Source organism: Thunnus maccoyii, chromosome 22, assembly GCF_910596095.1.
Source record: "Thunnus maccoyii chromosome 22, fThuMac1.1, whole genome shotgun sequence".
NCBI classification, from domain to species: domain Eukaryota; kingdom Metazoa; phylum Chordata; class Actinopteri; order Scombriformes; family Scombridae; genus Thunnus; species Thunnus maccoyii.
The window spans coordinates 4,137,383-4,243,135 of record NC_056554.1 but is presented as its reverse complement, the minus strand read 5'-3'; the positions used below and the strand labels follow the sequence as shown (position 1 = coordinate 4,243,135).

At 38.7% G+C, this 105,753-nt stretch overlaps 5 protein-coding genes and 1 long non-coding RNA gene across 10 annotated transcripts; 5 read left to right on the top strand and 1 right to left on the bottom strand.

The window, feature by feature from the left end:
* The first annotated feature begins 18,431 nt into the window (after nucleotides 1-18,431).
* LOC121889424 lies at nucleotides 18,432-22,372 on the top strand. The gene is made up of 5 exons (XM_042401372.1): nucleotides 18,432-18,551; nucleotides 19,065-19,421; nucleotides 19,689-19,802; nucleotides 21,470-21,570; nucleotides 22,224-22,372. The coding sequence occupies exons 1-5, from the start codon at nucleotides 18,494-18,496 to the stop codon at nucleotides 22,287-22,289; spliced, it is 696 nt and encodes a 231-aa protein (XP_042257306.1). The 5' UTR covers nucleotides 18,432-18,493; the 3' UTR covers nucleotides 22,290-22,372.
* Nucleotides 22,373-24,168: 1,796 nt separating this feature from the next.
* On the top strand, nucleotides 24,169-26,192 carry LOC121889467 (protein S100-P-like). The gene is made up of 3 exons (XM_042401441.1): nucleotides 24,169-24,256; nucleotides 25,098-25,240; nucleotides 26,002-26,192. Exons 2-3 carry the CDS (start codon nucleotides 25,103-25,105, stop codon nucleotides 26,140-26,142), a joined length of 279 nt encoding a protein of 92 aa, XP_042257375.1. The 5' UTR covers nucleotides 24,169-24,256; nucleotides 25,098-25,102; the 3' UTR covers nucleotides 26,143-26,192.
* Nucleotides 26,193-39,616: 13,424 nt separating this feature from the next.
* Nucleotides 39,617-54,206, top strand: kiaa0232 (KIAA0232 ortholog). Its single transcript, XM_042401515.1, is given in 9 exon segments — nucleotides 39,617-39,904; nucleotides 42,021-42,600; nucleotides 43,056-43,196; nucleotides 45,150-45,219; nucleotides 45,330-45,414; nucleotides 45,561-48,942; nucleotides 49,140-49,215; nucleotides 49,218-49,248; nucleotides 51,308-54,206. Coding segments are annotated over 8 exon segments (4,155 nt in total). The 5' UTR covers nucleotides 39,617-39,904; nucleotides 42,021-42,363; the 3' UTR covers nucleotides 51,441-54,206.
* LOC121889515 lies at nucleotides 50,677-55,649 on the bottom strand. Its single transcript, XR_006093551.1, has 3 exons — nucleotides 55,566-55,649; nucleotides 54,544-54,622; nucleotides 50,677-50,916 (listed from the first exon to the last, which is right to left on the bottom strand). It is a non-coding gene; the product is annotated as an uncharacterized LOC121889515 (long non-coding RNA).
* Nucleotides 55,616-94,795, top strand: tbc1d14 (TBC1 domain family, member 14). Of its 5 annotated transcripts, none has more exons than XM_042401516.1 (15): nucleotides 55,616-55,727; nucleotides 56,022-56,181; nucleotides 59,236-60,019; nucleotides 69,768-69,891; nucleotides 82,856-82,980; nucleotides 84,530-84,612; nucleotides 84,988-85,105; nucleotides 86,886-86,992; nucleotides 88,280-88,360; nucleotides 88,504-88,592; nucleotides 88,957-89,028; nucleotides 91,009-91,137; nucleotides 91,788-91,897; nucleotides 93,246-93,504; nucleotides 93,619-94,795. In XM_042401516.1, the coding sequence occupies exons 2-15, from the start codon at nucleotides 56,133-56,135 to the stop codon at nucleotides 93,673-93,675; spliced, it is 2,187 nt and encodes a 728-aa protein (XP_042257450.1). In that variant the 5' UTR covers nucleotides 55,616-55,727; nucleotides 56,022-56,132; the 3' UTR covers nucleotides 93,676-94,795. The 5 variants fall into 5 exon arrangements, with proteins under 5 accessions (XP_042257450.1, XP_042257451.1, XP_042257452.1 ...); XM_042401517.1 differs by lacking the exon at nucleotides 55,616-55,727 and adding an exon at nucleotides 55,736-55,887; XM_042401518.1 differs by lacking the exons at nucleotides 55,616-55,727; nucleotides 56,022-56,181; nucleotides 59,236-60,019 and adding an exon at nucleotides 63,963-64,213.
* A 4,682-nt stretch (nucleotides 94,796-99,477) lies between these two features.
* Nucleotides 99,478-100,675, top strand: ccl36.1 (chemokine (C-C motif) ligand 36, duplicate 1). Its single transcript, XM_042401522.1, has 3 exons — nucleotides 99,478-99,654; nucleotides 99,813-99,924; nucleotides 100,309-100,675. Exons 1-3 carry the CDS (start codon nucleotides 99,585-99,587, stop codon nucleotides 100,400-100,402), a joined length of 276 nt encoding a protein of 91 aa, XP_042257456.1. The 5' UTR covers nucleotides 99,478-99,584; the 3' UTR covers nucleotides 100,403-100,675.
* Nucleotides 100,676-105,753: the final 5,078 nt, after the last annotated feature.

The window sequence follows — 105,753 nt, the reverse complement described above, 5'->3', positions numbered from 1 at the left end:
ACACTGAAGAAAAGATGATGCCCGGTATGTTTCGGTTGTGTGTGTGTGTGTTCATGTGTGAGCGTATGCTGGGAGGGACTTGCAGCAGATGTGAAGAGATGAGTGTCAGTCGTCAGAGGTGAATCATTGTGGAAAGATGAAGCTTCTACTGAGCTGTCTGCTTCTGGCTCCGCTCTGCTCATCTTGGAGTAAGTAGAAATACAGACATTCTGCTTCTGTTGTGCAAGAATATGCGTTCAAAAACATCTCTTAAAGGTCAACATAATGACAGGTTTTTGTAATTATTGTCTTCACTGACAATATCAGAATGCTGTAGTGTTCTGCTCATATATATATATATATATATATATATATATATATATATATATATACATATATATATATAATGAAAACCTGTGATGTGATGTTTCAGCACTTAATGGGATGTTGACAACTTTACCCACAATTCAGATTGAATCACATATCCTACGTTTAGCTTCTGTAGTGATGCAATTTGTACAGTCTTGTGATAAATTACCAAATCACTTAAATCTCTTTACTGTCTCTTTACAGGTGTTTCATCAACAGGCACACTTCATGTGACCCAGACTGCTGATGTCTCTGTCATGGAGGGGGAGACGGTAAACATCACCTGCTGCTGGACATGGACGTTTGGAAGAGTTGAAAGAGTGGGAGTTAACTGGCTGAAAAACCAAACAGAAATTAAGAATAAAACTAGAGTAATCTCAACAAATATATCTCAAGGATGCCAGCAGAAGAAGGCCTGTAACTGTTCAACCTTGACCTTTACAAATATCACAAGAGGGGATGAAGGGAAATACTACTGCAAGGTGATTGAGGAGATACCACTTTTAACTGAGCATAAAGGAAATGGTTCTGTCATCACAGTTCTGGACAGAGACATAAACATAAAGGACAAAACAGAAGAAGGTAGGTGACAAAACATTAGAAACTTGTGTGTTGCAATAAGAGTTTACTAGTATATTGATTTTACAGTGGACGGGGCTTTTATTGAAGTGTATTCAGAATGGGATGAGGTCTGTTCACAAAACAGCAATTTATATAACCTCAGTCAAACCTTATTTGCTTGTTATACAAATATAAACTATAAGATTCATGCACAAATTGGATTGTATGTAAAAAGCATTCACTCTCTTGATCTCATAATTGACACATTTGTGTTTTTTCTCACAAGGGAGTTTTTCATCTTTTACCGGCAATTCACTTCCCCTGATCATTACCCTGGCTGTAGTGGCTCCAATACTGCTCCTCACTCTCCTCTGTGTCTGCATACTGCGAAGGAAACAAGGTACAAAGAAAAATGCAGCATTATTATTCAAGTATCAGACACTTATCATTTCCCTACTTACCTCTCATGGGTATCTGGTCATGCAGCTATTTCTGCCTCAGCTTGCCTGAGTCTTCTGCCTCCACCCAAATACACTGGAGGTGAAAGTTAGCGCATTGAAAAATATTACTTCAGCAGGAAATGGTTTTATGAATGTTCAAAGTTCATCTGTGTGAGTAACTTGGAAATGTTTTTTGAAAGAGATAGCGCTAGTTTAGATTGTAATTAATGCAATTTAATGTAATTCATGTAATTATTTTTAGTGTAATTTTCAATGCTGTGAGTACAAAACAAATTCCATACACCTTCAATTTATTGAGGTTGCAGCAGAAAACTCAGAGACGGACATCTCAAAACATGTGCTAAACCCCCCAAAATATCTGCATGACTAGATACAGTATCACTGGTAATGTTAGTGAGAAAATATATTTTTTCATGTCTTTCTTTCATTTCTTGAGGACACATAGCAGAGGATAGTAATTTAGCTCATTATAGATCAGACTGTCAAAGACCAAAGAAGCTTCTACTACAGTTAGCATTGTGAAATCCACGTTGTGTGTAAAACTGAAACAAAACCTGACATTTTAAAAAAAGAAAAATAGCCTCCATTTCAAACAAGAACCTGCGTATTGCGGCTGATAAGAAGTCTTTGAAAGTGAAGGTGAGAAGCAGATTGACACAAGAAGCCTCCGAGTTACCCAAAAGTTCAGAGAGAGATTGGATGGTCGCCAGCTTTAACAGCTTCATAGCGTGAAACACTGAAAAGCCAATAGCAAAAACAATAATTAGTAGTAGGAAAAAAGAAGAAGTTGTAAAGACTTAAAAGAAGAGAAAATGTAGACAACACAGTTACAGGATGAAATCATGAGCAACAGTGTGTTTTAAGCAACTTTAAGATTCAGAGATACATTTTAGCAAACCTAACAGTTCTATAAACCTACAAGAGCAGTCAGTTGTCTTAAATGTGAACTGAGGAGTAAATAAAACCGATTGATAAATGCTAAACTGTGCTTTAAAGATGACCAACAGGCTCTCCAAATGAATTCTTAAACCCACATTAACTGATTTTTTTTTTTTTTTTTTAAGTTTTAAAAGTAAACCCAACACGAACATGTTAGTTTATATAGTTGATATTGCAAATGTGTTAGCAAATGTTTGCATATTTACACATCCATCAGATCATCCATCAGAGCAACATTTTCTTTCATTTAGAGTCGTGTTTCTGGCGACCTATTGAATATATGTCCAATATTCACTCTCCTTTTAGGTCTGTTTCAGTCTCTACTTTACAGTCTCTACTACTACTGAGGCAAATATCGGGCTACTTCTCCACTAAATGCACCATGTTTACCCGTTATGCGCTCTGATTGCTGCTTTTATGTATTTTTTTTATTGTGTTCAACAATTATGACTTAAGTATCTCACAATTTTGACTTAAGTATCCCTTAATTATGACTTAAGTATCTCATAATTATGGCTTACTATCTCATAATTACGCAATGCGCTTCTGCGTCATTTTTCCCAACAATTTCAATAATAATTTGTGTGTGTGTGTGTGTTTCATGGGTTCAGCGATAGCAGCCAGGGTGATCTATGAGGTTCCGCACTTTGACTCTGAGGTGACAGACATGGACAAACACAGCACCAGCTCCTCCAAAGGCTCCTCTCAGTGGGTGAGTCCAATATCAGACTGAAGAAAACATATTAATGTGGTGCTACCCAACAAACATGATCCTGATTCCCTTTTGTTCAGTGTGGTGAAAGAGAAGTCAAATAGTGTGAAAACTGATCATGCTGTCCAATATATTGCATAATGAGTGACCAGAAAAATACTTTTATAATGTAATACATTGTCTTATATACAATACAACAGCCATGCAAGTAATGATGTATAGTTTAAAAATGATGTTTCAAGACTGTACTTTGTGGTGTTTTTGTGTTAGACTAAATTACAGTATATTCTAACATGTTTTGTCTACATAACTCACACATATGAAAGTGCAAAAGCATATGAAACACCATACAATACACTACAATCCAGTACAACAACATTACAAGCTACAGCCTTGATACGCTGTCAGAAACAATGAAATAGTATGTTTCACAAACTGCAGTGATTTAAGCTGCAACTTCCAGTGCTGAGAAATTATTATGAAATATAACTGACATCCTGTTTCTGATGAATAGTGTCTGTTGCCTACTCAGTTTTTTACTGTGCTCATTAGTAAAGGTCAAATCATAATATTGACCTTTAAGCAGAACAAACCATCAGCACAATGTGTAATTGCATTTTTTTTAAAAAAAATCTCTCTGTCTCTCTCAGTGTCAGGTGGTGGTGTATGAATCCTTCGATTACTTTGAACACACAGAGAGGAAACAAAGTTCACAGACTGATCTCAGGCAGAGAGACTCCATGAGGTTGTAATACTTAAAGGAGTACACTGAAAGGCAGGAGAAGAGGTAGAGGGAGCTGGATGAAAAGGAGGAAGAAAGAAAAACGTCAGGAGCAGCTGGACACCCTTATTGGCATCTTTGGCAAGTTGGTGGAGAAGCACAACTAGCCTTTTCTTTTTGGTTTGAATGTTTTAGTTCATGGTTATCAACCCTATGGAGTTGTTTAAGTTCAGTTTTTTGAAAATATGTATGGCTATAAATAACATGTCTGTTTCCTTACATCAAATTATTTTTCAGTTCAAAGCTGACATTAAACATGAGTTGCTTTTCATTCATCTCAGTGCAGTATTCTTTGAATTGAGATCTTCAGCATGAACATTGAAAGTGTTTGCTTTAAGGGAGATTTGTGCATGCAAAACAGAAATGTGTTTAAATGTCATTCTTGAATATCAAAATCCATCACAAACAAGAATCAAAGAAGGCATTAATGTAGTTATTAATAGCTTTATGAGCACACCAAATTAAACGATTTCCACAAGTTGAACAGAAATGTTATAAGGGCAACACAGGGTTGTGGTAGCTGGTATAAATTTAAACTAAAGTATAAATGTAAACTAAAGGGGATTTGACTAAGTCCAACACTTAAACGTATAAAACTTCATCTGCTGGCCTAATCATGATCCCTTCATGGGGCCTGAAGATGCTGGGGTGCCGATATCTGGGCACATAACCTGTCCCTCATGTGGGCCCCAGTCCTCTCCTGGATGTCATGTAGGTCAAGTGGAGCAGGGGGACCTGGTTCTTCAGGCTGGAGCTCTGGCTCTTCCATGACATCTCCATGCGTGAGGCACACAATGTAGGAGAACGCACAGACCAAAGCAACATCAGAACAGAAAATGAGTGCCTTGAATTAGGTGGCTAGCCACCATGCCTCATTACCCTAAATGTCCTCTAAATGAAGGCCCAGCCATGCGTTTTATTGAAGCGCTCCTGCATCCTCCCCTGTAATGGTTGTCTGATAGGAGTTACAGTCATAATTGGAAGCTGAAGACAAGGGTAGCCTCCATCTTCCAAGCGGAAGAAAGCAGGTGGGGGGTACAGGTAACTGAAATAAACAGGGCCGTTTCTTAAAATCCGTGTGTCATGTACTGAACCTCTATAACCTACAAAAATGTCCAGAAATCACCCAGAGAAGTCACAGATGCCTTGAAGTTGAGCGGAGTGAATTTTGTTTGTAGTTAAATAATCTAACTGGATGTGTTTGGGTGGTTTAATTTGGACATGACAACCATCGGTGCCAAATTATAAATTATATATTTCCACAAATCCTGGAAATAAAGGCTGGTCATAGGGAATTTTCATGAAATCATCATAATGCTTCAACATGCAAATGTTGAGTTATGCTAAAGAAATAAAGACAACTTACCATAATTATTTCCTTTCTTGCCATTAATTTAAAAAAAGATCATGTCTAATTCTCGTTGTAGCAAAAATTAACTTTAGCTCTGTTAATCTAGTTTGTGGTGGTACAGAAGCACAATGGAAAAATAAAACACAATGACAGAACAGTTGAAACCTTAAACCAACACCATTCATTGTCAAATTATAATTACAATTTGAGTGAATGGGCTACCATACATTTTAATGTATAATGTAAGTCATAATAACTCATTAACCGTGTATGTCATCATAATGTGCTTATGTAGTTGAGCCTAACACTGAGTATTGAGGTCTTTAAGTGGAGTTTGTAATATACACACATCTGTATTATAAACACAGTGGAACAGAATGGGCCTCCATAGACTTTATTGCATTATTTAACTATTTAACATTATTTAACACAACATATAAACTGTACATCATGATAAAGTTATGTACAGTTTTACAAAGTCATAGCTATTGTCTTGGTAGCATTAAAACTGTAGAAGTAAATAAGTACCATTTCAGAAAAAGCAAATTATATATGGAAGCTTCATAAAAATATAGGAAACTACTGTACATAAAATTATGCACATATGATTATATGAACAGTATATGTAACAAAAATGGGTTTTATTTTAAAGTTAAAGATCTCCTTCATCCATGTTTCAGGACATATAAAATAATATAAAATATACAAATCCTTAAAAGGACATCTACGCCTTCTTCTCATTGGTAAATCCAGAATCTATGAATATATAAATATTGTTCATTTCAAAAGTTTAACTACTGGATACAAGATGTCTCCTACTTCCCTGTTAAGTCCATTTTCAGTGTATGTGCACTAGAGGCTTCAAGTTTCCACATCACACTTTTATTTACTGGCGCTCGTTTGATTTCAAAGCAGTTGTGATGTCACAAATCATGCATGTAGGCCCGCCCCTTAAAATCATGTTTTCAATGAGCCCAGAGAAACTTTCCACTTTCAGCAGATGAATGTGAAAACAAACTCTGTACATACATCATTCTGCACAGTGAAGCTCAAACATCCAACTGAATGAACAAGAAGAAAAACACATTTTTGAGTGGATGAAGACTTTACGTTTGCAAGACAGTGTGCTGTTGCACCGCAATCACACTAAATGTAGACTGTGCAGGATGATCTGATGCTATTTGGTGCCAGTACAACAAAAGCTCCATCAGTTTTAACTCTGACTCTAGAACAACCTAAATGGGCCCAAAGTGACAATATAGTGAAAGTCAAAGGGAGAACACAATTCTCAGAAATGTTTGTCTATGAATTAGCAGCTGTGTTTGTTGAGCTGCATGTCACAAACAACATCTCAGTGCTGCTGAAGAGCTTTGTCAGTTATGGCTTTGAAGACTGAAAATTTTGCAGTTTGTGGTTGATGGTCTTCCTGTTTTCACACATCATCATACTGGTAGTCCAGAGCACAGAACACCAGGCCACATCCGTTTAGTACAGGGGTTCTCAACCTTTTGTAACTTAAGGCCCACTTCTGATTGTTGAAACATTTCCGAGAAACACCTTCCAAAATAAATGAAAAAAGCAAAACAAAAAAACATAACAAATAAATATGTAAATACGTGTTATGTCACTATCAGCTGTAATGACCAAAATAAATATTCAGTTTACCCTCAGTGAGACACTTGCGTCTGGGAAATAATGAGATCAAGTCATGGTGGGATGGGTGAGAGGCTGACGTGCAGAGTAGCATTCCAAGTTGCGTTCAGTTTGTTCCTTGCCTTTGAGTTTGTGACAGTCACAATGGAAACCCCTGACTCACACAAATAGGTGGTGGTGAAAGGCAACAGAAATTTGATTGCTTGTTTTAACAGAGAGGGATATTGACTGGCAGCCAGTATCCAGAATGAAGCAAGGTCAACTTGTGTGAGCTGAAGCTTCAGGCTGCTGTCTGCTGATAGTTCCATCAGTTCATTTTCCAACACAGTGGATAGAGCCATGTCTTCTGAAGCAGGACCCACATGGAAGCTAGCTGGCTAACAATGGCAAAACACGTTTGTCTCTACCTAATGATGTGTTGTTATTGGCGCGGTGATATTAAAATGTAACTAGTCATTGAAATTATGCATTTTAATTTGATGTTTTTATTTATTTAGATATAAAAATAACTAGCTTTGTAAACTTTGTAAATTATCTGAAAAAATCATTTTAACCATTTGGAAACCACTAGATGGTGCTCTGAGGCCCACCTGTGGGCTGCAGCCCACTGGTTGAGAATGGCTGGTTCAGTAGACCTTATAAAAAAGTGCAACATGATGCAGGTCAACAGTACACCCGATAAAGTACAATGTCTACAGCAAACTCAAGTATTTCTTATCAGTATAAATCTGTACAGTACTGCTCAGATATGTCCTGTCCTTATTTTAATATTGTACAAGTAAGAAGCTGCAATTATACACATAGTGACTATAAGGAATATATTATTTCCATTATACTGTGCTAATAGCTACAAAATATGTTCAAAATGTTGAGAAAGAACAATACAAACTCCAGAGGGAAATTCCTGGTTCTGCTGTGTTCCCCAGCCAGCTGCTAACTAGCTAGTTGTTGGTCTGCTGTTTGGTGCAGGTACATAGAGTGAGTTTATCAGAGCTTTTCAACTGAAAACCAAAGTCTGCTGCTTTGTGACTGAACCAAAACAGTGATAAGTTGTGGGCGGTGGAACCAAAACAATGAGCTGAAAGATGCTAAAATGCTCAAAAGAACTGAGGGCATCTGTGGGGTCGGGTGATAATTCTCTGTGGGTTCATCATCACCAGCAAGATCCTTCACATTACACAAAATATAAAGAATAATGATTATTGCTGCTTTAAATGTTTTCTTTGATACTTCTGATATACTGTAGCTGTGGAAAATTTGGGATCATCAAATCTTGCAAAATATCTAAAAAAATATACTATACGAAAGAAAGGGAATCTGTCACTGCAGGGCAGAAGAGAAGAAAACATTTCTTTAATCTTCACAGTGAGGGCAGAGAGGGGAGGACATACTTCAATTGTGGCTATTTTTTATCTAGATTTTTTAATCTAATTTTTATTTCACTCCATTTTATTATTGTTATAGTTTTTAAATCTAGTTTATTTTATTGCGTTTTCAAAAGTCTTATTTCTCGTGTACATTGCTCTCAGATTGTTTCACTGTTTACCATCTACATTTCAGTCAGTTATTTAACCTGTATGAAAGGTTCTATACAATTGTATCAATAATGACTGATTGATGAAATAGAACCTATAGCTGCCTTTGACTCTTCTAGAGGGAAGGGAACACTAGTTGTGGTTTTATACATTACAAAAATTCTCAGAAAAACCTCAAATGAAGATGATGCCTTGCACCTATTGTCTTGTGAGTGTGTGTGGGTGCTTAAGAGATGAGTTTCAGTATTCAAAGGTGAATCGCTTTGAAAGGATGAAGCTTCTACTGAGCAGTTTGCTACTCACCTCTCTACTTGCCTTCTCATCTTGGAGTAAGTAAAAATGTAATTATGCAACTGTAACCTTCAAATCACCTCTGTATAAAGCTGCATACATTGATGGTTTTTCATATTAATCGTGAATCATTACATATGATCAAAACCACAGTTATAGTCACAGTGTCTAAAGATTTTTCAAATCAAATTTTCAGGGTGTGATAATGGACTGGAGGTTTTCTTTGAAACCTCACATAACTTATATAAGCACTTCAAATGTACTGTTCACTCATCTTATCATACTGAAGTTATTGTGTGGATAATATAACTCTACAGATAAGAATCAAATAAAGAATTATAATAATGTGGATATAAGTAAACATACCAAAAGACTTCTCATTGCAATAAAAATGAAAGATTGAAATGAATTAAAAATGACTTGTTTGCTAGCTTATGTATAGACATAGAAACAGATTACTGAGAATGTTCAAAATTCTAGATCGGGTGATGATTATAGAAGCAAACTTCATTTCAAAGGTCAGTATGAACGTATGACGCTAAAGCAGATTTGTATTTATTTACAGAGTAAAACTGTGTAATTATCTGGGTAGTGACTTAAAATGTTGTTCAGCTATTTTCACTTTAAGAATATATACAGTATATATACAACATACTGTATAAATGATATGAACTTAATTTAACTTAATTTTTGCGCTTGTCATATATTTCATACACTTCATTCCTTTGTCCATATTTGCTTTGTACAGTCAATATTTCATTTCAAGTTTTATATTTCAAGACTATATCCATTCCATTCTGTGCATAGATTTTAAATTTAAATGTAATTTTAAATTGATTACTTAATTACTTTTAATAACTAATAAATATTAGTTAGTTGAATAGTTTGTTTCATTATTACTTTTGTTCTATTTTTATTTTTCTATGTTGTGTTTGTGGGAACAAATGCCAAGACACATCCTTTGTATGCTTGCATACTAAAATCAAAATTATTTAATAAATAATTATTGGTTTAATTTTCAGAAACTTTCAGGGATTGTGTTTTTATTTTTTGTTTGTTTGTTTTTTTGCTTTCCACACGATTTCTAGCAAAATGTTATTGAAATGTAATATCAGGGGTTTTTTGTATGTTTTTTTGAGATGAGGGTGTTCACATAACACTTTTGGAACTGGAAGACATTGGTTTACTTTGTTACAATTTCCTGCTTATATTTCTGTGAAATGTTGCAGAGTGATTGGAAACATAAATAATGAATCAATCAAATGGCCATGTGTAATGTCTGTGGCCTTTATAATGATAAAGCCACAAAGAAATAATCAGCCAACCCTGCAGCTCTACGGGGCTTTTTAAGCCTATGTTGCTTTTATCAACCTTGTTTCTCAACTGTACACCAGCTCCCACCTTTACTGAAATGATGCAGTATAAACTAACCTGTATCACTCTGTCTCCCACAGGTGTTTCTTCAACAGGCACACTTGTTGTGACCCAGACTCCTGATGTCTCTGACATGGAGGGGGAGACGGTAAACATCACCTGCTGCTGGACGGGGACGTTTGAAAGAGTGAAAGTTAACTGGCTGAAAAATCAAACAAAAATTAGGAATAACAATGGAATCATCTCAACAAATACATCTCAAGGATCTCTGCGGAAGGAGGCCTGTAAATGTTCGACCTTGACCCTTTCAAGTATCACAAGAGAGGATTCAGGGATATACTTCTGCAACGTGTCTGTAGAGATACCATTTTTAACTGTGGCTAAAGGAAATGGTTCTGTCATCACAGTTAAGACCGGAGAGAGAACAGATGAGAACACACATGACGATGCAAAAGACAACACAGATGGTGGTAAGTGATTACACATCCAACATACAAAGTGTTGCAGTGACAATGACTAGTTGAAAATCAACATGTATCACCTTTGATGAGTGTGTGATGTTGAGGATAAAAAGCAGTAGGTAGCTGACACTGTATAAATCTGCACTGCACTGCTGACATGTGTCTCTGTGCTTTCATTCTGATGTTTTGGACAAGTAGTTGTCCACACAGCAGACATCAAAGCTATTATAATTCTTCAAATCATATTAATGGAGCAATCATTTCCAAATAACCACCAGCACACTTATAATAAGGCTTGAATTTAGTGATTGAGACCATGACTTAGTGTGTAAATTGATGCTTTTTGAATGGGAGTCAGTTGGAGCATCTAGTGGTCATCAGTGGTATTGCACTTTAAGGTACTTCCACGTTGGCTTCAGCCTTAAGTTGTTGTGGTTGCTGCTTGTTGTAAACACAAGCCCTAAGCACTGATCCCTCATGGACATTGATATCACCTTCCTAGTTAGCATAAATGTGAGTGTATGAGCCTACAAGGGCAAAATATGAGCTATGAGGAATGGATGAGTGATGTATGACGCTAAAGCATTGCTGTGTTTTTTGACATGAGGGTGTTAATATAATATTTCTGGAACTGGAAGAGATTGGTTTACACTGATTTCCTGCTTATATTTCTGTGAAATGTTGCAGAGTGATTGGAAACATAAATAATGAATCAATCAAATGGCCATGTGTAATGTCTGCGGCCTTTATAATAATAAAGCCACAAAGAAATGATCAGCCAACCCTGCAGCTCTACAGGGCTTTTTAAGCCTTTGGTTCAACCTCACTGCTTTTATCAACCTCGTTTCTCAACTGTACACCAGCTCGTACCTCTACTGAAATGATGCAGTATAAACTAAGCTGTATCACTCTGTCTTCTCACAGGTGTTTCTTCAACAGGCACACTTGTTGTGACCCAGAGTCCTGATGTCTCTGTCATGGAGGGGGAGACGGTAAACATTGCCTGCTACTGGACAGAGACGTTTGGAAGAGTTGAAAGAGTGGGAGTTAACTGGCTGAAAAATCAAACAGAAATTAAGAATAAAAATGGCATCATCTCAACAAAAACATTTCAAGTATCTCTGCAGAAGGAGGCCTGCAAATGTTCAACCTTGACCATTTCAAGTATCACAAGAAAGGATTCAGGGATATACGTAGCTGACACTGTATAAGTCTACAAGTGTCTCTGCTTTCATTCTGACGTTTTGGCGAATTAGTTGTCCACACAGCAGACATCAAAGCTACTATAATTCTTCAAATCCTATTAATGAAGCAATCATTTCCAAATAACCACCAGCACACTTATAATAAGGCTTGAATTTAGTGATTGAGACCATGACTTAATGTGTAAATTGAGGCTCTTTGAATGGGAGTCAGTTGGAGCATCTAGTGGTCATCAGTGGTATTACCTTTTAAGGTACTTCCACATTGGCTTCAGCCTTAAGTTGTTGTAGTTGCTGCTTGTTGTTGACACAAGCCCTAAACACTGATCCCTCATGGAAGTTGATATCGCCTTCCTAGTTAGCATAAGTGTGAGTATATGAGCCTGCAAGGGCAAAATATGAGCTATGAGGAATGAATGAGTGACACTGAAGTAGATTGGAACGTTTGAACTGAGTTCATTCCTCTAGTGTGGCTGTAGACTTTTAGTCTTGTTTTCATTTAAATGCAGAAATGGATGTCAGGTATTTGGTTAAAATATTACTGGTATTAATAGCAGCTTATGTGTAACTCAGCACTTGCCTTTGTTTTGTGACTTTCAGGTTCTCAGAGGGAGGAAGTGTTAGTTCATGTCCTGCGATGTCTGCCCATCCTCGCCCTTGTTGCAACCTTCTTCTACCTCAACAGTTCAGGGACCAAAGCACAGCAACACACACCAGGTACAATGTAACTTTCACTATAATGATCAGGACTATGCAGTAGCAGCATACATGTTACAGTGTGTTGAGATTGGTGAAGCTGATCCATAAATGTGTTCATGTTTCAGCCACTCTGGAAAATACACCTGTTTCAGCCCACAGAAGAGAGGAAGATGAAGAGGAAGGAAATGAGACAGAAATAGTTGCAGAGAGAAGATGAAAAGGATGGTGTCATCTAATGATTACATTGTCTTGATTAGGATACATTTCCAAAAATGTAGAAGCTGTTATTGATGCTTCTGTCACCTTGACTACTGTCACTCTTTGCTTTCTGGCAGGAGTAAAAATTCTGTTCTGTGCTTACAGCTTGTCAAAATGTGTCTGTCAATGTGTTAACTTGTGGTTTTGCACAGCTCTGCAATAACTTGTGAGAAACATAAAAATAAAGGTAATTCTTGGTATGTGTTGTTTTGCGTGTGTGAGTTCAGTCAGTGTAAGGGACTTAGCTGTAGAGAGATGAGTATCAGTAGTCAGTGGTGAACCAGTGTGAAAGGATGAAGTTTCCTCTGGGCAGCTTTCTTCTCGTCACTCTCTGTGAACTCCCATCTTGGAGTAAGTACCAATACAGATCATTTTAGCCTTTCCTTTCAAATCACTTCTGTATTTTTGTTGATTTTAAACATGTCATGGGATCCCTGCTATCCATATTGTATCACTTTGTCTCCTCACAGGTATTTCATCAACAGGCACACTTGTTGTGACCCAGAGTCCTGATGTCTCTGTCATGGAGGGGGAGACGGTAAACATCACCTGCTGCTGGACAGAGACGTTTGAAAGAGTTGAAACAGTGGTAGTAGATAGTAGTAGATTTTTGATTTTCTTTATTTTCTCATATTTTATTGTTTGTATTTCATTTTAATCAGTATCTTTGAAACATGTTAAATACAGAACAATTGTGCTCTGCCTGTATTTTCACCAATAAAAAAAATCATTACAAAAAAAGACATGTAAGTGGTATCAATCCTTTCATGTAACTCTCAGAAAGAAAGAGAATCAGCATATTTCCCAAAATGTCAATTATTCTTTTAATGGGGGAAATGTCCAGTTGGTGGAGCAGCAAACACTGGTTTGCTACGTAAAAGAGCTTTTACATTCTCTGAAGCTTGACAACAATTTGGAGACCAAATGAATTTGTCCTTCAGCAGATCAGCTGAAGCAACACAGATATACCTTCAAATGGAGAGGCTGATGTTTTACACTGATTTTGATCGAGGTGACCACAGCTTTCAACCACACTGACCCCGTGTGCCACACTGGGACTTTATCTATTAAATCAGGTTGTTACTGATGTGTTCCTCACCTGTTGTTCCATTACTCTTCTCATGTGACTCTGGGAAAGACAGAAAACAAGTGTAGTGTAAAAAAAACAGAAACATGTGAAGGTTGATGTGATGAAATACAATAATGCAGAACATACTTGAGTGTCTTTAATTCATCAGGAAGACCTCTCCAATGATTGGTTCAGAGCATCCAGACCAAAATCCTTTTAGTAAGATTTATAACAGTATATAAACCATGTCTTCATGTATTTTAGTAAAGGGTCAAAAGTTTTTCACCTCATAACAACCAATCAGGCCCGCAGATATAAATGTTGGTCTGTCATTAATGAAATTTTCCTCCAAAACAATAATCCATCCACTTAGGTCCAAACCTGCGGCCCATCTGTGAAAACTGCAGTCTACTGTAGTAATGGGAAACATCCAGGTGTGTATACAGTAGTACTCATCATGGATGAACACATTGCTTTTTCTCTGCTCAACTCTGATTCTCTCCCTGACTTGTTTTGTCCTGCTGCGCCCTCAGGAGGTGGAGCTACAACATCCAGACGGAGCTTTACCAAACATGCTCCACAAGATCAGGTAACAATGCAGGTTAGTGGTGAAAAATGTACAAAACAATACCACCTGACATCTCTCATTAGCATTGTAACACTGAAGTGCAAAGACTTCAGGTAAAGTTGTTTAGTGCAACTTATTTTGGTAACATTTTATTTTACAGGTCACTGCATTTATTCTAATTTCCTGGAAATATTAATAATAATTTGCAGATATGTAACTGTTACATTTTAAGAGATTTGCGAAACGTTTTGGTGCAATTATACAAATTATAAGAAAGATGGAAAAAAGTTGGTTCATATGTGGATTTATACAGTATATTGTGGTAGAGACACGCTTCAGGCTCCCCTAGTTTGTACTAACTGTGTCACTCCAAACAATCCTCATGTCACTCACACCTGCCCACATTCACCATCCTCAACACTCATCAACAGCCTTCTGTTAGATGATGACTTCAGTTGCTGACTATTTACTGCTTGGAGCACATGCAGCTTTTATGGAGGAGAGTTCAGCTTTGATGAGATAAATGACCATTATTATTATTATTATTATCATTATTATTATTATTATTATTATTATTATTATTATTATTATTATTATTATTATTATTATGACACATTATTTTCCTACACAATCATCCAGACACATCCAAATAAAGAGACACTCATGACACATTGAAACAGAACATATATTAATATGAACAACCCAGTAATACAAAGACTGAAAGCAACTTTTATAGCAGACAAGTGACATGAGAAGAAAATTTATGCTGAGGTTTCCATGGTTACTATGTTTGTCTTCAGGTGCATCATTTATTTATGATCATCATTCAAAAATACACAAAACCTAACGGTCAAGAATAAGTTTTCACAAGTCTCACTCAATGATTTGATGGACATGATCTCCTCTACTGAGGACTTCTCACTTCCTGACAAGGACTAAAGACTCATAGAGACTGATGAAAGCCACAAAACAAACTTCCATCATGGAAAATGTGAGATTCGAAAACTTTGAAAGTCTGGGATCAGACAAATTTCCAAAATGTCAAAAACAGCACATTATGTTAGTGAATGTTTTGGGACACATTTAGACCGACTGTACAGACTTATTGATCTCATTTACATCACAGGAACTTTGCTGTTAAGTTCCCATCAAATGTGACTGATTTACAGTTTCACTCTGACTTCAACTTCAAATTTAAAGTTCAAGTTTTATTGTCCTTGAATTAAAATTCTGGTAACACTTTATTTTATTTTATTATTCCTTTAATTGTCTAACAATTTACAGGAAATTTTGGATGTAGTTTGCAGGAATTTAATGGTTCATTTCTAGGACGTTTTTCCGAAAGGGTTTTGCAGTTTCTTACAAATAATTAGAAAAATTGGAGATAAGTGTTGAACTGGTTTAGCTGGTAAGTAGAAGACTGCTGCCACTATTGGTCTTTTTCTACAGACTTCAACCACATGCAGCTCCCACTCCCACCTACAACCTTTGGCACAAATCCTAGTGCAAGCTGCTTTCCCAGCAATGAAGACCAGCACCATGAAGACCAAGACCAGCACTATGAAGACCAGCACCATGAAGACCAAGACCAGCACTGTGAAGACCAAGACCAGCACCATGAAGACCAGCACCATGTAGCTTTATTCTTCACAGATTTCACCCCTGTTGTTTTCTATTTCAGGTCCTCTTGTTGATTTGGGCATCTTCCTGTCAACTTTTTCTCCTGCAGTAAAGTTTCTCACTCTGCTTTGTGATGTCACGTGTCTTCCTCAGGACAAACCTGTCCTGTAATTGGTTATCGTCAATGGATCTGCCAAAGCATCATCAAACAGACTGAAACTGTGTTAGAAGGCCATGAGGAAACAGAGGTAAGACACATTTGAAATATTTGTAAGATTAGCAGAAAGTCATAACATACATCTGCTGAATCTATTTCCTTGGTTTGTTGTTTTTCTTCCATGGAAGGTCGGAGCATGAAAAAGGAAACCTTTACAAATGTTTCTGCGGTTTTAAAGTGAAGAATTTGAATTTTGTTCCTTGTGAATTTTTATTTTTGGAACTTTGACTCTTCTTTGGTTTCATGTTGTCGGTCACATTGATACTTCTAATATCTCTTCCTCCTCCAGGAAACTATATTCACAGCTCTGTTGAGGCATCATGGAGTCTGACTTCATTAAACTTTTAAGCTTTGTAAACAAACAAATCATCAGTTGACAGAACCAGCAGAACTGATAAACCTGATCTAGATGTTTAATTAAATCAACATTAGAATCTCTTAAAATAAGTTGACACAGCAGAGTAAAGACTGTGTAACTGGCTGCCTTTGAGTTTTTTCAACTTCTACAATTTGACAGTAATGAGTTCAACATTGAAGATGTCAAGGTTTGCTTGGAAAAATGACAAGTTTTTACAGCTGGTTACTCCCATTTTGATTTCTCTATACTGAGTTAACTTTAACCTACATGCATGAAAAACTCTTGTTCCACAACATTTGTCTCAACAATAAATAAGAAAACTTTGTCACTCATAACACATTGACCTCAAAAACAGCAACACTACAGGAGAGCTGCAGGTTCAATCTACAGCAGTGCTACTCAACACTTCCTCTGCACTTGACCTCAAGTTCTCATCCATATCACACCTCATGTCCTCTCTTCTAATGCACCTGGGAAAGATTCTTTTTGCATCCCTGCAAATCTTCTGCAGATGCAGTATGTCCAGACACTTCCACCTTCTCGACTGAAATTCAATAAAGCTTTGCTGGTTTACACAATTCCTGGTTGTACAACAAGTATTTTCTGAATATAAACCCAATGAAGGGTCAGTGAGTCACAACACTTCTTTGTAGGACTTTAGTGCCTCCTAGTGGTGATACCAAAAACAACACTTAACCTGTGACCATGGATCTGACTGGTTGATGGATGCAGAACAATGCTGCAACTCATTAATCTAACAAGTGAACTGAACCAACTTCCACCAGGACTGTCTATGATTTCTACAAACAAACACTTGCGCCTTCAAAATGATTTGAAAGATGGTACAATCACATAAAAAATACATAAATAGTGGCTCTAACCAGTGATGGGAAAAGTATTCAGACCCTTTACTAAAGTAAAAGTAAAAATACAATGATGTAAAAATACTCAATTCCTGAATTCAAAATGTTACTGAAGTGAAAGTACAGCAGTATCATCAGCCACATGTACTTGAAGTATCAAAAGTAAAAGTACTCATTTAGCAGGACTTCTTTTAAAGTACAATATTATTACAATATATTATATTACTTGTTTTTATCACTATATCACTGCTACAAATACATGTTTGTTTTTTTACACATTTTAGTTTGTCAATGTGGAGCCAATTTTAGATACTTTATACACTACTGGGTAGATTAGTAGTAATGGTACTGCATCATATTGTATGAGTGTATCATTTGATTTTTAATAATAATTTACTTTATGTAAGTATAAGTGGAAAATACATGTGGTGGAGTAAATAGTTAAGGGGCGTAAGCAACATAAATCCCTCTGAAATGTATTGTAGTAGAACTTTACAGCAGCATGAAATGGAAAGTAGAAGTACCTAAAATTGTACTTAAGTGCAGCACTTGAGTAAATGTAGTTAGTTACATTCCACCACTGGCTCTAACCAAAGTAAATCAACAAAATACAGTGTATGACTACAGGTTACACTTATTGGATGTTCAAATTCTGACAATGAACTTACTATAAAAATACATCAGGTGAACTAAGGACTGAGTTTAGTGTTAGAAATGGAGTCCATGTTGAAAAAAACACAGTCAATGAGAATAAAACCTTGTCATCATTATAATCTCAATACATTTATTTCTTAAAAGAAATACTGACTGTTCCAATGCTTCTCTCCTCAGTATCTATTTAGTTAGTAACCTACTGTATGTCAGTATTTTGAGTATAATAAAAGAGGATCTTTGTCAAGCAGAAGAGCAGAATGTCTTTTTTTAAACTCTTTCGTGAGAATTATATTAAACAGACATAGAAAGTCATCGCCTTCTTTCTTAAAGAGGAAGAAACAGACATTGTGGTTTTTCACACTTCTCTGCAGGAAAGATGAGGACACTGAAGAAAAGATGATGCCCGGTATGTTTCGGTTGTGTGTGTGTGTGTTCATGTGTGAGCGTATGCTGGGAGGGACTTGCAGCAGATGTGAAGAGATGAGTGTCAGTCGTCAGAGGTGAATCATTGTGGAAAGATGAAGCTTCTACTGAGCTGTCTGCTTCTGGCTTCGCTCTGTGATCTCTCATCTTGGAGTAAGTAGAAATACAGACATTCTGCTTCTGTTGTGCAAGAATATGCGCTCAAAAACATCTCTTAAAGGTCAAAATGATGACAGGTTTTTGTAATTATTGTCTTCACTGACAATATCAGAATGCAGTAGTGCGTGTTATAGCCTGCAAACAAAAGTAGTTTAAAGTATGACTCCAATGAGTAAATGTGTGTTGGTTCTTCTCATATATATGTGTGTGTGTACGTTTCTATGGTTTGATACTCCCTTTTTACACTGAAAAATGTTTTTTGTACAGTCACCTTCAGAGCAGTATTAATATTCACCTGAAAGAGAAATGAAAACCTGTGATGTGATGTTTCAGCACTTTACGGGATGTTGACAACTTTACCCACAATACAGATTGAATCACATATCCTGTTGTTGAAAAGTGCCAAAAACATATTACTCACTACGTTTAGCTTCTGTAGTGATGCAATATGTACAGTCTTGTGATAAATTACCAAATCATTTAAATCTCTTTACTGTCTCTTTACAGGTGTTTCATCAACAGGCACACTTGATGTGACCCAGACTGCTGATGTCTCTGTCATGGAGGGGGAGACGGTAAACATCACCTGCTGCTGGACAGAGACAATTGGAAGAATGAGAGTTAACTGGCTGAAAAACCAAACAGAAATAAAGAATATAATTAGAACAAATACATCTCAAGGATGTCAGCAGAAGAAGGCCTGTAACTGTTCAACCTTGACCTTTGCAAATATCACAAGAGAGGATGAAGGGAAATACTACTGCAAGGTGAATGTGGAGATACCAAGTTTAACTGTGGTTAAAGGAAATGGTACTGTTATCACAGTTAAAGACAGAGACAACATAAAGGACAAGACAGAAGAAGGTAGGTGACAAAACATTAGAAACTTGTGTGTTGCAATAAGAGTTTACTAGTATATTGATTTTACAGTGGACAGGGCTTTTATTGAAGTGTATTCAGAATGGGATGAGGTCTGTTCACAAAACAGCAATTTATATGACCTCAGTCAAACCTTATTTGCTTGTTATACAAATATAAAGTATAAGATTCATTGTATGTAATTTGATTGTATGTAAAAAGCATTCACTCTCTTGATCTCATAATTGACACATTTGTGTTTTTTCTCACAAGGGAGTCCTTCATCTTCTACCGGCAATTCACTTCCCCTGATCATTACCCTGGCTGTAGTGGCTCCAATACTGCTCCTCACTCTCCTCTGTGTCTGCATACTGCGAAGGAAACAAGGTACAAAGAAAAATGCAGCATTATTATTCAAGTATCAGACACTTATCATTTCCCTACTTACCTCTCATGGGTATCTGGTCATGCAGCTATTTCTGCCTCAGCTTGCCTGAGTCTTCTGCCTCCACCCAAATACACTGGAGGTGAAAGTTAGCGCATTGAAAAATATTTCTTCAGCAGGAAATGGTTTCATGAATGTTCAAAGTTCATCTGTGTGAGTAACTTGGAAATGTTTTTTGAAAGAGATAGCGCTAGTTTAGATTGTAATTAATGCAATTTAATGTAATTCATGTAATTATTTTTAGTGTAATTTTCAATGCTGTGAGTGCAAAAAAAAATCTATTCACCTTCAATTTATTGAGGTTGCAGCAGAAAACTCAGAGACGGACATCTCAAAACATGTGCTAAACCCCCCAAAATGTCTGCATGAATAGATACAGTATCACTGGTAATGTTAGTGAGAAAATATATTTTTTCATGTCTTTCTTTCATTTCTTGAGTGTGTAAAACGTTCTGTAAAACTGAAACAAAACCTGACATTTAAAAAAAGAAAAGAAAAATAGCCTCCATTTCAAACAAGAACCTGCGTATTGCGGCTGATAAGAAGTCTTTGAAAGTGAAGGTGAGAAGCAGATTAACACAAGAAGCCTTCGTGTTACCCAAAAGTTCAGAGAGACATTGGATGGTCGCCAGCTTTAACAGCTTCATAGTGTGAAACACTGAAAAGCCAATAGCAAAAACAATAATTAGTAGTAGGAGAAAAGAAGAAGTTGTAAAGACTTAAAGGAAAAGAAAATGTAGACGACACAGTTACAGGATGAAATCATGAGCAACAGTGTGTTTTAAGCAACTTTAAGATTCAGAGATACATTTTAGCAAACCTAACAGTTCTATAAACCTACAAGAGCAGTCAGTTGTCTTAAATTTGAACTGAGGAGTAAATAAAACCGATTGATAAATGCTAAACCTTACTGTGCTTTAAAGATGACCAACAGGCTCTCCAAATGAATTCTTAAACCCACATTAACTGATTTTTTTTTTTTTTTTTTAAGTTTTAAAAGTAAACCCAACACGAACATGTTAGTTTATATAGTTGATATTGCAAATGTGTTAGCAAATGTTTGCATATTTACACATCCATCAGATCATCCATTAGAGCAACATTTTCTTTCAAGAGTCTTTAGAGTCGTGTTTCTGGCGACCTATTGAATATATGTCCAATATTCACTCTCATTTTAGCTCTGTTTCAGTGTCTACTTTACAGTCTCTACTACTACTGAGGCAAATATCGGGCTACTTAGCCACTAAATGCACCATGTTTACCCATTAAGTGCTCTGATTGCCGCTTTTATGTATTTTTTTATACAGCTTAGGCTTCATTTTACAGAAGCGCATTGCGTTCAACAAAAAAAAAAATTTTGGAGTCCTAATCTCATAATTATGACTGAATTTCTCATAATTATGACTTAATTATCTCATAATTATGACTTAAATATCTTATAATTATGACTTACTATCCCATAATTATATGACCTACTATCGCATAATTATGATTTAAGTATCCCATAATTATGACTTACTATCTCATAATTAGGCAATGCGCTTCTGCATCATTTTTCCCAACAATTCTAATAATTATTTGTGTGTGTGTGTGTGTTTCATGGGTTCAGCGATAGCAGCCAGGGTGATCTACGAGGTTCCGCACTTTGACTCTGAGGTGACAGACATGGACAAACACAGCACCAGCTCCTCCAAAGGCTCCTCTCAGTGGGTGAGTCCAATATCAGACTGAAGAAAAAATATTAATGTGATGCTACCCAACAAACATGATCCTGATTCCCTTTTGTTCAGTGTGGTGAAAGAGAAGTCAAATAGTGTGAAAACTGATCATGCTGTCCAATATACTGCATAATGAGTGACCAGAAAAATACTTTTACGATGTAATACATTGCCTTATATACAATACAACAGCCATGCAAGTAATGATATATTTTTAAAAAATGATGTTTCAAGACTGTACTTTGTGGTGTTTTTGTGTTAGACTAAATTACAGTATATTCTAACATGTTTTGTCTACATAACTCACACATATGAAAGTGCAAAAGCATATGAAACACCATACAATACACTACAATCCAGTACAACAACATTACAAGCTACAGCCTTGATACGCTGTCAGAAACAATGAAATAGTATGTTTCACAAACTGCAGTGATTTAAGCTGCAACTTCCAGTGCTGAGAAATTATTATGAAATATAACTGACATCCTGTTTCTGATGAATAGTGTCTGTTGCTCACGCCTACTCAGTTTTTTACTGTGCACATTAGTAAAGGTCAAATCATAATATTGACCTTTAAGCAGAACAAACCATCAGCACAATGTGTAATTGCATTTTTTTTAAAAATCTCTCTGTCTTTCTCAGTGTCAGGTGCCGGTGTATGAATCCTTTGATTACTTTGAACACACGGACAAGAAACAAAGTGAATAAGGATCTGCAGGGAATCTCATCTCCCAGTATTTTCTATTTTTACTTTTCTGCATGTATATAATGTACATTCACTTCATTTTCTTTTCCTGCATTTATATAAAAGATTTTATACACATGTAAATATTTTATTTCTCATCCATCTTTGTGTGATTGTTTCATTTTCAAGTTCATTCTAAGTATAACAAAGTTTGAATGCATTTATAGACATTGTTATTTGTGTCAGACTTTATTGAGCTGCTTTTGTTTTGACTTAACATTCTTCCAGCTAGTCAGTGGTCCACATGCAAACAAAGATGCAGGTTTCACAATGACTTCAGATCATGATAAAGATGCCGAGTGGAAACTGTGGTTTTACGGGGTCGCTGCATAATAGGCCAATGACAGGAAGTGGAAATAGTGCCTGTGAGAGCCAAGGTAGATTCTCCCTGACCTTTTTGTGTGCATTTTCAGCACACAAAACTGCCACAGACTATCTAAATGGCTCAATCTCTTACTGTAAATTCATTTTGCTGAGACCATATTTTACCAGCATTATCTTACATTATTCATCTCTCTACATGTGCTCTGCATCTCAGGTTATGAGTTCATTTTCTAAAATTTCCTGAGACCCCATTTGTGAAACATGCCAGTACTGTTGAGAGCAGAAAAAAGTTAAACTTCAAAGTTAGTGAGGATGCTAACACACACATTGGAGAGCTGATGTTTTTGTTCCTCACATTAATGGACTGCACCATGCTATGGGCATCTGTTTGCCATGTGTTCATCAAACAAAAAGGGTGTGTAGTTCAGATTAGGGTAAATGTTTTGGTCTAATACATTAGCATACAGTATGTTTAATAATTGTACTCAACTAGCATCCCAAAATACAGAAATAGTTAAACTGTAGCTTCTAAGGCTAGTAGATGAGTTAGCATATGTCAGCGTTGTGGGATGTGTTAACTAATTACAGAAATAGTCCCATTTGTGACCACTTTGACCATGTTTAACTTAGATGTCTGACATCATAACAATAAAAAAAATGACAGAAATACACAAAAAGCATAATATGTCCCCTTTAAAGGAAAATGTGAGAATATGTTCCTCTCATCTGTGTAAGGTAGTAGGGCAGGCTGGCCTGTACAATATGTGAAAATGTTTAAATGCAGTTTTCAACACTAACATTTTATCATTTTGGGTATACACTAGACATCTGTGAAATCCTGAAAATACCTTTGTAGATACAACTTGCTGCTGGCTAACAGCTAAAACAAAATTATATTTTAATTTTTCCCCAAAGATTTCCGTAGGGATCGTTATGTGTGAGCAATGTGTGGACCATATCATTCTTCTGCCAATGCTGAGTGTATCCTTTGTTTGCTTTCAATAATGCTAGCTGTATTGTATGCTAAATTGTTAGCTCATACACTGGACAGAAATGTAGCGCAACAGATGATTTTAGTGTCACGTTTCCATAGCATAATCCATCCAGGGTTTAGGTCATGATATGAAAATAAGGTATTTATTAACTGATAAGATAAGAAATACTGTACCAGCCTAATGGGCGCCTATTGATTACCAAGGAGTTAATACAGAAACACTTGACCCAATGAGTCAGCTAGTTTCAGAAAGACACTCCTTTGCTCATAAGAACAAACTAAACTTGTATACCACAGCACAGTATAGTACCCGCCAGTATACTGTATACTCACGGACATAACTTGCAAAAGGTGTTAACCACCACATGATGTGAATGTGGCGGTTCCTTTCTCACACTTTCACACTGTGAGAAGTGTCATCTGTATAGGAATTACAGGACAAAATTCTTTTAGATTTCTTGGCAAGTAGAGTCTTTCTTGACAATAAAGCTGGTATGTAGAGCTCAAGAAACTGAGTTTAAAGCTGTCAGTGCTGTCAACAAGTGTCTCATTGATGAAAATACTGCAGGAGTTGTTTTAAAGTTGACTTCAACATCATAAAAGATGACTCAGGTACTTAAACTCATTGTTTTAGGCTGCTGAATGGTGGTACAACATGTTAAGTCATTCTCCACATTACTTATATTATTGTGCACCTATACAATGTGTGTGATCTGAATGATTTATGAACTAATAAGTCATGGAATCCAACTGTTTAAATGCATCCCGCAGTAATATATTGTAGCTTAAAAAATGTAGGGCCTTTCATAATGTTTCTCATTGTTTTTCACATAAACTTTTGCAGCCCTATACTTTGACAAGGTGCTGTTTCCAGGAAACAAGGCCAGACCAAGGCAGGCTACCAGCAACAAAAGAAAAATGCAAGCAGACATGGACACAACAAGTTTTGTGGTTCAAGTTCACCTCTGCACAGCAGCATAGACGACCACCAACCACAGCTGATGCAGCATCACTGGGTTTAAATGTGTTTCAGTATCATCTAGTGATGATACACAGCGCAGAGTTTATAACTCGCACAAATAAAATCATGGATTGCTTTATCTCAGTGAAACGAATCTCAGAGTCACCTGCCTGTATGGTTTGGTTAATGAAAAGACCTCACCTTAAACCAATAAATGACTAGCTGCATATGGTCTATGAGGTAATATGTACACTGGGCGTAGTTGGACTGAGGTTGTGTTGACACAGTTGGAGCCAACACCTATATCAAACACTTAAATTGGTATTACCTGGCCTTTAGAGCCTTGTCTTATCACTGGTCCCGAACCCATTTTACAAAAAGGTATAAAAGGAGTCAGCTCTCTCCTCTTCCACTCCTGACACATCTTCGGCTCTGTTGACCGGTGTTGGCCTTCTGTTTTCCTCTTTACTGTATCAACCACCTCTCAAGCAGCAACCATGACCCAGCTAGAGACAGCCATGGCCCTCCTGATGAAGACCTTTGATACCTATGCTGCTGGCGAGGGCAGTAAGGACTCCCTAACCAACAATGAGGTCAAGACTTTGCTGGAGAAGGAGCTGCCTGGAATGCTCAAGGTACTGTACACCACTGGGGAGGGTAATAACTGTGCTGACCAGGTAGCAAACTGTACCGAGACCTAGCACATCATGCTCACACTAATATTCATTCACTGAATTTACTATATGCTGCATAGCACAAGCTACAGAGAGTGTTCAGATACTAAACAGGCAACAATACTGAAAATGTACAATTAAAGAAAATGTATTTTTCAGTTTTTTTTAGCTGATTCTATGCATCATAATGCCCGTTTACCAGATTTAACAGATGCTAAAAGAGCCATTTTCATTTTGTGTTTAACTATTACATTTATGCCCCAGAAATACTTTAGATTACATTGTGCTGCATATAAAAATTTACACAATAAATACATAATAGTTAATAATAATTTTTGAACAATCCCAGGCCCCACCTCTGTGCAGCTCATCATTCAAACCTACAACCAAACAACTTTAAACATGATAAACAGTGTGCAGCTGTGCATTTTTGGATACTTTGTCAAAGTAGATTTTGTGTTTTTGAACTTTTGACCAGTTTGAAGAGTTCCTCTCATCGTTATGTCCTGTTCCAACATCAAGTTTCGATACAATGGCCTTTCTTCACTGAAATAACTATCTTGCACTTGAATAAATACACTCTTGATACTAAAAGTTGACTAAACATGGCTGGAAAAAAAGTGTTTGGGCAAGGCACTTATTTAAAAAAAAACAACTTTTTATATAATGAAGCTTTGTAATAAACTACAACAGTTTTGATGGTATTTTGTTGGTCTGTGCAGGCAGCAAAGAACCCAGGTGAGGTGGACAAGCTGCTGAAAGGTCTGGACTTTAACGGAGACTCTACAGTTGACTTCAACGAGTTTGTGGTGCTGGTAGCTGCTCTCACCTGCGCCTGCCACAACCGCATGTGCAAGAAGTGAGCAGTACGGCTGCACCATTGGGTGTGGGCCAGACAGCGCCAACAATGAAATAAAACCCCTGTAGTGACTGTTTTCTGTAACAACTGAATAAAATGGTTTATTTACCTATACATGGTTGTCAAGTATTGTGTGACTAACATGAAATAAAAAGCAGTAAGATGTTTTTTAACCATTCATAATGGGCCACATAGAGCAGTATGGTAAGGAAGCTTAAATATAAATGCAAAGAAAAATGCTGATTGTGCTTTATGAAATAGCATAAGTTACTACATCGCATCCACGCATTTGGATTTCTACAGCAAATGTGAGAAAACACTAAAAATTCAAGCTTGAACCAAAACTGGTTTTAGTTCCTTAAAACGTGGTTCCTGAGAATGTTTGGAGAATTTCTCACAGGTTTTTCTCATGAGACACAAAAACATGAGGAAAAAAAGACTGAAATGAAAATGAACAGCAGCACGACAATATTGAGATGAAGGGAAGGAATGTAAATGTAACAACTAATAACTAAGAGCATCAATAACTGAAAAACATTAAAAGATATGAACATATAACTAATTAGACAGTAATTTTGTTTTTGCATGCTACTGTGGTAAAAAATATTGTGCAATGGTGTGATGGAAAAAGTGTGAAATCAATGGTCACATTTTACGTTTGAGGCTTTCAATGAGTTCCTATACATGGTCAGATAGCCTCACTCAAGTTACAACAGTCACAAGACTTCCTGCCTAACTAGGGCAACAGGGTGTGCGTGTGAAATAAAGAGTACTCAATGTACTATGCCTTCTCAGACCTCTCTGTTGGCAGGTAATAATCTTGTAACTAAAGGATTTCATGTTTTAACGTCACCAGGAGGATTTGACGAGATGCCTCTTTTTGTTGAGGAAATACTTCCACAGTTGCTCTGATGAAACCATTTCAAGCTTCAAACTAAATGATTTTGGACATTTTGTAGGTACAAGGGTTTCAACCAACAGCTGAATGGAACATTCTCATCGTCGGCACTTGCACAATAATAGGCAAGTGGTCAGAGCGGTGGTTTTGCGTCTCATGCAGCAATGTCAGCAACATACAGAGCATGTCAGCACGTCACAAACAGCGTCTTGTAAACATGTTCGTGGTCACATGCAGGGCTATTTCAAGAACAACAGGATCTTTTCCACCACAACAAATTGATGGGGACATTTTGAATTACACAACAGCCCTATGATGTAAACTGATAGTCCAGACTGAGCCTGAGTGGTGCTGATATTTGACCTGCATTGTGTTTACACCTGATTAGTCTGAGTTGGCATCACAAAAACAACAGTGGGGATTTGGAGACTCACAGACACTGGAGGGGAAACTTTTGGACCAGCTATTTTGTTAATCCTGTGATCAGAGGCATCAAGCTGCCTCTTAATCCACCTCTGTGTTACTTTCTGTCTTTAGGTCAGGTCAGCACTCTATCTGCCCACCAGGGTGCACTGGCCGAGTGACACACTTTCTCCAGCCGGGACAGTTGTGTAATCACAGCATGCCTATGCTGCCCTCTGGTGGCAGATACTCTCTCCATTTAACAAACTGGGATTAAACAGTATTTTCAATAAATGCATAGGTTTGACATTATATTATCATCAATCAATCACTGCTGCCATCCTGAACAACATGTCTGCATTCATGACCTCCCTCTCCTGTGTGACTGCAGTTGATTTGACTGCAGGCTGAGTCGGAGGCCTCACAGCGCTGTTTGTGAAATGTGGCTGGCCTGTAATCGGCTTGCAAGGTCATTAAGCCCAGACTCTCCTCTCTCAACTTCCTCTCTCACTCTCTCTCTCTGTGCGGGGCATTATAAAGGCTTATAGGGATTAGGTGTCCAGAACGGAGGAGGATGTGGCTCTGGAGTCAGGAGATACAGGTGGGGAGGGAAAGTGTGGTGGGGTGAGGATTTTGTTGTATTTGCTGGTGTATGTTTTTGATGCTCACTTGTGCATAAGCACAAACACATTGCATTTTTAATTTCATTTATTTTTCATTGCATTTCTGTCTTCATAAGAAAGTTCTATTGTCTGAAGCAGGCCATGGAATATGGTCAAAAGCTCTGAGAATAGCTATGTAAGTGGGCCTTGTGTTATACAAATAATAACCACAGATATGTGTTTCCAATTTTAAGAATGAATCACCATTCCCAAGCATTCATAAATCCTTTATAAGTCATAACTTTTAATAGATTATTTAACAATGATTCATTTTTGGTTGCCAGGCTCTCCCATGTAAACATTTGCAAACCTAATGGTTTATTAGAAAGTAAGAGCCTTTACCCTTACCATCATTTACCCAGATGGTGGATGTTTAACAACCTGGCAACCCAAATGTTGTTCCTATAAATGGCTTGTAAATACAGAGGTAAAGAAAGGCCAAAATAATTTGAATTTTATTAGAGGCTGAATAGTAAATAGTGAAATGTAACCACTACTAATTACCATCTATCCTCCATCAAAAGCCATCTATTTGAATTAATGTGGTTTGAATGGTCCCCTCCATTCAAATTTCAGAGGGTAATCTCAAGTTTTGAACATTTAGAAACTGGACATTACCTTATAGGACAGAGGTCTGATTCACTCCATTCAGGCTCGATTGCTTGTCTTGGTAGCCCAGATGTTCAAGATTGCAATTTTCATGCATATTTTAATGTTTGAATATAACCCAGCCAATTTGAGCTTCTTAATTTTTTTTTACTTGACTTGAATTTTAAGATCCGAAAATGACAAACTTGGATTTAAACATCTTGATAATAGTTTTTGTTAAAATAGTGGAATAGTGGAATCTAAACTGGTGAACCACAACAGAAGTCAGTTTCAAAGCACATAAATTCAGGTTTTTCAAAGTAATATGTTCAGTGCTATTAATTCAGTGGTATTCAAATGTCAACATCAAGACTTTGCAGTGGTGAAATTTCACAAAGAAGTACTGAGTAGCTTACAAGATTCAGATATTTATGGCCTTTCTTTGCCTCCATACACTATCTATAAAGCATTTTTAATGATTTATTAACCATTAATAAAGCCATTTTAAACCTTTTACAAAGAATACCCCATGTTTATTATTATTATCACTCAATTCTCTTCCAATGTTTTCCTGTATTGGTACGCAGTACGGACAAAATGAGAACTATTATTTCAATACAGTAAATGAGTAGTTCTCCATTTCAACAAGACAAAGAATTTTGATCCATAAAAGGAAGTCATCATAGAATCATCAATAAATTGAAGAGAGAGCAGGGTGTATTGATTATAATAATAATAAAAAAAACATGATGAAATTATTAATGTCTAATTTTGGTGCAAAAGTCTTCCCATAGACTTCAATCTCAAAGTGGGTGTCAATGTATACTTGCGGTTAGAGGTTTACACCACTCACAAACACACACACTACTCAGCTCAGTCCACGTGAAGAGGTATGGCAGTTATGAATACCTCATTCTGTTTTAAAGCCACACATCTCTGGTCATATGAGTTGCCAGGGTGTCCAGCTCATCTCGTGGCCTGACTCTCAGCAGGAGAAACAGGATAAACACACTGCTGCTCTTTGTCTTAAACTTTAACCCAGTGTGTTTCTCGTCCCCGGTAGGCGTCATGAGGCGTCCCTGAGTTCTACTGAGGGACCGCAATTCGTCTGGGACTTGTTAAAGGCTACTTGACACATGACTCATGGGTTGTTTAAATATTGATTATGTCAACTTTCCACTCGTGATGCTATGTCATGGACATGGAGGTAAACAAAAAAGATAGAAAAGAAAACATGGCTTCTAGTGTTTGATCATCAACAAGGAAATAGGAAAAAGTGAGGAGATTAAAGCTGCTCTACTCAATATTTTCATATCACCACATGGGTCAGATGACTCCGTGTAATGTGAAAGGTTTCACTCTTAGTGACAAACCCACTGTGAATTATCAGCAAACAGGCAGCTGTTATCAGCAAAAAAGCTTGATAACCCCAGTGTACACTACCTGCCCAGCATCAAACTATAGATAGACAAAGTTCACAACTAGCTTGTGAACATAGTGGAGCATTTAGCAGCTAAAGAGTCAGATATTTTTCTCAGGAGTTGGTGAAGACCAAAACAGAGCTAAAAGGAGAGTAAATATTGGACTTACATTTATCAGGTGGACAGAAACACAACTCTAAATGAATGCCAATGTTGCTTTGTGTCTGTTGGATGAATAAATGATAAACTGTTTGCTAACACATTTGCCATATCAATTATTACCATAAGGTGATAATATGTCAGTGTTCTGTTACAGCTTATTTCTGCTGCCCCCAAGTGGTCAAAAATCAATGAATGCATGTTTAACTTTACATGACCTACAAATATGTAAACCCAGCCATTATTCCTTATTGCTTTATTTTTAGTCTATACTAATTAAAATCAAATGAGTTAGAGAAACCTAGACAAAAAAGATATTTAGATTGACATTTTGTATAGTGTATTTTATGTGAAACATACATTTGTATGGATTTCTCTCCTTAAAATAATCTATAGTCATATAACACACATAAGTTACTTTTTTCTATGCTGTATGCTAAGAATTTAATATCATTTTGCATTATTTCACATCAAAAAGATGTTTGTCTTAAAGTGTGGAGAGACAGCTCTGACTCCATTAAATCCAAGAAATGTTAGACGACAAAGCTGTGGTTACTTTGAAGGAACATTATGCTACACCATGCAAGTTAAGAAATATGAAATATGTTGAGTAATACAGTAATTGTACATACTTTTGATATTAATTAAATATTCCATGCTCCCCCTCAAAAGTTTCATAGAACATGGGATGTTCATTTCCAAATCCTCTGCCTGATGATGCAAGCATGGACATAAAATTGAGGGAAGGTTCAGGATTTGCTGTTGTTCATATAGCCTGCTTAAAATATAACAAGTTAAGAGAGATAAGCTTGAAAATCGGTGAAATGACCCTTTAATCTACAGCAAACCATGTGACACGTCTCTTTATACCAGAAATAGTTGCTGAGTGAGTCTTCATATTAACACACAACTGGAATTACTTACAGTATGAGTTTATTTTGCATTGCAAAAGACAAGGAGACCATGCAAGGATCATTTGCAAAACAAAGGCAGTATTAATGGGTGTGCCTAAAACCTGTCTCCCAAGAGCAACCTGTTGACTGCGTGTGTGGACTGGAGGTTTGTGTACACACTGACAAACAGTTGCTAGGGTTTATACAACATACCACTGAGTTCCTCCCATACCACGCATTCCTTTCAACCGAATGTCACATAGGCCATTTCTGTCAAACAGGATACTGGTATCTGTCTGCTTTGAAGGCTACAAAGTCCTGTCTCTGCTGCTGAATATTGATTTATGAACCCAGCTGGAGTGACGCCGTCTGTCTCCACCATTAGGTGCCTTTTTCAACATGTTTATGTGTGATAAGATTTGTCGTGTGGTCTTTATCAACATGACTGAGAAGCTCTAAAAGGTCTGATAGTGGGGGGAAAGAAACACGAAACAGCCCTCATTCATACCAGACAGTCGTGTCAGTGCTGTCACCTTTGACCTACACACATGATAAGCAGGCTTGTTGTGTGATTAGCTCCTTGTGCAGGAGCTTTCGTTGGGTTGTAGCTAACATGCTCCACCGTTCAAATTTTGATGAGACTAATTATGCATCTTTTTAGTATTTGGCAAGATGTGACTGCAGTATTTATTTCTTTGAAATGTTGAGGAGCAAGTTAAAGCCCAATAAAAAGAAATGGGAGGAAGAAATCCACTGTAGTGTCATACTGGAACATGTGACACTGGAGTGCTCATTTGATCTGTGTAATGTCATTTGATTTTTACAGCTGAGTGTTAAGTTGAATCCACAAGGACTGACTAGAATAGATCCAGAGGTGTAAGTTTAGCTTTATTAGGTTCAGTTAGTGGTCATCAAGGCAAACAACTACCAACACCACCTCCAATATAAACATAAATCAGTTACTGTGTCCACCCTCATTTCATTTGTCTCACTTAATCAGTTTGTACTTGTTAGATACACACCATAAATGTACCTCATAAATACAGTGTATGTCTTCCAGCTTGATAAGATGGAAATAAGTAGTTATTTGTAGGGTAGTTTTTTTTGGTATCAGAAATCTTAAGGTCTGTTTCTAGCTTTAGGAAAAGTGTGTTGTGATGGAGGTATGGCTGGATTACCAACTAGACAAAGTGGGAAACTGCCCAGGGGCCCCAAAAGCTCAGGTCCACTCCATATCATCCAGGACTACATAATTTGATTGATTGAGAATTTGTACAGTCTGAACTCTGACAGATCCTCCATTCTCCATCTTGTGGTCCAAGAAGGACTCTAGTTTTAAGACATTAATTATTTTTTGTTTATATTGTACTCATTTGTTGTAAATGTGTGTTTTATCAAATTGCATACAGAAAAAGACCAGATAGTATTATTTTATCATAAGAATTCTGTAAGGCTGCAAGCAACAGCTATTTTTATTATCAACAGGTCTGAGAATTATTTTCTTAAACAATCAATTGATTGTTCAGTGTATAAAATGTCAGAAAATAGTGAAAAATGTCACTATTCCCTGAAGCCCAAGATAACAAACTACCAAATATTCACATTTTAGAAGTTGGTATGAGTGAATTTTTGGCATTTTTGCGTAAAAATTACTAATAAGTTATCAGAATTGTTGCCAGTTAATTTTCTGTCAGTTGATTAATTATCTAATCATTTCAGCTCTGAAGTAGTAGCATGTATATTGGGGGACAAGGACCCCACAGCAAATTTTTTACCCTGGGGTCCCATAGGAGGTTAATCCAGCCATGGAGATGCACAGTAAATATTCAATTTGTGCAATAATTCATCCCCTTTGTAAGATGTGTGATCAATAATTGTAAAAAACATAAGAAAGGTGTAGAATAATTGTGACAGACATAGTTTCAGTTTTTTTGCATAACAGTGAAATGCTACATAGCTGTAACAGAATCGGCCTGATTGTTCAACGTATGTTAACTATGGGTTCATCACCACAAGCGACACCTTTCAAATTACGCATAGCTATTTGATCCATTATTAATATACAAATAATGATTATTACAGCTTTTTTTCCAACCACCTGTTTCCAAGGTCAAGAATGAACTTTCATGCTAGATAAGACAGTTATGGAGTTGTTGGTGTATTTTTTTCTATTTTGGTGGAGGCTATCTGTTTCCCTCTGTTTTCAATGTTTGTGCTAAATGCTAAATGCGCTAATATTGAACTTCTCATCTAATTTAACTCTGTTTAAAACAGCATATTTCCCATAATGTTGGGGAATTCTTGTAACTCTTCTCTGCAAATAAAAGTGTTGTTAAATTTTCTTTGGTTTCAGTACCTTTAAAACCTCAGTTCTGCTTCTTTACAGTATTCAGTCAGATAGCTTAGCAGGTTCAGATCAAAGGCTGTAGAAAGAATCAGCTGTAAAAGAGAAAAAGAAACAAAACTGTCCGCTTTCTATTTGACTAGGAGCGCATTGTAAACCTGTTGAGCAAACTATCGGTAATCTTTCACCGTCTGCAGACGGCAGACAGGTTTAACAGAGGGCTGTGAGGCCGAGCTATTTGCATTGAGAGCACATTCATGCCTGTACTGTGCTGATAACAGGCTCTCTGTGGATAGACTGTGACCGCATGATGTAATCCACATTTCCCTGCTTTTGCAGCCACTTGCCTGTGACGTAATTAAAACTAGCGATGTTTGTGCACTGTCCTGATGCAAACAGTCCTGCTCTCTGTCTTATTCTCTTATTCACACACACATACACACACAGAAACACATGACAAGGAGACTTTGTCCTCCTTTATCGTCAGCAGCCCTCAAAAAGTCCTTCTGCGCAGACACAGACAGACACATTTACACATTGTCAGAATTATCTCGGCCTTACATCACCGTCAGCCAGCACATATCTGATTCATTCAAAACCATTAGCACCCATAGAAATCCTTTAAAGCTCCGGATGCCTTCAGGTTTTCTCTCACACTGCAAGAGCTCTGACGTCAGACTTGTAAAATCTGTAGTTTAAATCCCCGAATATCCTTCAGGGTGATGATCATTATCAAAAAACAATTATACACCATTTCTCTTGCAGTCAAATGTCACCTCATCAAATGATAATGTTTGTTTGAATGCCTGATTGCATTGTCTTACAATACAAAATGGGATAATGTTAGTTAAATGTTTAAATGCTGCTCTGAGAGCCTAAAGTTAAGATCACTAGTGGCTTTGTGTAATTATAAGCCATCAGACTGATTGATCTGTATTGATTGACCTACTGATTGATCTCTCTGCTGGAGTAATCGAGTCATAGAGAAACCAGTGTCTTTAGATGGCATGCACATAAATGCTCCTGAACTTAGATAAGGGAGATTATACACTGAAGATTACCTTTAACATCAGTATAGTTAGTGGCCAAAGTTTATGTCAGGTTGCAAGCAGCCAGAGGCTACTACAGAAAGAACTCAGTGACTCAGCAGTATGTGCTGCTGGCAGTGGAATAAACTTTATTGCTTGTAAACCATTTCACATACAGATGGAAACTAAGTGAAACTAGCTAGGTGAAAAGTTGTGGCAAAGGCAGGTGTCTTCTGAAAAGAGTAACTATGAAAGATGTGGAAATTGAATCATGTAGCACTCTCAAAGTGACAAATGATTTTGGAGCAATGCTAAAATTACAAGTAAGAACTAAAATAAAAGCAAATGTAAAATAAAAAATGGAACTGAAAATATCTTGTGTACTTGTAAATAAAGAATGTTTATAATGGTATTTTGAAAAGCACGTGAAATTCATGTTTTCATCCGCACAATATTGAACAGTGTATCATTCATTTTTACATGCTTCACATGATTTGTGAATGTGCTTTGTTCCTGTATCATGTGAGTTTCATGTGCATTATCCAAAAGCAACATGTGTGTATGTGTGAATTTATCACACTGTGAGATAAAAGCATTTTAGTGTTCATTAGCCTGCATGTATGTGGCGGTATGCAGTATGAAATGTAAAGCTGACAGGAAATTAGAAGAGAGATGAGGAATGACAAAAGTCTTGATGCCTGGACAGTCCTACAGTTGATGCTTTCACATGTGATGTCCTGCATTTCACATGTGAAATATCTGAAAATCACATGTGATTTATGTTAAGTCTCAGTTTGATCTCTACAAATATTCAAATTAAGACAAAACATTTATTAAAAAAAAAAATCAATACAATTAGCACTGCAGCATCCAAATGAAGACCACGTAGAGGTGAAAGAGATCCTGTTGATCAGAATTAGACAAGGATCAGGTGAAACAGAGAGACAGAAAACATACTATGTAACCCTCCACCACTGACACTGGTGGCACCTGAGTGAAAAATTGCATGTGAACACGTCATAATCAACAACTGAGTCAACTCTTATACTTAACATCACATATTCAACCCAACAAATAACTGCACCCCTTCCGTATCTGTCTTAATGTTTTGACTCTTGATAAAAGTTTGCAGCCTGGTCACCTCCGCAAGACGCAGCATGACAATAATAGACGACACAACGAGAGTATTAGCACTGCCCGTAAAATAACTGCACTTATTATTTATGGCAGAAGAGTGGTTTTACAGTTTCATTATCTTTCCGAGTGGTCTGAGGTGATGTGTGGTATACAGGCAGAGTGCCAGTGCAAGCATTGTGCAACTGTATGCACAGGAAACAAAACATCACTCAAACAGACAAGTCACTGTTACAACAGTCTGTATGCATGCGCGTGAACACATACAAATGCATGTATGCAGTGCACACAGCAGACAGTGGTAAACAGCTTTGGACACAAGAATGAGGAACTGAAATCATATGGCTTTATTTGGGGCGGGGTTTGTTTCTTCCCCAAAGTTGCTGATTGGTCTTTTTTATTAATACTTTAAGCTGTGATTGGTGTCTTCATTGAAAAGTGTTTAAATTCTGCAGAAGGATTAGTGCTCTGAGAAGTGTGTCAACTTAAGAGGAGGTGAGAATTGCTCACTGTTTGCCGCCCATATGGCATCAGTCTCTCCTATGATGACTTCTGGCATGTGACTGTCTGGATACTGGTGACGGTGAATAATAAGTTTAATCGCTTCCGTCAGAAGATTGTCTGGATACAATGTGATTAACATGTGTTTGTCAGAAATAAACACCAGAAAAAGTCCACTTCTGATATGATGCAGTTTTCACTACATTGACTGTCCATGGCAAATCCTGAAACTGAACTGACTGGTACAGAATAATTCCCAGCAATGTGTGTCAAGTCTTTCTTCTAGTAATCCAGTTGTTAGTGGCAAAAAATATATTAATATAGAATGATCATCAATCATTTTTACCAAATCTCACAAAAAGTATCACCATTGAAACCTACTGTAACAGGAGTCTTAAGTTAGCAAAAATGTTATACAATTCAGTTTGTTTGCTTTGTCAAAAATATCATTGTAGAGAATGAACTACTAATGCATATAATTATGCATTAGTATGTTTTCTTAGTATTACCCTAATTGTAAGTGCAGGTTTGTCCCAAGATGATCAAAATACAATTTGAATTCTGAATTGTTCCAATTTTTTAGGTTTTTCAGCACAAATTTGGTCAAATTTAAAGAATTAAAGGAAAACAAAAGAACAACAAAACCCATACCAGTTACTTTTTTGAATCATTTCATTCATTCAGACTGAGACTGAGGTTGTGTTAGGACAGAGAGAAAATGTAAACAAGTTGGTGTATGTACTGTATAGCACGTTATTTTGCTCGTGACCTGTGGCTAATATATGATTTACCTCATTGACCCACCCTGCGGATGATAAACCAGCTTCACCTCAGACAGCACTGTGAATGCACAGTGAAGGTGGAAGCCAGTACTAAAGCTTTGTGGGAAACATTTTGCTTTCACAACCGTGGAGTGAAATCACCCGCCTCTTACCCCCACCCTACCCCCACCTCCCTAACCCCCTTAGGAGAGGATTACGGGGCATCTTTTAACTGTGCCATCTGCTCCAAATTGACTTTCAATTAACACGGGCGAATGAGAAAGCTGTCAGAGCAAAGAGCAGTGCAGATTGAGATGTTGCACTGCGAATGTTAAGTCGTTTGCATGTGCTTTGGAGGTTCAAGTGAGATTTTATCGGTGACAGGAAAGACAGAAACAGTCGGTGAGACAGAGCTATGTAGAGGAAGGAAAAAAAAAGAATATGTTGTAACAACTCTACTATTGAGTCAGTTCACCATATAATTTCAAAGCTCAGGGTTAGGTTACATGACTTCATGAAAAGGATAGTTTGCAGTGTGTGTACAGTATATTGATGGTGAAAACCCACACAACTTCCTCATCGATTAGGCCTGTGTGTTGCACAGGGTCAATATAGTGTTTGGCCTTTGGCTGCAGTGCTCTGGCTTCAGATAAAAGATCAAAAGCCGAACTCAATATTAGTCTGGTAACTAGCCTTAAGGGACCTGCAACTGTGGTAAAATTACAGATATAACCATTAAAATGTGTCAGCTGTTAGATACAAAGACTGTTTCACTCAGAGGAGCGTACACATCCTTCACACACACCTCTTCACTCTGTTTCTTTTGTTTTCTCTCACCCCCACATGCACAGACTCTCGCGTACACTCTGGTCCTGACCTCTTTTTACTTTCTACACACACTCTGAAACACACCCCACATCCACTTTAAGATAATTACAACCAGTGACACAGCAGGCAGGCAGTGGAGAACGGGACTGTGTGTGTGTGTGTGTGTGTGTGTAGTGGTGGCAGCAGTGCAAACAGCTGGTCAATAGGCCTTGACTCATCCCATCCCAGAGGTCGTAACCCCTGAGGTCAGAGGACAGATGAAGTGTGCCGCATTATAGACCCTTGATAGGGGGCAGGTGGTTAGTCCAAAGGATAAGCGCCACCCCCAACATACATGCAAACTCTTCTAAATAGTAATAATAGTAACAGTACAGGTTAGTGGAAAGCTTTAGACAAGCAGGAAAAGGTTGCTGGTTCAAATTACAAGACCTCACTGTACAGCAACTGCTCTTGATGAGTAGTGTTACTATAAATAGTACTAGTAATGGTAACACCATAGCTGTAGTAATAGAGGTACAGTAAGAGGAGCAGTAGTGATAGTAGTCATCGATAAAAAACCAAGGCAATATGAGGTAAAGCTGCAGGAATACTTGACAGTGGTTCATAATAAAGCAGCAGGTCCCAATGATACGAAATTAGTATCGGTATCAGTTTGAAATTACATTTTCTGATAGAGGGCAGGTCCTCTATTTCGATGGCCAAAGAGCAAAACCTCCTATCTGAAAAATGCACTTTTTTGAGAAAACTAAAAAAAAAACTTGTTGTTTTCTTGCAGAATGCTATTTGTTAAGGATAGCCAATACATAATACACTGTTTTTGGACTATATTACTATATTATGTGTCAACAATACCGTAATAACCATACAAACATACCGTAAACAATACCACATAATACAGTAATATAGTCCAAAAACAGTGTATTATGTATTGGTTATCCTTAACAAGGATATCCAAATATCAGTTGTTTTTTTAAAACAAGTTTTCTCAAAAAAGTGCATTTTTCAGATAGGAGGTTTTACTCTTCGGCCATCGATTTGTGCCTTTTCCTGAAAAGATTAATTGTATCCAACAACTACCATCCTCTGTTAATGACTTCCAGAAATGGCATTGGTACAAAATAATATCTGGCAATGTGTCTCTTCTCTCTACAAGTAGTCAAATAATTGATAATAAAATAATTGACTGCATCACAAAAAGAAAAATTACAATATTTCCACATAATCTATTAGAACATCAATCTGTAAACTCAGAGGAAATGTAAATCAAATTCAATTTGCTTTTTTTGTCAAAAAATAATTTAAAAACATGGTATTTTATAAGGATAATAATTACTGTTTCTGTTTGTGGAAGAGGTCTGAAACTCAAAGCAACAGTCATAAAAATGGCAAAATTGCACAGAGACGTTATTGCTGTTATGGTTTCACTAATAAATTTGTTGACAATGTTGATTTGGTGTGTTATGTAATCATAACTAACATTATATGAAAGTACTTCCACAAACACATTGTAGTGTAAGATGATAAATAAACAATTGTGAAAAATTGTGCAACCTATTTGTTTTGTATTTTGAGTATACATAAATTAAGAATGATGGTTTTCTTTCAAAGGCAAGAGTTATTTGTGTTTAGGTGTGTTTATATTTTTATAACTTAAACACAAGAGAGAATATATAATCATTCGTTTAATTTTCTGATGAGTTTAATCCGCTCAATCTGTCATTCATCAATTTACTTTAGTTTCAGTACAAATGATAAGAGTACTAGTTGGGCTTCTGATGCAATACCCAAGCGGAGGAATCAAACCTACACGAACAGGACGGCGGAGGTTTGCCTTGTTGCCTGGATACGAACGCGGAGGGTGGCGCATTAGGGAGTCCTTCCCCGACTGAAACTGGCTTCTCATAGCGGACATTGTGGCTCTACGTGTAACCGTGTCATCGAGGAATGACCTTCCTCTTTGCTTGAGCCGGAATGTCGCCTGTTTCCTTGACGCTGTTGAAGAAGCACTGGATGTGAAAAACAGCGCAATTTCTGTCGGCGTCCATGATACGCGATGCTACCGCAGCGGATTCCAGAGCTTGAGCTCGAGCTCGGAACGGCAGCGGGAGAGAAATAACCGCTCCCCTCTTTACTTCAGCCAACGGCAGGTACGTAAACCAGCGAACCGGCCTTGAATTTTCTTTTTTGTCCCCGCTTAGTGTTTAACATTTAGTGAGGTTACTGTTTCACTGTATAACGATATGGCGCACATTTTTGAAGGGAAAACGTCTGACAGTCCTCCGGTCGCCTCCCGGGGCAGCTGCTACTCCTCCCCCTCGGTCACAACAACAAGCGTACATGAAAGCTAACGTTAGCTCATTTCAATTTGAATTGGACACTTCTGCTGTATTGTATTGTACTGACTTTTGACCATTTTTGGGTGCCGACCGAAAGTTTAGACTCGGCCTAACGTTAGCATGTTGCTGTTTGCTTGCTAACTATTTCATGGAGAACCGTCGGGGCTCTGTAATGTCACCGTAAAGAAGCAGCCTCCGTTCACCTGGCACCGACATATTCCAAACTAACGATAGACTTTGTGGGGGACAGGGAAACACTGTGATTTAAATGAAATTAAGTGGAATGTATCCTGTCTAAATAAATAATTATAAACTGCCCACTTACAGGGAACGAGCAGCTTTCGACAGCCAGCTAACTTGGCTAACTTAGCTCATGAGCTAAAGGTCGGTGGTCCGGCTAACCTTGCCGTTTGACTGCAAAGTGACGCTCGTTAATCGACGTTAATGCAACGTTGTAGTTGACACTTGACCTGTTACCAAATCATCGATTCTATGATATAAGTTAGTCTTGTAGCTGTGACATTAGTAATTCATCTTAAATATCGTTCCTGGCTGTTCTGGAGATGCACTCGACAGCCCTGCAATATAACGTTAATATCGGTAAACCTTAAATATTTGCGCAAAGTTACACTACACCCATAGTAGGTTACTCGATGGTTAACAATGCACAAACTGCAGTATTTTACTCCTTTCCATGTCAGAGAAACTGCATAAAATAATGGGTCGCAGGGTAAAGTTGGTATATGGACAGTGCTGTCAGGAGCTAGTGTGCACATAAGAAACAGCTGGGCTGTAGACGCTGCTCAGCCATATTTAGCCATTATCGTTGAAGCCTGCTAACTTTTCAACAGTTGTCCGTCTGTATGCATTTAATTTATACAATGCAATTTGTGCAAGGGTGTTGACTGCTGAAACGGTATGGTTGTATACTGCAAAGCTTCTTATCTTGCCCTTTTGACGGCCCTAACGAGTAACCCATAATATGCCACTTGAGTGACGACCGGGCCAGCCAATCAAATCGGTGCAGCCTCCATTTGCTCTTCACGTCGGTTCCCTAATCCGCTGCTGCCATATGAAACACATGCACTTGACAGCAAGCGCTCCCCTGCCTGTTGCCCACACAGTTATACTCAACTGCTGGAGTTTGCTTGTTGTTGTGTCATGAACAGTAATCCAGGTCATGTTTGGTTTTATTACTCACAGTTCAAACTATGATGATTTTTATGATCGTAATGGATGGAATAGTAATTAAAGTGGTGCTTTCTGTTTTAGGAGTATTACAAAGCCTTGCTGTCATTCAGGTGTTTAAAAAAGATGTGGTCGTGACTAGTTCTCCTATCATTTATTTTTGTTAAATTACATTTACTTAACAGGCGTGCAATTACACACAGTGACTGTTTGAGATACTTTCACATTAATGGGACAGGTAACTTTCTAGTGGCTGTGCTGTATTGCGAGGTATTGTGGTACTGTAGAAGGTCACTTATTCATATTAACCTGTTTATCACTTTAAAGAGGATATATCCGCAATAATGTGTCATGATTGTGCCTGCTGTCTGCATTATCATGCTCTCTCAGGAACCCATTAGCTTGCCGGTAAGCAGGTCTAGGAACAATCATTAAAAACATCCTTTGGGATAAGGAAGAAAGCATATCTGCTGTCATAAAATTTGTTGTCATAACACTTATCCTCCTGTTTCTTTTCCTTTTCAAAACCAAATAAAATATAATTTCCATCCCAAAAAGCAGTGACTTAATGCAGTCATGCATTTTTCAAAATATAAAGAGTTCTTGTTTCTTGCTATTTGGCTCTGTGGGGGGTTGTGAATGAGGTCTTTGACTATATCTTTGTTTTTTCAAATGCTTGCATTCAACGTTGAAAATATTTAAGAGAAACTGATGTTCATGTTTGTTTGCTCTGTTTCAGGTTGTGCCGGTGAAGTAAGACGTAGCCCCAAAATGGACGCCTCCGACTGAGACGCAAACACATCTTGTGTTTTGCTCAGCAGCTGAGATCTATCAGCAGCATAAGCCATGCCTGACGAATAAAATCCCCCTTTTTGCTCAAAGCAATAAAAAAAACGAAAAAAAAAACATCCTACATGCCTCCCCATGTAGAGCCCCTTCAGTGCGTCCTGCTGGAGTGATTGCCCCCTCTTCCAGATAGGTTCTGCCTCATCCTCCCTCCGTAACTCTCTCCACCGACCACCCTACAGTAACTACCCATCACAATGCTGCTCCACCTGAGAATGGCCAACACCTGAGGTCCCATGCGTCCAGTGAGCACCGATTCAGACGGTCCTGCTCCTCCTGAAAACCTCTCTTGCCCCTACCCCCTCGTGGGCCCCCTGCCTGCCTCAGAGATGTCCCTGCTCCAGTCGCTGGGTCCAGTACAAAGCTGGCTTGGCCAGGAGCTTGAGAAGTGCGGGATTGATGCCATGATTTACACCCGCTACGTCCTCAGCCTTCTCCTGCACGACAGTTACGACTACGACCTGCAGGACCAGGTGCCCTCCACAACCTTAAAGAAATCTTTCTAGTCGCGTCAAATAAAAAAAAACATAGAAATGATTGTTTATCATCGTTTGTGTTTTGCATGTCAAATGAGTGGGCAGTGGGCTATATTCAGGAAGGGAAGTTGGTGTGGGAATATAATGGGCCTCGTTAGAGGAAGATATCAATTTGTCAGGAGAGGTTAACAATGGGGCTTTTCTTTCATGTCATGGCACTTGTGCACTGACTAATTCCCCCCTTTGATTTCTCTCATTTGTCAATACATTCATTGATAGATATGATGTTTACTGTTTTGTGTGCAAATTGTAAGGCACACAAGCCCGTATAGAAATGTTCATATACATTCAGTATATTCTCAGTGTAACCTTTTTATATGATTTCTCCATGTTCTATTGTTTAACACTAGTTTGTCCTTTGTGACTGACTTATCTTGGTTTGTGTTTAAAAGGAAAATGACATCTTCTTGGGCTGGGAGAAGGGAACTGGGAAGAAATGGGGCAAGAGTAAGAAAAAAGGAGGGACCGATCTGAGTCTTGAGGAAATGAAGAAGCAAGCCGCTGTGCAATGCCTCCGCTCTGCATCTGATGAAGTAAGCCTTGTTGAGTCTGATTGTTGTAATCCTGTGATTTTCATAATATTTATGAAGAGCAGTGTTAGTCAAATTATGTTTTATTTTTCTGTGTAAAACAATCTTTCATTTGAATCACTTTTGCTTTGGAGGCGTGCAGGCCAGTTATTACTCATGAAATGAAGCAGGAAGCTCTTGAATGAAAATCATTCTGAATACAGAAGGCATGAGAGTGTAATTTGTCTAATTATGTCAGGAATTTGTTACTGTAGTATCCCTTGTTGTTTGTTAAGGTGCAGTCATGCAGATATTAATTGCATAATTCACAGTGAATAGACATTGAATAAAGCTATGTCAATGTGGGAGGCTAAAGCATTGAACGGGAGAAGATCTTCATTGTAAATGCATCATCACCTCATTTGGCTGGGTGGCCACACCTTCAGTTAGTCGTCTTTGGAAAGGTTATATTAAGGTCAGCAGTTAAAAGTTCCTTCCTGTTCTGAACAGAAATTAATGCTGTCCTCATTTATAATGCATGACCTTCAAAGGAATATTATTTACATGTAAGCATATATCCCTGAAGTATATACATTTTATTCTGTACTTTTGTGTGAGTGAAAAAGCTACATAGAGATTTGCTGACATTTTTGTCAGTGGCCAGCAGTAGTAAGGGAGGTGTGCTGTAGTTGAGAATGACACAACGTAAAGCTGGAGGGTGGGAAGGGGGAAGTCTGCGAGGCAAGAGGAGGAGTGTTGAGCTCCTCTCCGGGACTGGACTCTGCGGTCTATTTTTTAACCAGCACACGCTGCACGGGATTGCAGCAGTGAGCACCAGTGTCGGTTGGCTGTCAGCTGACCGGCATTAGCACAATGATGCAAGAGGAAACACAGGGCTTGAGAAAACTTTGCTTTGCTTTTCATGAGGTGGCATGGTAAGGAATATTATTTTCTGGAAGAGTGATCAGGAAATGAGTGAGCTTAAGAGTCTGGCAGGACTGGTCGTGAGGAGCAGCTATGTTGTGGTTGGTTATTTGTTTGAGGGTATTTGCTTCGACAGTGCCTACTCGGTCTGAGCTAGTGTTTGAATATGGTTGTCTTGTTTATTTTAAAGCCTTGTTGTTTATGTTTTTCACATATCACATTGCTCAGTTTTATAAGGCAGTAGGTTATACAGGATATGTAGAAAGTATTCAGTGTTTCAGAACATAGTAAGGCAATTACTTGTGCTATTGCTTAGCCCTTTTATTTTTTATTTTTTTGAAAGCATTTCTGCACCATAGCTAAATATAGCACAGTCATGGCTGAGCGTGCCTAAGCTCTCACAAGTCAGCTGGCTTGACTTGTGTCAACCTCGTGCCTTTCATTCTTGATATTCTTTATTTTGGGGCACATTAGGGGTCAAAGCAGCTGTTGGAATTCCTACGTTCTTGCCTAAGGCTGCTGGATCTTGCAACATAAGTTATGGTTGTTTTTGGAGTTGAAAAATAAATGATTCTTTTGTTTTTATGTCAGGGCCTATTTTTTAAAAGACACTTTTAAATTACAAATAGCTGTGCGCTTATTCAAAGGCTGCTACTCAGTGTCCCCCTTAATGTATCGTGGCACAGTTTTATGAAGGCAACTTTACAATCTCTTCAATATATTGCTAGGGAAATACTGTATCATGATGCTGATATCATCAGTCAGTTCTCTTTTATATAATAAGATGTTCTATTTGATGAGATTGTTTACAAAGTTTTAAGATGTATAACATTTTTCATTCCCATTTCTGGGCATACCACTTACACCAAATATTGTTGCATGACCAATTCTCATTTATTTTCAAACTCATTTGGATTTGTCCCATTCACAATATAAACATTGCGTAATTAAATTGATATCGGCCGTTCAGTGTTTAGTTTGACTTTGGTAGAGTTTGTGATGAATTACAAATGGATGTTTCAAATCTGTTTCTTGTCTTTTTCCTCTTTGCAGAACTCTGGAATTGAGAGCCTGGTTGAGGAGCTTTGCTCTAAACTTAAGGACATTCAAAACAAACAGAAAGGTTTGGTTGTTTCCTTTCATCATCATATTTGGAACTTTTCGATAGAGACTATAAAAAGGTAACTAAAGATGGTCATAATACAGTGTCTTATTGTTCAATGTGTTTTACAGAGGAAAAACAGATTCAAAAGAAATCTGATGGCTCTCAGTCTCCGGAGCGAGCTGAGTCCCCCTCTTCAAAGGACCAGGTGGAAATGTAAGCTACACCATGGACATTGTGTATTTATAAATTTCTTTGTTTACAGTAGCTGCAGAACACACCCGTAACACATTTGTTCATTTGAACAATACTGCTATGAATGTATTTAAATTAAGTTCTCTCTTTGTCTGTTGCGACTTCAGGTATTATGAAGCCTTTCCTCCTTTGTCAGAGAAACCTGTTTGTCTCCAAGAGATCATGACGGTGTGGAACAAGGCTAAGGCCTGCGCATACTCAAGCTCATCATCCTCTGCAGCCCCACAGACCAGCACAGACACCTCCTCCCCAAAAGATTGCAACAGCGAATGTGAGGCTGCAAAGGAGCGAAACCTCGAGGCATGTGGTACCATCACTACTGTGACCAACGAGAGAGGCCAGCAACGACGAAGCAAGAAGGAGAAAGAAAACCGATACCATGGTGGTGTAGCAGCGGAGGAGAAATCTACCGTCCACTCTAAGAGACAGACGAGACACAGGTCTGAGGGCAAATACCGGCCCAGATCCTGGTCTTCTGGCTCTAGTGAGGCAGGCTCAAGCTCAAGTGGGAACCAGGGTGACGCCAAGTCGTCCAGAAGCAAGGCAGTTAGAATAAGGCACAAATCCAGGGAGGCTGGGAAGAATAAGAGAACACGCAACAGTGGGCAGGTGAAGCTGCAGGTGAAGGTTATTGACAAAGAGGAGCGAAGAAATGCAGGAGGGAGCAGTAGCAGTGCCACTGGAGGCACTGTCAGACAACCACAGCTTTACAAAAAGGGGAAAAGGCCGCTGAAGGAGATTCGTAAAGATCCAGGCTGGGTGGAAGCAAAAGAGTCCGGAGTTGAGGCCAGAAACAAAAAGGAATACATGGAGGAGCCACTTTGGTACACTGAGCCCATCACAGAATATTTTGTACCTTTCAGCAGCAGACAAAGCAAGCTGGAAACAAAATATCGAAGCAAGGTGGACTCTCCTGATGGCTTTGCCTTGTCAACGGACATGGAGAGGCTGCCGGAGAGATTCCAGGGAATCTGCATTGCCAATGAGAGCTACCAGAGAGCATACCTAGCAGCAGGCTCATTCGTGGATGGGCACTTTGTAGAAGGGCCTGGCGACGCAGAGGATGAAACTGCTGAACTCACTGGGACCTCAAGCTGCCCTCAGCCAGAGGATAGTAGAGATTTAGATGACAAGCATCTGTCTGAATTTACTCACTTCTATGAAGTTGATATTTATCAATCCATATTGGATACTAGTGCCTCAGACTCGATACAAGAGAGTCGGATCTTAAGCATGATTCGACAAAAAAGCAAAGAGCAAAGAGACGTTGAGGCAGAATGTTGTTTAGTGTTAGATGGCCTTGAGCAGCAAGGGAAAAGTGCAATAAGGGCAGACTCACAGGAAGCTTCGGGATCTGTTGGATTCTTGATGGAGGATCTTGAAAACATGGCTCAAGTCTGGGGATGTTATTCACCGTCTACTTCAGAAGATATAGATGGAGAAAGCTTCATAGGAGACTCTCCCATTCGGCTCTCCCCCCTTCTTGATAGTGTTTCATTCACCCTGAGCAAACTATCTGGAAATCTGGAGGAGCCGCCTGTTCCTGAAGCCACCAGTGAACCATCTGGTTTGAACTCATCCTGCTTCTCTCTTTTTGAGCTGCAGTATGACAGCCCCACTTTTCCTTTTCCCCGCGACTCACTCACCGTTGCTCACGAAAACAACACAGATTCAAGTAGCTGTCTCGACCCACATTCTAATAAACAGTCTCGTTTGCTAATATGGACCAAAAATAGTGCCTTTGACGAAACTGAACACTGTTCTAACCTTTCAACGCGAACTTGCAGTCCGTGGTCACATTCAGAGGAGACTCGTTCAGACAACGAGCAAGGACATGTTCAGACAGAGGATGCTGCTCAAATTGGCAATGAAGAGATTGATTGTATAATCCCTCCTCTCTCTGGTACATATCTAGAGGATGAAATCTTGGATTTTTTGCAAGAAGACCCTGGCCGTAAGTGTGAGGAGGTCAGTGTTAGCACAGCATCCAATCAGACCTTCACCAAAAAATCTAAATTGGAGTCCATTTGTGGTATAGCATTGGAAGAGGATGAGAGTAAACAGTACAGCACTGGCATGTTTTCGGACAACACAAACCAACAGAGTGATGATTACAGCTCAGGGATAATAAAGGACATTTGGACTGCAATCGGAGATGGCAAATCTGTAATGTCAAGGCAAGGAGCAGAAAAACCAAGCGAGGTTTTATTCTCAGATGACTCAGGCGGTTACTGTTGCAGCTGTCTGGAGGTGCAGGCAAAAGGAGTTCCGATTCAGGGACCTCAGAAAAAAGCTGTGCAGCGGTCAGAGTATCACCTTTGGGAAGGCAAGAAGGAAGAACAGGACTTAGCCAAAAACAAACTCTCCAAGCTAGATGGTGCTGGGGATTACATGACTCCGTCCAAACCCTGGGACTTGAACTCTGACAAGGAGAGTACATCATTCATCCTAGGAGGGGTGTATGGAGAGTTGAAGACACTAAGTGGTGATAAGAATTGGGCTGTTGTACCACCAAGTGAAACCCAAGATAGCCTGCTACAGTGTGCCGCCGCAGCTGCATCTGCTTCTAGCTCAGACATGCTTACCATCACTGGCACAGATGTGTTCATGAACACTGGCAGCTGCTTTGCCCCTGGGCACAGGCCCCTGTGGAGGCCTCTTGTGTCCTTTGGGCAGAGTGACCAGGCCATTAGAGGAGGCGGAGATGGATTGAATAAGGGATTTTCTTTCATCTTCCATGAAGATTTGCTTGGATCTTACGGAGGCTTGCGTGGTGAGGAGCAAGGTTTAGAATACCCGTTCGCATCCTTCAACCTGAACAATCCCTTCTCTCAAGTCCTCCATGTTGAGTGTTCTTTTGAGCCTGAGGACATGGCTTCGTTCAGTCCAGGGTTCAAGCCTAAATCTATTCTTTGCTCGGACTCTGAGAATGAAGCCTTCCACCCACGAATATATGGCATCAACCGGACGCAGTATAGGGCCATTCGCATATCCCCCAGGACTCATTTCCGACCAATATCGGCCTCAGAGTTGTCTCCTGGTGGAGTGAGTGATTCAGAGGCTGAGACTGATAAAGAGGAGATGAGTTTTCCCGTCCTGGCGCCGGTGGACGTCTTTGATGATCCTCAGGCAGACCTCAAACCTCTGGAGGAGGATGCAGAATGTGAGGGCCCTTATTATGGGAAGTCAGAACTGGAATCTGGTAAATTCTTACCCAGATTAAAGAAGTCTGGCATGGAGAAGAGTGCCCAGACCTCTCTGGATTCACAGGAGGGCTCCAGTACCCTCCTGCCAATCGCTGAGCAAGAGATTTGCTTAGACTGCAAAACGGCAGCAGCTGCATCAACTGCAGGTGGACAGGTGGACGTCTCAGTTAGCAAGATTCAAAAAGAGGAATCTTCAGGAGAAAAACAGTCCTGCTTAAGTGCACCAGCAGGTCAGATCCCAAAGTATGGGATTGCTTATGACTTTGTTGGAGATGTCCCAGAGGTGAGGGTTTCTTGAATGTATTTCCTTAGATTATCAATATGATGTGCTGAATATGCTAGAGAATATAACAAAAATATTGTATATACAATATAGTATTTCATAATTTGTCATAAGCTGTAAAAAAAGGGTTCCACCTGTGATGTCGCAGGTGGCTGTTTGCTGAAACACGCTAACCTCTTCCCGTTTGTCTTGTTTAGTTCCCTCTGTTAAATATAAGTGGACAGGGAGGAACTGGCAACCAGCAAGATGAGTGCTGGTGGCAGAACACACTCTGTTCCCCCCTTTTCCCTGGATCTCAGTGTACAGGTAAACCTGTTTCAAAAACATATTTTTACTTTCTAAACACAAATTTACTATTTTATTCACAAGACTTTTTCGTCATTTAGCATTTGTCATTATTTTATTTCACATTGGGAGATGATCAGTATCCACAAATTTGTGAGGGTTGAAACCATGAATTAACATGCAACTTTGGGGCAAGAAAAATCTTAATTTGTTGAAACTTGTCAGCTCTGAGTTGCTACATCAATAATCTACTATTTGGATGTCTGAAGTATATTTGCATTAGTGGTAGCGGGGTTGATAAAGGTATTGTTTCAATTTTATTTGGCCAGCAAAAAGAGTGGAACCACTGCCTTGAAAACTGCGTTTGAAATTCAGTATTATGATCATGGGAGGCTGTCCAATTGTTGCCCAAACCTTCCTGCCATAGAAGATCCACACTGACAGTCTACTCTCCATAGATATTAATTGATACTATAGTGCTATATAAATGGAATATATGTTGTTCACAGGATGAAGTCTATGTGTGTGTGTGTAATAATAAATGAAATTGCTTTATCCCAACTACAAAGCAATACTGTAAATTCTACACTGTTACCAACATGTAACACAGCAATAACAGCAAGAGCCTAAATGTGAAACCCATAAATTGTAAGCACACTACAGAGAAAAGCTGGTTCAGACCACAGAAAGGAAGGAAGCAAGGAAGGAAATTGAAAAAAACACCACATTCCTCTGTTGAACCCAGAGCATGGTCAGCCTGCTGCAATATTTACATTTTACTTTCTCATCTTGCCTGAGATGTGCTTGTATTATCTGGTCACTTAAATACAGGAGCACTTCTGGGATCTGGATGTAGCCATTCTCAAATGGTTTAACACATGTAATAGTTGGGCAGTGTAAATCTATGGCATTATCTCCAAAAGAGGAGACCCATGTTAACTGACCCAAAATAATGCGCAGTTTATTGATTGTAATCACTGATTGGTGTCAACTTGAACTAAGAACGATCAGTCATTGACTGCGTGAACTACTAAATTATATCACAGACTAGTAATAGCATGAAATGACCGGCTCTACAGTGTCAGGGTTTCAGACTTTTTTTTCCAGCAGGAGCACTAGTGCTCCTTTTTAAAAGGATGTTTTAGAGGCGCCATTTCAAAGTCAAGAGCAACACTTAAATCAACATCAGCACTCATACAGCATTGTGCTAAAGTTTTAGCCACTAAAAGTTAAGTGAGGATGCTTTCAAAAATAATTCTATGAATAGTTTTTATTTATAAATTAACTTCATAAAAAGTTCAGTAAACAGCAGGAACTTAAATGAAATCAATATATTGTGTGAGCAGCTTTGCCTTTAAAACAGCAGCAGTTCTCCTCGGTACACCTGCACACAGTTTTTCAGGTACTCAGCAGGTTGGTTGTTCCTGCATCTTGGAGAAGTTGCCACAGTTCTGTGGATTTAGGCGTCTCAGCTGCTTCTGTCTCTTCATGTGATCCCAGACTGACTCCATGATGTTGAGATAAGGGCTCTGTTGGGGGCACACCATCTGTTGCAGGACTCCTTGTTCTTCTTGTTGCTGACGATCATTTGTGACTCTAGCTTTATGTTTGGGCTCGTTGTCATGCTGTAGAATGAATTTGGGATCGATCAGACGCCTCCTTGATGGTATTGCACCGTAGGATAAGACTCTAAACATCAAAATACATGTACAGTATGTGAGTTATCCTTGGTAACAGCTACCAAAATCCACTGACTGAGTTTGATTAAGAACATTTGCAGTGGCAATCAGGCCGAAATTCCAAATTATGATCTGAAGGGTCACATAAAGACAAGCTAACAAATATCTTGGTGAAAACACTGCAAAGTCTGAAAAAGTGACTTTAATTAATTATTGCAAAATTACATTAGTTAGTCTGGAGCCCTGTCAGCTGCATACAAGTTGGAATAAAAGTTTATTTTGTCATGAACTCTATAGACCCTATTTAGGAGGTAAAGAAGTAACAGTGCTGTGAACAGTCAGATGCAGGATGCGTATTTCTCTGTGCAACACTCTAACTTTTGCCTGATCTCTTTCTCCAGGGAGCAGCAACATTTGAATACTCCAGTTTTGCAGAGGACTCCTGTCGTCGAGAGGAAAAGTTCCTCTCCTTTTGTGACTGGCCTCTTCCAGCAAATATTCAGGGTCATCTCAGAGCTGGAAAACCTAATGTAGGCTAATTTTCTGAGACACCCCTTCAAAACCCCCACACATAACCCTGCTGGTTTTCATTTACTAACTCAAACCTTGTGTAATCAACAATCAGATCAACAAAAAGTGAGTGAAAATAGGAAAACTCAAAAAATATGTTCTGTCTTTGAGTGATGCCATGTGCGGACATGCATTTTAGGCATTTTAGAATTTGTTTCAGTTGATTCTTCTGTACACTGGTCCTCATTCAAGTCGCACAGTTAGGTATTAGGGACAATCTTTTGTTCTATCCTTGTCAGTTTTGTTCCCACCATATTGCTTTCGAACTAGGATACTGATAGTTGGTGGTGTTTGAATGGTTGTGCATGTATGTTTGTCCAGCCAGTCTCACTCCTCTTTTTCTAGTTAAACCTAATGTTGTGTGAAACAACTGCTATCACATCCTCTACTTTCCATCTTGTGTTCAGAAAGACAATATAAGAATGTTGAGATTTTTGAGTTGTGCAAGAATTTGAGAGTTTAATTTCAATAGTTTGTTTGGACGACTTTCTGAATGTGAAGTAGAGAATGTGTGCAGTTTTCTTCAAGATATCCGTAAATTCCCCATGTGTGAAAAGTTATCATAAATGAGTCTGATTTTTGAATGGTGATAGTCTTTCAAAAGCTAGTAGTAGACATAGTATGGTTTGTGAGGCTAAAAAAAAAATTGTTTTAAAATAAAAAATAAAAAAACAGGAAATCAAAAGGAGTTTTGTTGACAAAAAATACTAATAATCTACTTGAAATGCAATGCTGTAAACAAATTGGGGAGGAAAAAAAAAGAAAAAAAAAGTTTGTGTTTTGGGGTAAAGACCCATCATAAAAAGACTACAGCCATTTCTGCAGACACCTGTGTTGCAACTGAATGAAACCTTGTTTTATTTTTTTTTTTGTAATTTCTATGGTACAGACTATTGGTGCTATAAATATGTTCAAAAATATTTTAAAGTTGCAGTTCCATAATATGGCTGTGATGAGTAGATGGCATAGCGGAGTTTTGTTTGTAGTCCAGACAGTCAGAATCCATTAATATCTTTTTGCGGAAAATTGTGAAAAGAAGAAAAAAGTTTTGCCTGATCGCGGTTCTTGCTTAATGTGGCTTGGTTTTTATTTTAAGATAACCTCTTAGTTTTCAGGCCTGTAACAGCTGAAGCAGAAATACTTGCAGGTATTTAAATCTCATGTTTCAACACATCCTTTCAGTTCATTGTCCCCAAGCAGAAACAACAAAATCAGTATGTACTGGTAAATTTGTCTGTGCTGCAACTAAACAAATATATAAGAAAACAAGTGGCGGGGCGATGGTCAAACCAAAAACATGGCAGAATTACACTAAGGTACAAATGCTTTTTTTTTTTCTCCATATGAGGTGTGTTTTTATTTTTTGGTTTACAATATATCGTTGAAATATTGAGTAATGTCTCACTCTGTGTGCGTGTGTGTGTGTGGACATCGAACTTGTGAAGGCACTGGTTCAGAATGAGTGTACTAGAACTTTAACTCAGAGAAATGTGAATGTGTGCAGAGACGCGCATTCACTAAAAATGCAAATGCATTTGTGCCCCTTATATTTGAAACACACCCTGAACGAATTGGTCATAAAAACGCTTGAGGTGTAGTTTACTGACCCTTCTTGTAACCTGTGCATTGATGATTAAATTGAGTTACATCTGCAGATAAATGCATTACGCATTTCTTCTTGCACGTCTTATAATCCCTGCTGTTTTTTCTGTTTTTTTTTCTTCTCTTTCAATTTAACTTTTCAAACAGGTTAGGAGGGCAGGAGCAGGGTAACTTATTTGTCACATCATACCATGAAACTGAAGCACAGATAACTAAAATCATCCCTCCATTAATGGGCAATTAAAAACATGTCAGCAATGTGAGCATACTTGCTGTAATGCACTGTCGCAGGTGAAGGGCATGGCTTTTGAAATGGCTTCCTCATTTAAAAAAAAAAAAATGCAAAGATTGTAAAGGCCCAGGGTCTGTTCAGTCCAATGCCATTTTAACTGAAAAAGGACCCCTAAATAGCTGAAACATGAATGGAAGGTACTCCAACTTCAGGGTCTTGTCACCTTTCTTTGACAGTCATCAGACACTCAGGAATTTTTTAATATAAAGCATATTGCATAATCTACACTCAGACCTGTGGCAGTGCATTGATGCATTAATGTAAAACCTTTCTTTGATTGTAGAGCAGAAATTGACAGGAGTTCTTTCCAAGCAAACCACAGATGGACTGTCTATTAATTTAGAGCTATAGTTTTAGAGCGAAAAAAAAAAGAAGAAGAAGAAATAAGCCATTGTAGATTGCATAAGCAATGTGGAGGGGAATTCGAGAGCCCTGAGTCCTATGCAATACCTTGGCGCATGTAAACATTCAAGAGTATGTGGAGAAGTCATTCATCTAGTTTTGCATGTTGATTACTTTTGAGTGAGGGACACCTGAGAAAGAAAAAAAAATAAACCATGGAATGTCTCTAAAAATGCAGCATGCAAACATCACACTCCATCTTTTTACGTTGGATTAAACAAAACATTTTGGTTTAAAAAAAAAAACAACAAAAAAAAAAGTGAGGTTTAATCAGTGATTGACATGACTGTGTGTGTGAATCTGTGAGTGAATGTGTGCAAGCAGCTAAGTCACAAAGCACTTAGATGGGAGCTGAAAGGATGCATCACACCTTTATCCATTTAATTCTTCCATTTTGATAGGCCGTGTCTAAAAAAAAAAAAAAAAAAATTATATAAAAAAAAAAAAAGTATGACGAGAAAATGCATTCAGTGAGGGTATATGCATTTGGAACGACACTGACAGGGTGGTTGAGTTTCGATTGCACTGTGGTCTGAAGAACATATCCAGCACTGAAAACTTGAGTTTTCCTCGTCTCTTCATTCCCACCTAGATGATGCTCCTTCCCCTTCCTCTTTGTTCCTAAATCCCATCTGTCCCAAAGTAGCTGTGTTGTTCTGATTTCATGTACACCCTGAGTAAATTATTTTGTTTCATTGTGGATTTTCTTAACATCTAATAAAGGAATAAACCAAACCTCAGCCCGTGAACTTCCTTGTCTTCTCTTACTACCTTTTATGTACTGCTGATCACACATTCCCAGACAGGCCGTTAGGGTAGGTTTACATTTGGACTCCACAACCTCACGACACTAGAGGGCAGAATGGAGATACTGTAGAACAACCAGCCAGCTATAACATAGCTTATTATTATCGCATTAGTTTGATAGCATCTTCTGTTGAAGACAGAAGATTTTCATGCCATGTGAGATATATCTATTGACCCTAGATATTTTTTGTTGCTTTGGGTTGTCATTCAAAAAGGAAAAGGGCAATTCTCTGCAGCATCCATCTTGTAGCTTTTCAGGAACTTACAGTACCATCACTTCTGCATTTTTTTTTGGGCTATATATGTTTTGTTTTGGGTTTTTTTTGGCCAAATTTGTTAGAAACCAGAATAGGGATAGGGTTATATATGACATTTGATATACTGTGCTGAAATATTGGAAATGGAATTCAATATATGCTATATATTGTCTAGTGACAGTAGACAGTTATTTCCTTTGTACATGTTTTTTTTTTGGGGGGGGGGTTACTGAAAAACAGGGATATAGGCACTATCCCAGAGTTGACTGCATTATAATCCTCTGTGAGCATGAAAGTTCATTCCTGATATTGGAATCAGTGTTTTGGCAAGAACAGATAAAGAAAGTCAATATGTTTATTTTTTGTGCAAAGTTGCCCACTGTTTAACTGTTTACTTTCCTACTGTCTTACTACTACTTTTAGTCAGTCACCTATTAAGCTCTTTGAACTGTACAAAGGTTGCTATACAAATAAAATGTGACTGAATTTGAACAGGTGGGTCAGGACCTGGAATATGGGTCTCAGTCAAAATCTCTATTTTACTGTTAGTCTAAAATACTTTTAGGAAGGGCCAAAAATATATGCAGAAAACACTATTTTGAGGCCTGAAAAGGGAAACACAGCATATATAAATAATATTACAGTATTTTTGACATTAACGACAATTATAACACATTGAAAAACTGGTATCTATAGCAACTGTACTTCTGGGAAATGTACTTGTCTTACCAAAACATCTTCGCAGCAGGAGTGTGAAGGTACTCGGGTCGATTAGTAATGCCTTCAGGTCCAGACAGGTGAATCCATCGACAGTCAACCTTCTTGACTCGATTACACCGCACTCTCGATACAAGTTTGTTTTAAAATGGCGGCGGAAGCGTCGAGAGACAGGTATGAAATATTAAAGATACCGGATAAACTTGTGTAATGTGTTTGTTCATATAATTTGCTAAACACGAGAGGAGTGATTTCTCTCTGCTGTAGTGATGCTATGAAGTCTCCTGCATTTTAACTTCATTCGGTTACACTTGAGGAAGCGCTGGTACAAGCAGTGAGTTGGCGTCAGCAGCAAGTGCACTTGACGTGGTGTTTATATTCTCCAGCCGCCTTTCTTCATCTTTCAGGTGAATTTATATGTTTGTCCTGACGCATGACCTCACACTGGCACTGTTTGTGTACTCTAAGCTGCGTTGAGGTGGCCGGGAGGTGATGGTGCAGCAGCAGTAGTCACAGCATCACCATGGACCGCTCCGGCCGGTGGTTACCTGCCGCCCACCTGTAGCATCCGTCGGCAGCATGGCGAACACGACCCGCGGCAGCCAGGACCGGAGAGACAGCCGCTGTGGTAGGTCACCGTGATGTGTTGCATTAGGTCTCGTGCGTTTATTACTGTTAACACGTGCACTTTACCCCAATAATGAATGTACTGTTTTCCCTGGTAACATTGCAGGTCACACCAAACTTCATTTAAAAATGTCAAAGTTAAAAATGACCTTGAATGTTGTAAAGTTACACATTTAATAAACCATGACACGTATCATTTTATGAATAATGTAAATCCAGGCTTCAATTCGGCATACATTAACTTTACCAAAGGACACTTGCTGTAATGAAATTGAAACTTTAAACCCCTAAACATTCAATATACTCCTAACATCATGTGAATTGTTGAAAGCCAGCCTTGAATTCAGCATGTATTTAAAATACTAAGCGGCACTTGTTCAAATAAAATTTAAACTTTTATCTGCTTGGACTGGTTCATTGCTCAGCATCCTCCTGCAAAATGTATTTGTAAGACAGTATCTAGGGAGTGATTCTGAACATTGAAACTACAATGAAATGAAATGTTTGATGCATTAAAAACAAACACAGCTGACTTGATAAGGAAATAGGTTGAAGAAACTTGGGAGAAACCTGGAAAAAATATCACTTAAAAATTAGTATTTTGCTGTAACAAACAACACAAACAGAGAACTACCTTCTTAGAAAACTAGCATTTGCCCACATTTGAGAATTTGTAATGTTATCCACCCTAAGATGAAAGTGATGTTGCATTTCCTTGAGGTGTCAATCGAAAACGATTATAATGAGTCATAGAATGGGACGGGTGTGTGTACTTGAATGGGTGGTTCAGTTAAGTAGATGATAACGCCTAGCCCTGTGTTTTCAATGACTTATAAAAAAAACAAGAACAGGCATGTCTTGTGGTGTTGGTGTGGCCTTCAAGCAGTAATGTTTTTTTTAATGCCTGGGGGTTGTTAGTGACATTTCTCCATTTAAATATATTACCTATAATGGATATCAAACAAGTATGACAGTATAGAGTAGTAATAATAATGAATTTCTACTAATTGTGTGGGTTGTAGATTATTTCCACATTGGCACAGGAACAACCTGTTGTTTTGGGACAAAGTCTACCAGGCTCACATGACAACCTGCAAGTCAGGGTTTAGAGCTTAGGTAAGAATCTGGCTTTGTGTTTCGAACATTCAGAAAACATTAGGCCCTATGTTAGGGTTTGACTTTAACACGTAATGTTTCTAACTTTTTTTTTTACTCTTTTACCTTAACATGCTTACAGTCACAGCACCTTCTGAAAAGCAATTTTCCAGGGAAATTTAACAGAAGCTTTGTGTTACGTTTGCTAGAATGAGTCAGTGACACAATGCTTTTAGAAATCTTCTCACCTTGTAGAAAGACTAAGAATTTAAAATGTCTAGTTCTCATTCTTCTCTAGCTTTTTTATATATTCAGCTTCTTGCTGCAGATGTTGCTCTTCATAAAAAGAAAAGTGTTTGTGTTCAAAGCATAGACAATATTTCCTGTTTGAAAGACAAATTTGCTATAATGTTTATGTGCTGTCAAGTGGATCCGAAGCAACAAGGATTCATAAAATTGGAAGTGTGTAACAGGAGGGGTGCGAATGTCTCTGTCTATGAGCGTCAGGAGCTCAGCTAATGCAGCCGTAGAGCTTAGACACACTAGCTTTAGCTTAGCTTCCCAGCTGGTGTTGAAGCATGATGTAACCCTGCTGGGGCCCTGTTCTCATTACAGCACAGACTCCAGTTACAGCCTGGTTACTGTGAGATCAGTTTTCACCTCTTAAGACTTCCACACCCATGTATCCAATGTCCTGTTCAATTAGAAGAAACCTTTAATAATATCAGGCAATTATAATACAAGGCTGCAACTAACAATTATTTTCATTGTCAATTTAATTTGTAGATGGTTTTGATTGATCATGTCATCTATAAAATGTCAGAAAACTGTGAAAAATGGCCTTCAATATTATGTAAAAATGCAGGTGTCACCTTACATTCAAACAAACAAATTCTCAATTACTCAGACTAATTTCCAGAAGGTGAACACTCTGGTCTCACTCTGTATGGTTGGTAATTAGCAATGGTCACAAATCCCCAGAGCCCAAGGTGATGTCCTCAGATGTCTTGTTTTGTGCAGTCAACAGACGGAAACCCAGTGATATTTAGTTTATACGTATATGAAACTGAGAAAAGCAGCACATCTTCACATTTGGGAAGATGGAACCATCAAATGATTAGTTTTTTTTTTTTGATAAAGACTTCATAAACAAAAAGTGACCTGAATTGTTGTAGATACATTTTCTGTTGATTGATGAATTGATTGATGATTTTCAAGTGTTTCATTGTGCTTCACAGTGAATAAGGGATGAGATAAAACAATGGAATGATCAAGAATTAAAGGTCAAAAGTACCGTGTGGACTTTCTTGTAAAAAGTTATATTTATGTTCAGTTTTTCTCCCCAAAATGCATAAAGTTCTAAAAAAAATGTATTTAATTTCCTTCCCGACAAAACATCTGATAATTTAAAGAATTATTACAATTTTTAAAAATAGTTAAAGCTGCATTGTTTACATCCATGTTTACAAGCTAGCAGGTTGCTTCTTCCTTGAATTTACTTGCGCATTGCTACATTTCTTTGTGTGTTATCCCAGTGGAACTGTTGACAGGATGTTGACAGGATGTTTATCACGTTGCCCCTGTCCACCAGGTCACATATACTTTACCTCACAGCGCCCCTAGTGGTTAAAAACTCCACTTGGAGTTGATAGCAAAAAGAATGTAGATTTAGAGAAAAACAACTTCAATGCATAAAAGATACCATCAATAACATATGTATACTTGTTTTTTTGTTAAAGTGAGGGAGGTTGGTTGATCTCCCTTGGCAGGTCAGTCCACAGTTTAGGGGCCTTGATGGATAAAAAGGTTGAACAGGTTACACAGAACATGTTAATTTATTAACCAAGATAAATTTCCTCAATGAGGAACTTTTACTTTGTTTTAGTAAGTTAAATGTTGGTCAATAAAAACCAATTGTAAAAAAGTATTAAAATCAAATAGAGTCTGATATTGTTTCCAGGTGTGTCTGGAGGAGCCATAGTGGAGAATGGCTCTGTAGTGAGAGACCCGACTGCCTCTGACCTCCATGATCACACCAACCACCACTGCCATGAACCCAGCACAACCCAGCAGAGTAAACCCGTCCTGCCCAGTTACAAGCCATCCTGCTCGTCCACCCCCATCTACTACAGCAGCCCCCAGAAATTGTACTCAGACCTGGACCAGGATAGCCACAGCTTGACTTCACAGGACTCAGGTATCCCAACTCTGGAGATCAACCCTCCAGAGCCCATCCTCCACGGCAACCAGCGCCCGGGCGACGCAGGCCTCGTCCTGGCCTCTAGTCATGACTCACCCGCCACGTTACCTCTGGATGATGATCCCTCTGATGGCAACGCCATCCGCAAGTCCTCCACCTTCCCCCGCAGCGGCTATGACTCCATCCGCCTCTTCAGCCCCGCCCTCAGATTATCCGCCACCATGGGCATAGGTGTCGGGGGCGGAGCCTTAAACCGCAGTGATGACATCTCTGTGTGCAGCGTGTCTAGCATGAGCACTGAGCTGTCGGTGTCCAATGAAGACATCTTGGACTTCACCGTCACATCTGACTCGAGTGCCATCGTCACCTTGGAGACGGACGACAGCGGCACCGCTCACTTCTCAGACGTCACACTGTCGTCGTCACCTGGAAACCCCAGAGACTTCTGGAGTCCTGTACACATGCATCCGGGGGCAGGTGGCATGCAACAGGGGGAAGATGGCAGGCAAAAGAAACTGGGACCTCTAGCCAGCTTGTTCACCAGGTAAGTTCAGCTTCAGTAGGGATTAGAATATGTTTTACCTGAGCACTCTTCAGATAAGTCATATTTTACAAGGGTTGTTTTAGTTTAAGTGCAACTAGAAATGTAAGTGCGTCCAACTTGAAACAAATGTTCCCATCATCTTAGTAATTGTAACTAAAAGTAGTGTTTTTAGCCATGCTAGCAGCGTGGCTCTGAGTACGGCAAAGCTGTTTGTTTGGTCAGTCGGTCTGTTGTTTCTGCCAGGCTGAATATCTCAACGACTACTAGATGTATTGGCATGAAATTTTTTATAGACATTCATGATTCCAAGAGGATGAATCTTAATGACTTTGATGATCCCTTGACTTTTTATGTATCTCCACCAGCAGGTCAAGTTTGCACCCTTTCTCTGAAGTATCTCATAATTAGTTTTCTCTGCACATTCCATTATCTAGATATAACAATACAAATCTCAGTAGTTAGTTCATCAGTCATTTTTTTTGTATAAAAACATTGATTCTGTTACATATGTTGTTCTGGCTGTGAGTGTCCAGACTTCATGCTGCTTTAGAGGCTCTCTCAGAACTATAATTTTGCAGTTTGCACTCTTCGTTGAAGGCCCTATCACAGTCTTACAGAAGTGGCATTGCTCAAGGTCGCTTTACAAACCTCGCTTAGCCAAGACATCCCTCTTGACCTCTCCACCAGCGCTAACGTAATACAGCTCAACCAGAACATGACCCGCTGCTCCGCTCAACTTGGAACATTAGGTTAGTGAAGTTTTAAAGCTATATATGTTGTTGCTGCAGTATCACATCAGTAAACTGGCTAAGACCCAAAGCAATAACAGGAAGATTAATGACTACGAGACCAACGCACAAGCACACTTGATTAAATCTGGTTGATAAAACCAAGGTGATTTATGCTTTCAAAGAACAACTGTTTGGCCATTACACATCAGAGGTTACACATCATGTTCCAGTACCCCACATCCCACCATCAGCATCTCAGCAGAGGAAAGAAAACTATGCAGCACTACAGATTTTCAGATGCTGTAATGTGTTATTTCCTAATTCTATGTGTGTAAGACTGAGGGTGGGGTGTTCCTTCCCCTTAAATGGGTACATGTAGCTATGTTACAGACAGAGCAGCTGGAGGAAACATGCACAATCATTAAGTGCATTTCTTAATTCATTTCTCTCTAGGGATGTCAATGGTTAACTGTTAATTGGTTAACCGCTGAGAATATTTTTGACTGGTTACGCTTGTTGGTCTTTAGGTTAATTTGCATACACAAAGCACAAATGGCTTGACAATTACATGTTCACAACATCAGATCTTCTTTTTGAACGGCTGAAGTACCGACTTCTACACAGAGTGTTGCATTATGGGTTTTTTGTAGCATTAATGTTGCTAGGCTAGCAAGAGTCTTAAAGTCTATTCATAGTGAGTGTGTTGGAGTCAGTCAGCCCTGAAAGTGTTTTGTTAGTCCAGTTTAACCTGCAGGAGTTGCTGAAGGCTCGTGTAACGTGTTTTTCTGCCACAGAGGAAATAAATCCCTACATCCCTATTTCTCTCTTTTTGTTTTTAATTTGTTCTTTTGTTCTCTAAACCAGGCTAGTCTCATTTAAAGAAATCCATTCTTAGATACTCTTGTTAGGCGACACTAGTCTCTGATGTTCAGCAGTTTCTTTTAGGCCTGCAACAAAGATTCATCTGTCATTTATTTTCTCAATTAACTGATTAGTGAAAACATAAGATGCAACCTAAATGTCTTGTTTTGTCCCGACAAACAGTTCACAATCCAACATACAATTTACTGTCATAGAGGACTAAAGAAACCAGAAAATATTCACATTTAAGAAGCTGGAACCAGCATTTTCTGTTAGCAAAATGACTTTGAAAAAACTATTACTACCAAAATAGTTGCAGATTCATTTTCAGTCAATCGACTTATTGATGAATAAAGTGGAGGGTACGTTAGGAAAACCTTGTTTAATTTTGAGTGTCTCTTACACAACCTTTTTATTTTGAAGAAACTTTAAAAAAGTCATAGTCAGGAGAGCGTTGTCGAGATAAACGAGGCATTGCAGAAACGAAAAAAGAAACCAAGCCACATCAACATTTTACAAAGCTAATTACTGTCACACAGAACTTTTTAAAGAAACTTTACGCACACTAAAAAGCAAACTGTTTGAGTAGCAAGCTACTAGGTCAAAGGTCAACCAATTGATCTTGATCAAATAAAGCCAGCATGTCTGTTGAGTTGCCATAAGATCCTTCATCAGCAGTTTCCACTTGCTGCAAGACTTCTCTCAGCATTCATTTACATACAAGAGTCGTGCTGTTTGCTGTGTTGATGAGAGATGCTGACTGATGAGTTTTTAGTAAAAGCATACATTGAAAATTCAGTGAAGTTAGTTTGAAATTCCTGGAAGTTTCACACTCTAAGCCTGGATCACATATAATCATTAAAAAAAATCACCAAGCAGGCCTTTCATTTCCTCTCACTGCTCACTGCCACATTCCTCTTTCTGCTGAAGCCCTGTGTCGCCTTTGAACGCACAGGGAAGTGGATTTTATAGCACCTAGTCTTTTTTTTCGTTGTTGTTGTACCAGGCAGCTCATTCCTTCCTCAGCTGTAACCTGACACCTGCTTTGTTGTTTAATGACACGTGTGTGTGTGTGTGTGTGTGTATATATGCGTGAGTGAGTGTGTGAGGTTCAAGGTTTGAAGACCTACAGAGTGTTTTTAAACCTTGAAGCCTGTAGTTATAATATCACAAAGCTGAATGATGCATTAATTGTCTCTAATTCTCTGTCATTATCAATATTTGGAACTTTAATGGCCGGTAACAGAAAGCTTGCTAGTGCTGATAAGATAACTGATAACATTAATGCTGCAAGAGCAAAAAACGTGATCAAGGTAATAAAGCAGATTAACCAGTTTATTTTTCCATCATCAATACAGTTTTTATGTGTGTTTACACAAGAAATGTTACTTTTACCGGCATTCTTCTTTCTTTCTAACTACTAATAATCATATTCTTCTAAATATTTATGATGCTAACTTTCCTTCATGGAAACAATAATTACATTTTCTCATTTATTAGAATATAATATTTCAGCCACTTATATATTTAGCACTCTTATATTCCAGCGATGAAAAGTTGGGCTGTAACTACTGCATTTATTTTAATCATCAATTAATTGATCAATTGTTTGTTTTATGAAATATCAGAACATAGTGACAAATGCTAATTATCAGTATCCCAGAGCTGAAGGTGACATCTCCAAATGTGTGTCCAAAACCACCAAATTAAAATGTATTGTCATAAAAGACCAAATATTCACATTTGAAAAGTTATTACTAGTGAATTTGGGGCATTTTTGCTTAAAAAAACACAATGAATCAAAATTGTTGTATTTATTTATTGACCAGGTGTCTCAGTTGTAATCAAAACAACATTTATCTTTCAGTTTCAGTAATGATATTACTGTCAATAATAGTAATTGAGTCAGTTTCTGTCAATTTATTCCAGTGGATTTAGATGTATTGGTGGTCAGAGTGGATTTGTTTGGTCCCTCAATGGTGGTCAGTGGGGTGGTGGGGTCATGTGATATAGTGACACTGATGCATTCCTTCTATCATGATTGATTTTCTTCACCATTTGTCACCCTCGTCAACTGAAGTTTAGTTAAAAAATGAACAAGGTTTGGTGTTTTTTTAGATCAAATATAACAACTAGATTTATGATGCATCATACCAGTGCCTCCCTTGACCTCCCACCCCGCCCCTCCCTTTTCTTTCAAGTTATCTCTCTCACATGGAGAAGTTTCTCATTGCCTCTGTGCCCTTCAGACTCCTGACAGGCTTCCTCACACTCAGTCCTCCCCTCCCATTTGTGAAGTCAACACTCTCCCTGAGGAGGCGGGGACGCTGAGGAGCAGCCCGTTCCTTCACAATCTCACTCTGCCTGAACTTAGTGGCTGTGTGAGACTCTCCGTAACTCAAAATATGGGATCTACAGGCCTGGATATCCACTGAAGGAGAGCTTTGACTTCACTTTTTTGCTCTCCTTTGTTTACTCTTAACTTCTTTGAAAGCTCAGCCTCCAGCAGCCTGCTTCTCTGTGGTTTTTGTGGAGGATTTTGATTCAGTGTTTTGTGGTGACAGAGCAGGATGGCAACCCCATCACTTCTGTACATTGACAGGTAGGACAACACAAATTAGCAGATGTTTGACATTTCTGCCACTTTGGCCTATTGCTGTTCATTTCTGTCTGTGTTTTGTATGCATGTATGTTTTGTAAGCAGCAGAGATTTGATCAGCTGTTGAATAATGTGGCCTTTGTGCCCTGCTGCCCGTTTTCTGGTGGACTCAACACACTCCTTGGATTCAGTATGTTCTGAAAGACTGTTGTAAAAGACAGCCTGAAGCTGCCAACTGATGTCTTTATGATGGCAAAGACTCGATGTACTCTACTCTCTCTTCTTGCACCAGCTTGTTTGGTATTTCCGTGCCAGGTGTCCTCATTGTTAGTTTAAGCATATGAGCCACAGGGACACCTTATCACCCTATTCGCACACATCAAGACTGAACACTGAAGACTGTGTTGTGAAATCCTAAAATTCTTGTGAGACCTGACTACAACCAGTGCAGTGCAAAGCCTCAGTTCCAATGCAACACAAACAAACACCCCTGCCAGTCCTGTTGGACCCTCTGTGTTCCACTTGAGCAGCCTACCGTAGCCGCAGCCATTCAGCTGTCACGTTGAGGCACATTTGGCCCGGACTGAATGCAAATCAAGTTCCTACTTTGTGGACATTTGTTGGGTGGTGTACAGGAGAGCTGAAAGCATGATGCTCTGTTGAACTGTACAGAAAAATCTGATGTATGAAGTGATGAGGCTTTGCTTTGTAAACGTGTCCTCTGCGGGTCACTCTGTGCAGCATTGTTTTATGGTGGCTCAGAGGGTTACTCAAGTTCAACATTCCCTCCGCAGTTCAAAGCCTGGTTACACTTCACAATTTCCGTCTGTGCTTAGCTCTGCTTTGCTGATATTTTGGGATGATGTGAGTTTAAAAAAAAAAAAAAAAAATCAAAAATGAATCCATCTCTGACTCTTATGTTACAAATTTGTACATTAGTATTGTAGAGTTCATGAATAATGCAGGGGTCGAGTGTGAAAGTTGATGTTTGAAGTTGTTGTTTGAAAATAGAATTCTAAACTCAAAGTCCACATGCAGCTTTCTACAGTGTCTCACAGTCTCATCAGCAGATGAGGTCTGCTCAGTCGTCGTCACGTGACCTAAGTATGGAACTTCAGGTCATATTCAGATGAGAAATGATCATGTCTACATGCTGATGGAGACAGTGAAAAAGAGCCCAGAAAAAAACAAATAGTAAGGTGACAAGTTTTTTTTTATCAATTCATTTGTATTGCTAAAACTTTTGTTTCTATTATCACTTCTCTTTAGATCAGATTTCAATATTTTTCACTCTTCCTCGTGAAGTAAAAGCTGATGTTTTCTCCCTCTTGCTTTGTCCGGGTGGAGTTGGGTTACTTTGGCCCTGTTCACACACCTGGCATTAACACGCGTCTTTGGTGATCCAATCAAAAGTGGACAGCTCTAAGTACTTCTGTTCACACCTGGCATTAGAATGCGTCTTCACATGCGTCTCGAGTGACCACTTGTGATTGGATCTCACTTCCCCGGTCTATATGCAAATAAACATGTACATCATTTCCGTTTGCAGTGCGGTAGAGACTCTCACACTGAGCTGAAATGAAACCAGTGCACATAAATTATGTAAACAACGTAAATAAACTGTCTCTATTGCCTTTTGCTGTCATTTATGGTTGCACTAGGTTTCTCTGGAGGTGGGGGGGGGGGGGGGGGGGGACTTGTTAACTCTGAGTGAGTGAGTGAAAGTACAGGCTATAGCAGATACTAGGGATGTGCAGAGATCCCAGTATTTGTATCTGTATTTGTTGAGGCAGCAAAATTATTTGTATCTGTATTTGTATTCGAATAAAAGCGGAAAGAGGCTTAAAAATCCTGTTTTTGTTTTTATGACACTTTTAATTTTAGAAAATTAAAGTCACATCAGGTCTTGAACTGGAGTCTCCCAGATCATTGACGACTGCGCTGATTACTGAGCTAAAACTTTACTCATCGCCTCATTACAGACAGACCTCTACCTAGTTATACACCCATAACACAGAGACAGCACACTGAGTAATGTGTAGGGAGGAACTTCAAAGGCAATTATTGCTTTGCATTTTTCATTTATTGCCTATTTTTTACAACCTAATTTTGTGGAAAGGAGAAGGGGAACAACAGGTTATGGAGAGTCCCTTGGGAGCACTTTGCTTGTGTCAATAGCTCAGCTTTATCTCTGGGGAACTAACCTTCAACAAATATTCGTATAAAACCTACTATCTGTGCTTTGCCGAATAATGTATTTGTATTCGGGCACACCCCTAGCAGATACCTAATGAAACCATACAAGTACAAATCTTAATTGCATGCAGAGGATGTCAGTTGAGTAGGCAGTCCTTCAGTGTGGACCAGGACACATTCCGGTACAGACTGCCAAAAGAATATAGCCATATGCGGCCCAGACCACCTCCGAATGTAGTCTGAGCGATCGGATCTCAATGCGTCTTGGGAGCACTCACACCTGTACTTACAGCTGTCCACTTGTGATTGGATCACCCAAGACACGTTTTAACAGCAGGTGTGAACAGGGCCTTTGATTACAATAGATACTGTGTAGATACTATGTTGCTCTACAGGTGTCTGACGCCTCATGTCAAGAACTTGTTACAAAACGGATGGTTGCTTGTCTCCTTTTCAGTGTTATTGCTGCGCTGTTCGGGAAAATAGTTGAAGATAAGCACAGATGTCGCTGCCAGAGCACTGTCACTGCAGTGTTGCATGTGTGCTCGCAGTCTGTGAGAATACAACATAAATGTGCTGGCATTTAATGTCAGTCAACTTCCTTTTTAAAAACTCGAGTCACCCTCAGAATGAGGAAATGCCTTCCACTTCATACATTATCTTTGTGTACAACAGTATCAGTAAGCAGTGTGGAAAATATGCAGAAATGACGTGAGACGTGTTTCTTTCATAGAGGAACAAACGTGAGATGTTACCTGGGTAAAAAAAAGGTAATAATGTAAAACTGGTGTGCTGACTCATCCAGTGTCAGAATGACTATGAACATGCCTTTCGTGAAATTCAGTAAAGCTTACATTAGATTTGGTCCAGGTTAAGTTGACTTGTCATGGATTACTCATGAAATAGTTGTAGAAACAGACAGAAAAGACCAGGTTGTGTCCTCATGGAGCTGAAACCGGCCAAAACTGCCCAGAGAAACTGTTAAGTGTGACATAATGAAATGTGGTTAATGTTTATCTGTTGTTCATCGTCATGGCAGTATGTGAACAGCTGCTCAGGATGTTCGACTTTGACCAATCACACAGGAAAGGACTTACGCTTTTGTCTCTTAGTCGGTTATTACTTAATCAGCTCGTCTTGGTCAATACCTTGCATGCATAAAGCTCATGGACTATTTTATACTCCTGATAATGGATTCTATGAAATACACTTGCTAAAGACGTAAAAACTTTTCTCTTTGGCCGTTAATGCATGTAGCAACACTTCCTTTAGGCAAGGTAGTTCCCTGTAAAAGTTATTCACAGCTGCAACGTTCAGCACAGTTGTAATATTGTTTACAAAATGCTTTTACAGATTTTTGAATGTTCAAGCCAGTGGTATCTTTGCATTGTGTCTTATTGACCGTGTCCTTATAACAATAATGCTGTGCCTCTCTTAATAACCCTGAAGCTACACCGCAAGCATAACAGAAGCAGGATCTGCTGCTGATTTGCAATGTTAATCAACGAGCATTCATGCAACACAGGCAACATATACTGCAAGGGGAAGCACCTTAGAGGCAGTGTTGCTCATTTAAATACTCTGGATTCATATATTTTGTTGACTTTGTTCCACAAATTACCTTGTAAACTTTACTGCACATATCAGCAAGGCCATGATATCAAATTCTAGGGTTAGAGGACGGTCTGTACAGATAATTTATGTATTAAGAGTAATTGTTACTGTTGCACTATTCATTCTAATGAATGTTCTCAATTCATAAGCTGATGAAGTTCTTCAGGCTTCTGCATTTATTAGCAAGCATCCTTCTCTACATGCTTATTGATTGATTATAATATAAGGCTTTTTTCTTGACTTTCAAAGTATAACTGTAGCCAAGAGGCCTAGTGGTTAACACATTTAACCACAACTACATGGTTAAATGGGCTTTGCTCCAGGTCATGCCCCGCCCCATCTTCCCCTATGTCTGTATCTCTGCTGTCACTACAAAATAAAGGCAAAATGCAAAAAAAACCAACATATACTTTCAGAGTAATTGTAACAATTATTACATTTTCTTCATTGTTTTCTAGTCCTGTGTTTTGCTGTGGTTGTATATATCACCAAAAGTCTTTCTGGGCCTGAGGGCATCAAGTAACCTGCAGTTTCACTGTGGTCTAGTCACCTAAATGGTCTCACAGCCTGGTGCTATTACTGTGGGATTGATGCAGATAGTTCTTTAATGAGCAATACTGTCTGACCTGGTGGCTGCATTATGGAGCACTGACCAGAAAACAGCGTCACATAATGGTCGTCATTATGGATAACTGATGGATGGATCGTGTGAAATAAAATTTGCACGAGTTGTTGGTTGTCTTGATGACGGGCCTGCAGCTGACACGGACATTATCAGCTACCAGTCTCCCTGCAGCTTGTAGCTGTGTCTGCTCACTGTTTGACAGCCTGTTTCCTGTCATCACCGCCCTGAAAGCAACCCAGAGGCATCAGGTCAGGCTGTACAGCAGTCCGTCCACACTGTTCATGCGGTGTCAATACAACTTGTAGAGCTCAAATCCTTATTAATGTTAAATATAGCAAATATTGATTGATTGATGTGTCAAAATCATTAGATCAGACAGCCTCTCGATATGATTGAACCTTGACAAACAGCAGGACATGGACTCTTTGATATTATGTCACCTTGCCTGGCTTTTTCATGTGACCACTTTATTCATGTCTTTTCACAGCTAGGCTCTATTCAGGCTTTTAATTAAAGCCCCCGTGAACAGCTCTGTGACAAGGCTGCACTGATGGGTGAATGAAAGGAATAGCTTACTAAATGGTACAGTGCACCCGGCTGAAAGAGGAAGGCTTTTCAGCAGCTTTGCATCTGGTATTTAAACAGCAGGTGAATAAAAGCTAAACATGCCATGCACATTGCTCTCTATTTCATTAATTTGAAGTGGAAATACACAACAGATGATTATATTCTTTAAAGAAAGTAGCAAAGATGCTTTTTTATTTTCATTTGTATTTTAGAAACCATAAAGCTAGATTAAGTCTGCATGTAGTATGCTAGTGGGATCTGTTTCTAGTTTTATTAGTCCTGCCCGCCAGCTCACGTGATGTAAGATAGGTTGTTAAAATGCTCCCTGGGCGGCTTGTGCAGCTTTGTTCTTAAATCCACAGATTCCTTTTGTGAGCTTATCTCAGTAGTGCACTGGTATTGAGAACATACACTTACGGAGCTCTGGGGGCCCCAACAGTGACCCGGTAAAGATTGCAATCACAGCTTGTGTTCCACTTTTTGCTCTGTTACAATCTCCTAATTTATTTATCCTCCAGCCTAACACCCCCCCTCTCTATATGTCCTCTGTCTCAGGAGCCTGTTCACCAGGAAAGTGAAGGACGGCCGGCCGGCGGAGCAGAGGGATCCAGGGTGGAAGCTGTTTGGGAAAGTCCCACTGCGTGAAGGACCCATCAGGGACCCTAAGAGAATACAAAAGGTAGAATCTTGATTTTTGGGATCACATCATTGTCACATGACAAATGAGGAACCAACCTCCTCATTAACTACATTTACACATACAAGACACAAGGGTTAGTGTGAGGAATGAGATCACACGTTCACACACACTTCAGTGATCTGATTACATGTGATCAGATCTTCCCTGCCCTCTACCATATTTTTGGAAAATGATGTTCACCGCCTGATTATCAGGCCATTTTGTCCAACTTCATTCTGCAGTCTAACATTGTTTTCATGTTTGCTGATAACAAGCTGTCAAACAGAAAACAGCTGATATTGACATTTACTTTCCAAAGTCATTTACAGTTGACAAGGACGCAGCAGGAGAAGTTAGCCCTTTTTACTATGACTGAAGAAACAGAAGATTCATTATTTCTGTAAATGGACTTGACACCACTTGTAAAGTTGCATCAGTCTCATCCGTACTCATCTTAGCCAGCCAATGAGCACAGTGCCAGTCATATTTGAATGTTACAAAATCAAATCAAAAGTCTTTGTCATGCACATTTGCACATAAAAAATGTTAAGTTTCAGAAATCAGGTAATTCCTGAAAGCTCAAACGTTCCAGGTGATTTCCTTGCATTTCTTCAAATCCCTTAAGATTTAGACTTAACTGTTGTTTGATGTAGTTTAACTCCAGTGTTCAGAATTTTAAACAAAAGCACTGAAAACCTTAAAATCAGACACTGCTGCCTCAAGCATCTTGTTTGCCACACATGTGCAGCTCCTCTCAGCAGTGTTTATGTCCTATCCTTGATTAGACAATAGGTTTGTTTGCCTCACAGACCATGTGTTTGGTTTTCTGTGTATTATGTTTGAGCCTCCCACAGAGGACATGGCCTTCCTGACTTTGATACAACAGAGGAGTTCATCCCCTCACTGTGTATAAAAGAGATTTTTATTTCAACATAAGAGAGTACTTGAAAGCATTAATAATGAAATTAGGTGAATGTCTGCATTTTTGGTCCCTTGGTTGATTTATTAGGATTGGTACAATGTGAAATTATTAGGTGTATCAAGATACTGAAAGAGAATCCAACAGTAAACTTTTGTGTCACTTTCTCATATATAAAAGTACTTTACATTCTACTTAGTTACATTTGAATAAAGTCAGGAGTTTTTTGATTCACTTGTCTACCTTTCTAAATAGACTACTAACATGTTGGTTCAGCAACAAGCCATACACATGTGACTGTCGTATGAATTTATCTGGCCTTGGCAAAGCCTGCCAGCTATGGTTTGTGTTGCTGCAGTGGATCCTGCGGCTGCAGGGTCAGGCGAAATGTACAGCTGCTCAACACACATTCAAAACATCTGCACTATGTTCACAAACTGCATCGTAAACCGCAGCATTAGCCTTGTGATGCAGGCTTCAACTTGCTTTTAGATAGATGGACAGATGTGTAGTGAACTGAACAGATACATTGAACCTATTGAACCATAGTTTCATGAATCTACCACAGTCATTAGTTGTCTTTTAAACAGAGGTGTTATGCTAGCTTTGTTTTTTTATTTTTTTGGTTTGGAGTTGATTCATTTCAGTGCTAGATAGTATCAGACTGACTCCTTCTCAGGACAGGACTCTGTCATGTAACAACTCTGTGGACCCCAACTTTAAAAAAGGTCTAAAGTATGAAGAACATAGTGTAACTGAATACAATATGTTCCGAGTATTGTTGACTACTGGGAGCACAATGCCCCGAGCAGCTACACTCCCCATCAGTGACATTTAGGTTCTGTAGCTATTTTTAGCCAAAGCCACATGCAGAAAAGCAAACAACCATTCACTGGTTTTTAAACAGTCCTTAGAAACTTAAAGGGAAGGACGGTGCTCAGGTTGACCCAGCAAATATTTGACCTGAACCATTTATACACAGGGAGTGTATACAGAGGCATGGTTTCTTGTATTTGTTAGCATGTAGGAAATTGCAATATTTACACAAAAGGCAATTAGACCTGTAGTACTTGGTCAGTAGTAGTTATTAAAACACACAAAAACTCCTATTAAATGAATTATGTGATGAGTCAGACTCGTGTCTTCTGTGTGTTCACTTGGATTTATTAGACATCCTGAATGATTTGATGTGGATTGAAAAAAATATAATGTCGGGAAGTAGCGATGCCCTTTTCACGTCAGACACTTTGACTGTCAAAGCAGGAAAAGCACAGGTGGAATCATCAATATTAATGACGACTGCATTCAGTTTAGGTGAGCCAGTTCCAGGACTCTAGTATTGTGTATGCTTACTCACTGACATGACTTACTGGGACAATTAATGGAATGGATGTACACCTGTGCTTTTCTTGCTTTGACAAGTTCAAATGTTCTATGACATTACTAATTTAGAACTACAGTTCCCAGGTGAGTTAGCATGGCAGAGCTATTTTCTCAATCATGTAACAAGCTAGAAATTCAAAATATCAAGGTCTTTGAGAGCGCTTAGGTAACCAGCTGGTGACTGAACACTCTGGTAATTTCCCACTGCTATTCAGAAGGCAGACAACAAAGTGTCTCAGAACCAATTAAAGAGCACAACGGCTCTCTACTTGTAAAATAAACCACTGAACAGGATGGCAACATGGAATTAGAACCTGCACTAGCCTGTTATTGTGCTAGCATTTACCAGCGAAGAGCCCCCTCTCCTGTGCACTTTGAAGCCTGGTTGAAAGGCCTGTTAATGTGCAGTTCTTTCAGTTTACATATCAGCCCTTAAACATGTCATACACTGGCTCTAAATTGCTTTCAATGTTAACTATCTTGTTGTTTTTGGCCAGAAATGCACACAGTCATGTACACACCCACATGTGCCTAATATCCCCAAGTCCATCTCATCTGTTGTTGTAACCTTATATTGGACCAGAGGAATCAGTTAACAAGGCTAGGCTTTCAAGCTTTTGTCTTGCTCCTGACGCTGCTAGTCAAAGGTGGGGTCAATAAACGTGAGTGCGTGCATGCGTGTGTGTGTGTGTGTGTGTGTGTGTGGAATGCTTTATTTGTCTAGGTTATTGTTCAGCTGCTATTAGGCACACTGTGTACTATTTCCACCAGCAGCCTTTTCCTTTTGACAGCAACACTGTGAATCAAGCCTTATATTCTAATTTACACCGCTTTAGCTCGCTGTGAGTCTGGGGACTCGGCGCTTCAGGCCTCACTACAATGTCTGGTCACAGTGAATTGCTGCCTGCTGAAGAAAGTAATTGTTCTGTAACCTGCTGAGCCTCTAAATCACATTGTGTGGCAGCCCAGACACGTCTGAGTTACTAGGATGAGGGAGTGATGCTGAATTGAAATTGGGCAATATTCCCTGCAGGAGTTTTAATTTTAATGAAGTCATTTTCATTAAAATGAAAATGGGTGGTAAAGTCTACGAAAATAGCATTTAAACAATCACGGGACACTAAAAGTCCACCACTTTCCCCTATTAATCAAGCTAATGTCATCATATTCTCCATCATATCATAGGCGGTTTTAACAAAGCTTAAATTTCAGCCATATACAGATAGACGACAAACGAAAGGAAAACAATGATGTGTCCACCACGAGCCTCTAGAACAGCTTCAATGGTGTTGAGATCTGGTGACTGTGAAGGTCACAGCATATAATTCACATCATTGTCACCCTCAAGCTTCTTTATTGAAGTATCTGCCTTTATGTTTCTACACTAATTTATTGGGTTTTACTCGTTTGTATATGGACAAACCCATCTCCATCATCCTGGTGTCCCCCCTCATAAAGTGCAATAGGAGCAGCCACACTAAAGCCTACTGTCCTACATCAACAGGGAATAGAAGAGAGTGAAGCATGCTCATATCATGCAGCCAACTTTGGTTTCAGTTTCTAATCTGGAGCTATAGAAACTTCATTCACCGCAAAACTTTTACTTCACATTTTCTTGTCACTGGTTGACAACATTATCAATTAGGAGAGTGCAATACGGATAAAACCTCTATATCTGTATACATAAGTATTTATTACGATACCAATAAACATATATAGTGATATATTACATTTAATAATGATAAAATAACTGGACAGAAATGTTTGTTTTTGTCTTTATGTAGAAAATAAAATATCTGACAAATTAAGGTACTTCATCACATTACTGCAAAAATCATATAATAATCCAGTATGACCACAAAGACTGAATACACCCAGAGAAAAAGGGGAAAATATTCAGGACAGTTGTATTTTGGTACATTTACTCAATACTCAGAAATAAAATAAATAAAAGCATCATTTGCTTGTTGTGAAAGCTTTACATCTCAGAGTATTTGCCCAGAAACCAATGGTCTGATCTACTGTAAGCAGAGTGAAAATCATTCAATAAGCAGGGGAGAAGAAGAAGCACGAGATGTAGAACTTGTACTGGCACATTAGCTGCAGCAGCTCATTCAGTCCTGACTGTATTAAGAGAGCAGAAGGCAGAGTGGCTGGAACCTGATCCATTGCTCTGAGGTTGATTAGAATGGCTGCCAGGGCACAGCAGAGCGCAGAGCTCCTTTCAGCGCAGCGATGGTGACTAACAACACACGGCGGTGCTGATTTGCTGACACACACGCACACACAGCAGCAGTGATAGACCTGATGCAGAGCAGCTCAGTGTAGCGTCACTGCTCAGAGAGAGAGAGAGAGAGAGAGAGAGAGAAAGAGAGAGAGAGAGGGAGGAAAATAGAGGGGTATCATGCTGCTGCATCTTTTCCAATGCGGGGTGTGTCCCTCTATCGGCAGCCTGACTGTCCCTCTGCCCCAATTTTTCACCTCCTCCTCTTCCTCCTCCTCCTCCTCCTCCTCCTCCTCCTCGTCTTCTCGCTCCTGGGTGTCCTGTTGCCAGGAGTGAGCCCTCGGGAGCAGCAATGACGCTCGGCTAGGGTTTTGGAAACGAACCCCCACCGGAGGACTGGCCGTCTGTACGGAACTGCAGCGTTCATGGTGAGTGAGCATTTGCACTGTGGACACGAGGACAAGTGGGTGAGCTCGGTGACCCACTGTCTCTCTCCTTGTCTGGCACAATCAGAGGGCATTGGTAGTCAGAGCGTGAAAGAGAAGCAGCAGAAGAAGAGGATGGCTCGGATTTCACATAATAGCCTCTTTCAGCTTGTCGTAGGTCTGTGCTTTGTGGGGGGGGGGGGGGGGGGGGGGGGGGGTTGATGATTGTAAAGATGTTTCTAGAAAGATGAAAACGTCTGGTTTTCTGGATGTGTTGATGGACTAATGCCTACTCAGGAGGGGACCCATCTTCATCGCATGTAACTCGACCTACATAGCCTTCAACTTAGTAGAACAAAAGCACGTGTAGCAGTGTGACAGCAGCGTCTCTATATTTGCTTTTTTAAGCATGTGAAGGGATTTCCTCCTGCTTTTTTATCACTGATGCAATTAAAGAGACACTGAGCTCATTTGACAGCTGAATCAGTGGGATTCCATTTATTTCGGCTTGTCAGTAAAACATGCTCGATGGACAAACGGTGGATTATATCTGAGCTTTGGATATTGTTTATTTTCCTCATTTTATCAACAAAGCTGCAGGTTCATTTCAACCTTACTAGCAGAAGCTGCTACTCCTCAGCTCCCCTGTAGTAACTGCAATTCAGCTGTCAGCATGTCAGTTCCTGTGTGCCACAAAAATACTACATGCAAATGAAGTCATTGTCAGAAAGTCATGCAAATTAATATATTAATAATTATCACCTCCGCAGTACTGTATCAGATCTTACAGCAGGTGTCAGTTTCACCAAATAAACTTATAAAAAGCCTAAATAATCAGTTTCATTTAAATAAATTGCTGTTTTGTTTACATGCACACTATAATACAGTCACTATGAATAGCCAGATGAGTGTTTGCATGGCCTGCATAAATTGATTTGGTTGTTAATGAGGTTAATTTCTTAAAAGATGTGTGAAGCATGCACAATAAAAGGAACATTGTGCTTGTTGATTGCTCCCAACTTAAACTTAATTTTCTACTACCTCAGGCTATTTTGTTGTGTGTGTGTGTATGCAAGGAAACACACTGCTTTTGTATCATTTCCTCTTGGCCTTTTCTCAAAAGAGAACACGGGACATGTGATTTACAGTGCAGATACTGTATGTATGCTTTAGCAGACAAAAAAACATTTAACAATATCATTTCAGTCGCATGTAAAGTTCATCTTAGCAAGGATGTGTAAGTATCTGAGTATTGTAATGCAATCATAATGGAGTTATTAGTGTGCATGTACAAGTTCCATGTCACATTGAGGAAGTTTGCCCCACAAACAGGAAGAAGCTGTTTTCTTCTCATTAAGATGTCAAAAGGGATATAAATGAGTGCTCTCCTCCTAACTACAGTAGAGCTGTGTGGACTGGTGCGATACTTGTTAAGGGACACTCCAGTGATTTAATATTGCACTTTATACATTTGGGAGACTTGCAAGACTCACATTGATGCAGCAGAAGCCCAGGTATCCTCACTTTTAGTTCCTTTCAAAAACACTGAATCCTACGTTACCCATAATGCAACTTCATAGCATCTTTCTGCCTGCTAAATGCCTGCATCTTTCACACTCTACACCTCCGTTTGTAGCTCCCAAGCTGAGAAAACTGTCAGGGTTCTTTTCTCAGACTAGACAAATCTCCTTCACAGCTAGAAAGCTGATTTTTATGTGTGAAAGGGGTGGAGGACCCCTTTAAAGTTCACTTCATGAGGAATACTGGTGTTATTGGAATTGTGATGAGCATGGACTAAATATCCCAAATGTAAATGATATGAGTGTAATGAGAGATGCAGGAATTCAAATTCAGTTCTGCAATAGCTGCCAAACAAACACACCTACTGTACCTACTACACCCAACACAAAAGCTCTCTGACTCATTCACACTTTGCGCTTGTTGGGCTTTGGAATATACTCCGGGACCGCCTCAAGCAGTTTCCAGTGAAAAGCTGTTAGTTGGAGCAGGTTGGCATGCAGTGAAATCAGGCTAAGCACCCCGCTGTGGCCTTTCATCTCTCAGCTTACATTATTGAGAAAGCCAGTGGTGTTTTCATGACAATATGAGACATGGGAAATGATCCAAGGCAACATAAGAGGGCAGTTTTGCCAAATATTGTAAAAGTAGTATGTTTAAGCTCATTTTGCTCCTTTTTGCACATAGATGGATTTTGCCTCCAGTTGTGTTTATCTACAGTGTTAAGTAACAACATGGAATTTACCCAAGTAATACTTAAGTATAAATAGAAAGTTCATTATAAGTGTGTGAGATTTTGTTTGACCACATGGTGTGACACTACAACAAATTTTAAATTGGTACCAGAAACAATCTAGTGTCATCTTTGGAGTGCTACTTCCTGATGTCTATAGTTTAAAGCCATGACGGCCATTAGCAGCCAGCATGATAGCCAGTCAGTCGGTCAGTGCAGCCAGCCTCCCACAGAGCTCTTACATCACTACCAGGAAATTGGAGAACTTTACTGAAAGCCAGCGTGACAAAGCAGGTTATCCTGGCAGCAGGTTATCATGGGATCCAGTTGCTATTCTAGCAGCAAAAAGCTACTACTTCATACACAGAAAGAATAAAGTTTCAACCTAGAAGTGAGGGGGACAAGAGGGGGTTTCTTACCGCTGTGGAATCTCACAGACAGATGTAACATAATGAGTGTTTTTGTTTCTGCTGCTAGATAACCAGGTTCTCTGGTCGGTGTTGTCAGATAGCCATTCATGGAAAAGTAACTTTATTCAGCATCAAGGAGCCAGAAAGTCTATCACAGAGATACATTGAGTCCTGTGATTTCAGTTGCACAGCTTCATTATCTGTATGTATCGGTATACTAGTTTCACTGAATTGTGACATGAGATCTGAACACACGTGGCAGCAAAAGTCTTGTCAGATTTCTTTTTTATCTTGTTTACTTATTATTTGATCAGATACGAGTCAAAGGTCTCATACAGCTACTTGTGTTTAGACAACAATTAACGTGAAAAATTTGGCTTCTTTTGTTAAATGGAGGGTTTTATAGAAAAACATGAACGTTATTTTGTCAAAGAAAGGTACTAGTTCTGGTACAAAAAACACACCAGGAAATATCATCAGTCTTTGTCCTCTTTTTGCAACACATACAGAATATACAGTATCCTCTAACAAAGATATTTAAACATTTAAAAAACTGTCATTACTTTAAAAATATCTCTGGTACAGCATGTGATCATCTTAGGTATAGTGTGATAGTTTGAATTTTGTTTGAAAAAGAACAAAGTAATGTCTGTTGCAGTATATACAGCAATATTAAACCATGCTCCAAGAGGAAGAGATGGCATGTGTAATCCATTTCCTTTTCTCTTGTTCTGCTCATTTGCTGCCAAGTTAAGTGCTGATTTAATAGGAGAACTAGTCGTTGAGTGTCAGGGGAATATACAGTGGTTAGCCTTTACTGGATTTTGCTTTAGAATCTTACTGTGGAAAACAGTTCCTTTGTTATTGTTTTTGCTGATCAGTTGTTCTTATCCTCACATACTTGTAATACTGTCACCACTCACTTTACTATTTTCTCACATCACATTCACACATTTTTTCCCCCTTCCAGACACACCTCTCAGCACTTGCCTTTCACCTTGTTGGTAGCACCTGCATTGCTGCTGAACAGATGCCAGATTGCCTTCTGCCTACTCTCCTCTTCCTCTCCCTCCCTTCTTCTCACTGCAGCATCCATCCATTCCCAGGGTGCAACGCTCCGGTTAACCTTTTTATCGACCTGTAGCTGTTCCCTCGAGTAAACACTGCCTCTAATCCACTGAGCAGCAGTACATACATGTCACCTGTTTATGAAGCAGTTATCTTGAGAATCTATATTTTTCTGTACTTGAATGTACTTTCCTGAATATTGCATTTGATTAAATGGGTAGATGGCGAGATTATTAGCAACATTTTAGGTGCACAGATATTCAGCTTTACCTCAAAATAAAGTAGCTTGTTGTGGCAATGTCTCTGTTCCCAGATCTCTGCAATGACTTTGGTATGGTAACGGTATGGTAACCAGTAGAAATAGTAAAAACTAGAACAATAAGACCCGAGTGTGTTGCTAGGCAGGTAGTGTGCAGTGGGTTTATCAGAGCTTTTTCAATGAAAACAGCTGACAGCTGACTGCTGCTGGAATCGAGGTTGATGAGAGCAGTGAGACTGAATCAATAGAGTGAAGTTGTGGCGCCGTAAAGCCAAAACAAAGAGCCAAAAGACAGTAAAAGCTGCAGGGAACTGCATAGTCTGGCAAATATTGGGTTCGTCACTACAAGCAACACCTTTCATTAGAAATAGTCAGTTAATCCATTGTCAATATAAAAATATTTATTAGTGCTGCTTTAAATCTCCGTTTCCCACCTACAGCTCTTATTGCACTGACAACTGTTTAAGGAGAGCAGAGTTTTTTCATGTCATTTTACAGATCCTGGTTTGGGTCAGGAAATGTTAATGGTGTGGGCTTATAAAGCCCAGTGCAACGTTTTATGTGATTGAATACTTTCTTTCATGGAAAAGTTGAAGGCAAACAAAATAAAACCAGCTAGCTTGTGTTGGAGGAAGGTGTCAGCTTTGGTATAACTGAAATTACATATCAGAAAAAAAGCCTTTTTATTAGGCTCTGAAATCTCCCCTCTGCTCAGCACGACTGTGATTTGGACCGAAACCTGCAGCCTGGTGATAATCCTCAACACAGTGCAGTCAACTGAAAGTACAAGAGGGGAGTGAGGGAAGGATAGACAGATAACAGAGAAGATGAAAGTGATGATATACACTGCAAAAGAGGATAAAAGTAGGGGAAAGTACACACATGAGACTGGTGACTCACCCTCTGTGTAGCACTCTCCTCTAAACCCAGCGCTCAGTGCGTTCTTACCCATGAATCACCTCCATTCTCCAGCTGTGGAGGAACCGTTTTCCTCCAGCTTCACTCATCCTCCTCTCTTCCTGCATCATTGCTCTGATTTATTTCTGTCTTCTTCTGTGCCAACTGGTCTCCCTTGATGTCCATGTCTCGAGGGAGGTTTTAGGCTTTCCCATCATCTCGCTGCACCTCTTACCCATTTTTACTCACTTATTTCGTTTTTTGCTTTTCATTTTGTTTCTCCAACTGCACCTAACCAGCTTGCCCTGAAACAAAGCCACCTTTTTCTGTCATGGCCCTCTTCGAGCTTTGGCAAGATAAGAAAAGTAAATACTGGTGACTGCGACTTTGTGTTTGCTGCTCTTGTGCTACTCTTTAAAGCTAAATTCTCTGCTCTCTGGTGTCACAGCAGCGCCAAACGTAGGCACCTAATTCATTACTGCATTATTTCATTTACAATCTACAACTTAAAAGACACCACTTCTTTGGTCAATTTTAGCTTTGTTTTATTGGCTACCAGAGCAGTTTATGAATGATTTGGCATGTCTTAGAGAAGTAACTAGCTGCTAGCTTTGCTATTCCTGCAGCCCTGAGCTATACCTGAGCCTAAAAAGCTAATCTTAAATGCCAATTAGTGAATGTTTGCATGCTGACAAAGAAATAGTTGGACATTTTAGGAAATAGCCTATTTTGCTTTCTTGCCAAGATTTGAACGAGAATATCGTTACCCTGTTTCCAGTCTTTATACTGAGTTAAGCTAACGTCTACCTGCTTCATAGTTAATTTAATGGACAGATATGAGAGGTTATCGATGTCCTCATGTAACTGTCTGCAAGAAAGCACATTTCCCAAAATGTCAAACTATTCCTTAAATATAAGATAGTTATCATGCTAAACATTACCTGCTAAACATTAGCATGTTAGCATACTGATATTGGAATTTAGCTCAAAGCATTGCTGTGCATAACTATAGCCTCACAGAGTGGCTACCATGACTGTATACTCTTTTTACTGCTTTTCTTTTGTTTTATGACACTTTTATTCATATTTACAGGCCTAACTTTATGATAGGTGCTTTATAAATACAGGTTATGGCTATTCTTATTAATTCACGGTTCCTTTTATGTCTTTTTATGTCCCTCCTCTTACTTTTGTACTATAATTTCCTGCTCTTCGTCCTCAAGCTAAAATTCAATGTGATTATGTTACCCTTGTTTCTCCTTCAGTGCCAATGAAAGCCAGGCAGACACAGAGACAGATTAATAACAGGCTAACAGTATATATATATATATATATACACTCGCCTGTATTGTGACCGGTGCTGATCAATGTGAATGTGGGTGCAGCACAGTGTTAAGCTGATTGCTTGCAGTCCTCAGCCTGCATTATTAACCAGCTCAACGCACACCGGAGGCCATTTTGGACACACAGTGGGCGTGTGTGATCATATTGCACTTGTCCTATTTACAGCAGCCTTCTAATTAAGCAGTTGGACAATGTAGTATTTTCTCCCTCTGTGTTTGAACTGCCTCCCTGAGGTATTTGTGCTCTATTAGCTCCCTAATGCCGACTTCTGGATTTAAGCTCAGAGCTGCCACCATACACACACACACACACACACACACACACACACAACCTGCAAGTCAGCTGATAGTTGGCCTTGTGTTAAACTGCTCTGTGGCCTTAGCTGTAACCAACTGACTGTCACATGGCCTCCTCTTTCTATAGGCTTGTATCACACTCCTGGTGGTGGAGCAGAAACCACACACACTCATTAGACACAAGCTGACAAATGCTCAGAGGGCAGAAGAGCATTGTCACAAGGTTGTCATTTCTCTGAGTTTCTGTAGGAGTTTATGTACGTACATAGGTCCTTAAAAAACATGCAACGTCTCTTTCTTTACCATAGACCCATTTTTGTCTTTTTTAGGGAGGGGCAAGGGATCTTTAGGGGGAGATAGCAGGTCAGCAGTATGTGCCACATAGAAGTGGTATATATCACCTTAAAGCTGGGAACCTGAAGATTAATTTAAGATGCAGCTCAGCACTGTATGTCAAGTTTTTTTACTCATAAATCTGTAATAAACATTGCCTTTTGGTTAGGCCCCTATTCAAATTTTGAAAGTTTAAAGTGTATAAGAGCTTAGAACATTATGATGAAAGTATATGATGGCCATTCCCCCCAGAAATTTTTGGGTTGATACGATTTGTTACACAGACTTGATGCAAAATTTAATCATCTTTGACCACTCAAGAATTGATAAAAATGGTCAAAAGTCCCTCCAAAATACCACTTTAAGACACCAAGACCTTGAGGAACACCATAGAAAAAACCCAATTTATGCAATTCCAAGACTGTTTAGGGACCCCAGTATGTAGAAATATTCAAATACACCATTTATAGAATAGGCGAAAATAACATTTATACTGCATGGTTTTTGCCTAAAACTGCATGGGATTCACATAAAGTGGACATGTCTGTAAAGGGGTTGCTTGTGGGTACCCATAGAACCCATTTTCATTTAGATATCTTAAGGTTAGAGGTCAAGGAAAATAGCCATGCCAGTTATTCTCTCGCCAAAATTTAGCCTAACTTAGGAACATTATTTAGCCCCCCTCCCGACAAGCTAGCATGACATGGTACCAATGGATGCCTTATGTCGTCTAGTTTCATATGATACCAGAATCCTCACTTTAGCTTTAAAACTGAGCCCACTATGCCAGTGTCCTTGTGGAGTTTAAGAGGTTAAATCCTAAAATCTATGTCTGACCACAGTGTTAGTTTTGAGGTCAGTTGTGACCCTTGTGGCAGTTTTCCCTGGTTGTGGAACTGCATGCATGCTCTGTTGGCTGTTAGTACTTTGACACGTTATGTACAGTAGAGTAACTAATCTGCCAGTTTTCCCTGCTCTATTCTTCTTTCTGTGTGTGTGTTTATGCTGTGAACCCCTCATTGCCAGCAGCAATGTGAAACTAAATATAGCTGAAATGAAACTGACCTCAGAAGCTTTCCCTGTATGACTGTTGTAATTAAAACCACACTTGTATATTTTAGTTCCCATATCTAAACCATGCATTTTTCTTGTCAGGAATATGAAACAAAGAGTGGCAGAGCTGGACCTGGCAACCCAACATCTCCCAGGCAGAGTGTGAGGAAAAACCTGGACTTTGAGCCCCTCTCCACCACCGCACTGATACTGGAGGACAGACCTGCGTATGTAAACACACGCACAAAGACACACACTGTCTTACATCAGTGGGTTGTTACACCATCCCACATCCATAAGACAATAAAGGCACATTTGTTGTCTTTCTATCTCCATCTTCACCTCATTCCTTCTTTATCAGCCCTCTCTTCCTCTGTTGGCTCTTTAGACTCCATTCAGTATTGTTCCAGCTCTCACTGTGTCCCTGTTTGTATCACAGTCGGTAAAAGAGAGGTGCTGCTGAAAGTTTAATGACCCTTCTTGAGCCTGGTTCTATTACCATGCTTTTTTCTAGCATCTTACAGTTTGTTAACCTACAGTCAGACAGACAGACTTATGCTGGGCTTAGTGTTTTATTCAGTGCGTCTCTGCCACATGATTACCACTTCTGCTAGTGAACATGGTGGATGAAAACAGTAGAATAATTTAGACACATTTCCTGTGTGAACAGAAGGAAGTGTAGTCCTGACACCATTACTAGCAAAACTGCTCAGACCTTTAGCTGCATGCAAACTCCCATATCTTTTTCTTATTAAATGTCACCATCTACTGGTAAAATGAAGGTGTTTTTTTTTGTTACTTACTTTGTAAGTGAGTGCATCACCTATACTTGCATAATGAACAAAAAGTAGTGTATTAGTGATTCTAGGGTGGGTTTTTTTGTATTAGTGGTTTCAAAAAAACATTAAATTAAGTCACATCTAACAGACGAGACCTAATAAAACATAAGTAGATAGTACCTTTTGAATGATTTAAATTAATGCATTCATACAATCAAGGATCAAGTTAGAAATACATTATTTGCATTACATTCAGAGGCAAGGCAAAAATGATAAAGCAAGCAAAACACATAGTACTATATTCATAAGTGTCAAAACTTCTCCTCTGCATCACCTCTGACACATTACTCGTACTTTTATAGATCAATTGTAGGCCATTAACAAGAACAACTTGAGGGTTGCCAAATTGTCTCTGGTTGGTGAGTCATTAATTGAGAGATGTGGGTTTTTCACTTTGCAATAAGCTGTTTTACAGCATTAGAGCATGACATGTTAACCATCAATAAAGCCATTAGTGACAACATATAAACCCTTTATGCCTTATTAGAAAGTGTCTCTGAACTTTACGAACATCTATTGTTTTAAGACAGACTTGAAAAATTGTGAACTTATCCTTTAAAGTCAGGCTAGTGGCCTTCCTGAGGCTGCGTTGCTCTTCACACACACATCAGCACATTGACTTGCACTGACCCAATGACTCACGAATCACCAACACTGACATCCTGAGAGCCCAGAACTCTCACTAGTAAGGTATAAAATTCAATTACAGTCATTCACTGCAACAGGATGACATGCAGCTGTGTGACCAGTACAATAGGAATGACACAGTATAGAGTTCACTCTGTAATCAGTCAGCTCATCCGACCCTTCTTTCTGTGAATGTTTTCCTCTTCTTATACCCTGCCAGCTCGCTCACCATGAATAATGCAGTGAAACCTCGGAGAACATATTGTTGCTTATTCATTTACTTATATGTGTGTGTGTGTGTGTGTTACAGGAATCTGCCTGCCAAGCCAGCCGAGGAGGCACAGAAACACCGACAGCAGTATGAAGAGATGGTGGCCCAGGCCAAGAAGAGAGGTGAGGTCGTCTCCTGAGACCACTCACATTGATACATTTCATATCACAGTTAAAGTCTGGCATTAGCTGCAGGATTATGTCAAGACTATATTCAGGTGTTTAAGTTCAGATGTTTGAAATCATGGTGTCTGTCTGGAACCATCACAGACGATAAGATCATACGTACAACCAACGAAATCTAGCACCAGCCCAAACGTCATATTTTTTCAAGTCAAATTGTGATTGCAATTGCCTAAAAACTGTTCATCTTGTTCCCTTAAATCCCTCATACCTCTCTTTCTCCCATCTTTCTCCTGTCTGATTTCTTCTCTCTTTTTCTTCCCCCCTTTTTTTTGTATCTAACCACATCTAATCTCCTCACACTTCTTTTTGTAGAGTTGAAGGACGCTCAGAAGAGGAAGAAGCAGCTGGAGGATCGGTGTAAGCTCGAGGAGAGCATTGGCTCAGCCGCTCAGACTTGGAACCAGGAGATCTTGCCTAACTGGAGTACAATGTGAGTACAAACACTCTCTAAGAGTTTAGAATTAGAACAATACTGATGGTCAAGGTATTTCATCAGAAAACACCTTGCTTTCCTCTGAAAACGTTATTTCAATTAAATTTGGAGCATACTTCCTTCTTCAACAACATTATCAGTGCTAACACTGGTCTGATCTTTAAACAGAGCTTTTAACAAAGAGCAGTAACTTGGTTATGGCTTTTGAACACACAAAGAATGAGAGAAGTTCCATCATCTTTACTTTACTTCATCTATCTAAATTGATAACAGTACTGGTTGATGCAAGTCTTCTATTTGAAAAGCAGCTTGCTTAAATTCCTCATTGTGACTGGTCCTGTCATGAAACAGTTGAATGAAATACAGTTAGTTACCCTCAGTGGGTCATCTGTCAGTTGAGAAATCAAAAACAAACAAGAGTTGTGGCATAGACTGTGGTAAAGATCAAAAAAATTGTTGTTTTTAATATTTATTTGGGTTGCTAAGTTACACTCGTGTTTGAATGGACCAGTTTCCCTGGTGACCACAGCTCATGACTAAGTTTAGTCAGTTCACTTAAGTTTTACATCCAGGGTTCACACAAGAAACAGATGAACTGTAAGAGTATAAAATAGAAATAGTCTAACCTTTTGTTTTAACCAGTGTCTGGTTCCGTATGACTCTCTGACTCATGCTCACATTTGCTGAACATATGACTCGCACTGTAAAATCTTGGCAAGCCATGTCACCATTGTAAGTGACCGGCTCTTTAAAGCTGCACCACAGTTGAGCAGTATCAGCTGGCATCCAGTTGACCCTGAGTTTAAAATGTGAAATTTATAAACAAGTGTGTCGACCTGAGCATAAAATTTATGACATGGTTCACATACGGACGATCTCAGGCATCCATTAAGTCATCTGTAAAATGATGACCGATGTATTACAACCTCTCTGCCTACTTAGGGAATGCTATCCATCTTCCATCATCTAGCTGGGAGCATGTACTGAACAGCTGTTGCCGAGCAGCGCTGCAGGGAGAAAATACAAACAAATCATCTGTTTTTATTCCCAAATATGGCCACCATCACAGACTAATGTTTCACTAAGATCTGCACTTGATGCCCCCGCCACATGAAAGTTGGGAAATTGTTGTTCTGGCGGGCAAAATCTAACTTTATTAACTATGGTTCTTGCATGCAGAGGAAAAAGCTCTTCAACAGAAGGGCAGCTTGTTTTATCGCTGACACAGTATGAAACTACCAGGATGGTTTGTTTTCTTCTGTTAGTTATCTTATGGCATATTTACTGTCACGTCAATACAAAGGCAGTACTGGGACTTATGGGGTAAACATTGTGAAGTATGTTTTATAATGGTTTTTGAAAGTGTTTAAACACACAAAAAAAATATTAGGTAAAGGATCCTGAATGAACAATTAGTTTTAACCTGACAGAAAGTAATTTCCTGCACCTGATGTTGGGAGGAAATGACTGCCACCTTGTGGTCAGTTATTGAATATCTCCTCCATGACATGGTTACTAACTGACTGTCTAACTGTCTGTATTTCCCCAAAACGAAGTTAATACTCCAGAGGTCATTGATAAATTTGTCAGTCTATTGATTGAAAATAAAATCCACATGAGAGGATTTGCTGTTTTTCACCTTTAGAGTGCCCATATTTCTTACTTTGTTTTTGGGAAATACAGACAATGCTGTTTTGTTTTTTTTTTGAGGTTGAACATCCAACTGAAGTTCAATGCAGGAGTTTAAACCCTATTTAACATTTAACCCCTCCTCTAGGTGTACATCTCGGCGAGTGAGAGACCTCTGGTGGCAGGGCATCCCCCCCAGTGTCAGAGGCAAAGTGTGGAGCCTGGCTGTGGGCAACGACCTCAACATCACACACGGTACATGAAAGTCAGGGTTCGTCTGAGTGTGTGTGAAGAAAAAGGCTCATAAGATTTGCTACCAAAGCTACATTCATCACTTAAATTGTGATTTTTCATGCACTGATTTACACTCAAGTCATTGCTTAAAACACTCCGGTGTTGCATATTGTTTTAATTTTAATATCCGCGACTACATCTCTTCATCCGTCAAGGTACACACACGCACAACACACACACAGATGGGTGTAGCAATTGCAGCAATTTGTCTCAGTGGTTGTAATTGAGTAAGAATCAGTGAAATAGATAGAAGTGGAGGGAAGAGTGTGTGCATTAAGAACAAACACAGTCCAATGATTCCCAACTACAAGAGGGAATGAGCAGCATTTCAATGAGTTCTCTGAGACTGGTTGGAAATTATATATATATACACACACACAATAACACTACAAATTCAAAATTCCTTCCTCACTTGCAAAAGGATCTCAAACTTTGACAGTCACACAAACTGTGTGTGTGTGTGTGTGTGTAATCTCCTCAGCACCCTCAGGGCTACTTGCAGATAAGCGCTGTGTAGCTGGCTGCTGAGCTGGCCCTCTCTGCTCTTTGCTACTCAGCCTTTTACTGTAAATGGAGCACAGTCCTGTGCATTATCACTCTGCGCACACACACGAAGCTCAGTCCCCTTCAGCAGAGTTGTCGGCCTTTTTATAAATAGCAGCTCAGTGACGGTAATCCCCCATTTTAAGTGAAGCAGTTTCATTTCAACTGCTACTACGACTTCTACTATGAAAAACTTGGGTCTTATTTTTGTATTTTTTGCCATCAAGTCCCAGACAGGTTGTTAGTCCCACTGAATCACATAATTTTGCTAGTTGTAAAATGTTATTGTTATCCTCGCTATTTATATATATTTATATGTTCTTTTTATCCCCAAAGTATCTTCATGTTCTCAGCTTCTCCGCCGTTCTCTGCGGTTCTATTAATCGGCCAATGTTGCCAACTGTACAAGGTCAGGGCCACCATTGCAGAGCTCCATGTTGCGTCTCAGACAGCTCATTATTGAGATCCAGCATCTCATCACTAGAGGGCAGCTGCAGGTCAAAGCACAGGCCGGGACATCAATATACTGCAGCAACATAAATGTCTTCTGAAATGGAGGGAGCTCTGTTGTCTTTAATCACCTGCAGTTTTACTGCCATTTAACTAAAGAGCTGAATCCTTTTGAGTTTGTTTCTCTGCAGTCATCATGTTCTCCTGTCTTCTCTCATATTGACTGTACTGTGGTGCTGTTATGTGTCCCTGCAGAGCTGTATAGCATCTGTCTGTCACGGGCTAAAGAGAAGTGGAGGACCACGCCATCGACTGCCCCAGAGATTGAAACTGAAGGTCCTTCATATATTCTGGCCTTTTTAATTTTAATCTCACACATCATCAGTCTGATTGAGACTGATAAGTTATTTTGATGTTACTTTGATCAGGATTCTTTTGTTTTTCCTTTGTGTTGCTCAATGAACCACCATGTCTTCCAGATGCTGGTTCGTCGGATCGAGAGTCGAGCCTTGAGCTGATCAAGCTGGACATCTCGAGAACCTTCCCCCAACTGTGTATCTTTCAGCAGGTCGGTGATCATAGCAAGCCCTGCTTCTGTATGTGTCTGAATATGTTTCAGTTGCTTAAAACAAATAATAGGATACAAAAATAAAATACACAAAGGACATGTTGCTGCTGGAACAACAAGTTTTCATTTTATTAACTATCTGTCTTTATGGAGAAAATATCTCATTCAGTCTTGCTTTTAAATACATTATCACCATGGTAACCTTAGCTAGAAACAGTGAAGCATCAAAACATCTCATTAAAATGATATTATTGTACCAAAATAAATTTAACACTGGAGATTCTGGGAAAGGATGAGTGTGTTTGTGTGTGTATTTTTGGCCTGTTTGTTCCATTGTCTTCATTAATTCTTTGTGTGTCATCAGGGCGGGCCCTATCATGATGTGCTGCACAGCATTCTGGGAGCATACACATGTTACCGGCCAGACGTTGGCTACGTAAGTCATATGCACTAAACACGGCAGTATATCCTGTTGTGATACTCCAACACACTTTATAATTATTTTCTTATACCCACTTTGTGTACTGCACATAAACAGTTGTGTAGCCTCAGACAAGAAAGTGCTTTAACAGTTGGCTCTTGTTTTATGGGTTTTCATGCATTTGTGTCTCTGTGTTTTGTGTAAATATTACATGAGGGAAAAACATAAAACAACATATTGCACATTGGTAAACAGTAGTGTACAATTCATAGTATACATCTCTAGTAACAGTGCTTAGTAATAGTAAGTGAACTGTGGATTAAGGTAGTACTATTGCCTTTTAAGAAGGTTAAAAATGACACAGCACAGTCTTGGATCTCCCACATAACACCCACATAGTCGTTATCTTCTATTACCAGAGTTATATTGCGGTCAGGATGACTGATAGTTTCAGGTATTTGATTTCCACTCAGTGTGAAGTGTCTGCTAGATTGGAGAAGCTCAGTGGGTAGACGATGAGACTTGCACTCCATCTCCATTAAACAAAGAAAAAGTCAAATTCCCCCCCAGCACTGACAAAAAGTCCCTCACCAAAACGTTGTATTGCTAATAAAGTCAGTGTCATGTCATGTATTTGATTTGTTACTAACTTTGTCTTAATATATACAAATCAAAACTAGTTTATGTTTATGTCACCTCTTCTCAGAAGTGTTCTTTCTGCTAATACTGTATACTGCACACTATTCGGGAAATACACATTGATTATAAATGAGCTGCAAACATCTAATCAGTATGCTTGTTAATCACAAAAATATATTGGTAGAATGACTCAAAACAATGTGGCTGCTGAGAACAGACTGCTTGAAAACACTTGACGCTGGAAATGTTGGAGGCTCATTACACAAGACTAACTAGAAATCCAGCCAGACTAGATGCACACAACTATGTTAAACACTGCGTTCAGAATTAATGTGAACGATCTGAACCTTAGAACTCACAAGTTCAAGTCAGGTTGAGTCCTCTAATCTGCTCTGAATTTCCACGTCACTGCTGCGGGAGACATGAAGCTCTATACGCCATCATCGATATTTGAACATCTATCTGCCCACATATTCGGTGTATCTCTAAAGTGCAATGCCCAGTGGTTAGGGTAGGCATTTCTGCTTGTGTGTAGGTTTGATTTTGCAAACCTACACATCTTTTCCTTCCATCCACCCTTTTCTTCCTTCTAAGGAGATTTACCATGCGTCAGTGGCTCATTACTGTCTGTTCTCACACTCACATTATGCACTCAAGTCCTGACCTGCCTCTTGATGCTTGTCCATATGTTTTGTATATTTTGTATATGTGCAGAAGATTCACAAAAGTAAACTTGACCTTTGACCAACATTTAATTATTCTCTTATCAGCCAGAGGCATTAAAATGAAGTTGCTTCTCTGTATTGAGATGTTTCGACATGAAGCAGTCCTTTCACGCTGAACATGTATTTGCATTTTCTGTAATTCTTCAGCACCGCTTGTAAATGCTGTGGTTTGCTTTGTTGCTCCCCACCGCAGCCCCATGCTGTTTTTACTTGGGTAGAAATGACTGTGACTTCCTGCACTGACCCCAACCTATGAGATGCTAAACACACACACACACACACACACAAGCATACCTATGCATTCATCTTTGTGTGCATGTTTGTTTTGCTATTTGCAGGCGTGCGTCAGCATTTCATTTCACTTCCTAGCGTAAATGTCCAGACTGAAGCTGAACTACTTACAAATGTTTATCACTGTTTCAAGTTAAATAAATAAGAGAGCTTTATATCAACAGCAGTGTCAGAGATGGTGCACTGCAAAACGTGTTCACTGTAGCAGGTGTTGCTCTGTCCTGGTCTTTCAGAGACAGAAATCAACTTGTATGTTTCTTTCTAACATTTTTTACACATCATTTACAGCATCACAAGGAAGAATTTTTATTTGTGTGTATGTGTGTGTGTGTGTGTATAGGTGCAGGGAATGTCGTTCATCGCAGCAGTGCTGATCCTGAACCTGGACACAGCTGATGCCTTTATAGCTTTTGCCAACCTGCTCAACAAGCCCTGTCAGATGGCCTTCTTCAGAGTCGACCACAGCCTTGTCAGTACACACACACACACACACAGTTACACCATCAAAACAAAAAATATGCATTTCCTCTCACTTCCAGATCGGGTTATTTTTCTATAAAGGTTTTATACGACATATTTAAAATTTTACAAGCAAGAACCTTCATTTTTGACCTCAGAAATTATATATTTATGCACAAAGGTAGTTGTGCACACATCCTGTGCTATATTTATGCCAGGTTCAGGATAATAGACTTTCTGCACACTGGATCATAGCTCCCAAAACTTTATTGGGCTGAAAAAAAAGGTTCTTTATCTGCCAGATGGACAGAAAATCCTGTTGATCACATAATCATATGATCAAACCAAGAACACACAACAACACTTAGAATATAACATGACCTTCAGGTACATTATCAAAACTTAATAGTTTCAAAAAGGTTATAGAAGTGACAAAAAATACATAAAACATTTAAATATCCAGGCAAATAGTATGTTTAAAGAGAAGGGTGCAACAAACATCTCAACAGCCTCTGCTGTCTGATTACATTTTGTTCTACAAGACACTTTAATATCTCCGCTGTTGTCCATCTGTACAGATGACCCACTGCCCAGATTATTACAATGATGTGGTTTGTGTATGTTTGTTCCTCTGTAAGACACCTTCTCCTCTCTCTACAGATGTTGACTTACTTTGCGGCATTTGAAGTGTTCTTTGAAGAAAACCTACCAAAGCTCTTTGCACATTTCAAGAAAAACAACTTGACCCCCGATATTTATTTGATCGACTGGTGAGTCTGAAACTCTTACTCTCTTTTTAAAAAATATTCTTTGGTTCTCTCCTCTCTGCTGCTTTTTTGTGTTCTAAAACATCATTGTATTCTTCATTTTAGTTCATACAGTCAGCTCATTTGACCATAAATGTAACCTAAAACCACAGTGTGAAGACCATAAAAGAAATGTTATGTTTTTTTATCTACTTGCCATCATGACATTTCACAGCTAGAATGGAAACTATACGTGAAGCCAAAATAGCAGGTCACCATTTGTTCCACCGGCATGCAGAGTGCACCTTGTTCTCCGTCCCGGTGAAAAAGTGTTACATGTCGTCATATAGAAACATGACACTTTGCTCGTCAGTTTCCTGTGTCACGTGTAATTTCTGAGAAAACAGATAGAGAAAAACTTCACACAAACAAACACACACACACACACACACACACACACACACACACACACACACAGTCGTGTTTCCATCACTTAAACAGAGGGGAAAAGGGAGAAATCTCAGGAGGAACAAGAAAATGTGTTGCTTTTCTCCCTCCAGTATAACAATCTATAACCAATCTTACATTTATACATGATTTCTAACTTAAGTACAAGCCAGAAAAAAACATACTCAAAATAAAAGCAGAACCAACTAGTTGATTGAATGATTTATCAATCATATAAAAAGCAATTGTTATAACTGATTAACCATCATTTTAAGAAAAAATGGCAAAAAGTCACTGGCTCCAGCTCTTCAAAGTGATTATTTGCTGGTTTTCTTAGTCATCTATGATAGTAAAATGAATATATTGAGGTTTTTTTAGACTTTTGTTTAGACAGAAAAAGGTTATTTGAAAACATCAACTTGGGCTGTTGGAAATTGCAACATTTTTCACAATTTCCTGTCATTTTACAACCTAAATGATTAATTTATAAACTGAGAAAATCATTGGAAGAGTAATCAAATAATCAAATTAAAAAAAAAAAAAAAAAAAAAAATTACAAAGCCCGGTCTCTTCTGAAAGTTAACTGTGGAGTTGTTGAACAAGAAGTCAGAATTAGTCAAGAAACAAAATTTATAGAGGCGTTGTCATGGTGAAAAGTTGTTTTCATATTTCATATCATTATCATATTTCATATTATGGCTGTGACATTAGGATCTTAAAAGTGTTTAAACCAATGCAGTAGAGATATAAGATGCAGCAGCTGTGTGCTTCATTGTACAGATGATATACAGCTACAAATTCATCTTGAAGATATGCACACATCTGTGCTTGTTTCTAGTTTTTATTTTGCATTTATGCTTTTGTATGCTCACAAAACTAATGTTCACTGTTGTTTTCTCTCTTTTCCCTCCTTGCGTGCCTCCAGGATCTTCACTCTGTACAGTAAGTCGCTGCCGTTGGACCTGGCGTGTCGGGTGTGGGACGTGTTCTGCAGAGACGGCGAGGAGTTCCTGTTCCGCACGGCGTTGGGCCTGCTGCGTCTCTACCAGGACGTCCTGACCTGCATGGACTTCATCCACATGGCTCAGTTCCTCACCCGGCTGCCCGACCTCATCCCCGCCGAGCAGCTCTTCCAGCAAATCGCCGCCATCCACATGACCAGCCGCAACAGGAAGTGGGCACAGGTAGGAGGATGTTAGAGCTTACGTTTGAGGACATTTAGCTGAGACCGTTGTTTATAAGTCTTTACAGATTGCCAGTGTCATATTTTTTAACAGCTACTTCCCTTGTCTCTTCAGGTTCTGCAGGCGTTACAGAAAGATCAGGAGCGGGGCAGCCCGGTGCTGAAGCGCTGAGGTCACACACCAGCGGACTCGACCAGTTCCAGCGCCAACCCACTTCCCCTCCAGCCTTTGGGAAAAACTGGACTCTTAGCGGGTCAGATGGACCTGAGAGAGATCTGGTCGGGGGTGCGGTTGAGTCACTGTGATAAACCTCTTCTCCAGAGCTGTGTCACCGCTCTGACTGGAACCAGGACCCTGGAGGGGGGTCTGTAAGTGAAGGAGGAGGGGTGAGAAAAGGAATATGAGGCCTTATTTAACTCCCACCATCCCTCCTCTGATCAGAGGCCCAGCAGTGGACTGGAAACTGTAGCTGGCACAGGCAGAAGAATGTATCACACACTCCTGCATACATGCACCTACCAGGCTGGTTCAGGTCTCCACAGACCAGAGGAAACCACAGAGATGCCAGTTATTACATCAAAGATTTGAATTTTCTGCTGTCACTGCTTTTTCTGGCTACACTTCTGCTCTTCTTTTTTAAGTCTTTGGCAAATTTATCCTTAAATGTGGCTATTTTTATGACAGAAACGTGAAGTGTTTCCCTGAAATACAGTCTACATCTCTGACTGCCCTCCATAAAATAACCTAAAACATCCCATATCCAGCTACAGTGAGTATAAAAGCAAAGAAAAGCAGAGGAAGAGCTGGAAAAAGTTATAGCAATGTCCTAAAATCACATCTCCAGAGTCAGATCTGTGAATGACAAATTTTGAAATGTGTCAAGTGGAACCTCAGCTAGTGTCTCTGTGTGTCTCCATCTCTTTGTCTCTGCACCTTTTTTTTTTCCTCTTAACTTTTATCATTCCTTCATGTCCTCTGATGTCCTCATGCTTCTCATTTCTTCCAGTTAGTGTAGATTTGTTTCCTAAACCATTCCATGAAGTCAACTCTGAGTCTTGAAGAAAGGTTTGTGAGTTAAAATCCATGAATATTCAACAGAAATGCACATAACGTTTTATACTATAGGTTAACCACCTGAAGACATGTTTGGTGTCTCTGAGACACCACAATGTTACATTTAATTAAATGTTTTAAGCCTCTTAAAAGAGGTCAAAAGCTGCCTGTAAAATGAGATTTACAGTGTATTTATGTCAATGAAACTGGAGTAAATAATAAGTGTGTTGCTATTAGACATTGACATCGCCTTGTCCATTTGTTTGAGGTACATTTTAGCTTGTTAGTGTTTTGATTCCTAATGTCTTGGTATGAATGTAATGTCTTTAAATGTTCTGCATATATTTAATATTTATCAAAGAGACAATGGGACATAAACTGAACCCCATGTTGCCGTCACATGAAGACTTGCTGTTGAACCTCTCCCCACCCAAAATTTTTGAAGAGCAGGCCAGAAACATCCCTGGTGAGAACTTGAAAACTTTCTGCTTTGTACAATGAAAAAAGCAGACAAGTAGTTTCTCTTTAAAACTTTCCACCATTCTTGCTGTAGTTTGCTCCTGACCTTACTTCACATCCTGATAAAATGTTCTTCCACTGTTCTTGTGCCTCATTGCATCATGAACATGGAGCGTTAATTTCTGAGAACACGCACCAAGAAAAGCAGGGCAGTCAAGCTGTGAACTCAAATGCAGAGTTAAAAGCAAATATTTGCTTTTGTTTTTGTGGCATTTCCAATATGGTTTGTTCCAGTCAGCCTTAATATGTGTCTGTTTAGCTGATTCCACCCATTTAGTGCAATTGTTTTGTGTTCACCTTAAAGAAAATAGACCTTTTGGAAATACACTTATTAGCTTTCTTGTCAAGAGTTAGATGAGAACATGGATACCACTCTCATGTGTGTCCATTAAATATAAAGCTGGAGCCAGGAGACAGTTAGCTTATCTTAGCATAAAGACTGAAAGCAGACAGAAACAGTTAGCTCAGCTCTGTGCAAAGGTAAAAAGCACCCTTTAAAGCTCACTAATAAATACTTAAGTACTTAATATTTTATATTTTGTATGTTTAATCCTTACTAAAAGCTAATTATAAAAATGACAAGTTGCAGTTTTACAGGGTTTGTTTGTTGGATTACTTTTGGACCGGATGTGTAGGCTTCCTGGAGTCTCTGCTAGCTGCCTAGCCAACTCAAGGTGACAAAGACTCCTGGTCCAACACATAACTGTCTGTAAAACTTTTCATTTTTATACTTCAATTTTTGTACATATGAAATAGGTGAGCTATGTGGTGTTCATCAATGAGCTTTAGAGGTGCAGGTAGGCGGATTTCGCCTTTGGACAGAGCCAGGCTAGTTGTTTCCCCCCGTTACTAGTCTTTATGCTAAGCTAACTGTGTCCTGGCTATAGCTTTATATCTAAAGGACAGATATAAAATATGAATTGATCTCCTCATGTAACTGTGCAAGAAAGTGAATAAGAGTATTTTCCAACATGTTCAATAGATTCAGTGGTTGTCTAGTTTTTGGAGTTTTTTTGTTTTGTTTTTTGTCATTGTGCAGTGTTTTTTGGATCACAGATACTCTACAGGAGTCATTTCCTCTCACGTTGAGCATATGCATGTTAGTGGTCACTGGGCCCCTGGGTGTAACTGTGTCAGGAGTTGGGCTTTGTGGCTGTTGTATTTTGAGGTTGTCACTGTGTCACTGAGGTTAATGTGTGACTCCATCCTTACCAGTGGAGGGTGGGGCCAGTTCACTATTGAGGGTGTGGTCACATTACCTACATTAATCTGATGAGTTAACAGACAGCTAGTCCTGATGATCAGATAAAAAAGTAGTGAAGTATCATCTTACTGCTGACATGATTGCAGCAGTTTGATAAATATCTATTTCTGTGATTTCATTTTTCAAAGAGGAGTTGCCCATTTTGCACACAACTGTTCATCAAAATAAATAAAAGCTGAGAAGTGTAGAAATCTTGTTGGCTCAGTTCAGTTGTCTTTGTTTGCGCAGCCAACTATCTTGAAACAAATGAACCTACTGATGGCATTTCTCAGTGTGAACTGTGCTGTTATTGGTGGAGAAGCTGCTTCATATGATATGATGTGCTACTGATTTTGTGTGTGAAATTTTTCTTTTTGTGCCCTGAAATATTGGTGACCCTCCCATTTGGCCTCTCTGTCTCTTTGCTTGTCTGTACTTTCTTAAATGCCTGGACCACAGCTGAGACATGTACTCATTTCACTATTTAAATCCCCATCATCTCAGCCTGTTTATGGCTGCTTACAGACAGACGGTCTGTGTATAGGTTTGTGCATCAGCTCAGCACCATGCAGCAGACTTTCTGATCACTCGTCTCAATGCACTCCTCCCTCCCACTCCCCAGTGTGGTTAGACACCACAGGACTGCAATAAAGCTTTTTGCACATAGTTTGAGTTGTGCCTCGCATCATCACTTTGTCATCACTCACAGGTTCAAACGGGTTGTTCATTTTCCATCTTTTTAAAAAATTTGTAGTGACCAGCTAACAATGCAAGCTGAGTGTGTGTGTTTCACGTGTGTGTCGTTGAGTGGTATTTTCAGAATGAGATCTGTTAGTTACTCTACTAATTAGTTGTTACATTGGCCCTTCCAACACTACCTGCGTCCTGTCCTTCTATCACACAACACACACTGGCAAAACCGATCCACAATAGTGTAAAGCAAAATTCAATCAAACTAAATTTGAATAAAAATTGTAATATACCTTTGCTAAATGATCTGTTTGATTTGCTGGATGGCTTTAATTTCTTGGGTTCTGTTTGTTTTTTTTGTTGTCTAATTGTTTTGTTTTTTTCCTCAAGAGACCCCATGTACTGTAGAGGACTGATAGACATACATGGAGAGAGCAGAGGGTTATCATGCAACTGTATCTCACTTGAAATGTATAAAAAAAAAACTATGGTTTTATTAAAATAAAGAGCTGTACATATTCAACCAGTAGCCGGTCTTTGTGTCTTTGTTCAAACTTACAACTAACTTTTAGTGCATTTATTTATTTTTTTTTACTCTCAACCTACCTTGTCGAGTCATTTGGAAATTAATTCCTACATTTCCCAGACTGCCTTTCAGTCAGTCCAGTATTAAGATATTGTTGTCAAATCATGTTTGGGCAAATAACTAGCAGGCAAATGAATGTGAGAACATGAGGTCATGTCCATGATTGTGATTACTTCCCTTAATCTAAAATGTGACAACTCTTGTTCCAGAGACTTCTGTCCAATAATAAAAATGTTATTTATGCCTTTTTTATGATGGATTTATTCCATCATGAATGTTGAATTGTTGTGCAAAATACATTTGCTCTATGACTTAAAAACTTAAGGTTAAAGGTACCTTCCACCAATTTTACACATGACTATTAGTTTACTCATCATAAAGGAGTAAACTTTGTGTGTGAAAACAGTTGTAAATGTCTTTTGTGGCTCTGGAGGAGCTTTGTCAAGTCTGAGAAAATAACCTTGATGATGTCATAGTGATGTCACCAAGGTTACTTTGGCATGGGCTTGGGCATTTTTTTTAACAGAAAGCCTGCATTACAAATAGCTCTCATGGAGTTTGAAAGACGTGCATTTACCAGGCATAGAGGATTTAACAAAAGACTTAATTAAGTTGCATTAGGGGAAACATAGGATCCAGTGATTTTTAAAGCTTGATCAAGAGCGTGTACTAAGTGCATTTTCAAATCTATAGCTTATTTGCTATGGCCCAAATCAGTGGATGAGTTAGGGTTAGGGTTAGGGTTGTTACTTGTTATGTCTTTGGACCTCGATTCATTCTCTGGCTAGCTGCTAGCAACTAGCTAATTTCACAAACAAACCATTTCAGAATTTGTTTGTGACCACTTCCTGTTTTGGTCCATACCTGAATACAATTTGCTGAGTTCAGATCTTCCCAAAAGAATTGTATCAAGGGGTAAAACAAACCAGAGTCCGATTCAACCGGACAAAACAATGCAGAATTGAACCCCAATTTTATGGAAGTCTTCACCTTCTTGACCTTGACAAAAAGATCCTTCATCATGTATCACATGACCTCCATCTGCAGATAGTTTACCCAGTTGTAATAGAGGTGAAGTAGCCCAGTTCCGACCTAAATGACCATCCACATGTCAGATTTGTTTAGAAATTCCCTACATAGCTAACTAGCTACACTAGCTAGCTACATCCATGATAAAATAAAGACAATAGTGACACAACTGTACAGGTTGTAAATCGACTTACAGAAATAACTGCAAAAATGTAGGTTAACTACTACTAGCAATCACTTCGGCATCTTCCGTGTTGACTGAAAATGACGCCAATAGATGGATATGTCCCTCACTACTGATTAGTGCAGCAAAAATTAGATTTGTAAATGTTTAAATTTACATTTTTTCATTCTTCATTTCATTCTTTTTCAACTGGGAAAACTATGAAGATCATGGAAATCTACTAAATGGACCTTGAGGCACATGGACGTGCAATCCCAAATTGCAGGACTAACTATTTAAGTATCTTTGTAACATGTAGTTAAACTCAAGATGTCTCAATATGATACTACTCTATTGACCAGTTTTCCACCAGCAAGCTAAAGCAAAACAAAAAGGAATGTCGTCATTACCTGTTTTGAGTGTTTTAATAAATCTTTTCTTTTATATTAATTTAAGATTTTTTGATCAACGTAGAAATATTGTAGTAATTGCTACTGTTTTATTTCACTTATGCTTTGAGTAACATCTCTGGGCTAACCACATTGCATTTCCTCTGCAGTCTACCTCTCAGCCTTTTCAAAACCGAGTGGAAAGTTTGTGTGACAGGCAACTTCGGTCCCCTCCAAACCGCAACCCCCCTCCTTCCTTCACATCAGTGACAGCCTTTTAAAAAAATATTTGATCTTGATAAGCTCAACACCACACTACCTTTTGTTTAGTAGCCCTTTACTGCAGGTGAAGAGCAGCTGTGATATTAATCTCTATCAGCATCATCTCCAGAGGAACATCGAGTCATCATGAGGACAAGTCACATGCTTCTGTTCTGCATCCTGGGAGCTGCACTGCTTTCCTCAGTGATCTGCAACAGTAAGATAAATATATAAATATATATATAGATATATATATTTTTTTAAATATAGCTACATGTGGCATGTGTATGTGACCAACCTGAGCACGTTGCAATTCAAGATCTCACTTCTCAAAACACCATGATAATACATTACATGATGGTCTCTATTCTCCAGGCGCAAATGGTCCTGATGACTGTTGCTTCAAATTCTACCCAAGAAGAGTGAACAAAAACTTAATCCAGTCATATTATATGACTGATTACCGCTGCTCAAGGACCGGAGTCATGTAAGTGCTGAAAACTGAGTTTACTTCAGTATTATATACTTCAGTATATATATATACATACACACACACACACACACACACACACACACACACACATATATATATATTTATATATATATATATAAATATATGTGTGTGTGTATATATATATATATGTCCTCCTTTCTACATCTGTAATTAAGTAGTTTGCACACAGGCTACACATCATGCTACCCATGACTTTTTTTGTGTCTGTTTACTCTATTAAGAGATCACTAAAGTTTTCTCATACTGTACATACAGTATGTTATAACTTTTGTATCTATTTGTTATTCTATCTTAATTACTTAAAAAACACTGCCACGTGTGATTGTGACATTTTCATTTTCACCTGTTTTCTTTCAGTTTGGTGACCAGAAAGTCTCGTCACATCTGTGTGGATCCCAATCTCTCCTGGGTTGAGAAAATCATGAAAAGTCTGGATGAAGCAAACTTGTAAACCAGCTCCCTGTCTGGAAAAAGCCTCGCCCCTCTGCAAAGTTACTTTTGTTGCTTTAATAAATGCAAATGTTTGACATTTCATTTAAAATATGGTAATGATTTTGGTATTAATGTGCAAACCTGCCTTGAGTAATGAACTATTTAGCTTTCAAATGGAATCATTTTGAGCCTGAATTGGCTGATATATCTTTTAATATGTTCTAAATGCTTTGTAATACCTACAATATCATATAAACCTCACATAAATACATTAAATAATATGAAACTTTCACTGTTGGTATGTCTCCTCTGAACTTCCTCTAAGCTAAGAAAAAAAGTTGCAAGCCTTAAACAAACAGATATAATGTTTATTTGTGTGTTTTAGAGGTGCTGGTAGGCAGATTTTTGAACTAGGCTAGCTGTTCCCCATTTCCAGTCTTTGTGCTAAGCTAAGCTAATAGTTCCCAGCTTATATTCAACATACAAACAAGAGGTGGTGGTATCAATCTTCTCATCTGACTGATATAAGAAACCAAATAAGCTTTACACTTTTACACCTTTAAACAAAAAGTATTACTTAACATTTTGGAATTACAACAGTACTATGAATGACCACTTATTATCGTTTGTAGTATTGTTGTAGTACTAGTATCAGAAATAGTATTAGTAGATACCATTCATCTCATGTACACACAGTAGTATTAATAGTAGTGCTGAGGATGCAGGACATCCTGTAAAGAAGAGGTCAGGAAAGGTTGGTATGAAATGTTTATCATGCTGGTTGAAAAGGGCAAGAAAGTCTGACCTTCAGACACACCTTGTGAGAAGAAATAATAATGTAGTGATCTTCATTACAAAAAAGATTATACTTCTGCTCCAGTTCCACTCCACATGACGAAAAGTGTAACTATAGGTCAAAATATTAGCTTACTAATAAAAAGATTTTTTAACCCTTACATACTGTTCATATTCTGACCCTGCACGTTATGGAGCTAGTCATTTTTGACCCAGCTGAGGTATTCCTTTATTATTAGTTCATATATCAAACTTTGAACCACAAATTAATTTTGCATCTATAGATATCTTATTAGTCATTAATAAATGGATGATTGAACCTCCATTCACCCATTTCAGAGAGAAGAGAGTGTTTTGTTTTGTTTTGGTTTGACACTATTCGTTTATAGAGAAAATACATTCACAATCACACGATATTATGATCTCATCTAAAACAAGAGAACATAACAACCATAATTATTTCTATTAATTTATTGAAAGTGAAGGATGCAACAACATTTGAATGGTAGGCTTCATTATAACCATTAAAACCATCAATCAGCACTGACCCAGAGCACACTATGTGCAAAAATGTACACCAGGTGCACAAAAATAAATAATAAAATAATAAATAATGTAGTGGGAGACATTGGGCAGGTACTGGAAAATTAAATGGACTGAAACTAAACATAAGCTAGCAACCTGCTGAACTTCACTTGAAATTGATTGGTATATAACACAGGATGGAGATTAACATCCAAACTGATCATAGTTATTGTAACAGAATTTGTTACTGGTATTTTCTGTTATTTTAATACGATAATATGCTGATGATGCTCATCTGTATATCTTAGTTAAAACAGGTTAGCCTCACCTTTATTTTGTGACAGACTTAATGTAACTTCATGTTATTGTTTTTGCACCAGTTTAACAAGAGAACTCTGTTAAACCTTGACTGAAACCCACTGAAATATTTTATATCATTAATATTAATATATATTAATATCATTAATTTGAGCTTTATGATATACTATAGCAATTTCATGACACACACAGCTTTATTACCAAGATATCTGAAACATATTAATTTTTGTACATCAGTGTTTCTTGAATTATTCTCAGTATTAATTATATATATTTTTAAGTGTCTCACAAACTGTTTACTGCTGAGTTACGACATAGATATCCTGAAATGTATATTGATTCTCTTTTTTTATGGGATTTTGAGATTTCTTAGTTCATGGAAAACTTACTGACTTTTATTCATGTCAATGCGTTCTATTGGCATGACTGTTTCCTCCAGAAGTATTTTAATATATTCTTATAGTTGGTTGGTTAATGAACTCACTAACATGTAAATCAAGGTTTGTGACATGTGAGAAGATTAAGTGAAGTTCTATTAACTGGAATATTTCAACCAATGTTTTTGCCTTTACTGATAGTAGAATAATGTAGATATCCCAGTGGTTAAATCCTCATTCATGAGTCTGAGTGCTGGTTAGGGTCATGGCTGCCATATTCTGTCTACGGTAGGCCTTGTTTTTGAAAGTGGTGTTAAAGGGAACATTGAGCTATAAAGAATGATTAATAAATAATATAAAGACCTTGACATTTACCACAGATACATTTCTGTACTTGCTCAGATGGAGTCTGGATAGTATCATAACATTTATGGTAATTACATGACTCATAAAGCACTTCTTTTAGTATTCTGATCAAATATGTTGGTCACATACTGCAGTTGCTCTTGTAAGAAAAGTCTGAAAATGAGAATACGAAAATCTTCTGTGGTTACATGGTCAATTTCAGGCCCCTCCACTTGACGCAAACACACATGAGTATACATAATCTATGAGGTTAGGTGGTTCATCTTTTAGTATCCCACACAGACTGTCTGTCAGCAGCTGTTTTTCAGTACAGTGTGGAGTTTAATCAGCAGATAGAAACATGCAGTGGACTGTCCATGTCAGTGTGCTTCTCTTGAACATTGTATGGATTCTCTTCTTTTTACAACCACATCCTTTTTCAGGTAAGAGAAACTTAAAGAACTGATCATCCCTAGTTTTCATGACACTTTGTTGACTTTGAATCCAAAGTATGTTGCAAATTATATTAGCAGTTATGAATGAGCATTAGAAACTCTGTTAATGCTTTAGATTACAGCCTGCAAAGTAAAGCTTAATTGACTTTTGTACTAACGGTGTAACAGTACAGTATGCACCAATACATATATGTAGGTACAGGGGAACAAGATGTGAAGTTATGGAATAAGGGTGTAACAATTTGGGAACTTACAAATTACTACTGTAGTTATTTTTTAACTACCAGGTCCCTATTCTATTATTTCCGAGTATGTACAACCTACTGAGCAATAATCTTGAAATTTGGGAAGAATTTAGAGAGAATTAATACTCTAGTTATTATTTAACTACTAGGTTAGTGGTGATGACTTCTGCAGCACTTAATAAATCTAATGTGATTTTATTTCAAAATGACCTAATTACTAACAAACAGGCAAACTACATTGTTCCTTTTTCATTTTGGGGTACTTAAATAACTACAGGGTACATTTGTGCATTTACTTCGGAACAAAGGTCCAGAGGACAGCGTATTGTCATGGATGCTCTTGGCCTCTGAAGACTGTCTCAGCTGTCGTTCACTTCACCAGCCAACTTCATCACTTGATGCTCCTTTATGGCCTGGTGGCTCTGCCTGCCATCGGTGGACAGAATTTACCCACCAAAGATGTCACTCATCTTTAGCTATAATATAAATATAGCTAAAGATAAAACATGAGGTATGAATCAGAACGCATATATATGGTTCATATGCCCTTCTGATTGTAAACTGTGTAGTGAATTTAGTTTGTTCTTCCATGTTTTGAGGCAAGTAAAATTGAAACAAACTGTCCTCACATTGTCCTATGTAGTTACAGAGTAAGTTATGTTGGTTGTTTCTCCCTTGTTACAGGGTAACTACAGGGTATGTGGGCTGTAATCTAAAGTGTACATTGTATGTCGTCTATCATATTAAAACCAAAATTTTACATCCTTAACTTAACACCTTTATTTAACATACTTCTTATTTAAAATAAATTAGAAACCTTCAAGGAACAAATAGCATTTAATTCTTTATTTCTTTGTTTTTCTTGCATTGCTTCTTCATTTTCTTCTTCTTCTTCTTTTATTCTTTCATCTTCCTTTCCACTCCTGATGAAGATGACAGGGTTGAGAATGAGACAAGGAGAAAGAAGCTAGTGCACCGTGGCCATATGTTGACCCTACAGAGAAAAACTGTAATGTCAGTCTCTTGTCGGTAATTTATAGTGTGAGATATCTGGATTTATGACAGTCATTATGTCTCCCACTTGGTGAAAAGCCATAAGAATCAAACCCTTCACCACACAACTGCAAAGCCATCATGGCTGGCATTCTAGATGTGAATAAATGCAATATTAATGGGCTACGTGAGGTCATGTACTTGCTAGTTGCCAGCAAAGTCATCACAAATTAACATAAGCTCCAATGAGGATGTGTTGAAAGTTTAGCCAGTGCAGCAGCAGATTAACTTAGTGTAGGTTGCTATGTGAATAAAATCACCTGAACATATTTCAGCTTCTGTAAGACACAAACCCACAAGTGTTATGTTATGTATTACATTGCCTTTAATTACTATTAGAGCAATCATTAGTATTAGCTTGTAAAATCTGCAGGGTAAGTTACTGCTTTGCTCTTTCAGCTGGTAGCTAACAAATGATTATCAAGCTAACAGTCCAACAGCATCTTTCTTTTGTTCCGTTAACGCTACATTTGACATGAGCCACAAACCAGATAGTTCTGTGCCAATAAATATATTAAGATTATTACTCACCATATGTTTGCTGTAAAGTAGGTTAGCAAAAAACATCCTTCCAACATACACCTGTAAGGTGGGTGGGCGGAGAGCCTTTTCCAATTCTTTATAGAAAACACTCCGTCGCTCCCTGCTGTGATCTGAAGTAAGTCACAATTGTAATAAAAAATAACACAGTACTCTTGCATTATTATTGTCTTTATGGCATTGTTTTTATGTTCTTCCTATCCAAATCTTTGTCACTTATTTGATTTACACTTTGTATTTTGCTTGTTTGACGGTAATAAGGTCATTTTGAAATAAAATCACATCAGATTTATTAAGTGCTGCAGAAGTCATCACATCTTCCTTGAAACGTCCAGATTTTTGCTCAGTTTTATGGTATCCTGTAATAACATAACAGCTACCCAGTAGTTAAAAAATAACTACAGTAATAATTAACCCTAAATTTCTCCCAAACTTCCAGATTATTGCTCAGTAGGTTATACATACTCTATAACAATAGAATAGGTACCCAGTAGTTAAAATAACTACAGTATAAGTTCTTCACAAGTTTGTGTTTGTTTGTTGAACCCTTATTCCACAACTTCACATCTTGTTCCCCTGTACCTACATATATGTATTGGTATGTACTGTACTAGTACACTGTTAGTACAAAAGATTACATCTTGACTATGGAGTAATTACGCTGTACGTTGCAAGCTGTAATCTAAAGAGTTACTGAAACTCTTGATGAGCAGGTTG

Excerpts from the sequence above, each read along its gene's own strand:
- ccl36.1 (XM_042401522.1), top strand. The coding sequence starts at position 99,585 with ATGAGGACAAGTCACATGCTTCTGTTCTGCATCCTGGGAGCTGCACTG. Across the intron at positions 99,655-99,812 it reads TTCCTCAGTGATCTGCAACA|GCGCAAATGGTCCTGATGAC; the intron begins GTAAGATAAATA and ends TCTATTCTCCAG. Across the intron at positions 99,925-100,308 it reads TGCTCAAGGACCGGAGTCAT|TTTGGTGACCAGAAAGTCTC; the intron begins GTAAGTGCTGAA and ends GTTTTCTTTCAG.
- tbc1d14 (XM_042401516.1), top strand. The coding sequence starts at position 56,133 with ATGGCGAACACGACCCGCGGCAGCCAGGACCGGAGAGACAGCCGCTGT. Across the intron at positions 85,106-86,885 it reads TTGCCTAACTGGAGTACAAT|GTGTACATCTCGGCGAGTGA; the intron begins GTGAGTACAAAC and ends CCCCTCCTCTAG. Across the intron at positions 88,361-88,503 it reads CCCAGAGATTGAAACTGAAG|ATGCTGGTTCGTCGGATCGA; the intron begins GTCCTTCATATA and ends CATGTCTTCCAG.
- LOC121889424 (XM_042401372.1), top strand. The coding sequence starts at position 18,494 with ATGAAGCTTCTACTGAGCTGTCTGCTTCTGGCTTCGCTCTGTGATCTC. Across the intron at positions 18,552-19,064 it reads CTGTGATCTCTCATCTTGGA|GTGTTTCATCAACAGGCACA; the intron begins GTAAGTAGAAAT and ends GTCTCTTTACAG. Across the intron at positions 19,803-21,469 it reads CATACTGCGAAGGAAACAAG|CGATAGCAGCCAGGGTGATC; the intron begins GTACAAAGAAAA and ends TCATGGGTTCAG.
- LOC121889467 (XM_042401441.1), top strand. The coding sequence starts at position 25,103 with ATGACCCAGCTAGAGACAGCCATGGCCCTCCTGATGAAGACCTTTGAT. Across the intron at positions 25,241-26,001 it reads AGCTGCCTGGAATGCTCAAG|GCAGCAAAGAACCCAGGTGA; the intron begins GTACTGTACACC and ends TGGTCTGTGCAG.